The sequence below is a fragment of the Carcharhinus amblyrhynchos genome, chromosome 18 (genome assembly GCF_965287045.1).
Source record: "Carcharhinus amblyrhynchos chromosome 18, sCarAmb.v2.hapA, whole genome shotgun sequence".
In the NCBI taxonomy this organism is placed as follows: Eukaryota; Metazoa; Chordata; class Chondrichthyes; order Carcharhiniformes; family Carcharhinidae; genus Carcharhinus; species Carcharhinus amblyrhynchos.
Genome location: NC_137341.1, coordinates 8746586 through 8890764, shown reverse-complemented (window position 1 = coordinate 8890764; position 144179 = coordinate 8746586). Strand labels below are relative to the sequence as shown.

Genomic DNA, 144179 nt, shown 5'->3' with positions numbered 1-144179 from the left:
GTGCAACAGTAGACAGAAAGGAGAGGTAGTAAAATATTGGTATTGTGACTGGGTTAGTAATCCAGAGAGCCAGGGTTCAAATCCCACCACGACAGACGTTGAAATTTGAATTCAGTAAAAATCTGGAATTAAAAGTCTAATGATGCAACAGGAGGGAAGCTTTTCTTGAGTCAGCTAGTATGCGACTTCAGACTTCTGTATCTTTTTCCTGATAGAAGAAGGTAGAAGAGAGTATTTCAGGGGTGCCTGGGGTCCTTGACTATGCTGGCTGCTTTTCCGAGGCAGCGGGAAGTATAGACAGAGTCAATAGATGGGAAGCTGGTTTGTGTGATGGACAGGGCTTTGTTTATGATCCTTTGCAGTTTCTTGCGGTCTAGAGCAGAGCAGGAGCCATATCAAGCTGTGCTACAGCCAGAAAGAATGCATCCTACGGTGCATCTGTAAACGTTGGTGAGAGTTTAGCTGACGCATCAAATTTCCTTAGCCTCCTGAAGAAGTAGAGGCATTGGTGGGCTTTCTTAACTATAGTGTCAACATGGGGGGACGAGGACAGGTTGGTGATCTGGACACAGAGAAACCTCAAGCTCTTCATCCCCATTGATCTAGACAGGGCATGTCCTCCATTACACTTCCTAAAGTCAATGACTATCTCTTTCATTTCACTGACATTGAGGAAGAGATTATTGTCATCACACCAGTTCATCAAATTCTCTACATCTTTCCTGTACTCCATCAAGTCATTGTTCGAGATCCAACCACTATGGTCGTGTCATCAGCAAATTTGAAAATCGAGTTGGAGGGGAATTTGGCCGCGTAAACACCAGTGTATTAGTATAGTCAGGGGCTGAGGACACAGCCTTGTGGGGCACCGGTGTTGAGGATGACTGTGGAGGAGGTGTTGCATATCCTTACTGATTGCAGATGTGGGTTAGGGAATTCAGGATCCAGTCACAGAGGGAGGAGCCCAGCCCCAGGTCACGGAATTTGGAGATGAGTTTCATGGGAATAATAGTGTTGAAGGCTGAGCTGCAGTCAATAAATAGGAGTCTGACAGAGGTGGCTTTGTTATCTAAGTATTCCAAGGTTGAGTGCAGGGCCAGGAAGATGGCGTCTACTGTGGACCGGTTGCAGTGGTAGGTGAACTGTAGTGGATCCAGGCAATCTGGGAGGCTGGAATTGATTCGTGCCATGACTAGCCTTTCAAAACATTTCATAACGATAGATGTCAGAGCCACTGGCCAATAGTCATTAAGACACACGGCTTGGCTTTTCTTAGATACCAAGATGATGGTCATCTTGAATCAGGTAGGGAGCTTAGATTGTTGTAAACAGTGGTTGAAGATGTCACGAATACCCCTGCCAGCCGATCCACGCGGGATCTGAATGCTCACTGGGGTGCTGCTCTGTGATTGGTCAGTGTGGGAAATGGATCCTGCGCTGTGATTGGTTAGTGTGGGGAATGGATCTTGGACTGTGGTTGGTGTGGGGAATGGATCCTGCACAGTGATTGGTTAGTGTGGGGAATGGATCTTGGACTGTGATTGGTTGGTGTGGGGACTGGATCCTGCACTGTGACTGGTTAGTTTGGGGGGGTGGAGCCTGCGCTGTGATTGGTTAGTGTGGGGTGTGGTTCTTGTGTTGTGAGTGGTTAGTATGGGGAGCGGCTCCTGTGCTGTGATTGGGTAATGTGGTGGGAGGGGGTGAATCCTGGACTGTGATTGGTTAGTGGGGGGGGAAACAGCTGTGGTTGGTGGGTGCCGATTGTTCCCAGAATGCTGTGGGTCCAAGATGGCGGCGCTCAGGCCGGGACCGTTGGGAGGAATCCCGGATCCGGCGGAGAGTGACGGCGAGAAGCGGCGGAGACCGTGCCGGGCCTGTGTGGACTTCAGCAGCTGGATCCGGCAGCAGAGGAAGCAGGAGCTGGCGGCGGTGAGCGGGAGAAATGGGGAGGGAGAAGTGTTGGTAGGAAGACGAGCAGGGGGGATGGGGGGGGGGGGATGATTGGGGGGGGGGGGGATGTGTCATCACATTGTGTCTCCACCGATGCATGTACAGTTTTTCCTACTGCTGACACTGTGCAGTTGTTTACTAGTGCCAATACTGAATTTCATCTAAATATTGTCACACTCAGTCCCTGCAGTTCGGAGCTGTTATTTCTGTCACTAGTCCCTTTGCTGCCCCTCTCTTACCCCTTTCTTGTATCCTCGTATTTCTCCTTCGTTTGCAGTCCCTCCCTAACCAATACCTATTTCTCCTTTATGAATACTCCAGAAGAGTTTCCAACACTTCCCATTGCTCCTGGAGTTTGTTGCTTGCACTGCGCTTTCTGACTGGATTGAACTCGATAGCTGTATATCTCCCCCTGCCCCCTTCGAGTTTAAGGAGTGCAGCTGCCTAGGATATCGCTGGCTTTGTGGTCATAGATGTTTCGGCTATGTTTGTGGGTTGTGCGCCTCTGCAGTTAAAAACTCATGATGTGGAGATGCTGGTATTAGACTGGGGTAAATGCAGTAAGAAGTCTTACAACATCAGTTTAAAGTCCAATAGGTTTATTTGGTAGTCCCCACTCACCTGACAAAGGAGCAGCGCTCCAAAAGCTAGTGGCGTTTACTACCAAATAAACCTGTTGGACTTGAACCTGGTGTTGTGAGACTTCTTACTGTGTTGAAAACCCAGCCAGGGAACAAGGCTTCTCATCTTCCCTCCTGATTCTTTTGCCAGATATCTGCAATATGTGTCCTCTGGTTACTGACCTGCCACCACAGCAGTTTCTCTTTATTTATTCTTAGCAAAACACCTTATGGTTTTGGATACCTCCTACTCAATCTCCCCTTAACCTTCCCTTCTCTAAAGAGGACATGCCCAACATCTGTAATGCCTCCACATATCTGAAGTCCCTGATGCATTTTTAAAGATGTTTGTGACAGTCTTCCTAAAGTGAGATACCTTTCATCATTCAATTTCACTCTCCTGAGATCTTCAATGAATTCATGAACGACATTGATTTGAATTTTAAACAGAACTTAGTGAATAGACCCTAATCCAATGTGTCCCCTTGGAAAAATGCAACTTTGCAACGCCGTACTTGTTTTAAATAAATAGTTCTTGCACAGATGTGGCAAGTTTTTAGAAGTTGAATGTGTCTCAGTGCTTGTGAACTGCTCATGTCTAAATACAAAGTCTTTGCTTCATTCTGTTTAATGCTGTAAGATTTGTAACTTTTTAGATTCGCTATACTTGTTCAACTACAGGGTGTTGCAGAAGATCTGGTTAAAGAGCGTCCTGTCGAATGCCCTTTAGACCGTGAGGAATTGGGAAGAAGCACTTGGTCCTTCCTACATACAATGGCAGCTTATTACCCAGACAAGCCCACCAATAATCAACAGGAGGACATGAAGCAGTTTATTTCTTTGTTTTCCAAGTTCTTTCCTTGTGATGAGTGTGCAGAGGACTTGAGAGAGAGGTCAGTGTGTATTGCTAATTCGTATTTTATTTTGTTAGCTGGTTACTGGGAGAATTCTTTGACTGACTGTTGCAGGGTACTTTCTCTCTGAGCTAACTGGGATTAAAATTGTATCAAAGCTAACTGAACAGCAAAAGTAAATCTCACACTGGAGTTTTAATCCTATAAAAATGAGCACCAAAAAAATAGAAATAACTTGAAACAATCTCTGTTTTCTTAATTCACATTATTCACTTGCCTTTTTTAAGAGTTTTAATTATCTTTCTTTTATTAAGCTGTTCCTCCCTGCCTCTCTCTCCCTCCCTCTCCCTCCCTCTCCTTATCTTTTTGGATAGGTTAAATTGGCTTTTGTTTTTAATTTGGTGGCACAGTGGTTAGCATTGCTGCCTCATAGTGCCAGGGACCTGGATTCGGTTCGTGGCTTGGGTCAATGTCTGTGTGGAGTCTGCATGTTCGCCTTGTATCTGCATGGTTCCCTCCCACAGTCTGAAACATGTGCTGGTTAGGTGCATTGGCCGTGCTAAATTCTCCCTCCGTGTGCCCAAACAGGTGCCAGAGTGTACCGACTAGGGGATTTTCACAGTAACTTCATTGCAGTGTTAATATCAGCCTATTTGTGATACTGCTCAATAAAATTAAACTTACAAACACTCGTGCTGTTCATCTTGGTTTAATCAACTTTGGCGAAACTTGTTTGACCAAAACCTGATCCAGTTTATTTAAAGGAAAAGCAAACATGGACGTGGCTAGCACATTAAGTTTTCCCACTTTAGTTTACCTCTCACTCTGGTTTTCACTCATTCCCTGTCTTCCTGAAGGGCAGCTGGAAAATACCAAGCAGTCATCATTATTTATGGTAAGTAATCAAAAAGGCCATCACAGCTGAGCTCATCCTCCACTTTGCCCAGTTTGAACAGCATATGTTGCTGGATAACAATAAGAAGCAGGTCCTTGGCTGTTTTCCTCTCTTCCTGCAGCAGAAACTGATCAGTAAGTGCTGCAGCAGCCACTGCAGTTTGATACACAACGCCAATTTCAACCCAGAATGTCCCCAGCCTTGTGGTGTGTTCAGACACTACGTCCAATTGTCTACCATAGAACCCCGACAGTTCAGAGGGAGGCCATTTGGCCTTTTGAGTCTGCACCGATCACAATGCCACCCAGGCCGTATATCTGTAATCCCACACGTTTACCCTGCTAATTCCACACACACACACACACACACACACACCCCCCCCCCCCCCCCCCCCCCCCGTCACTAAGGGGCAATTTAGCATGGTGAATCCACCTTACCTGCAGATCTTTGGAGTAAACAGGAGCACCTGGAGGAAACCCATGCAGACATGGGGAGAATGTGCGACTCTGCACAGTAATCCAGGAAAAAGTCTGACAACACCAGGTTTTAGTCCAACCTATTTATTTGATTATATATATTGTGAGTATATTATCAAATAAATAGGTTGGACTAAAACCTGGTGTTGTCAGACTTTTTACTGTGTTTACGCCAGTCCAACGCCGGCATACCCACATCATCAGTAATCCAGGGCCAGAATTTTACCCAAGCCCCTGGCGCGGAGAGGCAGCAGTGCTAACCACTGTGCCACCGTGCCGTTTAATATATGGAATACTCGAAGTGCAACAAGTAAATAAAAAATACTCTCGTTGGAGGATAATGTTCAGCTGGAGGCTGATGTTTAAGACAGGATCTGAGGACGATGGAGTTGTTGGACCATGAGTTCATTCTAACGTAGTTGGATGGATAACAGTTGGCAACTGGAGGCTGTGTCCTGAAACTGAATTTTAGGCCGACCCCCAGGTCAAGCAGGCAGGTCGAGGTCATGAAACAGAGGGCGGAGTGGGATGGACAGCGTGTCGGGTGAGGCTGGCCTCGGGTTGCTGACGTAAAGGATTTAAACAGAGAGAGCAGACTGCGGCCAGACCCTCAGCCGAAGTCCGTAGCCAGATGAATCAGGGATTGATAGAGAGGCTGGCTGCGAGCTCGGTGGCATCAGGGAAGCAATTGCAAGTTGCAACGTGACTGCTTTGTTTTTTATTGTCGACCTGAACACTGATATCCATCTGAAAAGAGGTACTTTGCTATTCTGGCCCTGTCAGCAAATCCTGGAGGTTTGTCCCTTTCCAATGCGGTAATGTTCAAGACGAGACAGATTTTGCACAAGTAAAACGTTTGAGGGAGAACTTCAGTTTGGGATCCTGTCTTGATGCTAATCCTGTGTTGTTTGAATCCACTGTTGTAGATTGAAAACAATGCCTCCAGACACCAGCAACAGGTATAAATTTTCACAGTGGATGTGCCTTCTCCATAACGATGTGAACAGACGTGTGGGGAAACCAGAGTTTGACTGCTCCAAGGTGGATGAACGATGGAGGGATGGATGGAAGGATGGGTCATGTGATTGATTTTTGAACTTTGCGTGTTTTATTCCCACTCAGTCCTATTTGATTAATTTATTTCCTGTCCTTGCCGATGTGCTAATACCAGGTTTTGATGACTGTACGCACTACCTTCATTTTTCTGTGCACATTTCCACATCGTCGCTTCGCAATTGTCAAATTAAAATCAATGCTTTCTCGACGTGCCTCCTCACCTGGGGAAATGGGAGACAGGTAATGGAATCATTTCACTTGAAACAATTGCTGTTGTCTCTTTATCCTTTAGGGGGTGCAGTTGCTTCAGAACGCTGATTTGTTTGTGTGGTGGCTCTTTCACTTCTTCCTGGTTAGGTGTAGCGCCAACAGGTGGGTGAGGCAAAAAAAGAGGATATTTAATTTTAATCCACAAACCAAATTTGCCTTGGAGAAGCAGATGTTTTGCTTCTGCATTTCTCCCCTCAGTTGCAAGAAGTGGAGATTTTTTGCCAGGTGTCAATTCAGACTCTCTCCATTCAGACTCTCTCCATCCAGATTTCAAATATCTCATTCTGTCAAATCGCTAACTATGAGCCACACCGTCGTACGGCGAATCACAATAAACCATCACCAGGCTATGAACTAATAAACTGAGTACAGGGCAATTAGCTTTCAGTATGCCTGTTTAAAAAAAAAATTAATTATTTGTGTAAATGCTGGGGATGTGGTAATTCTGATCTTTGTGCAATGTCATTAGCAAAACTTGGCAAACAAAATAAATTACGCCCACATCTCAACCAGTACAGTATCCAAGGTGGGATGTTCTGTACTTGGTGCTTTAGCACAAGCGCCATCACAACTGTGTTATGTATTTTCAAACCTGGTACTGGACTGACTGGATTAAGCATTGAGGCCAGTGTTGAAATGGCAATAACAAAAGTTGGTCGCAGTGTTGAATATCAGTTTTGTAACGACGTGTGCATGTACACTGCAGTATACAAAATATGTAATTCACTGCTATCTGTCACCCATTGCCCCAACCCTATGTTAATAGTGTAGAAACTGTTAGTGGAAAGGGAAGCTTTACTAAGTAATTATAACACTTGAAGAATCTGTCTAAAATATGCCTCGTGTTGGAACTGCCGAAGGTCCTCAGTCTCGGACAATGCTTCCCGAAGCCTCCAGCTTAATATTTGTACGCAGGCTTTTGGAAGTGGCTGTGAGGCACTGAGATCATTTTAATTTTAAACAAAGGAATTAAGATCTAAAACAAAATTCTGTAAAGATGCAATTGAACTTTTTGCACTAAATTTGTACGAAGTGGAACCTGGCTGCAGAGTATCTGCAAACGTTCTGAGCTTGAATAACTGGGTTGTCAAACATCGTATAAGACTTATTTCCTCAAATGGCCATATTTATATCTGTCTGTCGGCCCTTCAGTGGGCCATACTGTTGTAAAGTCTCGTTTCAGGGAGGAAGTGCAAACTGTTGTCTCCCCACACTAATTGATTCTTATCAGCTAATTATGACCACATGTATGTGGATGCAGAACAGAAATAAGGTTTCAAATTCAATTTTTTAAGTAGTGCAGAGATACGAACACCTTGTTGTAATATTTGAGAACAGAGTTAAGTGTGATATTTTGTGTTTCAACTACTCAACGGATGTTTAAGGTTTGTAATTTTGCTAATTTCTTTGGTTAATATTTTTACTGCGAGCCGTGTTGTGCTAAGCCGAGGAATGTGCAGTGTCCTAATGAATTAGTTCAGTTGCCCTTATTTAAATCTGAAGACTGAGCACCATTCTGAGTCGAGGCATGAAACATACGGTAAAATGTAAACGTGCTGATTGTTAGTACGACGGATTACCGTTCGGTTTGCAGTCTGCCCATTTCTTGCGGACTCACTAATGGTGCAAACAGTCAAACGTACAGCAGGGTTAGCCATTTATGATAGGGCACCATCAGGCCTGAACTGTACCATTTATCACATTGTGTGATTACCATTGGAAATAGTGGCAATGGAAGAATTTGCATATTCAATACAACCATGATTTGATCTGTTGAAGGGACCTTGCAGCATCTGGAAAAATAAATGTGATGTCCCTTCATTTCAAACCAGATGATCAGATTATGGGAGCTTGCCATCTATCAGTGCTCACCAAGATCATGCTATTAAAGTTGGGCGAGATGAACTGCTCTCAAATTCATATTTTTTTAAAGGCTGGACCATCCTCTAAAGGTGTCTCTGGGTTCAGAATGGCTAAATTACTGAAAAGTTTGATAGCCCTGAATCTTTTACTATTGTCACTGTTTTGTACTAACTTCCCGCCACTGCGTTATCCTGGCTTTAACTATGTCATCCACGTAAAAATAAGTTTCATCTTGTATCCCGCGTTGATCAGTAAGGTGTGATTGGAATCTATTGCAAGATTTTTGTTCAGAGAGTATTAAGTGTTTAAGAGGGTAAGGTAAACCATATTGCACTAATTTTGAAGAAGTTAACTCCAAATGTGGAAGTGGCTGCTATGGCAAACAGCATTCTTCTTACACAGGATTGTGTATATTTAAATATACTGTACTATGTGGATATGATGTGACGAGGTTTGAGTTTTTTAAAGGGATCCTTGCCTGTGCACCTTCTAGATGTCATTTTGTAAAAAATAAAGAAATAATCAAGAATAGCACACAATGAACTGGCTGCTGGCTTTAACTCGCATTGCTGCAGGAGCATATTCAATAATGAAGCCGTCAGGTTAGACTCTGTACCCTGTGGTACAAGGGAAACTCCCACTACAATGGCCAGTACGCCGCCAGTTCCTCGTGCTGTTTCAATTCCAAGATCTACCTTAGCAAATGGAAGATTTTTATACTGAATCACAGAGTTTATTTGTTCTACTTACAATCAAGTTAAATGAGACTTTTCTGAGATTTTGAAGGGTAGGGGGTTGTAAATAATTGAAATAATGCTGGGTTTAAATTTTATACACAGGATAATTAACTTTGAATCACTCGGTGGACAGAGACTGTTACCATTTGATTGGACTCTGTTACAATGCCACCTCTCCCCTCTCCCTAATGCAACATCTAGCTGTTGAGATAACCCAACCTCTTGTGCCTCAACACCAGCCACTCACCATCTTCTGTATATTTTCCTGTTTTACCTTCCCAACCCTGTAGCTGTTTTGCCTCTTGCCCCTCTTATGTGACTATATCAGGAAGTATTATTTACCTGTTGGGTACACTGCATTTATTCTAAAGTGTCCTCAAGCTGAAGATCATTTGGAGACTAGTCTTTAATCATCTACCCCACCCCATCATCTTTCTGCATCTCTGTATTATGTTGTGCCAGTAAGAATGGTGAGCATGTGCAGCTTGGTCATGAGTTTGGCTCTCAACTGATATAACAGAAGCCTTTTGCTTTATTTATTCTCATCTTGCACTGTTGGACGAGATGAGCAACAAGTTAACGAGTCTCCCGAGGTGTCTTGCAATCTCTCGGTGAATTTTATGTCACTCAGAGTGAGTCAGCGTTTTTGTTTGCAAATTTTTCTGTCAATCACTTATCACAGTCAGCTGAAGTGTGAGTCTGACCAGATTTGCCTGGTAAAATCATAGAACCCCTACAGTGCAGAAGGAGACCATTCGGCCCTTTGGGCCTGCACCAACAACAATCCCGCCCAGGCCCTATCCCTGTAACCTCACGTATTTACCCTGCTAATTCCCTTGACGCTAAGGAGCAATTTAGCATGGCCAATCCACCTAACACGCACATCTTTGGAGTGTGGGAGGAAACCGGAGCACCCGGAGGAAACCCACGCAGATGCGGAGAACGTGCAAACTCCACACTGTCAGTGACCTGAGGCCGGAATTGAACCCAGGTCCCTGGCACCATCACGCTGCCTACTGCACGGCTGCCTACTGAGTTCACAGAAAAGCATTTATATCCTTAATGAATATGCCTTGGATTGAGACTTCAAGATAGGGCTGGTCCCAGCAAGGCTTCATGAACCATCCCACTAAAACAGTAGTCATTAAACGCAGCATTATAATTCTGCAGCCTTCAAAAAAATGAGGGAAAAACCATACAGTTGTTTCCTTTATTCGGCCAGGGGAAGGGAGATTCCCATCCCTATCACTTTGTTTGTTGAATCTTAGAAGTTGGTAGGCTACCTCAACATTACATTTATTGTATCTTCTTGTTCAAGGGCAGTAATGACCTTGATTTTTGTTTCCTGTTTTCTGAAGATAACAGATGCAGTAACATTGGCAAATTTATCACATCTCACCTCCAAAGATAGTAACAAATTTGATGCAGCTCTTTTCGATGCTGTGATGCCTTGGACAAATCTGGGTGCATTTTCTCATGTTTTCCCCTTGGCACGGCATAACCTCATGGGATAGGACAAATGCGGAAGTCTCCAGTGCACCTGGATCCTCCATACTGAGGACACGCGTCCTTTGTTTGAATAGAGGGAAATACGGTAGGATGAGAGAAGAATTGGCGAATGTGGACTGGGAGAGCGCGTTGGAGGGAGGGTCTGTTAAGGAGCAGTGGAGGATCTTTAAGGAGATCTTTCTTGGTGCTCAACGGAAATTTATTCCGATGGTCAAAAAGGATAGTAAGAGGAGAGGTAATAAGCCGTGGATAACGAAGGAGGTGAAGGAAAGTGGTAAACTAAAAGCGGAGGAATTTAGAGTAGCTAAGAGTAGTGGGCGAGAAGAGGATTGGGAGAGGTTTAAATGTCAACAAAGATTGACAAAGAAGTTGATAAAGGAGGGTAGGAGAAACTATGAAGCTGGGCTAGTGCTTAATATAAAAAAGGATAGCAAGAGTTTTTATAAGTATATAAAAAGGAAGAGGCTGGCTAGGGTGAACGTTGGTCCTTTAGAGGATGAGAAAGGGGACCTAGTGGTAGGGGATGGGGATATGGCTAAGGTATTGAATAACTTTTTTGTTTCTGTCTTCACGGAGGAGGACGTGAATAATTTGCCGGGTGTTAGCGACGGAAAGGTGGTAGGACTGGAGGGTCTTAATGACATTACTGTTACTAGAAAGGCGGTGCTCGACAGACTGGAGGGGCTGATTGTGGACAAGTCCCCAGGACCAGATGGAATGCATCCGAGGGTTCTGAAAGAAATGGCGGAGGTTATAGTGGATGCCTTGGTGGTTATTTTCCAAACGTCGCTGGATTCCGGGGAAGTGCCGGATGATTGGAAAACGGCTAATGTTACGCCGTTGTTTAAGAAGGGTGCCAGGCAAAAGGCGGGGAATTATAGGCCGGTTAGTTTAACATCTGTGGTAGGTAAAATGTTAGAATCTGTCATTAAGGAGGAAATTGCGAGGCATCTTGAAGGGAATTGCTTGATAGAGCAGACGCAGCACGGTTTCATTAAAGGGAAGTCGTGTCTGACAAATTTACTGGAGTTCTATGAGGATGTGTCTAGGGCGGTGGATAGAGGAGAGCCGGTGGATGTGGTCTTTCTAGATTTTCAGAAAGCGTTTGACAAAGTGCCTCACAAGAGGTTATTGCAGAAGGTCGAGGGACATGGAGTTGGGGGTAGGGTGTTAGCGTGGATAAAGGATTGGTTGTCAAATAGGAGGCAGAGAGTGGGGGTCAACGGGTGCTATTCGGATTGGCGGATGGTGACTAGTGGAGTGCCCCAGGGGTCGGTGCTGGGACCTCAGCTTTTTACCATTTGTATAGATGATCTGGAGGAGGGAACCGAGTGTAGAGTGTCAAAATTTGCTGATGACACCAAGATTGGGGAACGGCAAATTGTGCGGAGGGTGTGGAGAGTCTGCAGAAGGATCTAGATAGGCTGGGCGAATGGGCCAGGAAATGGCAAATGGAATTTAATGTTGGCAAGTGTGAGGTGGTCCACTTTGGTAGGAAAAATGGTAGGAAGGACTATTACTTACGAAGCGAAAAACTGCAGCAGGCGACGGTGCAGAGGGACCTCGGGGTCCTTGTGCATGAGTCGCAAAAACCCAGCTTGCAGGTGCAGCAGGTGGTCAGGAAGGCGAATGGGATGCTGGCCTTCATAGCGAAGGGGATTGAATATAACAGTAGGGAGGTCTTGCTGCAGCTGTATAGGGCATTGGTGAGGCCGCAACTGGAGTACTGTGTGCAGTTTTGGGCGCCACACCTGCGCAAAGATATTTTGGCCTTGGAGGGAGTGCAGAGGAGGTTTACTAGGCTGATACCAGAGTTGAGGGGGTTGAGCTATGAGGAGAGGCTGAATAAACTAGGCTTGTACTCGTTAGAGTTTAGAAGAATGAGAGGAGATCTCATTGAGACGTATAAGATGATGAATGGGATGGATAGGATAGAGGTGGAAAGACTCTTCCCGCTCAAAAAAGACAATAGGACTAGGGGGCACAGCCTCAAGATAAAGGGGGGCGGGGGGGGGGGGGGGGGGGTGGCGGTTTAGAACGGAGTTGAGGAGGAACTTCTTCACTCAAAGGGTGGTGAATCTCTGGAATTCTCTGCCCGTTGAAGTGGTGGGGGCTGCCTCGCTAAATATTTTTAAGACGCGGGTTGATGGGTTTTTGATAAGAGAGGGGATTAAGGGTTATGGGGAGAGGGCGGGAAAGTGGAACTGAGCAGCGACAGATCAGCCATGATCTTATTGAATGGCGGGGCAGGCTCGAAGGGCTAGATGGCCTACTCCTGCTCCTATTTCCTATTTATTTCTTATGTTCTTACTGAAGGCCTTTCAATCTTATCCCCCTAATGTATAACAAAGAACAGCCCAGCACGGGAAACAGGCCCTTCGGCCCAACGAGCCCGCGCCGCCGCATCACCCTACACCTATTCTACCCTGCGTGTCTACGAATGGAACCCCTAACTTAGCCAGATTCAGGGGAGAATAGTGTCAATTTGGTAAACCAATCAGCCTAAGAGCACATCTTTGGGGTGTGGGAGGAAACCGGAGCGCCCGGAGGAAACCCAGGCAACCACAGGGAGAATGCGCAAACTCCCACAGACACAGGCCCAAATCCATGTATCTGCACAGCTAGCAGCGCTAGTCACCGAGCTGTCGCGGCGCCCATCTACCGGTCCAGGATCAAGCACACACGCCAACACAAAGTACTAGGCCACTCCCAGAAACCTCCAAGAGCAGCCCACGCAAGACCCACCGTGTGCATGCCCCTCGTCTGACAACGAGGTGGACCTCCACCTGCGGAATAAAAAGACAAAAAACGTTAACTTACAAGTCTGCGTTTCCGGTGTCTCCCGAGGATCTGACCTTATTTAATAGCCCCTACTATAACCCTCCATCCTCGTTTCGCTCATGTGTCTGTCTAATTGAACCTTAAACGAGTCCAACGTTCCCGCCTCCACCACCCTACTCGGTAGCGCGTTCCATACCCCCACGACCCTCTGCGTAAAGAACCTTCCTCTCACATCCAAATTATACCTCTCCCCCCTCACCCTTAGATCATGACCTCTCGTATTTGTACCCGGTCTAGGGAGCAGTCTCTCTCTGTCGAGTCTATCTAATCCCTTCAGTATCTTATATACCTCTATCGTGTCCCCCCTCAATCTCCGTCTTTCCAAGGAGAAAAGTCCCATTTTCTCCAACCTTTCCTCGTAACCCATAAAGGAACATCTTTAATCCATTATTGCAGTTTGTTAACATTTGTCTTTCAATTTTAAAATGATAGATAATGCAAATTAAAATGTGACCTGGAATCATACCTGCTTTTCTGTAAAGCTTTTTAAAAATTCATTCTCGTGATACGTGCATCACCACTCGGAGCAGGTGTAGACAACTTAGCCCCTTGAGCTTGCTCCCCCGTTCAATATGATCCTGGCTGATCTTGGCCTCAACTTCACTTTCCTGCCCATTCCTCATAGCTCTTCAAACCCATTGCTAATTAAACGTTTGTCTATCTACTCAAATTTAGATTTACTCAATGCCCCTGGGGTAGTGAATTCCACAGATTCGCAACTCTTTTGCGAGAAGTAATTTCTCCTTATCTCTGATTTAACTCTGCTATCACTCTGCTCCCCTTGTCCTATCACTGTGATCTCTATTTTGTCTGAAAAAAGGAAACATCCTCTCCACATCTACTCTGTCAATCCCCTTTCGCATTTTATGTACCTCAATTCTATCTCCCCTCATTCTTCTGAACTCAAGAGTATAGGCCTAAACTGCTCAATCTCAAGACAAGCCACTCGTCTCTGGAATTAATCTCGTGAATCTCTTCTGAGCCGCCTCCAATACAACTACATCCCTCCTCAAGGGGGTCAAAACTGTACACGATGCTCCAGGTTAGAAGGCTAACATTTATTGCCTGTTTGCCTGACGAAGGTGGCCGCTTTGAGCGTTTAGAGAATTCCAAGATTTTGACGTGGTAATGTCGAAGTCTGTAAATATATTTATTCATTAATGGCAACGGAATGTTCTGATTGGCATCTCCTTGACTTAAGAGGAAGATGACAGCTCACTTGTCCAGCATTAGTAACTCCTTTCTTGTCGCAGTCTTCATGGTAAAGAGATAATTAAAAAGAAAATCTCCTTTTGTCATGCAGATCGGTTGGAAACTTCTTTTTCCCGTATCTGCAAAGCAGAATACATTCACAAGTGAGAGGATCGGTAATGAAGGTACAAAGGGGAAGCCATGTAGGAAGTTTTATCACAATAAGAAGTCTCACAACACCAGTTTAAAGTCAAGTGAGTGGACGAAGGGGCAGAGCCCCGCAAGCTAGTAGGGTTTACTACCAAATAAACCTGTTGGACTTTAACCTGGTGTTGTGAGACTTCTTACTGTGTTTACCCCAGTCCAACGCTGGCATGATGAGGTTTTATCAAGCAGGCTATTGTTCATTTATGAAGTGTTGCTGATAAAAATTAGTTTTCTACAAAGCAATTTTCATCTCAAGAATGGGTGTACAGGGGCTTTGTAATTCAGTTATTGTAATCGCTTTGTTTCACCCACGCAAATGTTTCCTTAGCAACTGCACCACCACCAGTGAGCACCAACGATTTAAACAATTAATAAGGATCAGGAGCGACAGACGGTGAAGTAATGGTAGAATTTCCTCTTTTAGTTCTACTTTTTGAACAAGTCACAATCGATCCTCTCAATTGCATGTCTATTTTAGACCTTTTTTGTTAGATTTGAAAATGAGCAAAGATATTTCTTATTTATATCCCAGGTTTGTAAAACCCAGCTTAGTTTCATTGTTTACTTGACTCCAGCCATTGAATAAATATCCCATTCAGTAAATTCCTGATGTATGTATCTTGTCTCTTGTTTGAAATGAGTTGCATGCAATTCCAGTTAACCACTACAGGTGAAGCTCCCTCTCTCTCTCTTTCTCCCCCCACCCAATGCTATGAGGCAGCGAGCTCCATGATTTTGACCCAGTGACGATATGAACTTTGATAGCATGTGAATTTATTTCCTTGTTCGTGGTGAGAAAATGTTTGTTTGTTTGTTTATTTATTTATTAGTGTCATAAGTAGGCTTACGTTTAACACTGCAATGGAGTTACTGTGAAAATCCCCAAGTTGCCACACTGTGGTGCCTGTTCAGCTACACCGAGGAAGAATTTAGCACGGCCGATGCACCTAACCAGCGCGTCTTCCGGACTGTGGGACGGAACCAGACCACTGGGAGGAAATCCATGCAGGCGTGGGGAGAACGTGCAGACTCGACAAAGACGGTGATCCAAGCTGGGAATCGAACCCTAGTCCCTGGCGCTGTGAGGCAGCAATGCTAACCACAGTGCCACCATACCAGTAAGTGTTTTGAGTTGTCTTTAAAAGCATCAAGAACCCATTTCCTGCAACACTCTTCACTGTAACAAGATAATTTTAGAAAAACATGTCCTTTTGAGGGGAGAAGAATTTTGCATCAATTGGAAACTTTAACAATTGGAAAACAGAATTTGTTCACTGTGAAAGGATCAGTAACGATGATTTAAATCTTCAAAGGAGAAGGTCACGTTGCAAGTTACATTATCGAGTCCATTGTCGATAGTTCAGTAGATACGGGTTTTCTAAAGATGTTTATAAAATGCCACGTAATAGACTGATTAATGAAAGACGGATTAAAGAAGCAGTGGCAGTGTGGATACAAAAGCGTTGATTGAGTGTGTGATAGTGAGCGGTTACTTATCAGGCTGGAGTGGCTGGTGGTATTTCCCCCTGGGGATAGGTATTAGGGCCATTGCTGTTTTTAATATGTGATTGACCAGGATAGGGGTCATAAATTCAAGGTTTGCAGGTGATGAAGAAAAGAATGGTTTGATAGAGCAGACCCTGCACGGATTTGTTAAGGGGAAGTCGTGTTTGGCGAATTTATTGGATTTCTATGAGGATGTGACTAGTGCGGTAGACAGAGGGGAACCGGTGGATGTGGTGTTTTTAGATTTCCAAAAGGCGTTTGATAAGGTGCCTCATAGAAGGTTGCTACAGAAGGATAGGGTGCACGGAGTTGGGGGTAAGGTGTTAGCGTGGATAGAGGATCGGCTATCTGATAGGAAGCAGAGAGTTGATATCAATTGGTGCTATTCTGATTGGCGGTCGGTGACGAGTGGAGTGCCGCCGGGATCGGTACTGGGGCCTCAGCTATTTACCATTTATGTAGACGATCTGGAGGAAGGGGCTGAGCGTAGGGTGACGAAATTTGCTGATGACACGAAGACGAGTGGAAAAGCAAATTGCGCAGAGGGCGTGGAAAGTCTGCAGAGGGATCTGGATAGGCTGAGCGAGTGGGCGAGGACCTGGCAGATGGAGTATAATGTTAGCAAGTGTGAGATTATCCACTTTGGCAGAAATAATAGTAGGAGGGATTATTATTTAAAAGACGAAAAGCTGCAGCATGCTACGGTGCAGAGGGACCCGGGGGTCCTTGTGCACGAGTCGCAAAAACCCAGTCTGCAGGTGCAGCAGGTGATCAAGAAGGCGAATGGAATGTTGGCCTTTATAGCGAGGGGGATAGAATATAAAAGCAGGGAGGTCTTGCTGCAACTGTACAGGGTACTGGTGAGGCCGCAGCTGGAGTACTGTGTGCAGTTTTGGTCACCGCACTTGCGGAAGGATATATTGGCCTTGGAGGGAGTGCAGAGGAGGGCTCTGCACAGCCTCAAGGTAAGGGGGGGGGGGCAGTTTAGATCAGAGTTGAGGAGGAACTTCTTCACTCAAAGGGTGGTGAATCTCTGGAATTCTCTGCCTGTCGAAGTGGTGGAGGCTGCCTCGCTAAATATGTTTAAGTCACGGGCAGATAGGTTTTTGATAGACAGGGGAATTAAGGGTTATGGGGAGAAAGCAGAAAAGTGGAACTGATCCACTTCAGATCAGCCATGACCTTATTGAATGGCGGGGCAGGCTCGAAGGGCTAGATGGCCTACTCCTGCTCCTATTTCTTATGTTCTTATGTGACGTACGTTTTACAAACAGTGAGGATGCCTGGTGAAGGACATGTGACAGATTAATATTAGGAATAACGAGGTGATGCATTTTTGGAGGAAAAATGAGGAGAGACTAAATAAATAAACAGTGCAGTTTTAAAGAAAGATTGGTAACAGACCTGGGGAATTGCACGCAGTAACCTTCGAAGATGGCAGGACAAAGTGATATGCCTATTTAAAAGCAAAGATTAGGCACAGTTTTATTTTAACAATATTGTAGCGGAACATAGTGCAAAAGCAAGGAGGTTGTATTAAATCTTTCTAAAATACTGATTAGGCCTCAATTCGAGTATCATTTTAAAAAAATGTGAAATGAGAACATTGTTGGCAAGGCCAGCATTTATTGCCCATCCCTAATTGCCCTTGAAAAGGTGGTGATGTGGCTCTAGTCAGACTATATTTTGATTTGATGTATTATTGTCATATGTATTAGTATACATTAAAAATATTGTTTCTTGTGCACTGTATAGGCAGAACATACTATTCATAGAGAAGGAAGCAAGAGAGTGCAGAATGTTGTGTTACAATCGTAGCCATATTTGGAGTATTGTGCACAATTTGGATTCCTGTCTATGGAAGGATGTGCTGACCTGGGAAAGGGCCCAGAGAAGTTTCACAAGGATGATCCAGAAATGCAATGCTTGATGTACGAGAAGCATTTGAGGATTCTGTGTCTGCTCTCGATAAGGTTAGAAGGTTTGGGTGCGGGGGGGGGTGGAGGTGGCATGGGTGCGGGGAGATCTCATTGAAAGGCCTGGATAGAGTGGGCGTGGAGAGCCTCGGATCTGAGGGCACAGCCTCAGAGTGAAGAGGTGACCCTTTTAAAAGTGAAATGAGGAGGAAATTCTTTAGCTCGGGGGCGGTGAATCTGTGCAACTCGTTACCTCAGAAGGCTGTGGAGGCCAGGTCACGGAGTGTATTTAAGACAGAGATAGGTTCTTGATTGGGAAGGAGATCAAGGGTTATGGGGAAAAGGTGGGAGAATGGGTTTGAGAAACTTAAAAGTCGTGATTGAATGATGGAGTAGACTCGATGCGCTGAGTGGTCTAATTCTACTCTGAGGGTCTTAGGATGTGCACTTGGTGTGGTGGAGGTACACTCTGCTATTAGGTAGCAAGTGGGAGGATTTTGATGTGGTGACACTAAAAGAATGGCAATATATTTCCAAGTCTGGAAGGTGTTGCTGGGAGGAGAACTTGACCTGGTAGTGTTCTCCTACCAGTGGAGTTTGCAGATTTAGAAAATGCTGGAAGTCTTGTTGACTCCTCTTTTGAGCATCTTGCATTGTTCCACCCTCCTCACCGCTCATTCAAAACCATCATTCATTACTGCCCTCCCAAGTATGATTAAAAATGTCATCACTGAGGTTTCATCATTATCACTGAGGTCTCTTCACTGCTTTCCTCTCTTAGCCTCTGCACAGAAAGACCTCTAATTCTGCAACTTCCATCTCAACTTATGTCCTCTCTCCTCTGAGTTCAGTCCGATAACCTTTTTGGCCATGTTATGAATGCACGTTCCAGGGCCATCAAGTCCTAGAGTGACACTTGAGCCCAGAGTTTCTGGGCAAGATGTAGAGCTGTCACAAGACCTCCTCACCTAGTCCCCAATAAAACCATTACTTTCTCTCACCTTGGCCATTCTCCAAATTTCTCTCTTTTAACTATAAGAGGCACTTGGAAGGAAATGATGGACAAGGGGAGGTGACGGTCGAGTAGTATTAGACGCTAGACGATTAATCCAGAAACTCAGGTAATGTTCTGGGGATCTGGGTTCAAATCTGGGCAGTGCAGATAATGGAATTTGAATTCAATAAAGAATATCTGGAATTAGGAATCTACTGATGGCCGTGAAACCATTGTCGATTGTTGGAAAAACTCATCTGGTTAACTTACGTCCTTTAGGGAAGGAAATCTGCCTGGTCCGGCCTACGTGTAACTCCAGATCACAGCAATGTGGTTGACTCTCAATTGCCTTCTGGAATGGCCTAGCGAGCCACTTAGTTCAAGGACGACAAGGGATAGGCCATAAATGCTAGCCAGCCAGCAATGCTTGTGTCCCAAAAAAACGGTTTATTCATCCGTCACCTGACCTAGCAGGACTACACAAAGCACTATACAGTTCTGCTCCCACTATTCCAGGATCATTACAGAATGCAAAAATAACATCTTGCTTTCTCTATTGCAAGCTTTAACCCCAATATCTTGTCAGCTTCACCCTCACCTTCAACAACAAGAGCGAGGAACCCGAGACAAAGCTCTCCTAAACAGTGCCAATGCTACTTGGATTGTTGCTGCACTCACATTCCCCTCACTTGGTGCTACTTCTAATTTTTTCCAGGACTTTCCAAGCTCAGCTTTCACAGAAATGTGCAGCGTCCCTGGCTGCCCTCAATCTTCTACATTGCATAGGTCATGTGTTTAAGTGTTTAAGTTCAAATTTTTTTAAGTTTTATTTATTAGTGTCACAAGTTGGCTTACATTAACACTGCAATGAAGTTACTGTGAAAATCCCCCAGTCACCACTCTCCAGCGCCTGTTCAGGTACACTGAGGGAGAAATTAGCATGACGAATGCACCTAACGGCACGTCTTTCAGACTGTGGGAGGAAATACACGCGGACACATGGAGAACATGTTCTCCCCGTGTCTGCTTGGGTTCCCTCTGGGTGCTCCGGTTTTCCCCTGCAGTCCAAAAAACGTGCTGGTTAGGTGCATTGGCCGTGCTAAATTTTCCCTCAATGTACCCGAACAGGTGCTGGAGTGTGGCGACGAGGGGATTTTCACAGTAACTTCATTGCAGTGTTAATGTAAGCCTGCTTGTGACGCTAATAAATAAACTTAAAAAAAAATTTGAACTTAAACGCTCAAACACATGACCTACGCAATGTAGAAGATTGAGGGCAGCCAGGGACGCTGCACATTTCTGTGAAAGCTGAGCTTGGAAAGTCCTGGAAAAAATTAGAAGTAGCACCAAGTGAGGGGAATGTGAGTGCAGCAACAATCCAAGTAGCATTGGCACTGTTTAGGAGAGCTTTGTCTTGGGTTCCTCGCTCTTGTTGTTGAAGGTGAGGGTGGAGCAGACAAGATATTGGGGTTAAAGCTTGCAATAGAGAAAACAAGATGTTATATTTGCATTCTGTAATGATCCTGGAATAGTGGGAGCAGAACTGTATAGTGCTTTGTGTAGTCCTGCTAGGTCAGGACTACAATTAAACTTAAAACATACATTGCGGAAGGAGGCCATTCGGTCCATTGAGTCTGCACTGACTCTCCGGTAGAGCATCTGACCCAGGCCCACCCCCTGCTCCCTCCACGTAACCCTGCACATTTACCCACTAATTTGAATTTTAACAGTTACGTGCAACTAATTGTGTTTTCCAGTAGATACAAAGCACAGTGACTGCCAAAATGACTGGTTGTTTCTATAGCATACGGACACGCATTGTTTAATTATTGCTCTGGAACAAATCTGAACCAAAGCTTATTGTTTGTCTAAATCGAGGTAAGCCCCTTTAATGCACTGAACATATCTGGTTATTAACACCTCATTCATTTCCTAATGTTCAACGTGTTTATAGCCCGAATTGCATCAGCTCCTCTTCCAAAATCCCCTGTTTGCAATCGATCAAATTGCAGTGCATTCAATTTAACCTTACGAAACCCTTTGCCTCAGACGGTTGTGGATTACAATTCAGGGCACGCAAGAAATCTCAGCAGCACGTTACAAATGTTTCCTAAAGAGTGCTGGTGAGTCATGCCAAGGCATTTCTGTCGAGGCCCTGCAGAGGAGATTGATTGTCCTTTATCAGGGATGAGGGACTTCTGTTGTGTAGAAATAACTCGCGATGCTGATACTGCTATTGTAAGACTTGAGAAGGTTAAAGGGAAATTTAATAGAGATGCTCAAAATCATGAGGGATTTTGATAAATAAGGCAAAGCTGTTTCTGTGGATGGGTCCATCAGTATCCAAAGAACATTGTTTTAAATCCATTTAGCTAAAAATACAGGGTGAGGTGAGAAATATTTTCACGTAGCAAATTGCTACGATCTGGCATTCTGAAAGGGCAGTGGAAACGGATTAGCAACCTTGAAAAGGGAATTAGTGTTACAGACAGCGGAGAGATGATAAGACAGTTCTCCTTTTTTCTACCTCTGAACTAACCATAACAGGATGCGTTTTAAACTATACTGTTTTAACTCCTCGAGTGCTGTGCCTCTAAACACAACACGTGTTTTCTTACAGGTTTAAAAATAGAAAATAAATGTTCATTTCTCAACACCTGAATTTAATCGCAACAGCACCCACTGCCCTACGAATACACATATAATCATAGTCATAGAGATTTACGGCAAGGAAACAGACCCTTCAGCCCATCTTGTCCGTGCTGCCTCCTTTTTTTTAAAACCTCTAAGCTAACCCCAGTTGCCCACATTTGGCCCATATCCCTCTATACCCCATCATACCCATGTAACTATCTAAATGCTTTTTAAAAGACAAAATTGTACCCGCCTCTACTACTACCTCTGGCAGCTCGTTGCAGACACTCACCACCCTCTGTGTGAAAAAAATTGCCTCTCTGGACACTTTTGTGTATCTCCCCTCTCATCGTAAACCTACGGCCTCTAATCTTAGACTCCCCTATCTTTGGGAAAAGATACTATCTGGCTGATCTGTGCCCCTCCATTATTTTACAGACCTCCGTAAGATCACTTCGGTTTGCTACATTCCAGGGGAAAAAGACCCAGTCTATCCAGCCTCTTTTTAAAACTCAACCCATCGAGTCCCAGTAGCATCCTAGTAAAGATGCTACTAGGACTTGCACAAGAAGGGATGATTACGAAAGAGGTAGATGCTCTGAGGTTTTTGTTAACAAAGGTGACTGTTGTCTTTGAGAATGGAAGCTGGAAACATTGCAGGCTGATGATTTCCTTCAGATTCTCTGATGAAAATAAATGGATGTTGTAAGTTTCTGGCAATGCATTCATGGCTCACTCCTTGTATTGGTGGGATTCTGCTTTTGTGCCAGTTGAAGATGTGACTGAGCCCCTGTGGCGAGGTTTGCAAATCAGTAGGTAACGAGATAGTCCCACCTCTCTGCGTGCTTAGTGGATTCTAGGTAGGGTTTTTTCTTTGCTGGCAGGATCTTTTCCCCCTGTGGTCTTTTTGTCTCCTAGACTAACTGACAAGCTGGAGCTTCTTTCAAGATGGGTGTTAATAAATTTGTCACCGGCCAGTTTCTGTCAAGTGGCCACAGTATAGGGTTTCATTCATTCGTGGCACATGGGCATTACTGACCGACCAACATTTACTGCCCATCCGAGTTGCCCAAGTGCAGCTGAGAGTCAACCACATTGCTATGGCTCTGGAGTCACGTGTAGGCCAGACAAGGATGGCAGATTTCCTTCCCTAAAGGACATTAGTGAACCAGATGGGTTTTTCTGACAATCGACAATGATTCTTAATTCCAGATTTTTGTATTGAATTCAAATTCCACCATCTGCTGTGGCAGGATTCGAACCCGGGTCCCCAGAACATTAGCTGAGTTTCTGGATTAATAGTCTAGCGATAATATCCACTCGCCCATCACCTCCGCTTTATAGGTGTTCCCATTTTCCGCACTAAAAAGTGCCTGATGACGTTACCATTGACACACAACGGGGTTTGAATCTGGTCCACTTGCATCTTAAGAACATAAGAACATAAGAAATAGGAGCAGGAGTAGGCCATCTGGCCCTTCGAGCCTGCCCCGCCATTCAATAAGATCATGGCTGATCTGTCGTGGCTCAGTTCCACTTTCCCGCCCTCTCCCCATAACCCTTAATCCCCTCTCTTATCAAAAACCCATCAACCCGCTTCTTAAAAATATTTAGCGAGGCAGCCTCCACCACTTCAACGGGCAGAGAATTCCAGAGATTCACCACCCTTTGAGTGAAGAAGTTCCTCCTCAACTCCGTTCTGAACCGCCCCCCCTTTATCTTGAGGCTGTGCCCCCTAGTCCTACTGTCTTTTTTGAGCAGGAAGAGTCTTTCCACCTCTATCCTATCCATCCCATTCATCATCTTATACGTCTCAATGAGATCTCCCCTCATTCTTCTAAACTCTAACGAGTACAAGCCTAGTTTATTCAGCCTCTCCTCATAGCTCAACCCCCTCAACTCCGGTATCAGCCTAGTAAACCTCCTCTGCACTCCCTCCAAGGCCAAAATATCCTTGCGCAGGTGCGGCGCCCAAAACTGCACACAGTACTCCAGCTGCGGCCTCACCAATGCCCTATACAGCTGCAGCAAGACCTCCCTACTTTTATATTCAATCCCCCTCGCTATGAAGGCCAGCATCCCATTCGCCTTCCTGACCACCTGCTGCACCTGCAGGCTGGGTTTTTGCGACTCATGCACAAGGACCCCGAGGTCCCTCTGCACCGTCGCCTGCTGCAGTTTTTCGCCCCGTAAGTAATAGTCCTTCCTACCATTCTTCCTACCAAAGTGGACCACCTCACACTTGCCAACATTAAATTCCATTTGCCATTTCCTGGCCCATTCGCCCAGCCTATCTAGATCCTTCTGCAGACTCTCCACACCCTCCGCACAATTTGCCTTTCCCCCAATCTTGGTGTCATCAGCAAATTTCGACACCCTACACTCGGTTCCCTCCTCCAGATCATCTATATAAATGGTAAATAGCTGAGGCCCCAGCACCGACCCCTGGGGCACCCCACTAGTCACCAACCGCCAATCCGAATAGCACCCGTTGACCCCCACTCTCTGCCTCCTATTTGACAACCAATCCTCTATCCACGCTAACACCCTACCCCCAACTCCATGTCCTCTGACCTTCTGCAGTAACCTCTTGTGAGGTACCTTATCAAACGCCTTCTGAAAATCCAGAAAGACCACATCCACCGGCTCTCCTCTATCCACCGCCCTAGACACATCCTCATAGAACTCCAGTAAATTTGTCAGACACGACTTCCCTTTAATGAAACCGTGTTGCGTCTGCCCTATCAAGCAATTCCCTTCAAGATGCCTCGCAATTTCCTCCTTAATGACGGATTCTAACATTTTACCTACCACAGACGTTAAACTAACCGGCCTGTAATTCCCCGCCTTTTGCCTGGCACCCTTCTTAAACAACGGCGTAACATTAGCCGTTTTCCAATCCTCCGGCACTTCCCCGGAATCCAGCGACGTCTGGAAAATAACCACCAAGGCATCCACTATCACCTCCGCCATTTCTTTCAGAACCCTCGGATGCATTCCATCCGGTCCTGGGGACTTGTCCACAATCAGCCCCTCCAGTCTGTCGCGCACCACCTCTCTAGTAACAGTAATGTCATTAAGACCCTCCAGTCCTACCACCTTTCCATCGCTAACACCCGGCAAATTATTCACGTCCTCCTCCGTGAAGACAGAAACAAAAAAGTTATTCAAGACCTTAGCCATATCCCCATCCCCTACCACTAGGTCCCCTTTCTCATCCGCTAAGGGACCAACGTTCACCCTAGCCAGCCTCTTCCTTTTTATATATTTATAAAAACTCTTGCTATCCTTTTTTATATTAAGCGCTAGCCCAGCTTCATAGCTTCTTCTACCCTCCTTTATCAACTTTTTTGTCAATCTTTGTTGACATTTAAACCTTTCCCAATCCTCTTCTCGCCCACTGCTCTTAGCTACTCTAAATTCCTCCGCTTTTAATTTAACACTTTCCTTCACCTCCTTCGTTATCCACGGCTTATTACCTCTCTTCCTACTGTCCTTTTTAACCATCGGAATAAATTTCTGCTGAGCACCAAGAAAGATCTCCTTAAAGATCCTCCACTGCTCCTCAGCAGACCTACCTTCCAACGCGCTCCCCCAGTCCACATTCGCCAATTCTTCTCTCATCCTACCATACTCCCCTCTATTCAAACAAAGGACACGTGTCCGGGAACCCACTTTCTCCTCCTCCATCTGCAACAGAAACTCCACCATACAATGATCACTCTCTCCAAGAGGATCCTTCACCTCAAGGTCCCTAATTCTACCCGCCTCATTACATAGCACCAGATCCAAGATAGCTCGCTCCCTCGTCGGCTCCAACACACACTGTTCGAGGAAACTATCCCGGCAGCATTCCAAGAACTCCTCCTCGAGCCCACCTCGTCCAACATGGGTCGGCCAATCAATATGCAGATTGAAATCCCCCATAACTACTGCCGTCCCATTCCTGCACGCCGCACTTATTTGCGCGTTGACAGCCCGCCCCACCTCCAGATCATTATTCGGGGGCCTATAGACGACACCCACCAGCGTCTTCCTCCCTTTGCTGTTCCTAATCTCCACCCACAACGATTCCACTTTCTGCTCTTTGGCTCCGATATCATCCCTTGCTACCACCTTGATGCTGTCCTTAATCAGCAGAGCTACGCCACCCCCTCTTTCCTCCTGCCTATCCTTCCTAAACACTTGATAGCCCTGTACATTCATCTCCCAGTCCCTGTCACCTTGCAGCCACGTCTCTGTAATGGCCACCAGATCGTATCCATTTGTGTCGATCTGCGCCACCAGCTCATCCACTTTATTCCGAATGCTTCTTGTGACAGATAAATTAATCTTCACCGTGGAATTTCATTCTGCTGCCACTTTGTGTGGTCATTATCCATCTGTTTCTGTAGGCGTTTAGACAAAAGTAGCTGTTACATTCCACGGAGAGATCTATTGCATTTCGAGTGCCTCCTCACAGAAAAGTTCCAAAAAGTCATTTACGTTTTAATGTCCTGGCCAGACAAACAGGCTACTTTCAGCCTTGCACACTTTCTGTGTATTGGCAGCCAAGGAGGGAGTTGATCCCTGTGATGCCATCTTGTTATAGCACAGACCGGCAGAGGAGCCTCAGACGGTCGACAAAGGGACATTAAAAGATTAAATGAGCGGGCAAAAACTTTGGCAGGTGGAGTACAATGTTGGAAAATCTGAACTTGTTCACGTTGGCAGGAAGAATAGAAAAGATGCATATTATTTCAGTGGAACGAAGTTGTAGAACTGAGCGGTATAGAGGTTTCTGGGTATAATGCTGTATAAATCACAAAATGTTAGCCTAATGAGTGTCGTAGGGAAGTTACTGCAATCCACGAGAGAAGCTTTTCTCAAGCTGTACCCAGCCTTCCTAAGAGCACATCTGGGATGGGATTTTACAGCCTCGCTTGTCCCGAAACCATAAACTCCAGCCCGAGGTCAATGGACATTTCACCCCTCACCCACTCTGATTCCTTGGTGGATGGGGTGGTAAAATTGCAGCCCTGGAGTTCTTTGTATAGGTTTGTTCTTGTTAAGACTCAGGCCAGAGACTCCAAAGTGTTTTATCAAGTTAGCCTAAACCCAAAGTTTTACATTTGATTTTGGCATTGGTGAGCATAAGGTCTTTCACTCCAGGTGTGATTCAAGTGAACCACTAGGGAGCTTTTATCAAACAAGGTTTATTTAAGAGCAGGGTTAAAGTATAACAAAAAGAACTTCTGCCAATTACAAGACTAAAACGTGACGACATAATTCTTAACAGCTAGCTATCTCTGTTGTTGCAGTTTGAGCACTACCCCCATAGATATAATCCTTAGGAATTAATCAGCGTTAAAATAAGGATGTGCACGTGATACGTGATTGTCAGCTTTTTCATACTTCTAGACAGAGATCCCATCAACAGTTTTCAGATATATCCTCAAAACGGCCAAATCCCAGAGAGGTAAACACAGTCTCTGCCAGCTTTCGGTCTCCAGCTTTCATAGAGGGAGAAAAGAAGAGAGATGCTGCTCTTTCCCTCTTGGCTCCCAGGGCTTCCAAAACAGCAACACCTAGATCGTAGAAAGTCCAACTTTAGAGAGAGGGAAAAACACTGCTGTCTCTCAGCTCTAAGCAGCTTCTGAAAATTAAAACTAAAACTGGACTTCTCTGTCCTACGACCCGAATTGTCGATCACCCCCAATCAAGCTCCGCTCTGCAATCCCAGGGGAACACTTAAACAAAAAACACTGCATTAGTTCAGATTAAAACCAACATGACGTCAATTATACTGCTTCAGTAACAGTAAAGGACAGCAGCTGCAGACAACATAGTACCGACAAAATCCCAGGGTCTGCCGGAATATCCGACAGAGAAACATGATTAAAATACATGTCTGAAAGGTATAGAATCATCACTGTCTCCTTCTTTGAAAAAATAATATATTTGCATTAGAAACAGTTCAGAGAATATTCACTCCACTCATTCCTGGGCTAAGGGGCATCTCTTATGAATTATGTTGAGCCTTACCTCAATGGTGTTTAGAGGAACGAGAGGTGTTCTTATTGAAACGTATAAGATGCTTAAAGTGAGAGGGTAAGATCCTGATCGGGTGGCTACCGAGAGAGGGTTTCCTCTTGTGAGGGAGACTGGAACTCGGGGACACAGTTTAAGAATAGAAGGCCTGCCTTTGAAGATGGGGATGAGGAGAGGTTTTTCTTTGAGGATCATTACATCGTGGGATTCTCTTCCCAAGAAAGCAGCGGGGGTCGGGTCGTTGCGTTTATTCAAGTCAGAGTTGGATGGATTGTTGATGGAGAAGGAAGTCAAAGGGAGACGGAAAAGGGGAGTTGAGACCACAATCAGATCACCGTGATTTTATTTAATAGTGGAACATGTTCAAAGAGCCAAATGGCCTACTCTGGCTCCAATGTTCCTACACAAAATATGTAACTGGGATATGAGACTGGCTGATGTGTATATATAAGGGCAGCGTGGTGGCACAGTGGTTAACACTGCTGCTTCACAGCGCAAGGTTCAATTCCAGCCTCCGGTGACTGTGCGGAGTTTGCACATTCTCCCCGTGTCCCTGTGGGTTTCCTCCCACAGTCCAAAAGACATGCTGATTAGCCGTGACAATCGGTCATACTAAATTCTCCCTCGGTGTTCCCGAACAGACGCTGGAGTGTGACGACCAGGGAATTTCCACAGTAAATTCATTGCAGTGTTAATGTAAGTCTACTTGTGACAATAATAAATAAACTTTAAACTGTAAAAAGCCTCGCCGCACCAGGGACTCGGGTTCAATTCCAGCCTTGGGTCACCGTCTGTGTGGCGTTCGCACGTTCTCTTTGTGTCTGTGTGGATTTCCCCTCTCAGTCCAAAGACGTGCGTGTGAATTGGCCATGCTAAATTGCCCCTCGGTGTCAGGGAGACTAGCGAGGGTAAATACATGAGGTTATTGGGATAGGGTCTAGGCGGGATTGTGATTGGTGCATAGTTGATGGGCTGAATGGCCTCCTTTTGCACTGTTGGGAATTCTGTGGTTCTATACTCCTGCCGTTTGAAATTTTATGAAATTCTATCAGTTTCATACTGCCCCATGCTGGCCTGATCGTCAAGTAATCTGTTGAATTTACTGGCCAGTGGATATTTTCTGACTGATATTGTGATGTTACTTCTGTATTTTAAACATGTTCAACCTTGGATGCTTTACAATTAATGGAGGCTCTGCGGAGACACTATAAATATCCCTCGGTGTTTCTGCCAAGGTTACAGTGGGAGACCAGGGATTTCAGGCCAGATTCCTCAGAAGGAGAAGAAAAGTCTAACAAACTGAGAGGGGTTTGGGGAGTGGGGGGGTAGGGGGTGCAGGGGAGGGGTTTGGGGATTGGGGGGGTAGGGGGTGCAGGGGAGGGGAATTTCCCTCCCACCACCCCTCCTGCCCCAGCAGCATATACAGAAGCAAAAAGTTAACTTAGCAGATATAAATCAAAGTACAGATTTTAATTTTCATTGATAACTTCCTAAAATTAATGTCGCAAGAGAGAAATAGCTTTCAGGTCTTCAGGATGTTCCAAAACACTCAACCGGCAATTACAGCAACAATCATTAGAATCCTTACAGTGCAGATGGAGGCCATTCGGCCCATCGAGTCTGCACTGACCATAATCCCACCCAGATCCTATCCCCATAACCTCATGCATTTACCGTGCTAATCCCCTGAATACGAGTGTCAATTTAGCACCGCCAGTCAACCTAACGCGTACAATTTTGGACTGTGGGAGGAAACCGGAGCACCCGGTGGAAACCCACACAGATGCAGGGAGCACGTGTAAAATCCACACGGTCACCCGAGGCCAGAATTGAACCTGGGTCCCTGGTGCTGAAAGGTAGAAGTGCTAACCACTGTGTCACCAGGCCGCCCGTACAATATAGTAACAGCAGTGAGATAACTGACTAGTTGATATACTCTTGATGGTGGCCATGTCTTCAGCTGCCTGGGGCCTAAGCTCTGAAATTTCCTTCTTAAACCTTGTTACTTCACTTTCCTCTTAAGATGCTCCTTGAAACCTCTTTGACCACGCTCGGTTATCTGCTCCACCCAGTCCTTAGACGGCCCAGTGAATATTTATCTTTATTATCATAGGATCGCCAACGTGCAGAAGGAGGCGGTTCAGCCCATCAATTTGGTACCAACTCTCCAACTAAGCATCTTAGCTTGGCCCTATCCCCACAACCCCGTGTATTCACCCCACTTATCCCCCCAACCCACTGGGACACTAGGGGCCAATTTAGCATGGCCAAATCGCCTAACCTGCACATCTTTGGAATGTGGGAGGAAACCGGAGCAACCGGAGGAAACCCACGCAGGCAGATGGAGAACGTGCAACCTCCTCACAGACAGCCGGGAATTGAACCTGGGTCCCTGGTGCTGTGAGGCAGCAGTGCTAGCCACAGTGCCGCCCGTGTGAAATACCTTAGGATGATGTATTGTATAAAAGGCGCGACACAGATACTATTTGCTATTATTGATTGAGGGATAAATGTTTGTCAGGATACTGGTGAAGTGAGATAATTTACATATCCCTGGAAACGTACAACATTATCATCACCAAATACCAATCGCCAGACTCCCTGCGAGGCCTCATAATGGTAATTCGCCTGTGGGAGTTCGCCAGTACCCTGCACGGGTTGAGTCATTCTACGCCGTCCCCCTCCTTTGCAGTCACGTAGAGTGTCAGTTTTAAAAGATGTCGATCCCAACACGCCCTCAGAATCAGTTGGAATGCCAGCCTAGTGTATGCGCTGAGATTGTGGGATGGGACTTGAGCCTCTGATGTACCACCACAGAGCTGGAATCGCTACAGCTGAGTTGGGCATGACTAACTGCAGAGCCTGAAGTTATTTATTACACTTTGACTTTTAGGCACCATGAAGTCTCAGCCCACTGGCTGTGACATGGAGTGAAATGGATGAATCATGTTAATGAACAAATGTGAGGTAATGCATTTTGGAGGGTCTAATACAGATAGGAAATAAACAGTAAATGGCAGAATCCTAAAGAATATTGATAGGCAAAGAGATCTGGGTGTACAGATACAGAGGTCACTGAAAGTGGCAATGCAGGTGGAGAAGGTAGTCAAGAAGGCATACGGCACGCTTGCCTTCATCGGCTGGGGCATTGAGTTTAAAAATTGGCAAGTCATGTTGCAGCTTTATAGAACCTTAGTTAGGCTGCACTTGGAATATCGTGTTCAATTCTGATCACACTACCAGAAGGATGTGGAGGCTTTGGAGAGGGTCCAGAAAAGATTTACCAGGATGTTGCCTGGTACGGAGGGCATTAGCTCGGAGGAGAGGTTGGAGAAAATTTGTTTGTTCTCACCGGAGCAACGGAGGTTGAGGGGAGACCTGATGGACGTCGACAAGATTACGAAGGGCACGGACGGGGTAGATAGAAGCTTTTTCCAAGGGTGGAAGAATCAATTACTAAGGAGCAAAGGTTTAAGGTGTGAGGGGCAAGTTTTAAAAGAGATGCGGGGGGCAGATTTTTTACACGAAGTAGTGGGTGTCTGGAACTCGCTGCCGGGGAAGGTAGTGGAACTGGATACGGTAGTGATTTTTAAGGGGCAAGTTGACAAGTAAACGAATAGGATGGGAATAGAGGGGTACGGACCTCAGAAGGGTAGGGGGTTTTAGTTCAGCCAGACAGTATGGTTGGTGCAGGCTTGGAGGGCCAAAGGGCCTGTTCCTGTGCTGTAATTTTCTTTGTTCTTTGGAGCAATGAAGCAGCAGGCTCTCACTGTCGTACTATGCTGCTTTTGGTGTAAAGACCATTAAGTGCAGCCACCCAGATGCCTGACATCACACAGATAATCACTACCCAAAGCAAACTTCGATTCCAGTCTTGTTATTGGACCGCCATTACAACGAATCATCCTTCCGACAGCGGGATACTCATCTGCACTGTCGGTGGGAGCACTCGTAGTGTTTTCTCTTGATAGCATTGCCAATATACTAGATTGAGAGTGAGTCAGTGTGGCTTTAACAATAAAGGCTTTATCGTCAACAGAATAAATATATGCATGTACAACAAGGTGAGGCCAGACAATGAGTGCGACAGCTGCTCTTCACCCCCGCACCCCAACTGCCGATCCCTCCTCGTCCTGTAGTTCACCGTCCTGATGAGTGGCTTGGATTCATAAGCACATAAGATATAGGAGCAGAACTAGACCCTTCAGCCCTTCAAGTCTGCTCTGCCATTCGATTATGGCTGATATGCCCCTTATCCCCATTTTGCTGCCTTCTCCCCATAACCCTTCAACCCATTACCAATTAAAAATCTGTCTTAACTCCTTAAATTTACTCACTGTCCCAGCATCCACCACACTTTGGGGTAGCGAATCCCACAGATTCACAACCCTTTGGGAGAAGTAGTTTCTCCTCGACCCTGTTTTAAATTTGCTCCCCCTTATCCTTAAGACTATGACCTCTCGTCCTAGAATGTCCCACAAGAGGAAGCACCTGCTCCACATCTACTTTATTCATACTTGTTATCATTTTGCATACTTCAATTTGATCTCCCCTCGTTCTTCTCAAAGTGCTTTGGAAGTGCAGTGACTGCTTTGCAGAAGGAAAGGCGGCAACCAATGAGTGCAGAGAAAGAGGGTTCACGGACAGCAACGTGGCGATGACCAGTGAATCTATTTCTGATGGAGGGATAAGCATTGGCCGGGACACCAGGGATACCTCCTCCTTTCTTCTTCAACATCAAGGGGACGGATGGCTAAGGTCAGAGCAGCTTTCGGAGATTAGGCTGGCGGTAGGTACCGGCTGTCACTATAAACCAGAATGCAATTGTTCGTTCCAAACAAGAGCCGTATTGGACTCAAAGCATTAACTCTGTTTCCTTCCCCAAATGCTGCTGAGTTTGTCCCAGAACTTCCTGTTTTTATTTCAGATCTCCAGTATCTGCAAGATTTTCCTTGTGTTGCTCTGAAATTGCAGGAGGCGAGAAGTGAAGATTTCCTCAAAGAAAAGAACTTGCATTCATATAAATTAATATAATTTCAGTTATCTAGAATATACCAAGGTACTTAACATCATCAAACACAATTCTACATTAATGAATATAAATTTTAAAAGAGTTGACCAAAAACTTAAGTCAAAGATGTTATGTATGTCGGGGCATGCCCCTTAAAGGGAACAGAGCGGGTCAGGTGACCCGGGACTCGAGCCTGGTTGGAGCTTGCCGAGCCAACCTTGTGCTAGAGATTAGACAGGTTAATAAACTGTTCCAGTTAGTTTACTACCACTTACCTCGTAGTTTATTATTAGTCCCAATATCGGAACGCACGTATGACATTGCCGGTTAAGCAATTTTATTCATTCTGTCAGTGGTGACCATGCCTTCAATTACTGAGAGCCAAACTCTGAAATCCCCTCCCTCAAATTCTCCATCTCCATTTCAATTTCCTCTTCTAAGCGGTTCCTTAAAACCGGTCTCTCTTATTATGTTTGAGGTCTGATGTAGAGACTAATAAAAGACCACAAGGTAAGTGAAAGTAAACTAAGTGGAACAATGTATTAATATGTTTATTCTCTAACACAAGACTGGCTAGATGGAGCCTATGGAGCTTGAATCCTGGGTCATCTGACCTGTCCTCTCAAAGGGACATGATAAATAAATTTTAACTTTAGCTTTGTATTGTAATATGTTACACTTGGTTCTCTCAACTATGTCACTGATACTAGATTTCAGTTGGCCGAGGTCTGAATACTGGTCCTTTTGGGATTCCAGTAATTACATGCTGCCATACCAAAAATGACCTATTTATTCCTACTCTCTGTTTTGTGTCTATTAACCAATCCTCTCAACGCTAATATACAAATCCCAATCACACGAGCCCTGATGTTGTGCGATAACCTCAGTAACTACCAACACTGGCAGACGGTATAATTATAGTGCAGCAAGTTTACATAGATACTTCCCGCTATAAATACAGAGATTAACATTTTTATTGCAGTAAGTTAGAAAGTGACAAATTATCACAGAAATTTATTTTACTTGTGTCACAAGTAGGCTTACATTAACACTGCAACGCAGTTATTGTGAAAATTGCCAAGTCGCCACCCTCTGGCGCCTGTTTGGGTACACTGAGGGAGAATTTAGCATGGCCGACGCACCTAACCAGCATGTCTTTTGGAGCTGACGTTTCAATCGCCCTTTGTCAATGCTTTATAGGATTCTGTGATTCTTTCTTAATCCCTGCCAATTACATAATTTGTTTTTACAATTATATGATAGAATTTCTGCACTGCAAAATTTAATGAAAAATTTCAAATCACACTTTGACAAAGGGTCATCCAGACTCGAAACATGAGCTCTTTTCTCTCCTTACAGATGCTGCCAGACCTGCTGAGATTTTGCAGCATCTTCTCTTTTTGTCCTCAGAACATTAGCTGAGTTTCTGGATTAATAGTCTAGCGATAATACCACTAGGCCATCGCCTCACCTCTTGAAATTGTTTTTTTCATACAAGTTAACATAGCTTCGTTGCTCTTGTACTCGACTCCTGCTATTAATCAAGCTGAGGATACTGTATGCTTTATTAATTGCTCCCTCAACCAGTCCTGTCATCTTCAATGACTTATGTACGTAATACACCAAGGTCCCTCAGCTCCTTCAGCTGCTTTAAAATAATACCTGAGGTTTTTAATATATTGTGTAGATGATGCTGTGCTCACAGAGGATTTTGCAATTAGGCAACTTTAGAAAATCTAATTAGAAATTAAAATGCATATTGTAACATCCATAATTAGCTCCCACCTCAGTTTAAGTAGTGAGTCAGATGCCTTATGTAGTGAATAATTAATAAAACCCGGGAGCCTATATATCGCTATCCTGCGACGAACCCATCCCCACCGCCGCCACTCTCGATAAGCTGAAAAACATTCTGAGACTTTCCCTGATTGATGAATAAACACTAGGTGAGGAAAAACAAAATTCTGTTTAATCTTCTCCGATTAATCATCAATCATTTTTAAATAATTTATTCGTGTCATTGTATAATTATTCAAGATTAAATTGTGGAAAGTGTTACTTCATCACATCACAACAGTTCTTGCAATAAACATCAGAGTCCTCTCTCCAGATAAGAGTGGGGAGAAACAGAAACATAGAAATTAGAAGCAGGAGTAAGCCATTCGGCCCTTCCACTCTGCGTTGTTGTTCAATTTGATCGTGGCTGATATTCAAGTTCAATATCCTGATCCCGCTTCTCCCCCTATCCCTTTAGCCTCAAGAGCAACATCTAATTTCTTTGAGAAATCACACATTGATCGCAGAAATGAACTAAAGGCGGCACGGTGGCATAGCGGTTAGCACTGTTGCATTACAGCGTCAAGGACCCAGGTTCAATTCCCGGCTCGGGTGACGATCTGCGTGGAGTTTGCACGTTCTCTGTGCGTCTGTGTGGGTTTCCTCCGGGTGCTCCGGTTTCCTCCGACAGTCCGAAGACGTGAGGGTTAAGTGGATTGGCCACGCTTAAATTGCCCCTTAGTGTCAGGGGGACGAGGTAGTGAGTTCGATGGGGTTTAACGGGATTGAAGGTTATAGATAGGCCTAGTAGGTAGGGATACGATCAGCGCAACTTGGGGGCCGATGGGCCTGTTTGTGTTGTGGTTTTCTATGTTCCACACATTCATCACCCTCTGGGTGAACAAATTTCTCCTCACCTCAGTTCTAAAAGGTTTACCCCTTATTCTCAAACGATAACCCCCTGGTTCTGTGCTCTGTCACCATTGGGAGTATTCTTTCTCAGCCTACCCTCTCTCACGTTTATACCAAAGACTTTAAAATCTGTCTTTGTTCGAGCCAGTGAAATAAATACAGATTGAGCAAACTCAGGGATAGCTGTAGAGCAGAGTGTGATTTGAAATTGTGAAACTTTGCAATGCAGAAATTATATCAAATATAATTATAATATCAAATTGTCCCAGTGGCAAGGGTTAAGACAGAATCCTACAGCGTGGAAGGAGGCCATTCAGCCCATCGAGTTTGCACCCATCAAAATCCCACCCAGTCCCTATCCCCATGCGTTTACCTTAGCTAGTTCCCCCTGACACTAAGGGGCGATTTAAGCACAGCCAATCCATCTAACCCGCACATCTCTGAACTGTAGGAGGAAACTGCAGCACCTGGAGGAAACCCACACAGACACCGGAAGAACATGCAAACTCCACACAGATAGTCACCCAGGCCCGGAATTGAACCCAGGTCCCTGATGCTCTGAGGCAGCAGTGCTTGCCACTGTGGCGCCCTTAATTCATTTCTGTTCTTTAATTTGATGTGTGGATCATTGGCTGGGCCAGCATTTGTTACCCATTCTCAGCGGCCTTCAACTGAATGGTTTACTTTAGCCATTTGAGAGGGCAGTTGTGAGTCAATCACATTGCTATGACTCTGGAGTTACACGTAGGCCAGACCAGGTAACAGACAGCAGATTTCCTTCCCTAAAGGGAACTGGAAGGCATTTTCTGACAATTGGTAAGTTTCCTGGTCACTGAGACTGGTTTTCAATCCCAGATTTTTATGCATTGAATTTAAATTCCAGCAGCTGCTGTGGTGGGTTTTGAACCCATGTCCCCAGAGCTTTCCCGTGGGACTAACCTGTTTGTGACTGAGATAGTTGCTGAGATGGGCTGCTTTTACAATCGATTTATCTAACCTGTACCAGATAAAGCCATGAGGCTCTGAGCCTTGAGTGAGGTCGGAGAATCCCAGCCTTGGGTGAGGTCGGAAAATCCCAGCCGTGGGCAAGGTCAGAGAATCCCATCCTAACTTTCACTTCCTTCTGTTGGTTTGTCTGGCAAAGAGATTACTGCTAGTAATCCCTCACTGAGTGAGGACATGTACCTCCACAGCAATCAAACAGGTATTGAAAAATACTACTTTTTTCATCTGTCTTGCTTTTACTTTTATTCATTCGTGGGACATGGGAGTCACTGGTTGGCCTGCATTTATTGCCCATCCCTAGTTGCCCAAGGGCAGTTGTGAGTCAACCACATTGCTGCGGCTCTGGAGTCACACGTAGGCCAGACCAGGTAGGGACGGCAGATTTCCTTCCCGAAAGGACATTAGTGAACCAGATGGGTTTTTCCGACAATCGACAATGGTTTCGTGGTCAGCAGTTGATCCTTAATTCCAGGTTTTTGCAATACTGACCCAAATTTTCCCACCTCAACCCAAGAAAAGCTTAGCAGTGAGATAATGGGAATTAAACCCTAAGTGACACTTAAATAGTTGTCAGGAGGGAAGTGGTAATAGTTTGCGCAGAGTCCTTCCTGCCTACTCCCAACCCATGATGTTTTTGAGAACTTGGTTTTGATGCTACTTGGAATTGAGTGGTTATTTGAAGCTGTTCAGGGTCACAGATGAAGAATGATTACTCAATAACTGGAAGGCCAGTACCAGGGTGTGGGGGTGTGGGGGGGTGGAGGGACACTGAGCAACATGAGTAACCTTGCTTCCCTTTCTGGGATTTTTGTAAATTGTCAAAATGCTCATTTGAGAGAGCAGGTGCAGACGTGATGGGCCCAATGGCCTCATTTTGTGCCTCCTTTTGGTCGTGGAAGAAGGACGTGGAAGCGATTGAAAGGGTGCAGAGGAGATTTACAAGGATGTTGCCTGGATTGGGTGGCAAGCCTTATGAGGATAGGTTGAGGGAACTCGGTCTTTTCTCCCTGGAGAGAAGGAGGATGAGAGGTGACCTGATAGAGGTTTATAAGATGTTGAAAGGTTATAGATTCTCAGAGGCTATTTCCCAGGGCTGAAATGGTCGCTACGAGAGGACACAGGTTTAAGGTGCTGGGGAGCAGGTACAGAGGAGACGTCAGGAGTAAGGTTTTCACTCAGAGGGTGGCGGGTGAGTGGAATCGGCTGTCGTCGGTGGTGGTGGAGGTGAACTCGTTGGGGTCTTTTAAGAGACTTCTGGATGAGTACACGGGATTTAATGGGACTGAGGGTTATAGATAGGCCTGGTAGGTAGGGATACGATCGGCACAACTTGTGGGCGAAAGGGCCTGTTTGTGCTGTCGTGTTCGATGATACTATTTCCACATACATGTGTTTTAGCCCTGTCTGCACCTGCCACAAACCCAGCCTTGCAACTTCCTGCAGATGAAAAATAATCTTAAGAGGCACGAGGTTTACACAGAGCGGAATCGGAAAATAAGTCCTGGGGGAATTTGAAAGTGAGGCTACAATTAAGGTGCAGGAACAAAGAGGAAGAACCCTGGGGAACTCAACTCAGTCCAAAAGCAAAGTATTGAGGTAGGGATTTAGGATAAATAATGAGAATAATTAAATTGGCTTCTACAAAGTGAGAGCATATCGGTTTTAAATAAAGATTTAAATCCTCAGTCCATGCCAGCATATTGCCTCCAATCCCATGTGCTTTGATTTTGTGATTGAACCTCAGGGGGCATTTTATCCAAAGCTTTCTGAAAATCCAAATATACTATGTTCATCACTGTCCTTTGTCAATTTTTAAAAATAATATCAAAAAACTCCCAAACAAGTAAAAAAAAATTCTCATTTGTAAATGGCATGGCAGCAGTGGTTGGCACTGCTGTCTCTCAGTGCCAGGGACCTGGGTTTGATTCCTGGCATGGGTCACTGTCTGTGTGGAGTTTGAACATTCTCTGCTTGGGTTTCCTCCCACAGTCAAAAATGTGCAGATGCGGTTGATTGGCCATGTGAAATTGCCCCTTAGTGTCAGAGGAACGAGCTAGGGTAAATGTGTTAGGTTATGGGGATAGAGCCTGGGTGGGATTGTGGTCAGTGCAGACTCAATGGGCTGAATGGCCTCCTTCTGCATTGTAGGGATGCAATGACTAGGCTTAGTCAGATGATCATTATTCAAGTGTCCATTTATCATGTGTTTTATAGTATATTCTTGCACTTTCTCTATTACTGGTGTCAGGTTAACAGTTCCCTTTCTCTGTCCCTTCTTAAATGATGATATGAGCAACTTTCAGGAACCATTACCAAATCCACAGAATTCTGGAAGATGATCATCAATGCATCCATTATCTCCATAGCAGCCTCTTTCAACATTGTGGGACCAGTCCCCAGTCCCCAGTCCCCAGTCCCCAGTCCCCAGTCCCCAGTCCCCAGTCCCCAGTCCCCAGTCCCCAGTCCCCAGTCCCCAGTCCCCAGTCCCCAGTCCCCAGTCCCCAGTCCCCAGTCCCCAGTCCCCAGTCCCCAGTCCCCAGTCCCCAGTCCCCAGTCCCCAGTCCCCAGTCCCCAGTCCCCAGTCCCCAGTCCCCAGTCCCCAGTCCCCAGTCCCCAGTCCCCAGTCCCCAGTCCCCAGTCCCCAGTCCCCAGTCCCCAGTCCCCAGTCCCCAGTCCCCAGTCCCCAGTCCCCAGTCCCCAGTCCCCAGTCCCCAGTCCCCAGTCCCCAGTCCCCAGTCCCCAGTCCCCAGTCCCCAGTCCCCAGTCCCCAGTCCCCAGTCCCCAGTCCCCAGTCCCCAGTCCCCAGTCCCCAGTCCCCAGTCCCCAGTCCCCAGTCCCCAGTCCCCAGTCCCCAGTCCCCAGTCCCCAGTCCCCAGTCCCCAGTCCCCAGTCCCCAGTCCCCAGTCCCCAGTCCCCAGTCCCCAGTCCCCAGTCCCCAGTCCCCAGTCCCCAGTCCCCAGTCCCCAGTCCCCAGTCCCCAGTCCCCAGTCCCCAGTCCCCAGTCCCCAGTCCCCAGTCCCCAGTCCCCAGTCCCCAGTCCCCAGTCCCCAGTCCCCAGTCCCCAGTCCCCAGTCCCCAGTCCCCAGTCCATTTGGTAGCACAAGCTTTCAGAAGATTTACCCCTTCATTAGGTGAGCCAGTGGTTCATTGTTGGGCTAGTAATCCAGAGACCCAGGGAACTGTGTTCAATTCGTCAGAGAGTGAAAGTTGAATTGGATAAAAATTTGGAATTAAAAATCGAATGATGACCACGAAACAACTGTCTATTGTCATTAAAAACCTATCTAGTTCACTAATGCCCTTTCAGGAAGGAAAGCTGCCATTTTTACATGGACTTGCCTACATGTGACTCCAGAGTCACAGAATGTGGTTGTCTCTTAAATACCCTCAGGGATAGGGCAACATTTATTGACTAACTCGTGATGCCTTCATCCCCTGAATGATTTCAAAATCCATTCATGGAATGTGCTATCAGGACCTGATGCCTTTGCTTACCTAAGTCATTGGTAGCAGTACAGACTACAACTTCTGGTCAATTCCCCCTGCCCCTCTAAAAAGTGTCATTGCAGCTTCTTGTGCCTTGGATAACCACATGCTCAGAAAGAGTCACTACAGTTCATTTGAGGCTGAGTAAAAGCATCGGTGTTTGCATTTACTGTTGGGAAGGATTTAAATGAACGTGACTAGAATCATAGAACCCTACAGTGCAGAAAGAGGGCCTTCAACCCATTGAGTCTGCACTGAACACAATCCCACCTGGGCCCTATCCCCATATCCCTACATATTTTACCCAGTAATCCTTCTAACCTACACATCTGAGGACACTAAGGGGCAATTTTTTAGTACGGTCAATCCACCTAACCCACACATCTTTAGACGGTGGGAGGAAACCCACAGAGACGCAAGGAGAATGTGCAAACTCCCCACAGACAGCAACCTGAGCCAGGCATTGACCACAGGCCCCTGGAGCTGTGAAGCAACAGCACTAATCACTGTGCCACTGTGCCAATTAGAGAATAGGAACTTAAGCGTAGATTCAAACAGGGGAAAAGCAGAGCTGGGAATGGAAGGCAGGAAACTAGCGAGCAAGTGTGGAGAACAGAGTAAACAAAGTTGTTCTGTTATTTATAGGATTTAATTCAATGCAAGGAGTTTGGCTAATAAGGCTGATGTACTTGTAAAGACTTGCATTCCAACCATTATCTTGCTCTTGTGTCTTTGCCCGTATATACCATGTTTGTGAACCCACCTCTCCACTCACTCACTCGATGAAAGGGCAGCTCTCCAAAAGCTCTTGATTCCTAATAAACCTGTTGGACTTTAAGCTGGTGCTATAGGACTGCTTACTGTGCCCACCCCAATCCAACACTGACATCTCCACATCAAATGACACCTGGGAAGTGAATTTGTACTGGATCGCTCCTTTTTGGCTGGCATGCACCCAGTGGGCCAAATGGTCTCCTCCTGTGTTTCTAAGTAAAAATGGGTAAGAAATCTAGTCATTGACCTGGAGTCTGAAGTTTACCTAGTGCCTTCGCTTTGAGCTGAGGAGATAATTATAACTACATGGATTTGCCCCTTGAGCACACTGACCTCAAAGAGAAGGGCGAGGTTACCGATTCATTTTAACTGTTCTCCAAACATGAGATGTATCACGAGATCTACAATAAATGGAAGCCAACATCCTTCATTCATGTGGACTGACACGTCTTTATTGAGAATTTATTGTACATCGGCACAAGGTTACTGATAATCACAAAAACAGAACATTGTTCTTTCAGAATAAACAAAGATGTAAATACAGTCGATTCACTTTGAACTTGCCATATACCACTCATTTTGTACATAATTTTAACACAGTATAAACACCACTATTACTGTACTATATGACTGAACTTCAATGAAGAAAGCTTGACTATAAAATGCACCATTTTGCTTCATTGGAATCCAACTTTGGGGTTTAAATTGTTTCACGTAATTTTCCACTCATCGGGTGACAATTTGGTTGTGTTCTTTTCAAAAGGAAAAAGATCTGAGTTTAATTTTTTTTTCCCCCCACTATCCAATTCTCAGCAGGAGCATTCTGCAGATTTTCAGTTGGACAGAGGGTGATACTTTGCAAAATTGTAACTTCGATTTAATTGTTTGAAGAGAGAAATCCTTAATTTATTTCAAAAACAACTTTAAAACAACAGATGGCACAATACAAGTTTCAAAAACTGAAGCTACAAAGTTGTTCATGGCAATGTGACCATTTTGTGCATCACTGCTGTCTGAGAATGCAAGGACATTTAAAGTTTGGACTCAGCCATAAGTGGATTCTAATGCAAAATATCAACAAGTGTACAAGTTTGGCAACAACACTTCATAGTGACCTGTGTCAGCTATCTACACAAGAAACATAACAAAAATAGTTCAGAGAATGCTGTACAAAAACACATTGTACCTAAAAAAGCACAACTGTACAAATGAGAGGTCAAGGGAAGCAAAAAACCCTCCTATTGTTACAATTATCCAGTTGGTAGTTCTGGATCCACAGTGACCCTGTCCACAGGATAAGTGTAACACAGCAGAACTTTTACCCACAAGAATTTGTCCACTATAAACACTTTTTTTATGTGGACTTTCAGTCAAAAGGTGCCCCTTGGCGCATGGATTATTTTTGGCACTGCGGTAAACCACTTACACAAAAATCTAATGACAAGCAAAAGAAACTTCAAGTAGCCATCAACAACTTGCACTTATATAGCACTTCCAGTATATGGTCAAAGGCGCTTTGCAGAACAGAAGGCAGAGGGGGAAGGGGAGGGTTTGGGGGGAAGGGGGAATGAAATAAGACATTGGACAACAGTAGAAAAACAAATCAATGGAAGGCATCAGGAAGTTCAATTTTCAGAGTTTTCAGAAAGTGGGAGGAATTAAGGACTTTCAGAATTCCACCATTGATGGTGCAGTACACAGAATGTCAAGAGCGGAAAAGCCAGACTGTAGAGCTGGGGAATCTGTAAACCAGGATAAAGATTTTGAAATTCAATGTACGTAGGACGTGAGGTCAGTGGTGGGAGAGCAGAATTAAATCTTCACAGGGCGTCAATTCAAATGTGACTCACTAGTGTCCAAAGGTGTGCAGGTTTGGTGGATTGGCTATGCTAAATTGCCCCTTAGTACCCAAAGATGTCTAAATTTCATGGATCAGCCATGGTAAATGTGTGGGGTTACTGGGATGGGACAGATGAGAAGGCCTGGGTAAGATACTTAGACTAAGTGAGTCAGTGCAGACTAGATGGGCTGACTGGCCTCTCCTGCATTGTCGGGATTCTACGATGATTCTCCTACGACGAATCTCAAGTCAGGCCGGAATCAAACCCGGGTCCCTGGCGCTATGAGGTGGCAGTGCTAACCATTGTGCCTCTGGACCGCTCTAGGTCACATTGCACCAGGAACGTTATTGACTGACAGAGATATCAGTCTACTACCTCTGCGTATGGTGAAAGAAATAATCTATTGAAAAACCCCACAGTTTACACAAGGAAATAAAATTAAGGCATAAACTCTATGTCACGATAATAACCACTATTCATTTCAAATCACATCGTGATGTTAATCTGCTGCTTTGTTTCAACTAAAACTGTACAAATTGTAACTGGCACCTTCCACCTGCAGTCTATAAATGGTTTTGTATAGAAGCAGGTTTCGATGTCAGCTTCTGAGCAAACTTTCCCCTGACTTCACGCTCGCTGGCATTCTGCTTGACTAATCTTCTCCACTGCTATTTCTGGAGACTGTTTCTCCCCTGGTTTCTGAAAGTACAACTGAAACTACAAAAATGGGATGTAATTACAGGCAAACAGCTCGCTGCACGTCGAACAGAAGCAGTTAGTTTCTGTTCATCGGGACCGCTTCATCTTCCTCAGTTGAGCAGCGTTGAAATGGAAGAATATCAAAGAACAGAAGATTTAATAAATTTGGAAGTGAAAGCGACCAGCGTAAAACGTGGATTATTCACAATTCAATCGTGACATCAAGGCTGAGGAGTCACGGAGATGCACAGAAAAAAGCCCTTTGGGTCCAACTCATCCGTGCCGACCAGGTTTCCTAAACTGATCTAGGCCCATTTTCCTGCATTTGGCCCATTTCTCTCTAAACCTTTCCCAGCCATGTACCTGGCCAAATGTCTTTTAAATCATAGAATTCCTACAGAAAGAGGCCATTTAACCCATCGAGCCTGCGCCAAAAACTATCCCACCCAGGCCCTATCGCCGTAACCTCATGTAATTACCCTGCTAATCCCCCGACACTAAGGATCAATTTATCGTGGCCGTCCACCTATCCCGCATATCTTTGGATTGTGGGAGGAAACCGGGACACCTGGAGGAAACCCATGCAGACACGGGGTGAACGTGCAGTCTTCACGTAGACAGTCACCCAAGGCTGGAATCTAACCCGGGTCCCTGGCGCTGTGAGGCAGCAGTGCTAACCAATGTGCCAAAGTGATGCCCCAAGTTCTAAAAGCTCCCCTCAGAGAAACTCAGCCATTCACACCCCAACACCGCTGCCAGAGAGGACAGAGAATTTGGCGTTCAGCTAAATCTCCTTTTATTGCAGCAGGACCGGAGAATCCTATCGGCACGAACAGCTGGAGAATCCCACCCATCGTCCCACTTAAATATAAATTATTTGTGCAGAAGCGTCTGGAATACCTTATCCAGGGTGAGATTGGAAGCAGAGGGTGGTTATCAATGTTAAGCGAGCGAACAATAAACTTCTGGCACAAATGGCCATGAAGTGTATTCCAGGTGACACAGCAGTAAGATACAAGGATGGAAAAGGGTTTCCAAACTCTTCTACAACCCCTGTTCCAAAACTGCTGCACAGGAAAGGATACGGCTTAAAGAATTTAAGTGTGTTATTTGTCTGTAACCAATGGCTCAAGTTCATTTGAATGCTTGACGAAGTCAAGGGGAGACCTCCTGAGATTTACGCGTTATTTTTTCCTGTATGTTAATTTCCTCTGGGGTTTGGATTACAGGCGTTGGAGACGGTGGCGCGTAGGTTTGTACCTTCTCATAGGAGTGCATTACGGCTAACACGTGCAAACAGCTACTTGTCCTTAATTTTTCCTGAAAAACAATCAAGCTCTATCTTAGAATCCCTACAGTACAGAAAGAGGCCTACTGAGTTTGTACCGACCACAATCCCACATTCCTGTAACCCTACACACTTATCGTGCTACTCCCCCTGACACTAGGGGCAATTTAGCACAGCCAATCCACCTAACCCGCACATCTTTGGACCGTGGGAGGAAACTGGAGCACCTGGAGGAAACCCGCAGGGAGAACGTGCAGACTCCACGTAGACAGTGACCCGAGGTCAGAACTGAACCTGAATCTCTGGCACTGTGAGGCAGCAGTGCCACTGTGCCACCCTCGTCCACCAGTGATATTCTGTCCTTCGTAAAACATTAAAAAAAGTTAAACATTGTTTGACTACGTTAAAGTAAGTAAAAACTATCAACAAATCAAAACCTTTGCGGTATGCCTGAGAATTGGACTTTATGTTTGGGAGACAAGAGCACTTGGAGGTAATGTGTGAGCTGGCTTAAAAGGTTTAAAAGCTGTGTGCATAGTTCAGAGGTGCTAAAGAGCGAGGTGTCACCACAGAAATGGCCAAACTATGCATTGCAAAGTTATTGGTTGGTCGGTTGAAAAGGCACTCTGGAAAGCTACACCATCAGGACTGTTGTAGCTCGAGGGAGAAAGGGTTCACAGAAATGTGCATTGCCGATGATAATCCTACCAGGAAACTTGATGGTGAAATCTGTTATTGGAAAAGGATTCCTGACCTTCCATTGCACGATTAAGGAACAGAGTGTTGTAGAACCGTGTAGCTGCATTGGCACGTCCACCCCGATTCCGGGGGCAGGCGAGGCTCAAGAGAATGGCATTGTCCGTTGGCCTTGGGTGGACGTGCAGGTAAAATTCTGCCCGTACTGTTGCGGGAATTGCGAATGTTACGGGAGATAAGTATCTTTGTTGTATTGACCGCTTAAAGTAAAACGTACCCTTTTGTTTGAAGTATCATTTGCCTGTGAATTCAGGTGCGATTTGCGTCAGCTCTGATTCGTGTTAAAGTAAAAAACTACAAAAACGGAAACCTACTCGATAATTTCTTCATTTTGGTGGGGGGTGGGGGGGGGACGTCATTTGGTGAATTTGGGTATTTAGATTTGGTTTTTCCTCCCCCCAGGGATTGTAACAAGTAACGAATTGCACTTCCTGCTGCCCTGGCATTATTTTGTTAAGCGTATACAAAGGTTTCATGCTGGTGAAAAGGTTAAGGTTCAATTAGTAAGTCTAGACTTACCTGACTGGCAGTAGATACATACATCGCAAACGGATGACTTGTACTTAATTACATTCTGATATTCTTAGCCAGAAGACTTCAAGCAAGACTTTGATGTGTCGGCTCAATGCACAGTTTGGGCTGGAGAGGCTTAAATGACCTCCCTCCTTGTATGCAATGAATTTCCCCCTCTGGTTGTCCATTCTAAATTTGCTAATGTCAAGTTCCATACGATAAGAGTGAGGTTAATATACAAAAGACACACAATAAGCCTTGGGTTATATAGAAGGGGACAGGCAAGCTTTTACTAAGATTACAACCGATACTATTTTGAGCAGTATCCTACTCGTTCATACAATAAAACATCTGCAATCACGTGTATAAAACAGAATTTTAAAATATTTCCACGGTACCCATTCAAAAATTCAGCTGACTTGATTCTACTCACGTTTATATGTTTTGCACCCACGTAATTAAACTGAAGCAGGAATACAGACTAAATTCACATCCCCACTCAGCTCCGAACATTTACAAGTTAAAGCTTTATACGGTTACACACGACTAGAAAACCTGGCACATCTCGTGGAACAGTTCACCATGGGTTCACAGGTACGTCAAATAAATCGAAGAGGGTTCCTAAAAAACACCACATAGTTGCTTTGTTGCTGGAAGAGGTTGCCTTTCCAGCTCACTACATATTAATACAAGAATGACAATACCACTAATATAGTGAGTACACCGCACTAATTTTCTTTTAAATAAAGGGTATCTAATATCAGTCTAGCACATGAAAAGCCTAATGATCTTCGACAGCACTTTATTACTCGCAGCTAACCGACCGGTGAACAATACTGCGTCACAGATAAAATATCTGCATTACAGTATCCCTTTTCCATTGGCCCACATAGGTTTCAGTTTTGAATATCCAATGTGTCTTTACAAGATCCTTCAGCCATCGAGAAGTTTTTACTTAATCTCTGAAAATCACCCGCGAGTGCTGAAAAACGCTTAGTTTTTGTACGCTCACACAATTGATCTGGATGTCGTACCTTTTGACAGCTTCTCCAGTTGGTAGCTTGGGTAAGGTAGAGGGGGCTGGCAGGATATACAGAGGCTAATGGCCTCTGATTCTGGATCAGGTTGGATTAGAAAACTATCTAGGCCAACATAAGGAATACTGTATTTCTCTAAATGTCGAGGGTGAGGCCGGGGGTGAAATCTTTCAGCCTTTAATAGGGGGGCATTTGGTATCCTGTAGGGGCTGTGTCCAGGTTTTCAGCAAACGGTGGGCTCTGGAAGGTTTCTGTGTTCTCAATTCCAGTACTGTACGGAGGATGACCAGTGTCCAAATGATCTTGGGAGAAGAGGGATGAGTCAGCCCCCAAGCAGTACCTCTGCCATGCCTTCAGAGTTAGGCCAGCCTTGAATGAAATTAATTAAAACAAGGACCAAGTTATTTTTGTTAGTGTACGATAACAAGAAATGAACAAGCACGCTACAGCGTACATTAGTTAATTTGAAAGAGATTATCGCATTAGTTAATTTTTGTTGCACGTTGCAGTGCAGCATTATTCCACAGATACTGACTTTGTGGAAATTATAGCGTTCCTTCACGGCGTTTCCATGTTTTAAGTATTCAATTGTGTTTTACATCCACGTGTAATCATTGCTCGTATCAATCTGCAATCACACGCAATGAGGAAGATCTCACATACAATACCAACCCGGTGATCCGCATTAGGTTTGGATAATTTTAGAAATCTTAAAAGCAGAGGTTTGCATTTTATTTTCATCAGCTAGATCCTGACATTTGGTGACTGCCTAAACTCATTCAATGAAAGGTGTTCATTATTGGATACGATATTGATGTTCTGATCGACTTATCGTAGAATCGCTACAGGGCAGGAGGTGGCCATTTGGCCCGTCGAGTGTTCACTGACTCGCCAAGAGAGCATCCTACCCAGGACCTATCTCCATGACACCACATACTTACCCCACATATCCTGGGCCACTAAGGGCCAATTCAGCATGGCCAATCCACCTGACCTTTGGAATGTGGGAGGAAACCGGAGTACCTGGAGGAAACTCAAGCAGACACAGGGAGAACACGCAAACTCTAGACTGGCAGTGATCCAAGCCAGGAATCGAACCCGGATCCCAGGTACACCGAGGCAACAGTGCTAACCACTGTGCTACTCAAATGAATGAATTAATGCAGAGTTTTATTTCCAATCCTGCCGAACAGACTTTCAAATGGCTCTCTGCATTTTTCAGCCCTGGTCCCAGGGCCATTACATTCCACCCTTAATGCTTTTTTGAAAAAAACTCATGGTTATGTTAACGCTCCCCAGATTTGCATTACCCGGGGTTATATTGATATTATGACATAGAACTCAAGGTGTGTTGGATATGTGAGGATCTGTCATTTCTTAACGTATACAACTGAAGGATAGATCATTGCTGCAGTGAACCCACTCCCCCAAAAACAGAACTTTCCCGTCCCGCCTACCACGGGAATCAGAGCGGATGGAACATGTACCGTGCAAAGATCCCTTGACCTCAGGTGGCATTTTCTGGTCTTGAGGGGAACGTGGCCAGAAAATCCCACCCTTGGAAACTCTTGTAAAGTCTTATTAGTGACCGGAAATATTCTACCAAACGTGTTCTATGATCTCACAAACATGGGACCGTTAGAATGATCACAATTTTCAAATCATGTTGGTCCAAAAAATAATACAATTGTTTTCAGAAGTGTTGTTGTAGCAATGAGAATTTAACAACAACTCATTTTTAAACATTTGCTTTTCCTTTTAAACGCTGGAACGAGGGACGTTCGATAAGAAGCAATTCTGTCCTAGCTCGGCAAGGTAGGTCAGGAAATGACATACAGATATCACTAACTTCAAATACGTATTATTGCATGTGCCACGACAAAGGCACACCCTGCCCAGTCATTCCAAGGCCCTCCTCACTAAACTGTGGAAACTTGTGCCAAGATGGGGAGAGAAGTGCCACAGACTGGTGAAACGACAGCCAGACGTAGTCGTACTGGCAAAATTATATCTTTCGGCCAACATCCCAGGCTCCTCCAGGACTATCGTTCGTTACGTCGGGTGAGATTTTCCAACTGCGCTCACTCCAAAACTGGAAAATCCCACCCAAGGTCTTCCATCATCAGGTCAGAAGTAGGGATGTTCACTCATGAGTGTAGTATTCAATGTTACTCGTGACTCCTCGGATATTGAAGTTCCATATGCAGCAAGACCTGGACAATATCCAGGTTCGGGCTTACAAACGGCAAGTAACATTCATGCCGCACAAGTGCCGGGCAACAAACATTTCCAACGAGAGAGGATCTAACCATCTCTCTCGACATCGAATGGCGTCGCCGTCACCAAATCTCCCACTGTCAACATCCTGTTGGTTACCGTTGGCCAAAATCTTCACCGGACTAGCCCCACAAAAACAGTAGCTACAAGAGTAGGTCACAGGCTGCGAATTTTGTGGCAAATAACTCAGCTCCCGACTCCCCAAAGCTTATCAAATCAGGAGAGTGATGGAATACTTCCTACTTGCCCAGATGGGTGCTGCTTCAACAACACTCAAGAAGCTCAACACCGTCCAGGACAAAGCAGCTGCTTGACCGGCACCCCACTTCACCACTTGATGCACGTGCTCCCTTCATATCGATGAACTAAGGCTTCAGTGTTTATCACGGACAAGATACGCTGGAGCCACTTGATAAATCTCTTTGGCGACATCTCCCAAACCCATAACCTCTATTCCCTAAAACAGCAAGGGCAGCAAATGTAGAGGAACGCCACAACCTCCTAGTTCCTATTCAAGATTCGGAATTGGAAATACGTCGATCGTTCGCTGTCACCATGTCAAAATCCTCGAACTCCCTCTCTCCCGCACTGTGGGTGTGCCCAAACAACATAGACTGCAGCAGTTCAAGAAGTCACTACCTTCTGAAATGCAATTAGGGATGGGCATAGGCTTTAGGAGAAGTAGGCCATTTGGCCCTTCAGATCTGCACCGCCATTTGGGACGATACAGTGGTACAGTAGTTAGCACTGCTGCCTCACGAAGGCAGGGACCCGGGTTCGATTCCTGGATTGGGTCACTGTCTGTGTGGAGTCTGCACGTTCTCCCCACGCCTGTGTGGGCTTTCTTCCGGTGCTCCGGTTTCCTCTCACAGTTAGAAAGACGTGCTAATTAGATGCATTCGCCAAGCTAAATTCTCAGTTTTCCCTCAGTGTACCCGGACAGGCGCCGGAGGGTGATCGCTAGGGGATTTTTGCTGTAACTTCATTGCAGTGTCAATGTAAGCCAACTTGTGACACTAATAAATAAACTTCACGATTACGCTTAATCTGATTATGGTCTCGACTCCAATTTCCTGCCTGCCCCCCTGCCCCTCTCACCGTACTCCCTACCTCCCCTGTTAATCAAAAATCTATCTAACCTTAAAGAATTCAATGACCCAGCCTCCACTGCTCACCAGAGAAGAGAATTTCACAAACTAATGACCTTCTGAGTGAGAAAACTTCTCCTCATCCCCTTGTGACAAGACAGGACACCCACATCCTGCGAATGAATGAAAAACTATACTGGACCAAACCTAAACTGAGCTGCTCCAGTTTCAGTCTGAAACTATTTTTGAAAAATGGTGAAAATTAGAGTCCCAACTTCTGTCCTGGCTAGGTGCAAAAATTAGAAAGGAATCTTTTGGAAATTTCACCCAGAATGCTTGTTATATCATCAGAATCTTGATGATGTGCAATTCAGTTACATTCATGAGTTTAAAGTTAGTAACGCTGCAATGAAGTCACTGTGAAAATCCCCTACTCACCACACTGCAGCGCCTGTTCAGGTCCACTGAGTTTCGGGTGCTCCCGCAGTCCGAAAGAAGTGCTGGTTAGGTGCGGTGACTGTGCTAAATTCTCCCTCGGTGTACCCAAACGGTGTACGCGATCAGATCAGCCATAATCTTAAAGTTTATTTATTAGTGTCACAAGTCAGCTTACATTAACACTGCAATGAAATTACTGTGAAAATCCCCTACTCGTCACACTCCAGCGCCTGTTCGGGTACGCCGAAGGAGAATTTAGCACGGCCAATGTACCTAACCGATACGTCTTTCAGACCGTGGGAGGAAACTGGAGCACTGAAGTAAAGCAACGCGGACAATGTGCAGACTCCGCACAGACAGTGACCCAAGCTGGGAATCGAACCCGGGTCCTTGGAGCTGCGAGGCAGCAGTGTTAACCACTGTGCCGCTATATGACCCGTTCCAGTGACGTTCCGGTCACGTTGGACAGTATTTTAATTTTGGGAAGGTCGGTGACGTAGAACTATGACATTTTTAAAGAAATGCATACTTTTTCCCCTGCGTCTCTCACAAGCTAAATTAAGTCCTGAATTCCAAAACATTCAGTGGCAGACCGACGTGGTTAACTTTGTGTCCCTGCTCATAGGAAATTAAGTTGACATTCTGTAAAAAGTGATAAAAAACAGGCTGTCGAGGCAATTAATTTTTTAAGTGTCTGGGTTTGGCATAATCTCAGGCGCTGAGCAACTAATTACCTGGTCTCTTAGAGCACGGAATAAGAAGTTATTAATAATTTAATGATTATTATCTCATGTTAATGACGTTAAAACTGACAGGGTGAAGCGAGTCAGTCACGTTGTTAACTGTCACAAAGACTGCTCTATACTTGTGCAGATACTGAAGGCTGAGGTACAATTCTTTGCTCATCTTCCACAAACCCTATATTTTTAAATTTGCTGAAGGCAAAGAGGGTCAAGTAGCCCTGAAAAAACAAAATAGAGGAGTAGATAACAATTGCAAATAACAGAAATGTGTTTAAAACATACAGATAAGAGTTTGTGTTTCGATCTTTACGTCCCATTCTTCCATTCTCAGAATGGCTGTCCACTGCAACTTGCGTAAGTTAACTCTTCTTCACGTGACTGAGATATGCCATTATTATCAGGTTCAGTTTCACGTGACTCTTTTGATACAATACTGTGACTCTAAGCTGGACCAATTGGTACAGCGTTAAGAATTGGGCAGTGATCAGTCAATACACGCACAGTTTTATTTCTGGAGGATTCAAAGCCCAAAATACATTGCTGCGCATTGTGTGATGTACTCTACGCCACTTACCCGTGTGCACCTTAAAACCGAAACTGGCAACTGCATCAACAACCTTTGCCAAGTTTCTAAAAATAATGGTGACAAGAGCAGGTCAGAGTCTGGGTCACCTCCTGCCTCCTCAAGTCAGCAGGGTGATGGAATACTTTCCACTTGTCAGGATGAGTGCAGCTCAAACAACACTCGAGAGGCTGGATACCATCCAAGACAAAGCAGTCCACTGATTGGCACTCTATCGTTTGCCTTCGACACCCAATCTCTCCGACATCAGTGCACAGTGTGTCCCGTCTACAGGACGCGCTGAAGGAACTTACCGAGGCCCCTTTGACGATACCTTCCAAACCCGAGACTTCGATACTTGGAAAGACCAAGGCGGCAGATGCACGGGCAGTCCAAAGATGTGAGGGTCGGGTCGTGTCGGGGGATGTGGGGTTACGGGAATAGGGCCTGAGTGGGATTGTGATCGGTGCAGACTCGATGGGCTGAATGGCCTCCTTCTGCACGTAAGGATTCTATGATCGAGTTCCTCTCTAAGCCAATCCCAGACTTGGAAATAGATCAGCGTTCCTTCACTGTCGCTGGGTCAAAATCCTGGAAAGCCTTCCCTGACAGCACTGTGGGTGTACCTACACCACGTGGATCGAAGGGGTTCAAAATGGCAGCTTCTCGAGGGAAATTAGTGCAGGGCAATAAATGCTGCCCTGGCCAGCGACACCCACGCTCCGTGAAAGAATAAAAATTAACAATTGTAAAACTTAAAAAGTGACATAAAAACCCAGAATAGCACGTGTTCAATTCGTGGCAGAAAAATGGGATGGAAAATTCCGATACCAAGCTACGTCTGAATACCAGAAACAGGCGGATCGAGCTCCAATTTTAACTCCTGATGCAAGATTACTTGGTGCTGGAAATTGTCAAACTTACCCAGGACAAAATGGAGAAGAAGGAGAAGGCAATGGAAGCTCGGGCAGCGTCAGCACCTTGGTTGAGAGGAAGGTCTTCTGATGAAGTTTTCTGCCACTGATTTACCAAAAAACAGAATCCTACAAACCACAAGAATGTCCATAGTCCTGGAACAGATTTCAAAAGAACATAAGTTAATGAGCAGTTCAGTAATTTAGGAGTTTTGGTGCTGACTTGAATGTGTGTGTGTGTGTGTGTGTGTGTGTGTGTTGGGGGGGTGGGGGAGGGGATGTTGGGTCAGGTTTGTCACATGCAGCCACAGAAATGTCACGCACTAACACGGTGTGGGTATGTTAGTCTCAGGCTAGTCATAGCACTATTACCTCTCAGTCAAGGGATTGCAGCTTCAGGTTCGTCTCCAGGGACCTGAGCACAAAAGCCTAGGCTGCCCCTCCACTGCAACACGGAGGGATTGTTTCAGAACTTTCCCATCCTGCTGCAGTGAACGGAGATTTGGCTGGCTGCCAAATTCTCCCACCTCGCTGCAGCAGGAACAATCGGTAAGATTGCGCCCAATGTCTGCTCTCTGAAAAGGACATTCCCTGTTATTATGCTAAGTGGAGGTGTCTTATCCTAATTAACATACATCCCTCATTTAAAAGAAATAGATTATCTGGTCATTATCAGATAACCATTTGTAGGGAATCACTATGTACAATAGTGGCTGTAAGAAGTCTCACAACACCAGGTTAAAGTCCAACGAGTTTATTTGGCAGCAAAATCCACTAGCTTTTGGGATGCTGCTCCTTTGTGAGTAAGTGGGAGTTCTGTTCACAAATAGGGCATATAATTTATAGTTAGTGGATTTTGCTACCAAATAAACCTGTTGGACTTTAACCTGGTGTCGTGAGACTTCTTACCGCGTTTACCCCAGTCCAACGCCAGCATCTCCACATCATACATACCGGCTGCCGCGTCTCCCATATTTTAGCAGTAACTACACTTCAAAAATATTTCATTAGCTGCAGAGTGCTTTGGCACGTCATGAAAGGTGCTATAAAAATGCAAGTCTTCATTTCACATTTTGAACTTTGGTATAGTCTGAACGTACCTGATTGAAGATAAAATAGATCACTGTTTATCCTTTATTCTCTTCCTCGGAAGAGCTGCAGTTTGCCTTTTTTTGTAGCAGACTTTCTCAGTGAACAATTCACTAACTTGTCCTATTTGCTTATGTTTAGAAAATGCAGTTATTTGTGGCTTTGAAGTGTCGTGTACAAGCACAGTGCTTTCAGTTTTGATTATTCTATTCGCGGATCGTACAATCTCTCCTTAATGAGCGTGCATGTTCCTTTGACATCTCAAACCACACGCCTGCGCTTCCCCTCAACCTCGCTCCCTTTCTGCTCAAATTAACATCAGCTGAAGGCTCTGTGCAGACAATTTCCAAAGTCTCACAAAAGGGCCTTTTGTGACACTGTAATTATTTGGCAAAATGTAGCAAATGTGAGCTTTCCCCCATTAGCCCAGTCCATCGTGCAAACCAGCTTCCCATCCATCGACTCCGTCTACGCTTCCCGCTGCCTCGGAAAAGCAGCCGGCATAATCAAGAACCCCGTACGTCCCAGACGTACTCTCTTAGAATCATAGGATCCCGACAGTGCAAAATGAGGCCATTCGGCCCATTGCATCTACATTGATAACAATCCCACCCAGGCCCTATCCCTGTAATCACACGTACTTGCCCTACTAATCCCCCTGACTAAGGGGCAATTTAGCATGGCCAATCCACCTAACCTGCACATCCTTGGGCTGGGGAGGAAAACTTCCACCTTCTTCCATTGGGGAACAAGATACAAAAGTCTGAGGTCACGTACCAACCAACTCAAGAACAGCGTCTTCCCTGCTGCCGTCAGACTTTTGAACGGACCGACCTCATATTAACTTGATCTTTCCGTACACCCGATCTGTGACTGTAACACTACATTCTGCGCTCTCTCCTTTCCTTTTCCCCTATGTACTCCATGAACAGTATGCTTTATCTATAAAAAGCGCAAGAAATATTTCTCTCTGTATACTAATACGTGTGACAAAAAAAACAAAGCAAATTAACGATTGCCGAGACAGACTTAAAATTCCAAACCACTTGCCAACATCTGTAGTAGCAATACATTCATGAGGTTATTTATTTTGTCAACCTTGACTCACTAAAGACTGCACAATTCTGCTGTCAGAACAAGGATGGCAAATTGCAATTATATGCCCACTCACATATATATGTTTTTGAATAAACAGCGAGTTATTGGAACAACAGCTGTGTTCAAAATAATAACCACAAACACACATGGTAAATTGCAGTATTAGCAAATCTTAACCACTTAGAGTAACAGACTGATTATTGCTGATAGGGCAAGATTTTCACAGATGTAGTGTATACGCGTCAATAAGACCATAAGACGTAGGAGCAGAATTTGGCCACTCGGCCCATCGAATGGGTTAAGGCTCGTGGGGTACGAGGCCAGGTATCTAGATGGGTTGAGAACTGGCTTGGTAAGAGGAGACAGAGAGTAGTAACGGAAGGGTCCTTTTCTAGCTGGAGGTCTGTCACTAGTGGTGTGCCACAGGGCTCAGTACTGGGACCTCTTTTTGTAGTATAAATAAATGACTCGGAAGAGGGAGTAAGCGGCGTGATCAGCAAATTTGCAGATGACACTAAGACGGCTGGATTGGCGGGCAGCGAGGAGCAGTGTCTGGCGATACAACGGGATACAGATAGGTTGGTAGATTGGGCAGATGTATGGCAAATGGAGTTTAATCCTGATAAACGTGAGGTGATGCACTTTGGCTGGAATAATGTAGGGGGGAGTTATATGATAAAGGGTAAACCTATAAAGAGTATAGAAACACAGTGGGACCTGGGGGGTGCAAGTGCACAAGTCTTTGAAGGTGGCAGTACAAGTGGAGAAGGTCGTGAAGAAAGCTTATGGTATGTTAGCCTTTACAGGATGGGGTATAGAGTGTAAGAGCTGGAGTCTAATGTTGCGGGTTGTATAGAACGTTGGTTAGGCCGCATTTGGAGTACCGCGTCCAGTTCTGGTCACCTTACTACCGGAAGGACGTGGAGGCTCTAGAGAGGGTTCAGAGGAGGTTTACCAGGATGTTGCCTGGCATGGAGGGGCTGGGGTACGAGGAAAGGTTGGAGAAACTGGGACTTTTCTCCTTGGAAAGACGGAGGTTGAGGGGGGACATGATAGAGGGATATAAGATACTGAAGGGAATAGATAGAGTCAATAGTGAGAGACTGCTCCCTAGACTGGGAGCAGTCTATACGAGAGGTCACGATTTAAGGGTGGGGGGGGGGGGGGGGAGGTATAATTTGGACGTGAGAGGAAAGTTCTTTACGCAGAGAGTTGTGGGGGTACGGAACGCACTACCGAGGAGGGTGGTGGAGGTGGGAACGTTGGACTCGTTTAAGGTTCAGTTAGACAGACACATGAGCGAAACGAAGATGGAGGGTTATAGTAGGGGCTATTAAATAAGGTCAGAACCTCGGGAGGCACCAGAAATGCAGATTTGTAAATTAACGTTTTTGTCTTTTTATTCCGCAGGTGGAGGTCCACCTCGTTGTCAAACGAGGGGCATGCACACGGTGGGTCGTGCGTGGGCTGCTCTTGGAGGCTCCGGGAGTGGCCTAGTACTTTGTGTTGGCGTGTGTGCTTGATCCTGGACCGGTAGACGGGCGCCGCGACAGCTCGGTGACTAGCACTGCTGGCTGTGCAGACACATGGATTTGGGCCTGTGTCTGTGGGAGTTTGTGCATTCTCCCTGTGGTTGCGTGGGTTTCCTCCGGGCGCTCCGGTTTCCTCCCACACCCCAAAGATGTGCTCTTAGGCTGACTGGTTTACTAAATTGACACTATTCTCCCCTGAATCTGGCTAAGTTAGGGGTTCCATTCGTAGACACGCAGGGTAGAATAGGTGTAGGGTGATGCAGCGGCGCGGGCTCGTTGGGCCGAAGGGCCTGTTTCCCGTGCTGGGTTGTTGTTTGTTCTTTGTTCTCTCCCCGTAACCCTTAATCCCCTCGCTTATCAAAAACCCATCAACCCGCGTCTTAAAAATATTTAGCGAGGCAGCCTCCACCACCTCAACGGGCAGAGAATTCCAGAGATTCACCACCCTTTGAGTGAAGAAGTTCCTTCTCAACTCCGTTCTAAACCGCCCCCGCTTTATCTTGAGGCTGTGCCCCCTAGTCCTACTATCCTTTCTGAGCGGGAAGAATCTTTCCACCTCTATCCTATCCATCCCGTTCATCATCTTATACGTCTCAATGAGATCTCCCCTCATTCTTCTAAACTCTAACGAGTACAAGCCCAGTTTATTCAGGCTCTCCTCATAGCTCAACCCCCTCAACTCCGGCAACAGCCTAGTAAACCTCCTCTGCACTCCCTCCGAGGCCAAAATATCCTCGTGTAAGTGCGGTGACCAAAACTGCACACAGTACTCCAGCTGCGGCCTCACCAATGCCCTATACAGCCGCAGCAAGACCTCCCTACTTTTATATTCAATCCCCCTCGTTATGAAGGCCAGCATCCCACTAGCCTTCCTGACCACCTGCTGCACCTGCAAGCTGGGTTTTTGCGACTCATGCACAAGGACCCCGCGGTCCCTCTGCACCGTCGCCTGCTGCAGTTTTTCGCCACGTAAGAAATAGTCCTTCCTACCATTATTCCTACCAAAGTGGACCACCTCGCACTTGCCAACATTAAATTCCATTTGCCATTTCCTGGCCCATTCGCCCAGCCTATCTAGATCCTTCTGCAGACTCTCCACACCTCCGCGCAATTTGCCGTTCCACCGATCTTGGTGTCGTCAGCAAATTTCGACACCGTACGCTCGGTTCCCTCCTCCAGATCATCTATATAAATGGTAAATAGCTGAGGCCCCAGCACCGACCCTTGAGGCACTCCACTAGTCACCATCCGCCAATCCAAATAGCACCCATTGACCCCCACTCTCTGCCTCCTATTTGACAACCGATCCTCTATCCACGCTAACACCCTACCCCCAACTCCATGCCCCCTTACCTTCTGCAATAACCTCTTGTGAGGTACCTTGTCAAACGCCTTCTGAAAATCAAGAAAGACCACATCCACCGGCTCTCCTCTATCCACCGCCCCAGACGCATCCTCATAGAACTCCAGTAAATTTGTCAGACACGACTTCCCTTTAATGAAACCGTGTTGTGTCTGCTCTATCGAGCAATTCCCCTCAAGATGCCTCGCCATTTCCTCCTTGATGACGGATTCTCACATTTTACCTACAACAGACGTTAAACTAACCGGCCTATAATTCCCTGCCTTTTGCCTGGCACCCTTCTTAAACAACGGCGTAACATCAGCCGCTTTCCGATCTTCCAGCACTTCCCCGGAATCCAGCGACGTCTGGAAAATAACCACCGAGGCATCCACTATCACCTCCGCCATTTCTTTCAGAACCCTCGGATGCATTCCATCCGGTCCTGGGGACTTCTCCACAATCAGCCCCTCCAGTCTGTCGAGCACCACCTCTCTAGTAACGACAATGTCATCGAGACCCTCCATTCCTACCACCTTTCCATCGCTAACACCCGGCAAATTATTCACGTCTTCCTCCGTGAAGACCGAAACAAAAAAGTTATTCAAGACCTCAGCCATTTCTCCATCCCCTACCACTAAGTCCCCCCTCTCATCCTCTATGGGTCCAACGTTCACCCCAGCCAGCCTCTTCCTTTTTATATATTTATAAAAACTATAGCTATCCTTTTTTATATTAAGGGCTAGCCCAGCTTCATAGTTTCTCCTACCCTTCTTTGTCAATCTTTGTTGACGTTTAAACCTCTCCCAATCCTCTTCTCGCCCACTACTCTTAGCTACTCGAAACGCCTCCGCTTTTAATTTAACACTTTCCTTCACCTCCTTCGTTATCCACGGCTTATTACCTCTCCTCCTACGGTCCTTTTTAACCGTCGGAATAAATTTCTGCTGAGCACCGAGAAAGATCTCCTTCAAGATCCTCCACTGCTCCTCAGTAGACCTACCTTCCAACGCGCTCCCCCAGTCAACATTCGCCACTTCTTCTCTCATCCTACCGTACTCCCCTCTGTTCAAACAAAGGACGCGTGTCCGGGAACCCACTTTCTCCTCCTCCATCTGCACCAGAAACTCCACCGTACAATGATCACTCGCCCCAAGAGGATCCTTCACCGCAAGGTCCCTAATTCTACCCGCCTCGTTACATAACACCAGATCCAAGATAGCTCGCTCCCACACACACCGTTCGAGGAAACTGTCCCGGCAGCATTCCAAGAACTCCTCCTCGAGCCCACCGCGTCCAACGTGGGTCGACCAATTGACATGCAGATTGAAATCTCCCATAATTACGGCCGCCCCGTTCCTGCACGCCGCACTTATTTGCGCGTTAACAGCCCGCCCCATCTCCAGATGATTATTCGGGGGCCTATAGACGACACCCACCAGCGTCTTCCTCCCTTTGCTGTTCCTAATCTCCACCCACAACGCTTCCACGTTCTGCTCTTTGGTTCCTAAATCATCCCTTGCTACCACCCTGATGCTATCCTTAATCAGCAGAGCTACGCACCCCCCTTTTTCCTCCCACCTATCCTTCCTAAACACTCGATACCCCTGGACATTCAGCTCCCAGTCCCTGTCACCTTGCAGCCACGTCTCTGTAACGGCCACCAGATCGTATCCATTTGTGCCGATCTGTGCCACCAGCTCATCCACTTTATTCCGAATGCTTCGAGCATTCAGATAAAGCGCCTTCATCCCAGCCTTCACCTGGACCCTATCTGCCAGAACGCCACCAACCATACTCACGCCCCCTACTCCCTTTATTATCGGGACACCCTCGGCCTCCTCCCTTACCTGTACCCTCTCCTTAACTTTAGACCCCGTAATGTCACCTACCCTCGCACCCTCCCCCCCCCACCCCCAATTAGTTTAAAGCCCTGTCTACAGTCCTATTTACACGATTCGCCAGGACTCTGGTCCCAGCACGGTTCAGACCAACCCCATCCCGCCCGAACAGGTCCCATCTACCCCAATACTGATACCAATGCCCCGTAAATTCAAACCCATTCCTCCCACACCAATCCCTGAGCCACCCATTCACTTCCTTAATCTTATCAACCTTACGCCCGTCTGCACACGGTTCAGGCAGTAGCCCAGAGATAACCACCTTGTCGGTTCTACTTTTTAATTCCCTTCCCAGCTTTTCATACTCCCTCCCCAGATCCTCAGTTTGCATTTTGCCTACGTCGTCGGCACCCACATGTACCGCAACGACCGGATTCTCACCCTCCCGCTTCAGGTTCCTCTGCAGCCCAGATGCGACATCCCGGACCCGAGCACCAGGCAGACGACACACCCTTCTGTGCACTTTGTCATTGTGACAAAGGACAGTGTCAATACCCTTCGCCCCACTATCCCCAATTACTACTACGTTCCTTTTCACCTTCTCTTTGCCTATGTCCTGCTGCATCACTGTACCGTGTGCAATTTGCTCACCGACCTCACCTCCCTCGTTCTCGTCCAGACTGGAAGCAAGAACCTCAAACCTGTTATGCAGATTGAGGGGCTGAGGCATCCACTCCCCACCCCCCTTCCTCCGCTCTCCACCCCCCTTCCTCCTCTCCCCACCCTCCTTCCTCCTCTCAGCAGCCCCCTCTTGTTCCTGACCCTTAGAGTTAGCCAGTCTGGGGGCGGGGTGGATGTCACTTGCACCCCATTGACAATGGCACCCTCTCTCCCCGTGATGAGCCTCAGTGTCCGTAGCTCAGAGGCCAGCTCATCTGCCTTGAGCTGGAGCTCCTCCAGCAACCTGCACTTACTGCAGACGTGGTCACTGGGAAGGACCCTGGGGTCCACCAGCTCCCACATCATACAGAAACAACACATCATACAGAAACAACACATCACACAGAAACAACACATCACATGCCCCTCCATTATTCACTGTAGTAGTATTGAAAATTTCCACACGAACTTACCTCGCTCTTTTTCTCTCAAGCCCTTTTCTCTCAAGCCCTTTTGATCGTAAGCCCTAATATCTCACTCTGCTTCCCACTCACTCCGCTGCCCGCTGTCTACACCAGGCCTCCTTTTAAACCTGGCGCTGTTTTAAAGCCTGCTCCCCCACAACTCCCTGCTATCCAGAATTCTTCAAGCGGTAAATACAAAAAGCCCTAGGACTGGGTTATGAGGAAAGATTGAGCAAATTGGGGCTGTTTTCCCTTGAAAGACGGCGACTGAGGGGGGATCTAATACAGGTATATAAGATTATGAAGGGTATAGATACAGTAAACAGTGGTAAGCTATTTCCTATGTTAGAAACGCACAGTACGAGGGGCCACGGGCTTAGGGTGAGGGGGGAGAGGTATAACACGGATGTTAGAGGGAGGTTTTTCACACAGAGGGTAGCGGGGGTATGGAATGCTCTGCCAAGCAAGGTGGTGGAAGCAGGCACGCTGGAGTTGTTTAAGAGTTACTTAGACAGGCACGTGAGTGGGTTGGAGATGGGAGGATATAGGACATTGTTTTAAACAAGGTTCATTAGCATTGGGACGTTCCTGGTAATGGATAAGGATGTGGAATGATACTAAATGTTTTTCCTCTTTTAATTCACAGGTTTTAAGTCGGTCCACCTTGTTGTCCAACGAGGGGCCGTACACGCGATGGGTCGTACTAGGGCTGCTCTCGGATGTTCGAGAATAGCCTAGTACTTGAATGCCGTTAGTGTACGTTTAAACTGGACCAGATGCTGGGCAACACGACAGCTCAGTGACTGTCACTGTTTGCTGTGCAGACACGTGGATTTGGGCCAGTGTCTGTGGGAGTTTGCTCATACTCCCCGCGCTTGCGTGGGTTTTCTCCGGGTGTTCCGGTTTCCTCCCACACCCCAAAGATGTGCTGTTAGGCTGACTGGAGGTAATAAATTGTCCCTAAATTAGGATTCCCGCAATGTGGAATGCCATAAGCATAGATAACGGTCATGGGTGGAAGGGGGACTGGTAATGTTAAAATGGCGGCGCGGGCTCGTTGGGCCGAAGGGCCCGTTTCCCAGGCTGTTTTTGTTCTTTGTACAGGACAATCTGTTTATTTAGCTTTGAGAGCTCTCGTTTCTCATCACTTATCCATGGCCCTGGCACAGTGCGGATTTGTGAGCAGCCAGGAAGACAAAACTTGGCTGAAGACAAGTATCTTGGGAGAAAAAGTTCCTCTCTATTCTGTTTGCAGCAATGCTGCAACTGTGTTTAGAAAGAATGTGCTCAGGAATATGCAATACGGTGGATCAAACTGCTGCTGTTAACTCACTAAAAGATAATAATAAAAATAACAATGATCATTAAACTATCACGATAGCACATAGCACTGCTGCCTCACAGTGCCGGGGACCCGAGTTCGATTCCTGGCTTCGGCCACCGACTGTGTGGAGTTTGCACGTTCTCCACGTGTCAGCACGGGTTTCCTCCGGGTGCTCCAGTTTCCTCCCACAGTCCTAAAGATGAGCTGGTTAGGTGCATTGGTCATGCTAAATTCTCCCTCAGAGTACCCAAACAGGCGCCAGGGTGTGGTGACCAGGGATTTTCACAGTATCTTCATTGCAGTGTAAATGTAAGCCTCCTTGTGACTAATAAATAAATAAACTTAAACAGCTTGCCATCAAAACCCATCTGGTTCACTCATGTCCTTCAGGGAAGGAAATTTGCTGTCCTCACTGAATCTGGTCTACGTGTCATTCCAGACCTACAGCAAGGCAATTGATAATTAACTGCCCTCTGAAATGGCCGAGCAAACTGTTCAGTGCAATCCAATACGAGAAGTCAGTACAACTCAGTACTCGACTAGACAAATCAAATAACAGATGTACACCAGACCAAGTCCACACCGCAAAGTCCTCCTCACTGGGGGCTTGTGCCAAAATTGGGAGAACTGTCCCACAGATCAGTTCAATCTGACCGAACTATACTAACCAAATCGTACCGTACAATGTCCCGGACACCGTCATAATCATCCCCGGATACGTCCTTGTCCCAATGGCAAGACAGACCCATCAGAGATGTCAGCTTATACCCAGCCAGGAGAGAACGGCCCTGTGAGTCCTCAATATCGAGTCCAGACCCGGTGAAGTGTTATGGCATCAGGTGACAATAATAAATCAAATCAAAACTCCGAAGGCGGTCAAGAGTGTGGAATTGGAGCCAGATATATTTCAGTTCAAGTATAATGGCAGGTTTCCTCCCCTTAAGGATAATATTGGACCAGTTGGGTTTTGACAACAATCTAATTGTTTCATGATCAGTTTGCTGATCTGAGCTTTTCTGGTTCACATTAAAAAATAAAACCAATTTTAATTCTCAAAGTTCAGTGGTAGGATTTGAACCCACGTTTGATTGAATTGTTATTAGTGAGAAGCCATTATATTTCTGTATTTCATCAGATGTGGTGGTTTTTACTGAAATAACAGGTCTTGTTCAGAACAAACGAGGGAACACTTCTTTGCTCGTCGACTGAACTCTATTGAAAACACAGATCCAGTTTCTCGGTGTAAACTACGACAGTAACTCATTCGCTTCTTTCTTCACGCGTTCATGAAACGTGAACGCCATTGAAAAGGACGGCATAGAATAGAATCGAACAGAAACCGTACAGTGCAGAAAGAGGCCATTTGGCCCATTGAGTCTGCACCAACCACAATCCCACCCATTCCCTACCCCTTTATCCCTACACATTTACCTGCTAATCCCTCTAACCTACACATCTCAGAACACTGAGGGGCAATTTTAGCACGGCCAATCAACCTAACCTGCGTATCTTTGGACCGAGGGGGGAAACCGGAGCACCCGGAGGAAACCACAGACCCTGTGCAGACCAGTCGGCGGAGGTATTCACAGACATCTTTAACCTCTCTTTACAACAATCCGAGGTCCCTATCTGCTTCAAGAAGACGACCATCATCCCAGTACCTCAGGTTGATCGGGTTGTTAAGAGGGCGTACGGTGTGTTAGCTTCTATTGGTAGAGGGATCGAGTTTCGGAGCCACGAGGTCACGTTGCAGTCGTACAAAACTCTGGTGCGGCCGCACTTAGAGTATTGCGTACAGTTCTGGTCGCCGTATTATAGGAAAGATGTGGAAGCATTGGAAAGGGTGCAGAGGAGATTGACTGGTATGTTGCCTGGTACGGTGGGAAGGTCTTATGAGGAAAAGCTGAGGGACCTGAGGCTGTTTTCGTTAGAAAGAAGAATGTTAAGAGGTGACTTAATAGAGGCGTACAAGAAGATCAGAGGATGAGATAGGGTGGACAGTGAAAGCTTTTTCCTCGGATGTTGATATCTAGCATGAGGGGACATAGCTTTAAATTGAGGGGTGATGGATATAGGACAGATGTCAGAGGTAGGTTCTTTACTCAGAGTGTACTAAGGGCGTGGAATGCCCTGCCTGCAACAGCAGTGGACTTGCCAACATGAAGGGCATTTAAATGGTCATTGGATAAACATATGGACGATATCGGAATAGTGTTGGTTAGATGGGCTTTAGATTGGTTTCACAGGTCGGCGCAACATTGAGGGCCGAAGGGCTTGTACTGCGCCGTAATGTTCTGTGTTCTGTGAAAAGCCAGACAGTGTGCCTGAATGACTGTTTTGAAAGGCTAGTCGTGGCACGAATCAATTCCAGCCTCCCAGATTGCCTGGATCCACTACATTTCACCTATCACTGCAGTAGGTCCACAGCAGACATCTCCCTGACCCTACACCCAACCCTGAAACACCTAGATAACAAAGACACCCATGTCAGACTCTTATTTATTGACTACAGCTCAGCCCTCAGTCCCATTATTCCCACGAAACTCATCTCCAAAATCTGTGGCCTGGACCTCAGCTCCTCCCTCTGTGACTGGATCCTAGACTACCTAAACCAATTTGGCAATCAATAAGGATAGGCGACAACACCTCCTCCGAGATCATCCTCAACACCACAAGGCTGTGTCTTCAGCCCCTCACTATTCTCCTTAGACATCTATGACGTGTGGCCAAATTCCCTTCTCACTTGACTTTCAAGTTTGCTGATGACATCATTGCAGATCTCAAACAATGATGTGACGGAGTACAGGAAAGAGAGATAGACTCTGATGAACTGGCGCGGCGACAATAATCTCTCCCTCAATGTCAGCAAAATGAAGGAGAGAGATAGTTATCGACTTCAGAGAGCGTACTGGAGGTCATGTCCCTGTCTACATCAATGAGGACAAAGTGCTCTTGGGCAAGAGCTTTAAGTTTTTAGGTGTCCAGATCACCAATAACCTGTCCTGGTCCCCCCATGCCAACATTATAGTTAAGAAGACCCACCAATGCCTCCATTTTCTCAGAAAATTAAAGAAATTTGGCACGTCAGCTACAACTCTCACCAACTTTTACAGATGCATCATCGAAAACTTCTTTCTGGTTGTATCGCAGCTTGATATGGCTCCTGCTCTGCCCAAGACCGCGAGAAACTAAAAAGGGTCGTAAATCAAGCCCAGTCCATCACGCAAACTAGCCTCCCATCCACTAACGCTGACTACGCTTCCTGCTGCCTCGGAAAAGCAGCCAGCATAATCAAGGACCCCACGTACCCCAGGCATACCTTCTTCCACTTTCTTCCGTTGGGAAAAATATACAAAAGCTCGAGGTCACGTACCAGCCGAATCAAGAATAGTTTCTGGACCTGCCTCACACCAAGTTCATCATTCTCTACACCCTAGCTATGACTGTAACACCACACTCTGCATGCTCTGCTTTGCTTCTCCATGAATGGTATGCTTTGCCTGTATAATGCACAAGAAACAATTCCTTTGACTGAATACTAATACATGTGACAATAATAAATCAAATCATAAGAACATAAGAAATAGGAGCAGGAGTAGGCCATCTAGCCCTTCGACCCTGCCCCGCCATTCAATAAGATCATGGCTGATCTGAAGTGCGTCAGTTCCACTTTCCTGCTTTCTCCCCATAACCCTTAATTCCTTTGTCTATCAGAAACCTATCTAACCGTGACTTAAATATATTCAGCGAGGTAGCCTCCACCGCTTCAACGGGCAGAGAATTCCAGAGATTCACCACCCTTTGAGTGAAGAAGTTCCTCCTCAACTCCGATCTAAACTGCAACCCCACCCCCGCCTCCTTATCTTGAGGCTGTGCCCTCTAGTCCTGCTATCCTTTCTAAGCGGGAAGAATCTCTCTACCTCTACCCTATCCATCCCCTTTGTCCTCTTATATGCCCCTTATGTTATATGTCTCTTACGTTATCTTATAATCAATGACAGCCATGTCACTCACACCGACACCCTGAGACTGAATACGTAAAAGAAAAGCTGTCACAAAAGATTGGAAGCAAGATTTTGTTTGACACTGTATTTCCCTCCACGTCTCACAAATGTTGTAAATTCCTGCACTGTTAACTCAAAGGCAGCAAATACTGCAAATAGATGCAGCAATCCCCAGCAAGCTTAACAACAATATTTACATCATATAGTATGCAAGGAGTACAGCTCTACGTGTTACTGGGATAACAGACACCTCACCGTGGAGATTATGAGGAAACATTTTCATGATGTAATCCTCTATCCCAAGTACTCTTATGGTCTGCTACCTGTGAGGAGATATTGTTATCTCATTTGTTATTCAGCCCTGCGGAAGCCCACTGTTTAAAGCTCCCCTTGCTGCGGAGCACTTTGCTGACGACCTTTGTCACAGGCGTGCCTGGGAGCAGATCCGTCGGATTCCCCGGCAGCTGGTCCAAGCCGACGTGTTGAACGGAAGGCTTATCGCAGTCAGGAAATATCAGTGGCAGCTGGGCACCCGGCACCGACTAACTCTGCTGACTTTAGTCTGGCTCAGACACCTTCAGATAACCATCTGGCCTCAATGCAAGTGGATGAGATTCCCTGAGGTCTCACGTGGTGAGACTCCCACAGCTCAAGCAGCTCCCTGGAAAAGGGAGGAAGCTCAATGGCAGGCTTCAATCACATGGCAAACACACTTTGGCTTCTGTGTGTTTACCATGGGTGGTAGGCACACAGCGCTCACTCACACAACCTCCAAAATCTAAATTCAATTGGAGCCACGATTAGCACCAACCATCCCCGCACTCCATCCACACGGCTCCCATTCCCCTCGCTCCCCGCCCCCCACCCACGTATCCCCATTCTCCCTGTGCACCCTGCCACTCCCCATGTGCCCCCCTCACTCCCTGTGCACCAGCTCACTCTTCCCGCATGACCACCCCCTCCCCTCTCTCTCTCCTACACCCCCCCCTTTTGCCCCCATTCTTCCTACATGCCCCCCTTTCCCTCATTCTCTCTCCGCATGTCTCCCACTCCTCCCCCATTCCACCCATGCTGCCCCATTTCCCCCCACGCACCCCCCACACACCAGCACTCCTCCGTGCATCCCCCACCCCACATTCGCCCTGCACAACCCCCAGTCTCCCACGCACACACCACCACCCTCCTCCCCCCCCACCCCCCCACACAAAGGGTCAAGGGAATGTGGAATGTGCCTATCTGTCCACTTGATGAAGAGGCAATACTAGAGAGAAAATGAACCTTTGACCCAGCCTGGACCTCAAGCAGGTCCTATTTGTGTAGTTGGGGAAATCAGCATGGCCACGCCAACCTGACACACCTGTCTCGGAGTCTCCCGCTTGTCAGGGATTTAAAAACGACAGGGGTCTGGGAGGGGAGAGCAGGGCGAGGGAAGCATGCAGGGCGCCGGGGGAGGGGGAGGGTGAATATCATGGGATGTGGGTGGGGGAAGTCAGCACTGGGCACAGGGTGGATACCACTTCCCCAGCCACCCCGTGACATTTCACAGGGGAATAAAAAAACATCATTTCGCACTGAGCCACATAAAGAGATGAGGTCAGATGACTAAAGATTTGCTCAAAGAGGTAGATTTTTAAGGGGTGTTTTCAAAAGGAGGAGAGTGAGAGGGAGAGATACAGGGAGAGTATTCTAGAGTTTGGGATCCAGGCAAATGACCACCCAGAGTGGAAAAGTAACACCAGGGATGCTCAAGAGGTCAAAATTAAAGAAGTGCTGATGTCCCTGAGAGGTTGGAAGAGATTCCAGAGATAGGGAGGAGGCATGGCCACGGATGGATTTGAAAATAAGAATGAAAACTTAAGAACATAAGAACATAATGCTCGACTTGGAGCCAATGTAGGTCAGTGAGCACAGGGGCTGATAGGGGAACAGTACTTGGTGCAAGTTAAGACACTGGCAGCAGAGATTTGAGTGGCCTCGAGTGTTTAGATGGTAGAATGTGGGACAGCAGCCAGCAGTGATTTGATTTGATTTATTGTCTCATGTATTAGTGTACAGTGTGCTACACAGACAAAGCATACCATTCATAGAGAAGGAAAGGAGAGAGTGCAAAATGTAGTGTTACAGTCATAGCTCGGGTGCAGAGAAAGATCAACTTAGTGCAAGGTAAGTCCATTCAAAAGTCTGATGGCAGCAGGGAAGAAATCGTTCTTGAGTCAGTTGGTACGTGATCTTAGACTTTTGTATCTTTCTCCCGACAGAAGAAGGCGGAAAAGGAAATATCGGGGCGCAGGGATCCTCGATTATGCTGGCTGCTTTGCCGAGACAGCAGGAAGTGTGGGCAGAGTCAATGAATGGGAGGCTGGTTTGAGTGATGGACTGGGCTATGTTCACAGCCTTTTGTAGTTTCTTGCACTCTTAGCGGAGCAAGAGATATACCAAGCTGTGATACATCCGGAAAGTTTGCTTTCTGTGGTGCATCTGTAAAAGTTGACGAGAGTCGCAGCTGACATGCAAATTTCCTCAGGTTTCTGAGAAAGTAGAGGCATAGAGTGCGCTGCATAGTGAAGCCTAGAGGTAACAAAGGCACGAATGAGGGTTTTCGGATATAAGTTGAGATTGCGGTGAAGTCGGGTGATGGTATCGAGGTGAAAATAAGAGGTCTTAGCGATGCCACGAATAGGAGATCAAAAACTCACCTTGGAAGTCAACTGTGACACCAAGCTGACAAAGAGACTGACTTAATCAAGAACTGGTACCAAAGAGAGGGACAAAGTGAGTAGTTAGGGAACAGGGTTTGAAGCGGGGAGCAAAAACCACGCCTTCGGAGTTCCCAGTATTTAATTGGAGGAAATTGCTGGTACAAATATGGCAGAGAGTGGAAATCTAAAATAAAAATAGAAAACATGGCAAATACTCAGCAGGTCAGGCAGAAACTGAGAGAGAAACAGAGTTAACGGTGGAATTTTCTGACTACCTGCCACAGGGACCATCCAGCTCCGCTGAAAGGTAATGAATGTTTGGCCGGGCTGCTGAATCTCCCGCAGTGTCCCGTCCTGACGGGGCTGGAAAATCCAGGCCGATATTTCAGGTTGATGACCTCTCGTGAACGGCTCATTTAGTTGATAAACACATATAATGGCTGAATCTTTCTCCGTGCAAAAAAAAGTGGGCGTTCCTGGTGAGATGCTGCAATTTTTAACCCCTCCATTTAAAGATGCATCTTTACGTTCGTAGAATCACGACAGGGCAGAAGGAGGCCATTCGGCCTACTGGGTCTACACCGACTGCAATCCCACCCAAGCCCTGTCCCCATAATCCCACACATATACCACGCTAGACCCCCTGACACTAAGGGGCAATTTACTGTGGCCAATCAGCTTAACCCACACACGTTTGGAGTGCGGGAGGGTGGGAGGAAATTGCAGCACCCGGAGGAAACCCACGCAGACGCGGGGAGAATGTGCAAACTCCACACAGACAGTGACCCGAGGCCAGGAATTGAACCCTGGCGCTGTGAGGCAGTAGCGCTAACCACTGTGCCACTCGTGAGGTTACCATTGTTCTTCTGTTCAGGAAACCAATAAAACATCTACTATGGGCGGAATTCTCCAGCCTCCCAGCCGCACGTTTCCTGCTGCCAGGAGGTCACGCAGTGAATGCTGGCAGGATTCTCCGGCCCCAACGCTGGCAACGGGAACTCCCATTGATGTCACCCCACATTGATGGGAAACCTACGGGTGGGGGGAGGTGGTGTGTGCTGCCGGCGGGACTGGAGAATCCCGCCGACGTGAACAGCCGGAGAATTCCAGCCCGTGACTTTTGGTTCACCTCAAACCACAGATTCTGTCCACTTTGCTGACACGTCTTGCTTTTGCTCCGCCCTCTGCAGTTTTTCTTTGACTTACGAGTTATTCTAATGTGGCCAGGATTCCCCCAGCTCCTTAACTGTCATAGAATAGATTAAAAGCTAGAGGGTGATCGGTGGCTGATTCACATGGGAACTAATATCACGGGTGAAGGGATCGATGAGCCCGGTTAGTGGGTGTGGAGATCGCAATGTGTGATGACCCCACACTCACTCCCGTTGAAGCATCGACAAGTTGGCAGTGTGACGGGCTACAGGCTGGGCAGGGGGCGGGGTAGGTGCATACATGGTTGGCACAACGTGCAGCCAGACTTCTTTGGGTGGCATGGTGGCAGAGTGGTTAGCGCTGCTGTCTCACTGTGTCAGAGACCCAGCTTCGATTTCCAGCTCGGGTCACCGCAGTCTGCACGTTAAAGAACAACACGGCACAGGAAGCAGGCCCTTCGGCCCTACGAGCCCACGCCGCCTATTTTAACACTCAGTGAGTGCTTCATTCCAATCCTCCTTCTACCTACGACTTTTGTCTACTCCTCTCCGCGTCTGCGTGGGTTTCCTCCGGGTGCTCCGGTTTAATCAAACACATTCCAAAGATGTGCAGGTTAGGTAGATTGCCCGTGTTAAATTGCCCCTTAGTGTCAAGGGGATTAGCAGGGTAAACGTGTGGGGTTACGGGGATAGGGTGGGATTGTTGTTGGTGCAAACTTGATGGGCTGAATGGCTTCCTGCTGCTCTATAGGATTCTGTGATTCTTAAAGATTGTCTCCTTCTTTGAAAGGGTGGTTACAGCAGATGCTGGAACAGTCTGAAAGGAAGAACGATGCATTAGGACCCAGAGAGAGGGTCCCTAGGTCCCCCACTGATGCAGCGGAGGCCTTACGCCGGAAGGTGACAAGGAGAGAACGTGGGCTTGATTTTTAAGTCCCACTGGGGCTGGGATTAGCCGGCTGGTGATAAAAATAGCATTGCCGAAAAGTGTGCAGGATTAAATAGTGAGCTCCGGAGGCAGGAAGACCAATAGGAGGGCTCCAGCACTGAAAATACCACCAGCCCCGAAGTTCCAAATGTTGGAGCTGCTGAAGGAGGCTGGAGAGACAGGCTGTGTCTCAAGATATTGGATGTACCTTCTGAGTACTTAATGAGGGACCTTAAAACAGAAAGTGGCAGGATTGCCATTGCTGAGGGCTGCCTGTGGTTACTTCTGTGACAATCGCAACCTGTCGACTCTGGGAGGATTAAATTCAGTGATGAAGCGATGCCCTTTAATGGATTCAATATACTACCTGTTAACTTGCGGTCTTTACCCTGCCTCTCCCCACATCACTGGGAATATGCCAACAAACCTGCCTGCCACTGTCCAAAGTTTCCAGACCGCCCCACTCAGTCCCGCCTCCAATGTGATTCAATCTCTGGAGTAGGGTGGCAAACTTCTGACAGCTTACAACCCATTCTTCATTCTGTTTACTCTGATGTCTATGACAGATCTCTCAGTGCTCTCCACCCTCCCTCCAGAATCTCCTTGCTTCCTCCTGATTTCCATTCTGAAGGTATGCAGTCTTTCCCTTCCACCAACAACCTGTCCTGGTCTTCCATGCCAACGCTATAGTAAAGAAAGACCACCAATGCCTCTACTTTCTCAGGAGACCAAGGAAATTTGGCATGTCAGCTAGGACTCTCACCAACTTTCACAAATGCACCATCAGAAGTATTCTTTCTGGTTGTATCACAGCTCGGTACGGTTCCTGCTCTGACCAAGACCGCAAGAAACTTCAAAGGGTTGTGAACGAAGCCCAATCCATCAGGCAAACCAGCCTCCCGTCCATTGACTGTACACTTCCCGCTGCCTCGGAAAAGCAGCCAGCATAATCAAATGCTCCACGTACCCTGGACGCTCTCTCTTCCGCATTATCCCATACGGAAAAAGATACAAAAGTCTGAGGTCACGTACCTACCGACTCGAGAACAGCTTCTTCCCTGCTGCCATTAGACTTTTGAATGGACCTATCTCACAATAAGTTGATCTTTCTCTGCACCCTAGTTATGACTAACACTACATTCTGCACCCTCTCCTTTCCTGCTCTATGAACGCATACTTTATTTGTATAGTGCGCAAGAAACAACACGTTTCACAGTATACTAACACCTGACAATAATAAACCAAATCAAAGTCTTCCTTTTCCTAGCCTCATTTTACAGGAGTTCCACTCTTTCTATTTTGTGTTGGCAGACTGTGGTGTTACTTAAACCAGGAGGCAATGATTTTTGCATTTGTGCAGTAACAGGCTACACAGTACGGGGAAGAGATTCCCTCTTTATTGTATTACGCAGCCTAGCTCTGCAGGCTACTCCGAACGGGGTGACACAGCGGTTAGCACTGCACGACATTATTGTCTTATACTTCCATGAAGAAGTCCAGATTTCTCTCTCAGTGCACGTCAGCACTCTTGTTCCACTGAGCCACGTCTCAAAGTTACTTCCTTCCTCATGATCAAATCCAATAGTTTGTATAATCTATTTTAATCTAATACAGAGCTTGTGACAATGGTGTCTAGAGCAAGCTCCCTCTCTCTACCAGTTTTTAATTATTTTTGAATAAAAAGAATAATTAAGTTCAGGTTTTTTTAAGGAAAAGGTCTAAAAACAGCAGAGGCTATTTTTGCTATTAAATAACAAGAATTTCTTTGGTGAGATCCTGACAGACTCAAACTTGCTGCTAGGTAAATTTATTTATTAGTCACAAGCAGGCTTACATTAACACTGCAATGAAGTTACTGTGAAAATTCCCTAGCTGCTACACCCCGGTGCCTGTTCGGGTCCACTGAGGGAGAATTTAGCACGGCCGATTCACCTGACCAGCCTGTCTTTCAGACTGTGGAGGAAACCAGAGTACCCAGAGGAAACCCACACAGACATGGGGAGAACATGCATACTCCATGCAGACAGTGACCCGAGCTGGGAACCGAACCTGGGCCCCTGGAGCTGTGAAGCAGCAGTGCTAACCACTGTGCCACCCTCTGTGCCACTTGTTAGGAGTTGCCTGCAGAGCTAGGCTGTGTGATACAATAGGGAGGGAATCTCTTCCTCACCCTGGGTAACCTGTTATTCCACAATTTGATTCCTCAGAGTCAGCACAAAAGATGAACCTGCTCCCGGTGGAAGTGATATCATGAATCTGTATGGTGAAATGGGGAGACGCAGTGAGAAGTTTCACAACTGACTGTGTTTACCCCAGTCCAATGTCGGCATCTCCACATCACGAAAGAGGGAGAAACAGAGAGACTAATGCAATTCTGTAAAAGAGTCTGCACATTTTAGTGAAAGGTTATTTTTTTCAGTAGCTTTATTGATACCCTATTTAACCTCATTTGCTATCCGGGTCCTTTAGTGGCACTGCAGGCATCAGCACAGCCCCAGTGCCAATGGGCTGGCCTCACCCCCCTGCCTGATCATTGACTCTCCCCTGCCAGGTAAGTGAGCCCAGCATCAGAGCAGACATGAGCTTATTGATGGATGCAGTGGGCCCCCGAGGGGCAAAATGGCTCACTCCTGATCTTACATTCTCCCCCAGAGCCACGGGTTCTCTTCCCGAGTCCTCTCACTCCACTCCCCTTCACCTTTACATCTCAGAGAAGAATCATGTTCATTGCACTGGTCTTTTTAGATTTCTAGTTAAAGCAAAATCATTAGGCACAATGACCTGATCAGGGACTTTCAATCATACTGTGTCTGATTCTAAATTAAGGAAGTGCATAAAAGTAGTTCACTTCTGAGGAAGTGTGAATTGATAAGAGCGTGGGATATAAACTGAGCAGTCCGAGCCCAATCTCTGTAGGCACTGCTCCCACAATGAGGTCCATTTCAAAGTAAAAGTTCTTTCAGGAGGAGTAGCAGTGTCTCTCTCCAGCTCCTACAGAGCTCCTGCCAGCCATGTTTGGGCCCTCCCTCCCCTGCCATTCTCATCCCTCCCACCAGGCTGACTAACTCCCCAGGGGAATGAAATAAGGGCCACTTTGGCAGGGATGGTACAATTGCTGGTAAATCTGTAAAAGCGGGGCAGGTGCAGAAAGTGTGTGTGTGGGGAGATGGGGGGTTGGCGAACCTGTGTGAGTGATGAATAGGGCAGGATGGGGTTGGGGGGGAGCCTGTAGGAGGAAAGGGGGTGGTGGTTGACCCTATGGTGGTACAGAGTGAGGAGGGAGGTCCTCATAACAGGCAACCCACGCCGATCGCTGATACCTGCACCACCCCCCCCCAATCCCGGCTTGGTGAAGAACTACCGCTCCTATCAGTGTCCACGATACTATTACACCAGGAAAATAATTCAGTTCCTATTAGTTATCAAACATAAATTATAGAAATTCCCTGTCATTAGCTCTAAATTATGTCTACATGATGATGCAGTAATTATAACATATCGCCATTAACTTGTTTCAAGGTCGATAGACACATTTTTACATTAAAATCTCAAGTGCAGTTAGATACAAATGTGGAATATCAACATCAGGGGGTTACCACTGATCAGAAACTGACTTGGACTCATCATATAGATACTGTGGCTACAGGAGCAGGTCAGAGGTCAGTAATCCTTAGGGATCTCTAACTCCCCAAAGCCTGTCCACCATCTACATGGCACAGTAAACAGTGTAATGGAAAACTCTCCACTTGCCTGGATGGGTGCAGCTCCAACAACACTCAGGGAGCTCGACACCATCAGGACAAAGCAGCCCGTTTGATTGGTACCACGTTCGTTCCCTTCGTCACAACTATGTGTACTAAGGATGTAAGCATCATCTATAAAGACACTCTGGGAGATTCTTTCCTGTCTCTGTATCTGCCTTTCTCCTTTAAGACACTTCTTAAAATCCTGTTTTAACCATTCTTTTGATCATTTGACTCACGTACTTGCCGTACTTTGTTTTATAATAGTCCCGTGAAGCACCTTGCGAAATATCATTCTGTCAAACGTGCTACATAAATGTAAATTGTTGACATTGTTAGCTTCTCAGCCAGAGGTCAGAATCTCAGGGCACTGCAGCAATTCACCTTCCTTTGGCAGCACCTTCCAAGCTCTACCATCTAGGACATGGTACCACCATGCCAATGTCACACCCTACCACAAGAGAGCAGACACACGGGAACACCACCACCTGGAAGTTCCCTCCACGTCACTCACCGTCCCGACTCGGAAATATACCATCGTTCCTTCGCTGTCAGTGAATCGACATCCTGGAACTTGCTCCCTAACAGCACTGTGGGTGTACCTACACCATACAGACTCCGACATTTCAAGAAGGCAGCTCACCACCACCTTCTCGAGGGCAATTAGGGATGGGCAATAAATTCTTGCCTAACCAGCACCTCCCACGTGTCATGAATGAATAAAAAAATGCTTTGAACAAGTAACGATGTGAATTAAATATTAAAATAACGCAGAGAGTATTTTTACAATTTTTTTTGCAACAAACAAGTCCACAGGTCTACGTTGGTACGTATGTTCCACATGAGTCTCTTCTTACCTTAGCTTTTCAATTAACTCCAGTAATTTATCCATATTCTCTCCTTTAGAACAGAATAAGGATAATGGGGCGGCACGGTGGCGCAGTGGTTAGCACTGCTGCCTCAATGTCAGGGACCCAGGTTCAAATCTGGCCTCAGATCACTGTTTGTCTGCAGTTTGCACCTTCTCCCTGTATCTGTGTGGGTTCTCTCCCACAGCCCAAAGATGTGCGGGTTAGGCTGATGGGTCAATTTAGCATGGCCTTAGTGTCAGGAGGATCGTTAGGGTAAATATGTGGGGTTATGGTGATCGGACGTGGATGGGATTGTGGTTGGTGCAAACTTGATGGACCAAATGGCCTCCTTCTGCACTATAGGGATTCTATGGTTTAGCTGGCACCTATTTCACACTGTGCCAATGTCACACCCTAGCAAATGCGATGGCTGAAATGTGGTTCGTGTTAATATTCCACAGGTGACTTCAGTTCTGGGAAGATTAAATAAGGTAAAGGTCAGGTTATTAAAATGCTAGGCTTCAGCGTTTGCCAGGATTTCTCAATTTCTTAAAAATAGAATAGAAGAGATCGATCTTTGAAACAACAGGTGGAGACCTGATAGCTGTCAAACTTGCAACGTGGGCATTCCAGAGAAAAGTGTTTTTGTTCAGGGAGTTAGAGCTAAATTAATTGAAAAGCATGAAACAAACTCTGAAAGGCTGTAAAACCCATTAGTTCATCAGGTCAAAGAAGAAATCATGAATGAGAGATAATTAAGTTACAGGGCAGTTTGAGGATGTGCCAGAGCAGGCTATGTCATCATGGAGATGGGTGGAGTTCAGGGAGGTTCTCTGGTTTCAAATTAAGTGTGCTTTTTTCTGGGAGAGTTAGTTGCAGTTTGGACCTCTTGTGGTTTACAGCTCACTAAGAGATAGTCAAAGTAAATGATAGTTAGCTAGGCCTGTGTTGTAAGCAGAGTAAAAAAAATTAAATTCCATCAATTACCATGTGGCGGGCAGATGAGGCTCAATCTCTGTTTGAATTTTGTGACGGAGCCTAATTTGAAACGAGTGGCAGAACCTACAGTGGTCCTCGACGGAGTCTCGCGCCAAAGAAAGCAGCGTGCAGTTTAGTTTGGAAGTATTTAAAAGTAACTAAAGTAAAGGAATAAGGTATTCACAGTCAAGAGAGGGTAAATAGATGAGAAGATCTGGAGCTGAGAATAATTCTCCAGAGGATGGCAACATATCTTTGGGTGGTCTTCCACAGATATGAATAACTTCACGATTGATGTGTCTAACAAGAGAATTCTTGGGGGAAGGAAGAAGTCAACTGAACGTATAACATACATAGACGTAAACCATATCGTTATGTTAGTGCTCGGTCTGATTAACTCTCTTGTTTTTTGACCAAAGAAAACCCCCAAATCTTGTGGAATATTCTATTGGCTAAAATAAAGCGGGGGGAGTTTTCCTGTTCTGCTCACCACAGGAATCATCGTGGGAGGAAGGCGGAACATACAAAGGTCCGTTGACCTCAGAAGGTGGGAGGGGGGGAATTTTCAGTTTGAGGCGAGCGCAGCTGGAAAATCCCGCCCAAAGTGTTCAGATTTCTCTTCAAATGTGAATGGTCCCTAACTGGATCATAACGGGGACAACAAACAAGAAGAGTGGAACAGTTGCCCTGAGTCAAATTTCTCTCTCCCTGGTGCAAGTGCGTGGTATGTCTAACCCAAGAGCACATCGATCTGGAATGTGACAAGTCCCAGACTATTCAACCTCACAGCTGTATTTTTAGAATGTTACATTGTCGGTTGCGTGGGTCCCGTACCGATAAAAGATTAATCATTTTCCAAGCTTAATTAGATTCAATAGCCATAGGGTTAGAGTGAATGTCAGAAAGCAATCTGATGTCAATTTACTTCTCAAATCCAAAAAGATTAAAATAAAACTTTCATTAAAATATTATCCAAGGTGAATTATGTTCAAATAATATGTACTTTGCATTTTAATAAATCATATTTGATTTCAAAACTATGCTATAATCTTAATCAAATTATAGTCATAAATGGCTTCCAATTTATTTTTTCTGTTGTCGATAAATGGAACCTTACAAATAACTTACACCTTTGTCATTCGTTCTTATTTATTTGTCTATATCCCTCTGTAGACTCTATATCATCCTCATCATTGGTTTCCTAGCTATTTTTGTGTCATCTGCAGACCTAGCAAACAGTACATTCACTTCCTTTGTCCAAGTCGTTAATATATATCGTGAATAAGTGTGGCCCCGTCGGTGACAGGTTGCCGTGCTGAAAAGACCCCTCTTATCCCAACTCTCTGCTTTCTTTAGTTGGCCGATCCTCTATCCATGTTAACGTACTACCCCCGACACCGTGGCTGTTATCTTATTCAGTAGTCTTTTGTGTGGTACCGTAATCAAATACTTTTTGGAAAGCATGTTCTTTACGTAACTCATATTAAATGCTAATTTTCTGTATTGACACGAATTTGTTAATACTAATGCCATTTACAGCTGTGTGTAAAATAAGACTTTGACATTTTCCTTCAAAAGTTGCGCATGACCAACCCGGAAGGCAATGATACAATTCAAGAGAGTGGGGATGCTTTCTCCGTGAACGGGTGGTGCTAGTGAGTGGTAAAAGACAAAGCTTCGCGCACCAAAATTACTGTTTTAAGAATTGGATTTGGGCAGCAGTGGAATACATGGAGCAGCACACCCATTACAACATGGCCCTGCTAGTAACTGTCTGACAGCGAGGCTTTTCAGAATCTCTCCACTTTGGTGTGTGTTGGCCTTACTGAGATACAGCTCCACATGTTCTGATCACCCCTAAACTTGTTCAAGTGGCCACTCTTCAGGCATAATCTTAATATTCAAAGGATAGTCTTCCTGCAGAGTCAGCATGCTTTCAAGAAGGGGAAATCAAGCCTGACCAATTTATTAGAACTCTTTGAGGGGGTAATGAGCAGGATAGATAAAGGGGAACCAGTAGATATATGTGGATTTCCAAAAAGCATTTGATTATGGGACTGTACAAAAGGCTGCTTAGTAAGAGCCCATGGTGTTGGGGTGGTATATTAGCGTGGACGGAGAGTTGGCTAACTAATAGAAGATAGGGAGTTGGGATATGAGGGGCATTTTCAGCATGGCAACCTGTAACAAGCAGAGTGCCACAGGGACCAGTGATGAGGCCACAATTATTTGCAATATATCAAAGAATCACAGAATTATTACAGTGCAGAAGGAGATCGTTTGGCTCATCGAGTCTGCACTGACCAAAATGCCACCCAGGCCCTATCCCCATAATCCCATGCATTTAGCCTACTAGTCTCCCTGCCACTAAGGGGTAATTTAGCACGTCCAATCCACCTAACCTGAACATCTTTGGACAAAGGATGTGAATATACCATTGCCACGTTTGCAACAGACACAAGAATAGCTGGCAAACTGAGTAGTGAGGATGACATGATTGGTCTACAGAGGGATATAGACAGATTATACGAGTGGGCAAAAACCTGGTAGATGGAATATTATGTCGGAAAAAGTGAAGTTGTGCACTTTGGAAGGGTGGGAAAAATAAGGAAGCTTCATATTTTACAAATGGAGAAAGACTGCAGAACATTACAGCAGTGAGGGATTTGGGATTGATTGAACGTAAATCACAAAAATAATACATGAACTATCACTTAACTATGATAGCATTGCCTAGCCTGGAATGAAACTTGGCTCCTTCTGATCTGTATAGCTCAGACAGTGGACCCAATTTTACCATTTTGATTCTAAGTGCTGAATCTGGGCACGATTCAGATGCACCTTGGAAACCCTGCTTTCAGATGCCTCCATGCGCACTTAGCCTGAAAAAAAAAGTTGAGAGTCTGAATCGTGCTGTGGGTGGGGTTTATCATACCCAAAACGCTACAGCTCCGATTGGAGCCTTCAACTGCGCACGTACAGTGAGAAACAAATTTGAAAAACACTCCCCCGGCACATCACTCCCGGGAGCAATGGTCCCCTCCAGATATCGCCCCACTGCCCCCGTCCCCCCCCCCACCCCCCCACAACATAACTGTCCCCCACTCCCCGCTACCCAGACCAATCACAACCCCTTGCCCCATTTGCCCCCCCATCGATTGCCTGCAGAGTGACGGCAGACCACCCCCCCAAACACCAAGCACCAGAGATCCATCTGGCCCTCCTCCTCCCCCCACCCCCTACCAGACAATGATCTGGCTCTCCCCCCTTCTCCCCCCGACCAGAGATTCATCTGGCCTCCTGCCTCCCTCCCCCCCATCGCCAGAGAACGATCTGGCCCGCCTCTCTCCCTCCGTTCCCACCACTGATCCGAGTCAGAGAGCCGCGGGAAACTCTGAACTTACCCCCTTCGGAAGCTGGAGCGCCCGAAACAGACTTTTGCCGAGCACGTCTGTTTTGCGCCAAATCTGGATGGACAAACGCGACGGTCGAGGGGGAAACGCAGGTAAGTTTGGGTATCAAGCCCATTAAGTCAAGTTAAATGCACTTTACCGAGTTTTCGTGCCCGAAAACGGGTGCAACACAATGGTAAAATCAGGCCCGTGTTATCCTAAAGTATAGCTCTAATTTGTCCACTTGAGAATTAGGGTGCCTCCAGGTATCTCCCCCTAGACAACAGAAATACCATCAGTATTTCCAAATTTCCATGGGAAGAGAGGGATATTAGAATTTCACTGCAAATGTAACATTACACTGCTGATTTATCATTACTACCAGGTGGAAAATTAAAATATTACTGCTGGGAGCATCGATCCCAGGAATAACAATCTACAGAAATACAGCAATTGGTCCTGAAATCCGATAGTCTCTGCTGTAACTCTGATAGAACCTCTTGGGAAACTGAAGGCAGTGCAAAAAAGCAGAAATGATCACACCAAATGCAAGATGCCAGAACCAACATGAGTGGACAGCAAAAACAGAAAATGCAGGAAAATCTCAGCAGGTCTGACAGCATCTGTGGAGAGAGAATAGATAAGAAGTCTCACAGCACCAGGTTAGAGTCCAACCTGGTCCTGGTGTTGTGAGATTTCTTACTGTGTTCACCCCAGTCCAACGCCGGCATCTCTACATCGAGAGAGAACAGAGCTAACGTTTCCAGTCTGGATGACCCTCAGATTAGAATTTACCCGTCCTGCCTGCCATGGGAATCGTAGAGGGCAGGATGGGCACGGATCACGCAACGGTCGGTCGACCTCGGGCGGGATTTTCCAGCTTTGGGGCGAGCACGGTCGGTAAATCCCGCTCGAGGGGTCATCCAGCCTCGAAACGTTGGCTCTATTCCCTCCCCACAAATGCTGTCAGACCTGCTCAGATTTTCCAGCGTTTTGTTTCAGATTCCAGCATCCACGGTATTTCGCTCTTATATAAAAAGGAAGGACAACAGTTTGCGGAGGAGCCCAGCAAAACAGCAGCTTGAAATTAATACGTCTGAGACTTGAATCTTCATCTGTGCGAGTTTGAATTCGGTGTGTGTGGGAGTGAGTCTGTGCGCCTAATTTATGTAAGTAGCTAGCTCTCCAATAAACACTAAAAATATCTTTTTATAGCTCACATCTTGTATTCTGAATTGGAGACTGTGAACATGTCTAATAACATTTCTCCAGTAAATACGGATATGTGTTATTGGAAAAATGAACTGTGTAGGATTTGATATTTAATCATGATTCTTGCTTGACGTCAAAGTATTTGATTCCTATTCGACCCATTGACTCGCTGTGGCATAAAGCCAGAATACGATCATAAACTGTGAGGTTGTTCGAACTCGCCGAGACCTACAGCAGAATTTCTGTTGACGCAATTAAGGAGCACAATTTCATTACTCTATAGCTTAATTGAAGTACGACTTATTACTTTCCTTGTTGCGCTGTCATAGCAAAAGTCAGAGAAACCTATACTTTGAAAACTGCAAAGTAATATTCTTCTTAGAAGTCTATTTTTAAAAAGGAAGGGTAGGATGATGAGTCAGTTGACTTTAAGAAAGTACTGCGTGGTTCTGTCCCTGGCATCCTTCCAGTCCCTTAGTTACCATGAAAGTATTCTTTGCTTTTGAAATGTGTAGTAATATACAAAGTATTCTCAACACTCTGCGAAAATCTCCCCCTATCACCATCCTTTCTGTCCAAAGCTCTTACAACAGAAGAAGATTCCATTCATATCACACCGCCTGCATCTTATGTAACCAGATCCGAGCAATAAGACACAGTGACAACAAATTCAAGATACTGATGATCTACAGCACGTGCACTGAGTGGTAAAAGTGACTCAAAGGCATTGACTGAAGATACAGGAGCACTAACAGGTTAAAATGAAACCCAGGTGGCCAAAGCTGATGTCAGAATGAAAAGAGGAACAAGTTATTCAACTGAAATTCAAAAACAAATGTCTCATGCTTTATGCTCTTGGCTACGGGTAAAGGCCAAATCATATGTTTCTCATCATCACATTAGCTTTTTTACGATATGTTCCCCTATTTCCACCCCCACCCGTGCCTCCTCCCACCCAACACACCTCCATCCAAATGGGTTTTTTTCAGCCTTGGACGGAATTCTACCCAAAGATTTCAAAGCATTGTCCCCAAGGGGAAAATCACCCTCTGGGTGGTTTGGAGTGATTCAGTTCACAATTCAACCACACCGAGAAATTCTTTTGGAGCCTGGGGAAATTCTCATTGAAATCCCCCACAATTTTTGGCAATGGGGACTTCAGGATGCTGGGAAGGCTGGCCCCCTCAGACACGGGAGCTCCTACAAACGTCCCGCATCCCACTCGCAGGCTAAGCTTCCCCCCCGCACCTCGCTGGCATCAGTCGCCTCCCTCCCCCCGCTCGCTGGTACCAGCACCCTACATTCCCCAATGAGCAACAACCTGCAATGTGGTCATTAAAGGCCGCACCTGACCCTGCATATTTAAATGATTATTTAAATATACTAATCTGGTATACAGGAAGTGGACCAGAATACGTCGGGCCGCGGGGATTGGGATAATCCCAGAAAGGGTTCTCATTGGCGCTAACCGTGCCATGGCCCTCTCCTGCAATTCACTGGCCTGAGCGCTATTCGCCAAATTTTCTGGGCTCAGATGAAGGATCTTTTAATCTCACTCCACCCAATAAAATGGCTTAAAAGGTACAGTCGACGGGTAGCCCCCGAAACAAGGGAGGAAGTGGAGTTCTCTCCAGAATCATCGGAAAGCTGCCTCAGGTAAAGTAGGCCAAATGTAAAAATATTTTCAAAAGCAGATCGCTTCTGGGATCCAGGCCGTAATCCCAGTCTGGACGATTGCCCAACTTTCAACATTTAGTGACCTAATCTCGCGAGGTATACTGATCAGAAATCCTCTCAGTGCTAGGTGTGAGCTGGGAAATATAGGAATTTTGGGTCAGATATGTCCCTGGCCTTATGAGTTGAGGCACTGTCCTGGCACGGCAAGCCAGGAATTCCCATGGAAGACTGGAGCTCGGAGCATCCAAACCTGAACGTCAGCCCTTCGATGTCTGCAGATACTTGAGGCCACTGATCAAATGGCATTTCTGATATTAAAAACAATTGCGCTTCTAAATGCATCTAGCAATCATGAAGATTATATGAGTAGTCGGCTTGAAAGATTTGGGCAGATTAAAAGTGCTAATTAGCAAGCAGCTAACAGCGGTCGAGGAACTAATCCCAACGAGGAAGCTGTGAGATTTACTGAGATTCACTTCTGTTTGTCATTGTGCGTTTTATAACTCCCCTGGCTAGATCATGAAGCAGAAATGAATGTTCTTCACCTTTTGGGAGGAAGAGAATGACAGTCCGACGTGCCCCACTCAATCAGGACATTGCTCCCGTGGGACACCAAACAGATGGCAATTAAAACACCCAGTCTGGGTGTCTATTTAGGAAGATGACAAGCAAACCAATTTCTTTTTTATTATTAAACATTCGACGCTAACGGTGTTCAATGGATCACCGGAAAGGTTTTAAAATTCTTCACCTGACTGACCGTTTTCCAAACTTCATTACTGAATAATCGTGAACTAAGAGAATCGTGAACAAAGAGATCCAGGGATACAGGTTCATAGCTCCTTGAAAGTGGAGTCACAGGTGGACAGAGCGCTGAAGACATTCGGCATGCTTGGTTTCATCGGTCGGAGCACTGAACACAGGAGTTGGGACATTTTGTTGAAGTCGTACGAGACATTGGTAAGGCCGCACTTGGAATACTGCGTATAGTTCTGGTCACCTCCTTACAGAAAGGATATTATTAAACTAGAAAGAGCGCAGAAAAGAGTTACCAAGATGCTACTGGGACTTGATGGATTGATTTATAAGGAGAGGCTGAATAGACTGGGACTTCTTCCTCTGGAGTGTAAGAGGCTGAGGGATGACCTTATAGACCTCTATAAAATAATGAGGGGCACAGATCAGCTAGATAGACAGTATCTCTTCTCAAAGGTAGGGAAGTCTAAAATGAGATGGCACAGATTTAAGGTGAGAGGGGGGAGATACAAAAGTGTCCAGACGGGCAATTTTTTCACACAGAGTGTGGAGAGTGTCTGGAACAAGCTTTAGACAGTTACGTGGATAAGATGGGTGTAGAGGGATATGGGCCAAATGCGGGCAATTGGGACTAGCTTTGGGGTTATGGCATGGACAAGTTGGGCTGAAGGGCCTGTTTCCATGCTGTAAACCTCTATGACTCTGACTCTGGATGGAGCACGCTCGATCGAGTGGCTGAATGTGACCGACGTTGGTACCTATCCTTCTGGCTGCCAAGACAGCTTAGGTGCTGGGCCCATTTGAGTGAGTGTGCAACAGCAGAGTGGGTTACTGAGCACGGCACAGTGCTACAGTGGTTAGCACTGCTACCTCACAGTGCCAAGGACCCAGATACAATTTCAACCTTGGGTCACTATGCGTTTGTAGTTTACACATTCTCCCCGTGTCTTTGTGTGGGTTAGGTTGATTGGCTATATTAAATTCCCCCTTAGTGTGCCAAGATGTGTAGGTTAGGGGGGAATAGCAGGGTGATGTGGGTTTATGGGGATAGGTTGAAGACTTGGGCAGAGAAATTTCCTTTGTTCTTGGGAAGGGCCCGGATAAAGATGCTCTGCTGGAGAGTTGGTGCAGACTTGATGGGCCAAATGGTCTCCTGTGCTGTAGGGATTGTACGATCGGTGTAGGCTTGGAGTTCACAGCAGTTCAGACCAGGAAGGGGTGCTAGATTTCCTTTGCTGAAGGACGTTTGTGAACAATTTGGACTTTCATGACAATCTGGCACTTTCCCACTTCCCGCCACCCTCCCCGCCGCTTAAATACACAAAAAAAACCTGTCTTATTAAATTCAGTTTCACAACTTGGCACGGTGAGATTTGAACTCATAACCTCAAAATTCTGAGTCTGGTGCTCTTTTTCCCACGCAGGATTTTTTTATAATGCCTTTGTAAACAAGTCCAATATTCTTAACTGTTTGACTGCCCGTCATAAACATTCAAAATTTAGACCATTTTGGGGGACGATTTCTCTTGTCCCCTTGTCTACAAGAGATGTATAATGATTGAGTGTATAAGGAATGTAATTGGATCTCAAAGAAACTGTTTCTGGTTTCATTAAAAATACATTTTTCTGAAGCAGGTCTACCTGAAAATCCCAGATCTCCGAGTACAACATGCTTCCGGTCCTTTACGCTGCTGATCTGTGGGAAGTAGACGTCCAGGGTGAGGAAGAGGATGCATCCAAAAAACGCCAAGATGCCAATGGTAATACCATAGTTGCAGGCACTGCTGTTCTTGTTGAAAACACAGTAGAGATGGTCGCTGCTTTTGTTGACATAGCCTTCGTTCACTATCGAAGCAAACACAACGATAGAGAACACCTGTGGAGGAAGGAATGGAAATGTGTGAACGGAAAGAATTATAGCTTTATGGGACCAACATCAGTAACGATAAAAGTGGTTATCGTTTCTAGTCCAAAAAAAAGTGACTGTAACAGAAACTCAGACAAGTAGGTCTTCCGCTGTAACAGAACCCAATACGCCATAGAAATAAAGATCGATAAACAATGCTGGCAGCATGTAATCTCTGACTTTAAAAAGGAAGCTGCCAGCTAGTTGTCTCCTTCACACAAACAGACTTTACCGTCGAATCCCTACTGTGCAGAAGGAGCTCATTCAGCCCGTCAAGTCTGCACTGACTCTCCAACAGAGCTCCCCGCCCAGGTCTTACCCCAGACACCCACGTATTTAACCTACTAATCCTTCTAACTTACACATTGCTGGCCACGAAGGGGGCAATTTAGCATGGCCAATCCGCTTAACCTGCGCATCTTTGGAGTGTGGGAGGAAACCGGAGCACCCGGAGGAAACTCACGCAGACGTGGGGAGAACGTGCAAACTCCACACGGTCACCCGAAGCCGGAATTGAACCCGGGTCCCTGGAGCCGTGAGGCAGCGATGCTAACCACTGTGCCACCCTGCAATCCATTTGAACAACAGGTTAAAAGCAAATTACAGCAGATGCTGGAATCCGAAACCAAAAGAGAAGATGCTGGAAAATCTCAGCAGGTCTGGCAGCATCTGTAAGGAGAGAAAAGAGCTGATGTTTCAAGTCCAGACGACCCTCTATCAATTACCATACCACAGATGATGCTCCGCCAATGTCTAACAGGGTCACAAGTGCCCTTCCTTTCCATTCCATGGGATCTATCCAGTCAGACACAGGTCACAACAGTAATAAAGGCCAATCAGACACACACTGATAGCCCAACAATGCTTTGTTAAAATTCATTTATGGGAACGTGAGCATCGTTGAGAAGTCTTGTATTTATTTCCCATCCTGAACTGTCTTTAGCGTGAGCTACCTTAAACCGTCGTCGAGCACGCAGTGTAGGTACACCCACGGTCCTGTTAGGACTAGGATTTTGACCCAGTGACAGTGAAGGAACAACAATATAGGATGGTGAGTGGGGCGGCACAGTGGTCAGCACTGCTGCCTCACAGCACCAAGGACCCGGTTCGATTCCTGGCTTGGGTGACCGTCCTTGTGGAGTTTGCATGTTCTCTCCATGTCTGCGTGGGTTTCCTCCGGGTGTTCCACTTTCCTCCCAAAGATGTGTGGGTTAGGTGTATTGGCCATGCTAAATTGACCCTGAGTCTTAGGGGAACTAGCTAGGGTAACTAGCTAAATTGCCCCTTAGTGTCAAGGGGACTAGCTAGGGTGATGGGTTAAGGCCTGGGTGGGATTGTGGTCAGTATTGACTTATTGAGCCAAATGGTGTCCTTCTGCACTATATGATTCTATTAGGGGCTTGTGCGGAAACCTGCAGGTGGTGGTGTTCCCGTGCATCTTCTACCCTTATCCTTCTAGGTCAGTGCTTCCCAAACTGTGGGTCATGGGTGTCTTGGAGCATACACTGATTTCCAGACCAGGCTCTATTGGTGAGCACGGTCTAACAAATAGATCTGTGAGGCCTGATAACTGCTGAAACAAAAAGGTAAGAGGTTGGAATTCATTTTTAAAAGCTCTGCAACTAAATCATTGCTACTACCCTGAACCTCTCCCTCTCCCCACCCACTCAGGAAGCTACCCACTCCGTCCCACCACCCCCACTCACCCACCCCACTTCCCCCACCCCAGGTCACACCGTCTGAAGCTTTAAAATGGGGTCACACTGAGAAGAATTTGGAAAGCACTATTCTAGGTGGCAGAGATCGTGGATTTGGAAGGTTGAAGGAGGTATGGTAAGTCTATCTTGTAGGCAATACACACTGCTGTCCCTTTGATTGGATTTATTATTGTCACATGTATTGGAATACAGTAAAATGTATTGTTTCCTGGGCACTATACAGACAAGGCATATTGTTCAGAGTACATAGAGGAAAAGGAAAGGTTAGGGTGCAGAATATAGTGTTGGAATTACAGATAGGGTGAAGAGAAAGATCAGCTTAATATATGATAGGTCCATTCAAAAGTTTGATGACAGCAGGGAAGATGTTTTTGAGTCGGTCGGTCTGCGTTCTCAGACTTTTGTATCTTTTTCCCGATGGAAGAAGGTGGAAGAGTACGTCCGGCGCGTGAGAGGTTCTTGATTGTGCCGGCTGCTTTTTCGAGGCAGTGGGAATTGTAGATGGAGTAAATGGACGGGAGGCTGGTTTGAGTGATGGTCTGAGATTCATTCAGGACCCATTGTCGTTTCTTGTGGTCTTGGGCAGAGGAGGAGCCACATCAAGCTGTGATACAACCAGAAAGGATGCATTCTATGGTGCGTCTGCAAAAATTGGTGAGAGTTGTCGTGGACATGTTGAATTTCCTTAGCCTCCTGAGAAAGTAGAGGCATCAGTGGGTGTTCTTAACTAACGCTTTGGCATGGAGTGACCAGGATGGATTGTTGATTTTCTGAAAACCTAGAAACTTGAAGCTCTCAACCACTTCTACTTCATCACCATTGATGTAGACAGGAGCAAGTCCTCCACTACACTTCCTGAAGTTGCTGACTACCTCCTTCGTTTCACTGACAAAGAGGGACAGATTACTGTTGTCACACCAGTTTGCCAGATTCTCTGTCTCTTTCCTGTACTCTGTCTCGTCACTGTTTGAGAGCTTAGCCACTACAATGGTGTCATCAGCAAAAAAGGAGTTGGAGAGGAATTTGGCCACGCAGTCAGAAGTGTATGAAGAGTATAGTAAGATGCTGAGGACACAGCCTTGCATGGCTGACGGAAGTGTGGGCACCTATCAGGTGGTTTGGGAAATCTAAGATCCATTCACAGAGGGAGGAACAGAGCCCCGTGGAGTTTGGAGATGCGGTCTGTTGGGATAATGGTGTTGAAGATCGTAGTCAATAAATAGGAATAAGACGCAAGTGTCCTTGCTGTCGTTTGCGTCAAAGATGGAGGAAGTGAACGTTAAAGGTGTCGGATGGGGCGCAGATCAAAACATTGTGGGTGTCCCAGCACCACGTGGACTGCAGCAGTTCAATAAGACTGTTTCACCTTCTCAAGGGAAATTAGGGATAGGCAATAAATACTGCCCTCTCCAAGCCTGCCAGCAGTGCTCATAACCCATGAAACAATACATTTAAAAATAAGCTCCCTATAAAGGCATATTCTCATTTGCTTGTAACCCATTTCATGAGCTGCCCACAAGAAAACGGCAGACGTCTTTGTTCACCGTTTATCACGTCAAGCGATCTGCAGGATGTCTGATCTAATCGATAGTGAACAGAGATGTCTGGCTGAGGTCCTGTTAGATTAAAACTACCAGAACAACAACTCAAAATAAATAAATCACTGAAATAAATACAGTCTAAAACGCAAAGCAACCTCTCTTGATGCAATGAGTTTTATGGCGGGGGAGGGCGGGGGGTATTTGTGATGCTGATTTCTGTCCTGATGATTTATTATCCAAGAACACCTTTTTTTGATCCAGTTAATTTTAGTCCAGACCCAATTCCCAGGCAGCAATACAATGACAAGTGTCATAAACCAACATATAATTCTGTACTCCAGCTGATTCAGGGACAAGATGGAGAAACGTACGGCCAACTATATTAGGGGCTTGCTTCCAAACTCGGTGTTTTTTAAAAAATTTATGAGTGTATTAAAAAGTATTTATTAGTTTATTAGGGATTTTCCTAATGACTTTATTGCAGTGTTAATGTGAAAAGTAGGCTCACAATAACACTGCAATGAAGTTACTGTGAAAATCCCCTGGTCACCACACTCCGGTGCCTACACAAAGGGAGAATTTAGCATGGCCAATACCAGTCTTTTGGAGTGTGGCAGGAAACTGGAGCAAACCCACGCAGGCATGGGGAGAATGTGCAGACTCCACACAGTCAGGACCCAAGCCCGGAATCAAACCCGGGTCCCTGGCACTGTGAGGCAGCAGTGCTAACCACTGTGCCACCATATGGAGTATACAGTGAAAAATATCATTTCTTGCAATGCTATATGGACAAAACATACTGTACATAGTGAAAGAAAGGAGAGAGTGCAGAACGTAGTATTATAGTCACAGCTGGGGTGTAGAAAAAGATCAACTTAATGAAGGTAGGTCCATTCAAAGTCTGACGGCAGCAGGGAAAAGGCTGTTCTCGAGTCAGCTGGTACTGACTCAAGTTGCTTGACGTACCTGCTTGCTCATTCTGAAGAAATACATCAACGGCTGCATTATTCCCCCCCCACATAATGCTAAAAGGACCGCTCACATCAGTGGGGTAATGATTATGCATGTGTGACTGGCAGTTGCCTGTCAAAAGGTTGTGTTAAAATTCCCCAGTTGTAGACGCCAGTATGACTCACATGCAGATTAAAAAGGAGAAATTATGGTTCCAGATACAGTAAGCCATGTGACCCTCTAAACTCGAGAGGACTCAACAAAGAAACAAACAGGAATTAAACAATTAAGCAAATTTCCCAGAAAATAGTGCTACTCTGAAACTGCAATCCTCCCAACATTAATTGCCATCTGCAGCTTTCAAAATACAGTTAACTTTCTGTGAGTTACTGTTCCTTAGCTTGTAATTATAAATCACTCCCGTGTATCACTTGCGTCCAGTCTAATTAGCACTGAACGAACCAAGATTTCTGCAAAACCTATAATCACATTCACGATTGCAGAGTCATCTGATAACAGGGTGACCGTGCTTTGTGACCTGGCTTGATGTGTTAAACATGGAGGGTAAGAAGATCCTTTTCCACCATATTTCAAACAAATAATATTTGATCGCTGACCCTCAATGGGCTGAATATCGCCTGTGCAGAGTTGCGGGGGGTGGGGGGGGCAGCGGGAGGATGTTTTGCATCTAGATGTGAATAAGATGGAGATCAGTGTGTCATGAAAACTCGTTGGGGATCTCATTGGGGTGGGGGGCAGAAGTCAGCAAACTCAACTCTCAATGGATCTCGGAACTTTTTACGCATGTGTAGCCCACTCGTGCAGAGCTGTGTAATTTTTACATGCAGTGTGGCCAGCACCCCTGTGCAGGAAGAAGAATGGCTTGAAAAGCCAGCTGAGATAACCGGGGATCATTGAGAAGATGTGATCCAGGCAGGGAACAGTGGAGAGGGGGCAGGCTGAGATCCCAAAAGGTGAGAGGGAGCAGGGAGAGATCCCAAAGGGAGAGGGAGGAGGGAGAGGTCCCCCAGGCTAAGTCCCAGGCAGAGGACAGGGAGAAGTCCCAGAGGGAAGTCCCAGACAAAGGACAGGAATAGTAAGAGGTCCCAGTTAAGATAAAGAGGGAGAGGAGCGGAGGAAAAATAGATTCCTTATAAGGGTAGCAGGCTTTGAGAGGACCCAAGGAAAACCATGGTAATCAAAGAGAGCTCAGAAAAAGCCCCGAAGAATTAGAAAGCAGCTGATGTTTGGTGATTCTGTTATGTGGGCCACTGGGGTGAAGGTACTCCTTTTTAGCAAGTGTACTTCAGCATTGGTGCTTGACTACCTACTTCAAAATCCAGAGGAACAGAATCTCGGGAGTGGAGATTTACAAGCCCGCAAAGTGGGCTGTCGTTTTTGCTGTCTGTGTTGGAGTGACATTTGGAAACAATTCCAAGGGTGAGATCTTTGAAGTTGAAGGTGGGAATCCCTCGTGAGGGAGGGATCTGGGTGGATTGTTGAGACATCTATGGAATCTGCCTCGGTCGCATCTACATTTATTGTGCAACGTGATGCATTGGACCACAGTGGGCATGATTTTTCACATATACCTTATAATTACTCTGAATGTCAGAGCATAAGACAGGTATTGTAAATTGTTTCAGCTTTCTGACCTTCTGTATTAAAACTTTTCTTCGTTAAAAACATGTAGAATCTTGTGGCTTTATTTCACAGAGCAAGTATTTTAATTTGTCTACTGTAAATAACGGCCGTGATTCTCCTGAATTTGGACAACATACTCATGCCAACCTGGAGGGTTTCCTGGCGATCTAAATAGATACTAATTTATTCATAGCAGACAAACGATCAGCCAGCCCCGCTATTCCAAACACGGCAACCTGATCTCCATGCTCGGAGGCAGCACCCCACCCAACACAAATATAAATGATGGCCACCACGGTGACCAGGGGAGTTCCATCAACCCATCACCAAAGAGGGATATCCTTCTGCGCAGCCCCCCCCACCTGCACCCCTGGCAACAATACCATGCAGGCAAGAGGGTGACCCAACTAGACTTGACCCCTCTCCAACTTAGCCCCCCCCCTTCCTCCTCAGGCCCCCATCAAGGCCTCCTTTCCCCTTTAGATTTCCCCTCCCCAGGTTATCTGGCAGGATTTTGAATCACTGCAGCACTCCATTTGCAGGAGAGATTTTCCTTTCTCCTTGTCAGAAGCTACAGGTGAGAGCAGACCTCTTTGAAGTCCTCTGACAGACTGAGGGGTCAATTTCACTAGGGGAGGGGGAGTTATTCTAGTCATAGAGTCATAGAGGTTGACAGCATGGAAACAGACTCTTTGGCCCAACTTGTCCATGCCGCCCTTTTTTTTTTTAAATCCCTAAGGCGATCCCAATTGCCCACATTTGGCCCATATCCCTCTCCGCCCATTTTATCCATGTAACTATCTAAATGCTTTCTAAAAGACAAAATTGTACCCGCCTCTACTACCACCTCTGGCAGCTTGTTCCAGACACTCACTACCCTCTGTGTCAAAGAAGTGCCCCTCTGGACACTTTTGTATCTCTCCCCTCTCACCTTAAACTTATGCCCTCTAGTTTTAGACTCCCCGAGCTTTGGGAAAACATATTGACTATCTAGCTGATCTGTGCCCCTCATTACTTTGTAGATCTGTATAAGATCATTCCTCAGCCTCCTACACTCCAGAGAAAAAAAGTCCCAGTCTATCCAGCCTCTCCTTATAACTCAAACCATCAAGTCCCGGTAGCATCCTAGTAAATCTTTTCTGCACTTTTTTTAGTTTAATAATATCCTTTCTGTAATAGGGTGACCAGAACTGTGCACAGTATTCCAAGTGTGGCCTTACCAATGTCTTGTACAACTTCAACAAGACGTGCCAAGTCTGCTCAGCTGTGCACAAAGCTTTGATTTGAAGTTGCTGAGGCTTCCCAGAAAGCAGAAATGGTTGAAACCCTCTCCGTTGCACTTGAAGCCTTTGACTCGTAACAAGTTCAATATCTCATTCCGCTGTCAGATCAACGGATTTCTATTATCTTCCTGCCACCTGTGTTTATTTTAATTTCCCTTCACGCTTGACTGCACCTCAAGTACCCCTTTGATCCTGACAACAATGTAGATAGAGTCTAATCCTGATGGGCAGTCTGTGGTTTCGCTCCCTCTTCAGGGAGTCTTTTAAGAGTTAATTGTTGCAATTTAATTGTATTATTCTCTCTTGCTGCGTATTCTCTTTTAAGCCAATTAATTGATTACAACAAGACTTACTGTTTCTCAATGGTTTGCACACTTTTCCTCATATTATGCTAAATTGAAAATATATACCACTAAAAACCAGTGTTTCAAGCTACCCTTCTGGGTTTTGGGATACCCTCACATTTAACATCAGTGGGTTAATACAACGAAGAAAGCGTTCCCTCTAATCAATATTATGTGCATTGATGCTGGAAATACCAAAAATCAGTTAATTCTTTCTACACTACAATCCTACAAAATGATTATAATTTCCTTGGTTCTTTCCAATGATATAAAATTTATTGCTACCTCTTATTTTTTTGTAACAAAAATTATCCAAGGTCTTTCTTCTTAGGTTAAATGAGCAGCACGGTGGGACAGTGGTTAGCACGGCAGTTTCACAGTGCCACAGACCCCAGGTTCAATTCCCAGCTTGGGTCACTGTCTGTGCGGAGTCTGCACGGGTTTCCTCCGGAGGCTCTGGTTTCACAGACTCATGCAATCCCTGCAGTGCAGAAAGAAGCCACTCAGCCCATCAAGACTGCACTGACAACAAACCTACCCAGGCCATATCCCTGTAACCCCACATGTTTATCCCTCTAACCTACTCATTCCAGGACACTGAGGAGCAATTTAGCATGGCCAGTGCACCTAACCCACAATCCAAAAGGCATGTTGGTTAGGTGCATTGGTGATGCTAAATTCTCCCTCAGTGTACCCAAACAGACACCAGAGTGTGGCGACTCGGGGATTTTCACAGTAACTTCATTGCAGTGTTAACGTAAGCACACTTGTGACACTAATAAATAAATACAATGGGTGCAATGTGAAATCAAAAGAAAATTAAAGTCAACAGTGGAAAGCTGAATGGGCAAACTGTCCATTTTAATTGTAGTTAAGTGGCCGCAGCCTACAAAGTTTCTAGAAATTTTATCAGATATTTCTGCATCCTTTGCCAGTTTATTGTAAAAATAAAACATTTATAGAACAATAATGTTCCACAGAGTTATAAATCATCAGATGAACCACAAGTTAATTAGAAAGTAAAAGTTCCAAAATAGGTTCCGTTCATATTCCTGACTCTTCAATGACTCAATGTTACAAGGAAGACAATAAAATCTGGTGGCTCTCTCCTGGAAGATGGAACTGAGTGACGTGGATCCAGATGGGGGATGGGGTGGTGGTGGTGGTGGGATCATAGCATCCCGACAGTACAGAAGGAAGCCATTTGACCCCTCGAACGTGCATCAACAACAATCCCACCCAGCCCCTATCCCTGTAATCCCACATATTTACGCTGCTAATCCCCCTGGCACGAAGGGACAATTTAGCGTGGCCAATCCATCTAACCTGGACACTGGGAGAACGTGCAAACTCTGCACACACAGTGACCCATGGCCGGAATTGAACCTGGGTCTCTGGCGCTGTGAGGCAGCAGTGCTAACTACTGTGCCACCGTGCCTGGACGTCTCAACTCTACTAATCGGTGATTTAAATTGCCCATGGCATCCACGTGGTGTGGGGGTGGTGGGCACACATATAGCACAGTAGTAAAATCTTGGGTTTTCTCTTTGATTCCACCTTCTCGACAGCTTCTCCCCACCCCAAACTCATCGTCCACTTCAAACAGTTCAATTTCCAAATCAACTCGAATAACCCATTTGTGTCAGATTGTCAATTTATTGCTCATTTATAATCAATGCTGGTTGTACGACACTTGGCCAATTCACGCAAGTGGGGTTTTTACAGACAACAGAAACTTTCAGTGCCCGAGAAGAACTTGAATTTCTTTCATGCCTTCCACGAGCTGAAGAAGTCACAAAGCTATCGTCCCGCTGAAGGTCGTGGCCCGCTCCCAACAGCTGCAGGAGCAATTGGAGGGCTGGGAGCTCGACAGCGCCTCTTTTAGTGGCGGTCACTGCTGGGACAGCATCTGCAGGATGAGATCACATAGACAGATACGTGCCTTCAAAGTAACTGGAATCGGGGGCTATTGGAGCCAGTCAGGTGGGCCCCGGTAAAGGCGGTCGCTGAGGGCAAGTGGCACTATTGCCACAGGTGCTGCTATTGGCACTGTGAGGCCCTTCATGGACTAAAGGGTTCCCAAAATGCCACCTCCCACCTGGAGCTTGCATGGAGACCGCTACTCTTTCTCAGGCAGTCTCCCCATGCGACAGACTGCCACCTGCCGCTGGTAAAGTACCAACACAGGTAGGAAAAGGCCCTCAGTTGGTCACTTAGGTGGTTCAACTGGAGTTTGGACAGGAGGACCCTCCCATGCCACTCTGCCACCTGACAGCCCATCCCAAAATGGCCCCTTAAAATTCTGGGCCTGGTCACTGTTGTAATGTAATGAGAAGCCAGTCTGCACCCAGCAAAGTCCCACCAACAGCACTGAGATAATGACCATTGAAGTAACGATAATGTGGTTTAACTGACGCTCACTGGAGTCTTTTGGAAAGGAAACGTTGTTATTGGTGTAATGAACCGAGAGCGCAGTGCAGCGAGTTCTTCTAAACATATTGTAAATCATTAGAGACTCGAAGTGCAGGATGTAAATGACTCACGGAGATAAGTAAGTAAATAAAACAAGTGGCATTTGAAACCGTCGCTTCCGTGAGGCATAATGTTAGTGGTGCTGAAAGGTTTGGGGCTTGCCAAACGCACAGGATTGACAACTCTCCTGTGTGTTAAAGGGCACTTTGACTGATCAATCACCTCTGCTATCAAATTGTATTTGTCGCAAGAGGCTAGCTGTTTCTTAGTGTAGTTGAAGAAAGAAACCCAAAACAATCTGCTTACAATAAATATGTCAACTGCACAAATGACATGCCTTCGCTGAACATTTTGGACAGCTTTTTATGGACCCTACTTCAGATCAGTGTTCAGGCAAACTACAAAAGGAGTGCCAACCAGAGTTGCGCCTCCTCAGCGTGGAGTATTCACAGCGTATGTTTATACACCATGTTTGTGAAAAATCTTATCTCAACTCCCTCAAGGCTCAAGTCCATGACCGCAACCCTTCAGCAGTGGTTAAGTTCACTTACTTCAGCAGCACGTTCTCTCGGGCTCTCCCTCTCAGATTTGTTTTTTCTGGTGGTGTGATTGCTGGCTTCTGCTATGCAAGCCCTACTTTAAAGAGAAGTCTTACTCTGCTTTATAACTGGTTTATTAACACTGTTGATGAGATAGGCTGTAGAGTAGGTACATCTTTCTGACTGACTGTCCCTGCTGGAGGCAGCACGGAATGAGTAGGAATTGGGTAGAATCTGTAGCTGCAAAAAGGGAGTTACAGAAATACAATGCAAGCAGGTTAGAGTGGAGTACTGACTGTCCCTTCCTTCCTCACAAGAGTGCACTACACTGACTGTTGATATCACCAAGACGTCAAGGTCTACTTCACTCATTATTATAGCTATTTGATTATATTGTTACATAATACCTCCCTCCTGCAGTATCCCCCGCCAAACTTCTTAATGATATTAAACTAAAGCCGAGACTTCCACTGCAGCAGAAGCAGCTTAGCTTGCCATTGGCTGCCAGTGGGATCTTCCAGTGCTGCTGTAGTCTGCGGTAGGTTTACACGGTTCACCGGCCATGCCACGGGGGAACCTGTCGCTACGGGATGGGGGTGGGGTTTGGGGGTGTTCGCCTTCATGGGGAGCGGATCCTGTCACTGTGAAGGGCCAGAAAATCCCACTATAACCTGCTTGCATTGTATTTCTCTAAGTCCCTTTCGCAGCTACAGATTCTACCCAATTCCTACTCATTCTCCGCTGCCTCTGGCAACTCATGGTTATGAAGGATTCAGTCTGCCACAGTGTTGTCAACTCCTTGGGAAGACACCTCGGAGACGTGTAGGTATTTTTCTTTTCCTGAGAAGACATCACCAGCTACAAAACTTGGACAGCAGCTTTGCAGGATTACTGGTCATTAGAGTGTAGGCTTCAGAGCTGATGAACTGTAAGGACTGTAGAAAATCTGATCCAAAAAAAATCACGGGGCCCGAGTCTCCTAAAAAAAATTCGAAGTGCTGAATTGGCTGGAAAAATGGTGTAATTCGCAATTGTTTTCTCAGTGAGCGTTCAGACTCAGATCTCCTGCACTCTGTGCAATGCAAAGGTCACAATCGTGAATATTATTTAAAGCCTGGGGGCGGGGGGATAGGAACAGAATTAGGCCATTCAGCCCATCAAGTCTGCTCTGCCACTCATTCGTGGCTGATAATTTTCTCACCCACATTCTCCTGCCTTTTCTCCATAACCCCTGGTCCCCTTATTAATCAACAACCTATCTGTCTCTGTCTTAAAGACTCTCGATGACCTGGCCTCCACAGCCTTCTATGCAAAAAGTTCCACAGATTCACCACTCTCTGGCTGAAGAAATTCCTCCTCATCTCTGTTTTAAAGGATCATCCCTTTAGCCTGAGTTTGTGTCCTCTGGTTCTAGTTTTTCCTACTAGTGAAAACATCCTCGGCACATCCACTCTATCCAGGCCTCTCAGCATCCTGTAAGTTTCGATAAGATCCCCCCCTCATCTTTCTAAACTCCGACGAGTACAGACCTAGAGTCCTCAACTGTTCCAGTCCTCTACCTATTCGCGCCGGAGTCTGCCAGTGCAGGAACTCTGCACGTGCGCAGTGGCCCTGAGCTGTCAGACTGCAGTTTGCCGGCCAGCCCGGGAACTCCGCACCGAGCTGGGCTGGTCACGTGCTCAGGACACCTGATACTCGCTTGCCAAAGCGAATCTTCTATGGGAATCTAGTGTCTGGGTGGTCACGGTGGTCAAAGTAAGCTACGTAAATGCCCCGATGGCTTCACTTAGGAGTCTTGACATTGACTTTGAATCTTGGGAGAAGCTGGGTGAAGACTGCTGCACTCGGTGTGACAAAATTAAAAATCGGTGCAGCCTCCTTCAAACGCAAAAGCCTATCGGAGCTGGAGAGAAACTGCAAGGAGAGTGAATCTCAAGCTAGCAGCTTGACTTAAGCTCAGACGTCTGCGGTACCCTGTCCTATTTGTGGCAGAACCTTCCGGATACAGATTGGCCTGAACAGTCATCTGTGTACCCAGTGGAAACTGAGCAAATGCCCCAGTGCCGGAAATGCTCATCTTCACCTCAAAGGACAATCAAAACAGATGCAAAGAACCAGCAGGAAATCTCAAAATATATCAGACCACTGTCGTGGGTGGCACAGTGGTTAGCGTTGCTGCTTTACAGCGCCAGGGACCCAGATTCGATTCCTAGCTTGGGTCACAGTGTGTGCAGACTTTGCACGTTCTCCCCATGTCTGTGTGGGTTTTCTCCGGGTGCTCTGGTTTCATCCCACAGTCCAAAGATGTGTGGGTTAGGTGGATTGGCCATGCTGAATTGTCCCTGAGTAGCAGGGGGATTAGCAGCGTAAGTATGTGGGATTGCAGGGATAGGGCCTGGCTGAGATTGTTGTCGGTGGGCCGAATGGCCTCCTTCTGCACTATAGGGATTTCATGGATCTATTCTATGAACTAATTTCAGTGTGGCCATAGATATTATTTAGGCAAATGTGGAAGCCAATGCACACAATATGGTCCCACAAATAGCAATCTGATTGATTACCAATTATTAAATTTTGGTAGAATTGGTTAAGTGATAAATGTTGGCAAGGAGATTGGGAGACACCCCCCTCCCCCGAGCACCTCTAGTGATTTTACCACTATCCCCCACTTATGTGCACTATTCTTGCAATGGGACTTAAACACAGCATAGTAAAAAATCAGGATCAACTTTGTCTTTGGGGCATTGAGTACAAGAGTAAAGCAGTCATATTAAACTTGGATAAGACACCCCTTGGGCTTCATATGGAGGACTGTGTCCAGTTCTGGGAGCCACGTTTGAGGAAGGATATGAAGCCATTGGAAAGTGTACAGAGGAGATTCACAAGAGCAATTCCAGGGACAAAAGGACTGAAGCTGTAAGGATTGATTGGAGAGGCCGAGACTCCTTTTTTTGGAGAGAAGACGTCCGGGAGGAGATTTGATGGAGGTATTCAAGATTCCAGGGAAAATGGGCAGGATAATAGTGAGAAACTGATCCCACTCAAGACAAGAATGAGAACTAGAGGGCACAGATTCAAAATAATTAGTAAAAGGAGTAAAAGTGAGGTGATTTTTCACCCAGGAGGTGATTGGAGTCTATAACTAACATCCTGAAAGAGTGACGGAAACAGATTCAGAGGTATTCAAAAGAGAATTGGGTTCCAATCTGAAAAGAAAGCATATGTAAGGTTATGGGGATAAGGCAGGGGAGTGGCACTGGATAGAATGTTCTTTCAGAGAGCCAGTGCAGACTAGATGGGCTGAATGGCCTCCTTCTACACTGGAAAGGTCCTGTGATCTCTAGAAGTGTAGTTGAGTTGTTTATAAATCGGCCATTCACAATTTCATCATTGTTTGGGTGATTATTTTGGTGATAAGTAATTCCTGCACAGTGAATCCAGTACCTTAAAGATTTTGAGAAAAGTAGATTGTCTTTAATGTCAATATTTAATCTAATGTATGGCACCCACTGTGTGTAAGAGCACAATAATAAGCTATTTGTTGCTATTTGAAAGCATTGAATCATCTTTACTGGCACCAACTTGAGGCACAGAATTTGGCAGCAGTTTCTTTGAACAATATCAGCTTTAGAGATGCCAGTCTACAAGATACAAATCGTATGAAAGATGGCAACTCGAAACCTAATGACCAACTCCGAGTGAAAAAGAGGCATTTCGCTAGAGCAAGCGGGCGGGTGAGGGGTCAGTCACGACGAAACCTTCAGAGATGTGGGTCAGGGAGGGTGGGGGGACAGACAGCCACATGACCCACTGCAATTCTGATGCTGGCAGCTTGGACGCCGTCACTCAGGTCAGCCTTGAGCAGACACCGTCCACCTTACCGTGCGCAATGAAACAGGTTACGCAGAAAGGATGGCAGGGTGACACAGCGGTTAGCACTGCTGCCTCACAGCGCCAGGAACCCGGGTTCAATTCCAGCCTTGGGTGACTGATTTTGATTCGATTTGATTTATTATTGTCGCACGCATCAACATAAAGTGAAAAGTCTTGTTTCTTGCGTGCTATACAGACAAAACGTACCGTTCGTAGAGAAGGAAACGAGAGAGTGCACAAATGTAGTATTACGGTCGTAGCTAGGGCATAGAAAAAGATCAGCTTAATGCAAGGTAAATCCATTCAAAAGTCTGATAGCAGCAGGGAAGAAGCTGTTCTTGAGTCGGTTAGTACGCGACCCCAGACTTTTTTATCTTTTTCCTGAAAGAAGAAAGTGGAAGAGAGAATGTCTGGGGTGCGTGGGGTCCTTAATTATGTGGCTGCTTTGCCAAGGCAGCAGTAAATGTAGACAGAGTCAACGGATGGGAGGGTGGTTTGTGTGATGGATTGGGCTACATTCACGACCTTTTGTAGTTACTTGTGGTCTTCGGCAGAGCAGGAGCCATACCAAGCTGTGATACAACCAGAAAGAATGCTTTCTACGGTGCATCTGTAAAAGTTGGTGAGGGTCGTAGCTATGTGAAATTTCCTTCGTCTCTGAGAAAGTAGCGGCATTTGGTGGGCTTTCTTAACTATAGTGTTGGCGTGGGGGCACCAGGACAGGTTGTTGGTGATCTGGATACCTAAACACTTGATACTGTCGACCCTTTCTACTTAGTCTCCATTTATGTAGACAGGGGCACGTTCTCCTTTATGTTTCCTTATTCTTTATGCTGAAGTCGATGACAATCTCTTTCGATTTGTTGATATTAAGGGAGAGATTATTGTCGTTGCACCAGTTCACCAAACTCTCTATCTCATTCCCGTACTCGTCGTCGTTTAAGATCCGACCCACCGCGGCGGTGTCGTCAGCAAACTTGAAAATCGAATCGGAGGGGAATTTGGCTGCACAGTCCTCATCCCTGGAATCATTCTTGTAAACCTCATCTGCACTCACGCCAATGTGTTCACATCCTTCTTATAATGTGGCACTCTGAATTGTACGCAACACTCCAGCTGAGATCTACCTAGTGCCTAATACAAATTCAGCATTACCTCCATGCTCTTGTACTCCACATCCCTATTAAAACAACCCAGGATACTACATGCTTTATTAATTGCTCTCCACTTGTCCTGTCACCTTCAATGACTTATGCACACATACTACCAGGTCCCTCTGCTCCCTTTAAGAATTTTGCTCCTTATTTTGTATTGTCTGTCCGTGTTCTTTCTACCAAAATCCATCACCTCATTGAACTTCATCTGCCACGTATCTACTTCGTCCCCCAACTTGTCTATGTGCTTTTGAAGTTCTACACTGTCCTCACAATTTACAATGTTTCCAAGTTTTACATCATCCGCACACTTTGAAAATGTTCTCTGTATGTCAAGTTCTCGATAATTATTATGTAATCAGGAGAAGCAAGGATCCAAGTAGTGACCCCAGGGGAACTCCACTACAAACCTTCCTCCAGCCCGAAAAATGTTCATTGACCATTACTCTCTGCTTCCCATTAGTAGCCAATTTTGTACCCCTTTTGCTCCTGTCCCTCTATCCCTATACCATAAGGAGTATAGTAGGGGGCTGAGAACACAGCCTTGTGGGAACAGCAACATTGAGGATGATCATGGAGGATGTGTTGTTGCCTGTCCTTACTGACTGTGGTCAGACCGACTGTGCCGAGTCTGCATGTTCTCCCTGTCTCTGCGTGGGTTTCCTTTCGGTGCTCCAGTTTCCTTCTACAGTCCAAAAGACGTGCTGTTAGGTGCATTGGCCGTGCTAAAGTGTTCCTAGATGTATTTGAACACTGAGTGCACACAGGCGCCAGAGTGTGGTGACTGGGGGATTTTCACAGAAACGTCATTGCAGTGTTAATGTAAGCCTACTTATGACACTAATAAATAAACTTAAACTTAAATCTAGAAGGAAACAAGCTTTCCTGAGGAGCCATATCATAGAAAAGTCCCAGAAAATCTGTGTTAGTCACCCTGAATTAAAGATCTATGCACAAATATGCATCAACCCTCAACAAAGGCTTAAGGCTAAGGTCAATGATTTGAACACGACAGGCCAAATGGCAGTTTCCACTTGGGGCCTAACCAGTGATTGCTAAAAGTTGAGCGCATGGCGCTGCTGATAAAACCAAGTATCATGTTTACTTTCGCAGTTTTCTCAATTTCTCCTCCTGCCTTCAAAGGTTTGTGTTTGAACACTCCTGAGACTTGTTCCTCCTTTAGAATGCTGTCACAGAGTCATTGAATTGTTCCAGTGCAGAACGAGGCCATTTGGCCCATTGCTACCTGCACTCCCAATGAGCATTTCGCCTAGTGCCATTCTCCTGCCTTCTCCCATGGGAGTGCAGATAGCAATGGGCCAAATGGCCGCATAAGAGTGTAGGTTCAATCGAGGTATTCAAGAGGGGAAATCAGATGATTATTTGAAAAGAAGCAATCATCTGATTTCCCCTCTTGAATACCTCGATTGAACCTACACTCTTATGCGGTGCATTCCAAACCCTAACCACTTGCTCCATGAAAAGAGTTTTTTCTCACACTACTTTTGCTTCTTTTATCTTTTGCCTTAAATCCGTGCACTCTGGCTTGCCATCCTTCTGCCAACAGCAAACGTTTCCCTCTTTCTACCCTCTCCAAGCCCAATGATTTTTAATACTTCTATCAAATCTCCTCTCAGTCTTCTTTCCTCCAGGGGAAAGGATCGAAATTTCCCCAATCTATCTTCATTACTGAAGGTTCTCATTCCTGAAAAACAAACTTCTTCGTCAATGCCTTCACGTCCTTCCTAAAACACGGTGCCCAGAACTGTACGCAGCACTCCAGCTGAAGTCTTACTAGTCTCTTAGCTCAACATAACATCCTTACTCTTGTACCCGATGCCACCGTGAAAATAAAGCCCTGGGTACTGTATGCTTTTTAACCATAATCTCAACCTGTCCTGCCACTAATGACTAAGCCAGATATACACCAAGGTCCTTCTGCTCCTGCATCTCATTTAAAATCATACCGTGCAGAAGTGGCCCTTCGGCCCATCCAGTCTGCACTGACACATTTTGAGGCCTCGTCGTACTGCCTCTGGTATTCACTCACCATGCATGAAGTCCAAAAGGCAAACTACTTTTTGTCAGGGCTGTTTTGGACCTCCTGGGGGCAGGGGAGGCTGGTGGGGAGGTGTCCTTCGCCGTCAGAGACCTGGTGGTGGTGGGGGGGCAGGGTGGGGCGATGTTTCACTGAGAGCCGCCCTGCTGATGTTGCTGCTGATCTCCCTTCACGTGACAGCCTCTCGTACCTGTGGCCGGGGTCCCTGCGCTGCTCTCGTGACACAACCGAGCAACGTATAGCTGTTGCTCAGCTAGCTGGCAGCTCCCCGGAGGGGTGGAGGGGGTAGGTTTCCATCCCCATGTCCTTGTGTCCCAGGAAAGGTCCTCCACTGTCCAGTGTAATTCAGTGGAACATCCAGAAAATAAACAACATGGGACTCTCATCAGCTCTCCAACCGGCAGGCCAGACCCCCTTATCCTATGTTAAATACTGCACTCGTTGATCAGTCAGAGGTAAGAAAACTGTTTCAGGAACCGTAACAGACTTGTATAAACAGGTAGTGTAACAGCTGTTCAGTAGGCAGATGTGGATTATTCGATCCCAAGATATTTACAGATGAGGCATGCTATATTTATTGGCTCATCTCAACACATCCAGCCAAAATCTGCAAACTGTTGCCCCCGATTGGCTGTTGAGGAATTCCCAAATTTAAATCTCCACTTCATCTACTCATCGTTCTCTCTATGAAGAAGAAAAAAATCTGATACCAATCCTACATTTGACTTTGAGTAGCTTAAAATCTGTCCCATTCTCAGTTCAGGTTATCAGAAACAACATTTCGTCCACCACCTATTAGTGATACCTCTACACCGCTCTTAATAACTCTTTACAAGGAAAATCCAAGTCTTCCGTACAGCTTGGGGATTGGCCGTGTGATTATACTGGCACGGCGACGCAGTGGTTAGCACTGCTGCTTCACAGCACCAGGGACCTGGGTTCGATTCCTGGCTTGAGTCACTGTCTGTGTGGAGTTTGCACGTTCTCCCCGTGTCTGCGTGGGTTTCCTCCGGGTTCTCCAGTTTCCTCCCACGTCCAAAAGACGTGCTGATGAGGTGCATCGGCCACGCTAAATTCTCCCTCGGTGTACCCAAACAGGTGCCAGAGTGTGACAACTCAGGGATTTTCACTAACTTCATTGCAGTGTTAATGCAAGCCTACTCGTGACACTAATAAATAAATAAATAATAAAGTAAGCAAGCAAATTTGCCCGGCAGAAGCATCAATTGGCCTTGGGTGCTGTTCTCTGTATATAACAGTCCCACAATGATGCAGTTAGCACTTGAAAAAGTCCCATTATGTCCATAAATCAATCCTCAGCATGCTTGCAGTAGCACGGAAAGATTCACAGACGGGCCAGGGTTTTACAACCTCGCCACGATCTCTCTCCCCAGTGGATTTGGGCCTTTTTATTCACCATTTATTTCAGCAGGTCATGATATCCTCCTGGGCGGAAAGGGCCATTAAATCCTGGCCTTGGGGAATCAGAGTCGGGGGTACCCCTGGTGAAGTAAAGGGAGCAAAGTGGTGGCAGCAGAAGGGCGGCAAAATGTGGACAGGTCTATTCACACAATCTGCCCATCTGTCAATTGTTCTGACATTCTGTCTTCTAGTTATGAAATTTTCCAGTTAGAACATGCCAATCAATTCAACTGTCCAGGAAGCACAGTAACATTCGGTGGTAAATTCAGCACTGAAACCTCAAAAAGGAATGCTCAAGCCAAGAGTGATTTTACAAAATGAAGCAACTTTCTCAGAAACATCAGCTTGAGACTTGAAATGAGAACCTGTGGATGCAAATGTTTGGTTCTTGTCAGTAATGAAGTGCGTATGTGAACTTGGAGCACTGGGAAAGATAATCAACAGCTTTGAAATGTGCTGCTCTAGATAAGCCGGGTGGAGGGAAGAATTAATGAAGCAATACCGACTGAGGCTGGAAGAACAAGACGACTCTTAACTAACATCAAAAGAAGACAAATGAAAGTTCTTTGCAGTGCATACGGAAGGGTTGGAGTGTCTAATCACCAGCTGGAAAGGATTAACAGAAGAATAACAGTCCAACAGTGAAGAGGAGGGCAATGGCCTACTGATATTGTCAATAGACTATTAATCCAGAAACTCAGCTAATGTTCTGGGGACCCACGTTCGAATCCCACCACAGCAGATGGTGGAATTTGAATTCAAAGAAAATATCTGGAATTACGAATCTATTGATGACCGTGAAACCATTGTCAATTGTTAGAAAAACCTACCCTGGTGGAAAAATACCTGTTAGACCAGGTGTTGTGAAACTTCTTACTGTGCTTATCCCCATGACGGGCTTCAGGAAGGTTCAATGAAACGTTTGTACTGATCGATTTGGGTGCAGCTGCAGTTGGCAGCTAAAGGCAACAACAGCACTGTGGCTGCAGGTCTGTGCAAAGGGGGCTTCCTGTGGAAAACCAACAGAGTGTACAGGCAATGATGCAGAAATAGCAAGTCAGGAAAATCCTAGTCAGACCTAGCATCAAGAAGGAACATTCTTTAACGAAAAGCAGCAAAACAGCCAACTGTCCATTTTAGATGGCGGGAAAACCTAGAGAGACGTCATGGACCAAATTTAAATAACTTTGCATTAATTTTGGGTATATTGCAAATCTTGTGACCAAAAAAACCCTTAAATTTCTATTTAATTGAATTAATAACAAGATGCTGCAAATGTTGGAGACTTCCTGAATGAATGATTGTGTGTAACACATGCGGTATTGGCAGGCAGTCACTTCACAAATACAATATGTTAAACCCAGATATATTATTATTCATTATTTAGTGTGATTTTATTTGTTGAACAGTGCATTTTATCTTGTATGTCACATTAAAATTCATGTGAAGATCTTATCAAATGGATATTAAGAACAGTGGAAAGACATCAAAGTAATGTTTGTACTTCAAGGTAAAAAGTACGTGTCATCATATATTGAATTAGAGTCCTAGGATAGCGTTTAATTCAATACTGTGATTGCATTTAACAATTGAAAAAATATTACTGAACAAGGTTCAGTCGAAGTTCCTGGATTATCTTCAGAAGCACAATATTGGACCTTTGTTTCCATAGTAACCGTGAGAAAGATAGGGATGCCATATCAATTGTGAGGGAAAAACACAATCTAAACCCCTAATAAATGTACAGCAATGGAACTCTTTAGCTTGAAAATTGTCATTAAGTCTAACTAAGCACTTTCTCGAATGTAAACTAATCAAAACAGCATCTTTTCCATCTTGGAAAGGAAGCCACCAGCTCATATCAGTGGCATGCAGAGTGGGATGAAGCATAATGGTAATGACAAAGGTGAAACCATTGCAGAATCTTAAACAAAGGGCAACAGAATTTTATTAGGCTAGATTTCAACTAGCAAAAGGCTTGCGCAGCCTTTCCCACAGGCAGTCTGTGTGATTGCAAATTTTCTTGTCAGCTCAAGATATGTGAAAGATTCCTAGTTCCCTGGGACTTTTTTCCTCGAAGCTGAGTGGGCAGTGTGAAAGTACAGCGTTGCAGTGTGAAAACGCACAGCAATCAGGATGAGCTTCTAACCTTAAAGTACGTCAGCTTTAGAATACGTTGAAACAAAAGTTCAATAGAACATTTCTTCCAATAATGGTGCAGATGTCTGCCCGTTTTGTTCCACAGGAGACAGCCAAGCACGCAGTGGAACAATTATCAGTTTCAGTGTTAGTCTCAACGACAATAGCAGCCACAGAGTGGAGGTGCAGCAGTACCCGATTTAAGAACGGTACGTGGGTCTGTACATATTCAAACCGGTGGTCAGTGACATTGTCCCACCTCTTTTCTGGTATTGCACTCAAGACTATCGCAGCTGGGAATAACAGGGCAAAGATATTTTCACACCATTACCCCATGTTTCATCAAAGGAGAATTACTTTAACCACACCAAGGCTGTCTTGTGACAGAATGTTTGCAAAAGATTTACAAACTACAATTGTTTTGACACACGTTCATGTGAGAATGCCCCGAGGTTGCATCACGACTGCAGTCCAATCTATGACTAATCTCTAACACTTGTTGCTCAATGCCTCAAAATAAACTAAACTTTAGTAATTTTTTAGAACAGAATGCACATGATGGGAGGATGTTATTCTGCAACCTTAAATAGCATTTCAGTGTTGATCTAGAATCATAAAATCTCTACGGTGCAAAAGGAAACCATTCGGCCCATTTAATCTGCACTGACTGTAAGCCCTATCCCCCTAACCCTATTGTATTTACTCGAGCTAACCCCCCTGACAGTAAGGGCAATTTAGCATGGCCTGCACATCTTTGGACTGTGGGAGGAAACCCACACAGACACAGGGAGAACGTGCAAACTCCACACAGACAGTGACCCTCGCCGGGAATCGAACCCAGGACCTGGCACTGTGAGGCTGCAGTGCTAACTACTGTGCCGCCTACCCAATGTATTTCTTTACAATTGGAATACCGAAATGTAAATGTTAGAGATGGATTCTGCCAGTCAACTTAATTTATACTTGTTTTGGAAAGCAACATTACAGCTCAGTTCCTATCATCCGACTCAGTCACAAGGAAAATAACGAGCGCTAAATTTACACCTCGGTGTCAATTGTTCATCATCAGTTCTGTTTTTTTTTCCTCATTTAATTTGCCCTGGTGTTTCTTCACAAGTGCTGAATTAATTCTCCTCCCTCTTTGGAATTGTGATTGAATCTGCAGCATAAGCCCCTGTGCCCTCAACAAATTAGTGTCAACATTCTCCGCAGAAACACAAGCGTCACTGAGAATTTTCCCAAATCTTTGCCAATTCTAGTTACTTAGATTTGGTTGCTGAGCAAACTTTGCAGTTTTAATCCTTTCAGTTTGGTCATCGACTGGGCCTGAAGTTACACAAATCGCACTATTCTTTAATCAATGTTCAACATTCATAGAACATAGAAAAACTACAGCACAAACAGGCCCTTCGGCCCACAAGTTGCACCGATGATATCCATACCTATTGGCTTCCCTTTTTGTTTCTCAAATCAATTCCCCCCTCCTGTCTTTTTATCTATTTTTTTAAAAAAAAATATAGTTTTGCTTTACACAACATACTTTTACCTGATGGATTTGTGGCCATAAATTGTAGTAAGATAAAAATAGAAATCAGGATAAATATGTGGGCGAACAAGGATAGGTGGGATTGTCGTCAGTGCAGATCCAATGGGCCGAATGGCCTCCTTCTGCACTGTAGGAATCTATAATTTACCTTTCAAGGAAGAAACTATTAGCTTTGGACTGGGCAAAACGACTGCTGGGGAGGCGGGGGACAGAGATAAACAAAATGTTAGTTGAAGCAAGAGGTTACTTAGGGGCTGAACTGTGGAAATGAGTGGATGGGTTAATATTTGATGTTTTGCTTAGCCGTTTTCAGAGACCAAGCTGATAGATAAATTTTTTTTCCCCTCAGGATTAGAATCCATGACAGTTGACTGGACAGGGTTTCTTGTGGCTGGCCCTGGTCATATTGGATTGGCTGGGCACTGGTGTGGAGGAGTTCAGGCCCATTGGAAACCATGGCTGGTTTTCCCATTATTTAAATAGTTTTAAGTTTATTTATTATTGTCACACGTAGGCTTACATGAACACTGCATTGAAGTTCCTGTGAAAAATCCCCTCGTCGCCACACTCTGGCGCCTGTTCGGGTACACTGAGGGAGAATTTAGCACGGCCAATGCACCTAACTAGCACGTCTTTTGAACTGCGGAAGAAAACTGGAGCATCTGGAGGAAACCCACGCAGACGTGGGGAGAACATGCAGACTCCACACAGACAGTGACCCCAAGCCGGGAATCGAACCCAAGTCCCTGGTGCTGAGAGGCAGCAGTGCTAACCGCTACGCTATCATGGACATAAAAGTGGGCGTACTTCCTCCTCTCTATAGCAGTTTTGCTCTATTAGGTACGCCAAAGTGATCCAACAATGCCTAGCTTCAGGACCTGGAAAATCCATTTCTAATGTTGTCGGTTTCTCTGTCATTGTTTTAAGTCATTGTTGGCCTATTTCTGATCCAAAGATATGACCTGATTGCCACACTGCAACAATACAGTGACAAATTGCAAACAGTTCTTGAAATAAAACATTAAATGACAGTATAAAGCACGTTTATCCCACAACCCTTGTATGTTTATTGCCGACCGTCAGTATGCCGGCAGTACAGATTGTGTCACCTTCGACTAACTTTCCAAACTTGTTTTTCACCATTCACAAACATATGTACGAGGATAGAGAAAGAAATATGGAAAAATAAAATCACCGCACTCACCTTACCTACACACATAACCACTAATCTCCAGCAGAAGGGAATTTTTTGAAAAACTTGCGACCCAACTTTGGAAAATTTCTTTACAACCCCAGGACCATCAAGTAGTTATCCAGGAGGCAGCTCCTTAGTCACTACTTCCCCTCTATAACTGGAACTGTCAAATTCCCCATGAAGAGTCTGTAGTGAATTAATAACTTAGAGGGCTTTCTGTGAATATCTAACTTAACTCCTTGGCTATGCATTTGATACACAAACCCTCTAGCCTTAATATCTCACCTAACCTAACCTAACGTGAATGTGTTCAATTCTTTCATCACCTTGAGAACCTATGTAATAGCCTCTCTAAGGCCTGGGTATATAGCCCCAAAATTAACCTACGAACTCCCATCTCAAATCTGACAGAAATTTGCTACTAATGCCATAAACACCACTTCCCAACCTTAAATGCGAGTTTCCATTCCAACCTGTGTCAATGGATCCTGAATCCTAGAGGTTTAGGCCTGAAAACTGGGGGAATACATATTTTACATTTGAAACGAATCCCCAGCAACGTACGGATCATAATCTCATGAATCTTCTTGCCGAGAGCCCAAACTCTTGGAGCCCATCTTCACAACTAAGAGTCCACAGGCTCTAATCCACCTCTGCTTCACCCTTTCCAGAACTTTTGATGAATGCAGGCCTCAAAACTGGAAATATAATACTCCAACCATCTAATTGATAGTATTAAAATAACAAAAGTAGTGCATTCTTGTGCAATATTTTAAGTGCAAATGATTGCAAACAGTTTTAAAAGGTGCAACTGACTCAAGAACGGCTTCTTCCCTGCTGCCATCAGACTTTTGAATGGACCTACCTTGCTTTAAGTTGATCTTTCTCTACATGCTAAACTGACTGTAACACAACACACTGCACCTTTTCCTTTCCTTCTCTATGAACGGTATACTTTGTCTGTATATTGTGCAAGAAACAACGCTTTTACTATATCCCAATACATGTGACATTGTAAATCGAATCAAATCAAATTTTGATCCCGTCAGCTTTGACAAGAATGCAGTAATTATGTCTTGCGGGTATCTGTTTCTTCAAGTCAAACCGAATACATGCATATTTTACAAAGGCCTCATACTATGTCACTGCGTACATTATAAAGTTTGCTGTTACTGAATCGCTGATAACAGGCTTGATGAAAGTCAAACATGGGTTCAAGTACAAGCAGGCTTCATGGTTCGTTCAGTCACAAATGCGACACCTTGCTATTTTTTGAACAAGGCTCTTAGCTACGAATTTCTAAGAAACACCCTGTCAATGAGGTCAAAAGAGGATGAATTACCCACTGCGCAGATTTGATTTGAAAAAATTGAATTTCTGCAAACTTCTTCAGCTAATAAATTAGTTACAAGGAGGGGAATTGCGCTCATTAATGTTGCTGATACCGGAATGGTTAAGAACACACCCTTTTGCAGTTTTCCTTTTTGAGAAGATACACAATATATAATTTAACGTTACACTTAAGAACATAAGAACATAAGAACATAAGAAATAGGAGCAGGAGTAGGCCATCCAGCCCTTCGAGCCTGCCCCGCCATTCAATAAGATCATGGCTGATCTGTCGCTGCTCAGTTCCACTTTCCCGCCCTCTCCCCATAACCTTTAATCCCCTCTCCTATCAAAAACCCATCAACCCGCGTCTTAAAAATATTTAGCGAGGCAGCCTCCACCACTTCAACAGGCAGAGAATTCCAGAGATTCACCACCCTTTGAGTGAAGAAGTTCCTCCTCAACTCCGTTCTAAACCGCCCCCCTTTTATCTTGAGGCTGTGCCCCCTAGTCCTATTGTCTTTTTTGAGCGGGAAGAGTCTTTCCACCTCTATCCTATCCATCCCATTCATCATCTTATACGTCTCAATGAGATCTCCTCTCATTCTTCTAAACTCTAACGAGTACAAGCCCAGTTTATTCAGCCTCTCCTCATAGCTCAACCCCCTCAACTCCGGCATCAGCCTAGTAAACCTCCTCTGCACTCCCTCCAAGGCCAAAATATCTTTGCGCAGGTGCAGCGCCCAAAAATGCACACAGTACTCCAGTTGCGGCCTCACCAATGCCCTATACAGCTGCAGCAAGACTTCCCTACTTTTATATTCAATCCCCTTCGCTATGAAGGCCAGCATCCCATTCGCCTTCCTGACCACCTGCTGCACCTGCAAGCTGGGTTTTTGCGACTCATGCACAAGGACCCCGAGGTCCCTCTGCACCGTCGCCTGCTGCAGTTTTTCGCCTCGTAAGTAATAGTCCTTCCTACCATTTTTCCTACCAAAGTGGACCACCTCACACTTGCCAACATTAAATTCCATTTGCCATTTCCTGGCCCGTTCGCCCAGCCTATCTAGATCCTTCTGCAGACTCTCCACGCCCTCCGCACAATTTACCGTTCCACCAATCTTGGTGTCATCAGCAAATTTCGACACTCTACACTCGGTTCCCTCCTCCAGATCATCTATATAAATGGTAAAAAGCTGAGGCCCCAGCACCGACCCCTGGGGCACTCCACTAGTCACCATCCGCCAATCCGAATAGCACCCTTTGACCCCCACTCTCTGCCTCCTATTTGACAACCAATCTTCTATCCATGCTAACACCCTACCCCCAACTCCATGTCCCTCGACCTTCTGCAATAACCTTGTGAGGCACTTTGTCAAACGCTTTCTGAAAATCTAGAAAGATCACATCCACCGGCTCTCCTCTATCCACCGCCCTAGACACATCCTCATAGAACTCCAGTAAATTTGTCAGACACGACTTCCCTTTAATGAAACCGTGCTGCGTCTGCTCTATCAAGCAATTCCCTTCAAGATGCCTCGCAATTTCCTCCTTAATGACAGATTCTAACATTTTACCTACCACAGATGTTAAACTAACCGGCCTATAATTCCCCGCCTTTTGCCTGGCACCCTTCTTAAACAACGGCGTAACATTAGCCGTTTTCCAATCATCCGGCACTTCCCCGGAATCCAGCGACGTTTGGAAAATAACCACCAAGGCATCCACTATCACCTCCGCCATTTCTTTCAGAACCCTCGGATGCATTCCATCCGGTCCTGGGGACTTGTCCACAATCAGCCCCTCCAGTCTGTCGAGCACCGCCTTTCTAGTAACAGTAATGTCATTAAGACCCTCCAGTCCTACCACCTTTCTATCGCTAACACCCGGCAAATTATTCACGTCCTCCTCCGTGAAGACAGAAACAAAAAAGTTATTCAATACCTTAGCCATATCCCCATCCCCTACCACTAGGTCCCCTTTCTCATCCTCTAAAGGACCAACATTCACCCTAGCCAGCCTCTTCCTTTTTATATATTTATAAAAACTCTTGCTATCCTTTTTTATATTAAGCGCTAGCCCAGCTTCATAGTTTCTCCTACCCTTCCTTATCAACTTCTTTGTCAATCTTTGTTGACATTTAAACCTTTCCCAATCCTCTTCTCGCCCACTACTCTTAGCTACTCTAAATTCCTCCGCTTTTAGTTTAACACTTTCCTTCACCTCCTTTGTTATCCACGGCTTATTACCTCTCCTCCTCCGATCCTTTTTGACCATCGGAATAAATTTCCGTTGAGCACCAAGAAAGATCTCCTTAAAGATCCTCCATTGCTCCTTAACAGACCCTCCCTCCAACGCGCTCTCCCAGTCCACATTCGCCAATTCTTCTCTCATCCTACCGTATTTCCCTCTATTCAAACAAAGGACGCGTGTCCGGGAACCCACTTTCTCCTCCTCCATCTGCACCAGAAACTCCACCATACAATGATCACTCTCCCCAAGAGGATCCTTCACCGCAAGGTCCCTAATTCTACCCGCCTCATTACATAGCACCAGATCCAAGTTAGCTCGCTCCCTCGTCGGTTCCAACACACACTGTTCGAGGAAACTATCCCGGCAGCATTCCAAGAACTCTTCCTCGAGCCCCCCACGTCCAACATGGGTCGACCAATCAATATGCAGATTGAAATCCCCCATAACTACGGCCGTCCCATTCTTGCACGCCGCACTTATTTGCGCATTAACAGCCCGCCCCATCTCCAGATCATTATTCGGGGGCCTATAGACGACACCCACCAGCGTCTTCCTCCCTTTGCTGTTCCTAATCTCCACCCACAACGATTCCACCCTCTGCTCCTTGGCTCCAATATCATCCCTTGCTACCACCGTGATGCTATCCTTAATCAGCAGAGCTACGCCCCCCCCTTTTCCCTCCTGCCTATCCTTCCTAAACACTTGATAGCCCTGTACATTCAGCTCCCAGTCCCTGTCACCCTGCAGCCACGTCTCTGTAATGGCCACCAGATCGTATCCATTTGTGTCGATCTGCGCCATCAGCTCATCCACTTTATTCCGAATGCTTTGTGCATTCAGATAAAGTGCTTTCATCCCAGCCTTCACCTGGACCCTATTTGCCGCAACGCCACCAACTATACTCACGCCCCCTACTCCCTCTATTATTGGGACATCCTCGGCCTCTTCCCTTACATGTACACTCTCCTTAACTTTAGACCTCATAAGGTCACCTACCCTCGCACCCTCCCCCCCCCCTAATTAGTTTAAAGCCCTGTCTACAGTCCTCTTTACTCGATTCGCCAGCACTCTGGTCCCAGCACGGTTCAGACCTACCCCATCCCTCCCGAACAGGTCCCACCTACCCCAATACTGGTGCTAATGCCCCATAAATTCAAACCCATTCCTCCCACACCAATCCCTGAGCCACCCATTCACTTCCTTAATCCTGTCAACCCTACGCCCATCTGCACACGGTTCAGGCAGTAGCCCAGAGATAACCACCTTGTCGGTTCTACTTTTTAATTCCATTCCAAGCTTTTCATACTCCCTCCCCAGATCCTCAGTCTGCATTTTGCTTACGTCGCCGGCACCCACATGTACCACAACGACCGAATTCTCACCCTCCCACTCCAGGTTCCTCTGCAGCCCAGCTGCGACATCCCGTACCCGAGCACCAGGCAGACAACACACCCTTCTGTGCACTTTGTCATTGTGACAAAGGACAGTGTCAATACCCTTCACCCCACTATCCCCAATAACTACTACGTTCCTTTTCCTTTTCTCTTTGCCTATGTCCTGCTGCAGCACTGTACCGTGTGCAGCTTGCTCACCAACCTCACCTGCCTCGTTCTCGTCCAACTTGGAAGCAAGAACCTCAAACCTGTTATGCAGATTAAGAGGCTGAGGCCTCCGCTCCTCACCCCCCTTCCTCTTCCCAGTAGTCCCCTCTTGTCCCTGACCCTTAGAGTTAGCCAGTCTAGGGGGGGTGGATGTCACTTGCACCCCATTGATAATGGCACCCTCTCTCCCCCTGATGAGCCTCAGTGTCTGTAGCTCAGAGGCCAGCTCATTTACCCTGAGCTGGAGCTCCTCCAGCAACCTGCACTTACTGCAGACATGGTCACTGGGATGAATCCTAGGGTCCACCAGTTCCCACATCATACAGAAACCACACATCACATGCCCCTCCATTATTTACTGTAGTAGTTTTGAAAAAATTTTTTTTTTTTGTTTTTCAAACAAACTCACCTGGCCTTTTTACTTTCCAGCCCTTTTTGATATTAAGCCCTAGTAGCTCACTCTGCTTCCCTCTCACTCCGCTGCCCGCTCAGACGCTGCCCGCTGCCTACACCAGGCCTCCTTTTAAACCTGGCGCTGATTTAAATCTGATGAACCACAACTGCCTGTTAACCACTCCCTCAGAATTCTTAAAGCAGTAAATACAATAAATAAATGCTTTAAACAGTTCTACAAAGAACAAAGTGCTTTAAACTTATTTTAAACTGGTTTTTAACAAGTAAAATCTTAGCTGTCTCTCTGCTCCTTCACTCGTCTGCTCCAGCAAACAATGGAAGGCTTCACCTTGTGGTCAGTTGATATTTAAATCTGATGAACCACAACTGCCTGCTAACCACTCCCTCAGAATTCTTAAAGCAGTAAATACAATAAATAAATGCTTTAAACAGTTCTACAAAGAACAAAGTGCTTTAAACTTATTTTAAACTGGTTTTTAACAGGTAAAATCTTAGCTTATGTTAAAATATGTTAGGCTGTTACATTTTCATTCGTTCATAGTTTCGAATTTTAAAAGTACGCTTGACAATTTTATACCAGAACAAGGTATTACACTGGTCTAAGAGCCATTGAGTGTTCGTGACAGATCTGTGGATTAAATAGAATTTCATGTCCTCAGGATGTTCCAAAACACTTAACTGGTAATTACTCATGGCCACAATCAAAGAATCATAAAATCCCTACAGAGCAGAAGGAGGCCATTTGGCCCATCAAGTCCGCATTGATAACAATCCCACCCAGGCCCTCTTTCTTTAACCCGACATATTTACCCTGCTACGACACAACACGAATGGCCATGCTAAATTGACCTATCAACCTAATCTGCACATCTTTGGACTGTGGGAGGAAACTGGAGTACCAAGAGGAAGCCCACACAGACACAGAATGTGCAAACTCCACACAGTGACCTGAGGCTGGAATTGAAGCTGGGTCTCTGACACTGTGAGGCAGAAGTGCTAACCACTGTGCCACCATGCCACCCTACAAAATTGTATGCTCCAGTCTGCCATTACTGTCAGTGGACAGGTAATCATCAGTTAGGATTTTGTAGGTGTGTCCACAATGGCACAGCAAGATTTTTTTGTTCCAACACTTGAGCCGAAAAATTTTGTTGGCCCCAAGAATAGTCATACATAGTTATTTTGCTAGTTTAATGCATTGGTTACTTTGTTTCTAGCAGGTAGAAAAATGCTTCCAATAAAATATCGGGTAAAGTAACTTATGAAGCATTTATGTACTAAACTTACATGATACAATTTTTAACCATAGAAGCATAGAATCTCTACAGTGTGGAAAGATGCCATTCGGTTCACTGAGTCTGCACCGATTCTCAAAGAACATTCCATCCCTCTGCCCTATCCCCGTAACCCCGCGCATCCATCTAACCTATACATCTTTGGTCACCAAGGGGCAGTTTCGCTTGGCCAATGCACCTAACCTGCACATCTTTGGATTGTGGGAGGAAACCAAAGCACCTGGGGGAAACCCACACAGACACGGGGAGAATGTCTGTATGGAGTCTGCACAGTGACCTGAGGCCAAAATTGGTCTCTGGTGCTGTGATTCAGCAGTGCCAACCACTGTGCCACCCATATAATATTTTAGACTAATATTTTTCTGAAAACATTGTGTTCTCCCTTGATCATTACAAGTGCGTCCACCAGCAATGCGAGCTAACAGAATTATTACCTTAGAAACTAGGTAACATGAGCAAATTAGTACAAAATACGTTATTGCTTGGGTGATTATAGGGTTTAACAGAACCCATAGCACATTGGTTCTGCTATTCCCATTTACTCCTCCTCTAAATCCCTTGGCCAATTACCATCTCCTTTTGATTTGCACCATAATCTGTCATTTAATCTCTCATGCCTTCCACCCTATCAGAGGCCTTCCCTTTTATTCTTTCCTCCCTTCCCTGTCTCTACACTTTTTAAAAACCTGTTTTTTTTTGAAAAGCCCTGAAACGTTAACTTTGTTTCTGTCTCCGCAGACCTGCCAGGTTTTTCCAGCATTTTCTCTTTTTATTTCAGATGACCAGCAGTGTTCATCTAATCAATAGCTCTGCTCTCAGTAGTATGTACAAATCAAAATGGTTAGGGACACACTTGGCTATCTGCTAGCTTCCCTGGGACTTTGGCTGCACTGGTAAGCAGGAGTGCAGTAAGAAGTCTCACAGCACCGGGTTTAAGTCCAACCAGTTTATTTGATAGTAATCCCACAAGCAGGAATATACCACATTTTCAGTGTACATTTTTCACCTCTGATAAGAATGACAGTGAAACAAAGCAGGAACTTTACTGTAGAATGCTACTGTTGGAAATACTAATATCTACACAGTGTATTGGCAGCACTTAAAGAGAGGCCTAATTGGCAAAACATCAAATCATTCTCTCTTTTATGTTTTCAATTGGCAAACGTGACACCTCCAAGCTAGCACATGATCAGGACCACGGGTGATTGTGAAGCAAAATAGATATTTCTGGAGAACACTTAAAAATTCACCACAGTTATGTGGAATGAGAGGGATGTTCTCAAATAAACTGTAATTTTACTCACGATACATATTTCCAAATACTGTTGACGTGAAACAAAGGGTCTTGGTCGAATATCTGCAGCAGTTGAGTGAGTATGTGATATGATTATCAGTCATTTACCTCACAGTGTAAGACTCTGGAGGCTTATTTTAAAAATGAGCAAGGCCAGGGGAAAAAAAAACACATCCCAAAAGTACACATGGAAGCATAACACCTTTACTGTAACATAAGCTCTCTCCACAGGCAGCACACGGATAATTCAGAGCTGACACCTGCTGCAGCTGAGCTTACTAGAGAATTCCCTGAGCAGGTAACTGAATCACCAACCACATGGGAACGATCCCCAGTCAATTTCCGGTACTGACAGTTTTTAGTGCACACTGTAAATCTGACGGAAACCAATTTACAGCAATATGCCCTGAATTTTCACTTCTGGAACAGGGGAGCAGAGTTGGGACAATATTTTGTTTCATTCGTTCGTGGGAGATGGGCGTCGCTGGCTCAGCCAGCATTTATTGGCCATCTTTCGTCGTCCTTGAGAAGGCGGTGGTGAGCCGCCTTCTTGAATGGCTGCAGTCCACGTGCCAAAAGACAAAATGCTGGAAAATCTTAGCAGGTCTGGCAGGAGAGAAAAGAGCTGATGTTTTGAGTTCGGGATGGCAGTCCAAGTGCCATGGGTTGGCCCACAATCCCATTAGGGAGCAAATTCCAGCACTTTTACTTTGCTACGGAGAAGGAACGGCAATATATTTCCAAGTCAGGACGGTGAGTGATTTGGAGGGGAGCTTGCAGGTGATGGTGTTCCCCTGTATCTGCTACCACTGTTCTTCTGGATGGAAGTTGTTGCGGGTTTGGAAGGTGCCGTCTAAGGATCTTTGGTGAATTGCTGCAGTGCGTCTTGTAGATAGTACACACTGCTGCTACTGAGCCTCGGCACCCTGGAGGGAGTGGATGTTATGCAAACCCAACCTGGGGAAAATAGCCCGGGAAGCTCAGATTTCTCGTCTGGGTGGGATGGCCGAGGTGAAGGGTGAAATCGGGAGTTACGGCACGCAATCCCGGAAGAAGAACGGAAGCTGCCAGTTGCGGACTGGCAGGACACCCTTTGTGCTTTGGGACTGCACTGAAATTTTAAAATATATATATCATAAGTTGCATTCTCAACCCCTCACTCTCCCACACACACCCCCCATGCCTTACCCATACTAACTTGTGCCTCCCACATCCCCCATGGCCTCTCATGCCATATATGCCAACACATGGCCCTCATTGCTCTTTATACCTTCCATACCAACCCCTGCCTCCTATCCCCATCCCATGGCCTTTCAGTCCCTTTGGCAACTAAGTGCCACCCCATGCCAACTCACCCAGTGTCCACCATGGGCAGACTTCAGATCCCATGCTGAGATGAGATGAGAACTCTTAAGTGTACATTGCAGGTTTCTTTTAAAAAGTAACTCATTCAGAAAAATCTATCAACGGCATTTACATTCCTTCAACTACATAATCCCCTGTAAAAACAACCATTAATTCAAGTGTTTAATCAGTTATAAAAATAAACATTGGAACTCGTAGTCCTACTTCAAAATCTATAACCACTTGTAACTGTCAATCAAGCTATAAAATGGCTGGCACATTCCCTGTGATAACGAAAGATTGTGAAATCAGTCATGCAGAACTAATCCAGTCAAGATGGTCCTCAACCTTATGTCAACAGACAGAGAGAAGTAGTGAGCGATGGCTTTTTTTAAAACACTCCACGGTTAAAGGGCAGGGTTTTAAATGCCTTGACAGTTGCTCTTGACAGTTCTAATAAATTATTGCATTTTTATGTACATTCATGTCCGTTTATAACAATCCCAAAGGGCACTTCACCTCTCCCAAAGGTGTCCTGGGACCATATCCAAAGGGATACATTACCTCTCCAAAAGTGTATCCTAACTCTCCAAAGGATTCCACTAAGTTTAGACCTGCTCATACCAGGTCTAATCTGCACATGGCAGGCTGCAGTTTTGCAGAGTCAGGAAGACAATGTAAATCTTTAAAAATAACAACTAGTCTAGGACACAATTCTGGGATTCCTGACCATTCCCAGGTTTATGATGTTCAGAAGTGCCTTTAAAGGGTGTGGTTTCATTCAGGTCAAAAGCTTGCAACTTGCACTCCTGACTTAGCCTGCTCCATTGCAGGAACAGATATTCCCCAGTTGTCTTTTTTCCCTAGAGTCAGGCCAGCTTTTCAAAGAGTCATGGTTCATAGAATCTCACAGGTGCTGTGAACTATATTTTGGATCAGGGAGCCTTTTCAAAGGTAAGATACAACCCACCCACCTCTCATGCCATCCACACCACATTACACCTCCCCTTTGGACACTCATGCCAAAGTATTCCCTCATAATAATCCCCATGACCCTACATGTCCTCGTGCAAAATTATGGCACTTTCATGCCCATTCACCCACTATCAACTGTACAGAGTCAATTCACCTCACAATGACAATTGGATGCGTTACAAAAAAGCTTTAAAAAGTTAATTCTTGAACTTTCTTTTATAAAGACATCCTTTTTACGATAAGCCAATAGAAGTATCAATTATCTACATTCTTTAAAGTAACAATAACTGAAACTGCAAGACATTGAAACCTCCATACTGTGCAAAGAAACATTGTGCAATTGACAGTTTAGATCAGAGAACCGGACCTGTCAGTTGAGCAATAATTTTCCTATTGCTCAGGTGTTTTAGCATTCACAATCTGCCTCTACTCTTCATCTACCCATAATTGCATAGCTGAGATTAAGACAGGCGCATCTGCCACAAAATACGACAAATAACATATAATGTTGCAATTCCCTGCCATTATTCTATTCCCATTAAGTGGAAATATTAGTAGATTTCATTAAAAATAATCAGAATATTTCAATGTCGATTGAACTATTGTGTTTTACACCTTCACCCAAAGAGTTGTGAGAATGCGGAACTCACTACCAACTACCAGAAGGAGTGGTCGGTGCAAAGAGCATAGATGCTTTTAAGGCAAAGCTCGATGAGAATGTGAGGAGAGGCGGCTCAAGTGAAATTAGCTGTAACTATGAATGTGAAATAAGAAGAATTTCAGTAATAAGTTACTGCAAAATAATCTGATGGCTCTCAATGAACAAAATAGATGAGAGTTCTCGAAATAGATGAAATGTCACTGCTTCGAGCCTCCCAGCTAAAAGCTGTACGTTTTATCATTGAGTATATTGTATTATTATGAATTTCCAGTTGCTAAGCAACAGCTTAGCTTTGAATACCCTGTGTTTGCTTTAACAGTCGTAAAGCCACGTTACAACGCAGGCAAGTTTGAAGCAAAACTAAAACTGAACCAAGATGAAGTTAACTCTTTCTTAGCACACAAATACAGAACACAAATTAAGATTAAACTCAAAAATATATCTTATTTATAATACCCACAAAACAAATATAAATTACTTAAACTATCTCCATTTCTTATGAATAGAATAGAGCAGATCGCAGCTCCACTCAGACTTTACCCTGTCTCAATGCTGCCCCGTATTTCCAGTCACATATTCTGAGCCCAGCTTCTCCAGAAAGACAGAATGTCACGTTCATCGGAGAGCTCCATCGTAGTGCACTGGAGCCGGAGGGAAAACACAACACACGCTTGCTACCGTATGTTAAATTCAGAAGTCTAGTACGAATGTTGATTAATGAGTGGGGCAGGCGGCAGGGTGGGTAGGTGGGTGAGGTAAGTTGATAGGGTGGCAGGTGGGTCAGGGGACCGGTAAGTGAGGCTGCGGGTAGGTGAGGGGGCTCAGTCAGGACAGGTAGTCAGGTGGGGCCGATGTTCAGGTTTTGTCCAGTGTAATTGGGAATTAGTTGGATCAGGGAGTAGGCAGTGAAGTCAGAGGTAATCGTAGGAGGTCAAGGTGGGGGAGGGTAATTGCACCAAGTCAAGTTGGAGTCATTGGAAGTGGTGAGAGGGATCAATTCTGTAGTTAGCCAATAGTTAGACTGTGTTTTAGTCTGTCTAACATTTCCTGGAGAACTATCCAAGTCAGTCCTACAAACTGTCCACAGTCTCCAACCCGACCTCAGAGTCAAAGACACTTGCAACAGGTCCTGGGGAGAAGGGGAATTGTCCAATAATCTGGAGACTGAAAGATCCAATCTGTTGTTTCCCCATTTCCATTATGCCCCATTGAGTAAACTGTGTGACTATTTGCACTGACTACACCTCATTTTGTGTTGCCTGACTGTGAAATAAAACATCATCAAGAATGAATGTCTAGGATTATCTTTCTCTGTACAGGAAGTGGTGAATTGTGAACCTCACAGAAACTGGTGGTGGGCTGGGAACTAACATATTCACAAATATCAGCCTGAAGGCCTGAAAATTCAGAGCCTAAAGTGCATGAGTTTACTGCACAATTTACTCTCTAATTCTTTCATGGGATGTGGACCCCACTAACAAGGTCAGCATTTGTCAGCCATTGCCTTTGAACTGTGCACTCATCTCAACTTATCGATGTAGTTAAGAGTCAACCACATGGTCATGAGTCATACGTAGGTCAAACTAGGTAAGGATGCATATTTCCCTAAAGGGCATTCGTGAGCTAGATGAGCTCTTAAAGCAATTGTTGTCACGGTCACCGTGACTCAGACTAGCTTTATATTTTAGATTAATTAATTGAACTTAAAATTCCACCAGCTGCCAAACTGGGATTTGAACTCACGTTCTCAGGGAATTAATCTGGATCACTGTCACTTGCCACCACAATACCAGCATGCCACAGTCAGTGTCCTGGTCCCTCCACACTAACACTATAGTTAAGAAAGCCCACCAATGCCTCTACTTTCCCAGGAGGCTAAGGAAATTTGGTATGACTGCTACGATTCTTACCAACTTTTATAGATGCACTATAGAAAGCATTCTTTCTGGATGTATCACAGCTTGGTATAGCTCCTGCTCTGTCCAAAACCACAAGAAACTACAAAGGGTGAACTTTGTTGTGAACGAAGCCCAGTCCATCGCGCAAACCAGCCTCCCATCCATTGACCCTGTCGACACTTCCCACTGCCTCAGAAAAGCAGCCAGCATAATCAAGGACCCCACGCACCCTGGACATTCTCTCTTCCACCTTCTTCCGTTGGGGAAAGAGATACAAAAGTCTGAGGATACGTATCAACCAACTCAAGAAGAGCATCTTCCCTGCTGCCATCAGACTTTTGAACGGATCTATGTTATATTAAACTGATCTTTCTCTTCACCCTAGCTATGGCTGTAAGACTACATTCTGCACCCTCTCCTTTTCTTTTCTATGAAAGGTATACTTTGTCTGCATACCGCACAAGGAACAATACTTTTCACAGTATCCCAACACATGTGACAGTAACAAATCAAAATCAAAAATCAAGCATATGCGATCCAAGGTAAAAGAAAAATACTGTAGATGCTGGAAATCGAAAATAAAAAACAGAAAATGCTGGAAAGGCTCCGAAGAAGTCGTACGGACTCGAAATGTTAACTCACTTTCTCTTTCTACAGATGCTGCCAGACTTGCTGACAGTTTTCAGCATTTTCTGGATCCTCATTATTATTATACTTGATCCAAACATTAGCTTTCTGAAGCACCATTCCCATTGAACATTGATCAGGATAGTTCATCAGTTTTTTAACGCATGTAATGCAATGAATCGATAAACACCTCAATGCATACTGTTCCCTACTTCACATAAAGATGAATCAATAAATTCAAAGTGGAACAGCCAAAAAAAGAATTCCTCACTACTAAAATCTAATTTTAGTTTATTAGTAAATACCGTATCGTTCACTTTTACAAACCAAATTTGTATATTCTTAATTCCAGATGTCCAGAGTGGCATGGTAGCACAGTGGCTAGCACTGCCGCTTCACAGCTCCAGGGACCTGGGTTCAATTCCCGACTCGGGTCACTGTGTGGAGTTTGCACATTCTCCTCGTTTCTGCGTGGGTTTCCTCCCATAGTCCAAAGATGTGTGGGTTAGGTTGATTGGTCATGCTAAAGTGACCTGAGATGCATATGTTAGAGGGATTAGTGGGTAAAATATGTAGGGATATGGGGGTAGGGTCTGGGTGGGATTGTGTTTGATGTGGACCCGATGGGCCGAATGACCTCTTTCTTCACTGTAGGAATCTATGATATTTCTTTTATTGAATTCATAATCCACCACCTGCCATGGCGAGATTCAAATCCGGGTCCCCAGAACATTAGCTGAGTTTCTGGACTAGTAGTCTAGTGATAATACCACTAGGGCATCGCTTCCTCTTACACAGAAAGAAAAGACTATCATTGGTATAATGTCTTTCATAATCTCAGAATGTGACCAAACACTTCACAGCCAAGGAGATATTTTTACATCGCTGGCAACGTAAGTTAGCAGAGTGGCCAATTTGAACACTGTGAGGTGCTTTAAACAGCACTGATGCATATGGCCAATTTGTCCATTTTAGAAATGTTTGGTTGAGGCATAAATGTTAGACTAAAGGAGAATTCTTCCTCTAATAATGCCACAGGGTTTTCTTTTACATACAGCTGAGGGGACAGATGGGATCTTTCTTTAACATCTCATCAAAAAGAAGCCACCTCTGACGGTGATATGTTCCCTCGATTATAACACTCAAACGTCAGAATCGATTCGATGCCAAGGTTTCTGCAGTACAGCTTGAAATCACGACGTATCACTTCTAAAAAAAATTAACCACCCCGTGGGATGGCACAGTAGCACAGTGGTTAGCACTGCTGCTTCACAGCTCCAGGGACCTGGGTGCGATTCCCAGCTCGGGTCACTGTCTGTGTGGAGTGTGCGCATTCTCCTCGTGTCTGCCTGGGGTTCATCCGAGGGCTCTGGTTTCCTCCCACGTTCCAAAGATGTGTGGGTTAGGTTGATGAGAACATAAGAAATAGGAGCAGGAGTGGGCCATCTAGCCCTTCGAGCCTGCCCCGCCATTCAATAGGATCATGGCTGATCTGGTGGATCAGTTCCACTTTTCCGCTCTCTCCCCATAACCCTTAATTCCCTTATCTATCAAAAACCTATCAACCCGTGACTTAAATATATTTAGCGAGGTAGCCTCCACCACTTCAACGGGCAGAGAATTCCAGAGATTCACCATCCTTTGAGTGAAGAAGTTCCTCCTCAACTCCGATCTAGACTGCCCCCTCCCTCTTATCTTGAGGCTGTGCCCTCTAGTTCTGCTATCCTTTCTAAGCGGAAAGAATCTCTCTACCTCTACCCTATCTATCCCCTTCATTATCTTCTAAGTCTCTATAAGATCCCCCCTCATCCTTCTAAACTCCAACGAGTACAGATCCAGTCTATTTAGTCTCTCTTCATAGTCCAACCCCCTCATCTCCGGTATCAGCCTACTGAACCTCCTCTGCACTCCCTCCAAGGCCAATATGTCCTTCCTCAAGTGCGGCGACCAAAACTGCACACAGTACTCCAGCTGCGGCCTCACCAGTACCCTGTACAGTTGCAGCAAGACCTCCCTACTTTTATATTCTATCCCCGTTGCTATAAAGACCAGGTTGATTAGCCATGGTAAAAATTGCCCCTTTGTGTCCTGAGATGGTTAGAGGGATTAGTGGTTAAATATGGAGGGATATGGAGGTAAGAACTGGGTGGGATTGTGGTCGGTGCAGACTCGACGGGACAAATGGCCTCTTTCTGTTTCTATGAATATTGTGATGACCGTGTCAGCCCTGTGAAGCTAATTGGGTTGTGAACATTGTACTTTTAAATAGAAAATGCTGGAATTTAAATAAGACAAAAGTTTTTTATTTTTTTAAACGGACACAAAGATGGACGAGAAAGTACAATCAGCCACTGACAGGAATGGTGCAGTACCATTCTCCAGTGGCAATTCCCCTTCCTGCTTCCAGACAAGGTACTTGTAAAAGCATTCAGTGGCTGATTATCATCTCTGGAAGAAGTCTCACAACACCAGGTTAAAGTCCAACCAGTTTATTTGACAGTAAACCCACAAGATTACTATCAAATAAACTGGTTGGACTTTTAACCTGGTGTTGTGAGACTTCTTCTAACGAGTACAAGCCTAGTTTATTCAGCCTCTCCTCATAGCTCAATCCCCTCAACTCCGGTATCAGCCTAGTAAACCTCCTCTGCACTCCCTCCAAGGCCAAAATATCCTTGCGCAGGTGCGGCGCCCAAAACTGCACACAGTACTCCAGCTGCGGCCTCACCAATGCCCTATACAGCTGCAGCAAGACCTCCCTACTTTTATATTCAATCCCCCTCGCTATGAAGGCCAGCATCCCATTCGCCTTCCTGACCACCTGCTGCACCTGCAAGCTGGGTTTTTGCGACTCATGCACAAGGACCCCGAGGTCCCTCTGCACTGTCGCCTGCTGCAGTTTTTCGCCACGTAAGTAATAGTCCTTCCTACCATTCTTCCTACCAAAGTGGACCACCTCACACTTGCCAACATTAAATTCCATTTGTCATTTCCTGGCCCATTCGCCCAGCCTATCTAGATCCTTCTGCAGACTCTCCACACCCTCCGCACAATTTGCCTTTCCCCCAATCTTGGTGTCATCAGCAAATTTCGACACCCTGCACTCGGTTCCCTCCTCCAGATCATCTATATAAATGGTAAATAGCTGAGGCCCCAGCACTGACCCCTGGGGCACCCCACTAGTCACTAACCGCCAATCCGAATAGCAACCATTGACCCCCACTCTCTGCCTCCTATTTGACAACCAATCCTCTATCCACGCTAACACCCTACCCCCAACTCCATGTCCGCTGACCTTCTGCAATAACCTCTTGTGAGGTACCTTGTCAAACGCCTTCTGAAAATCCAGAAAGACCACATCCACCGGCTCTCCTCTATCCACCGCCCTAGACACATCCTCATAGAACTCCAGTAAATTTGTCAGACACGACTTCCCTTTAATGAAACCGTGTTGCGTCCGCCCTATCAAGCAATTCCCTTCAAGATGCCTCGCAATTTCCTCCTTAATGACGGATTCTAACATTTTACCTACCACAGACGTTAAACTAACCGGCCTATAATTCCCCGCCTTTTGCCTGGCACCCTTCTTAAACAACGGCTTAACATTAGCCGTTTTCCAATCTTCCGGCACTTCCCCGGAATCCAGCGACGTCTGGAAAATAACCACCAAGGCATCCACTATAACCTCCGCCATTTCTTTCAGAACCCTCGGATGCATTCCATCCGGTCCTGGGGACTTGTCCACAATAAGCCCCTCCAGTCTGTCGAGCACCACCTCTCTAGTAACAGTAATGTCATTAAGACCCTCCATTCCTACCACCTTTCCATCGCTAACACCCGGCTAATTATTCACGTCCTCCTCCGTGAAGACCGAAACAAAAAAGTTATTCAAGACCTTAGCCATATCCCCATCCCCTACCACTAGCTCCCCTTTCTCATCCTCTAAAGGACCAACGTTCACCCTAGCCAGCCTCTTCCTTTTTATATATTTATAAAAACTCTTGCTATCCTTTTTTATATTAAGTGCTAGCCCAGCCTCATAGCTTCTCCTACCCTCCTTTATCAACTTCTTTGTCAATCTTTGTTGACATTTAAACCTTTCCCAATCCTCTTCTCGCCCACTGCTCTTAGCTACTCTAAATTCCTCCGCTTTTAATTTAACACTTTCCTTCACCTCCTTCGTTATCCACGGCTTATTACCTCTCTTCCTACTGTCCTTTTTAACCATCGGAATAAATTTCTGCTGAGCACCAAGAAAGATCTCCTTAAAGATCCTCCACTGCTCCTCAGCAGACCTACCTTCCAACGCACTCCCCCAGTCCACATTCGCCAATTCTTCTCTCATCCTACCATACTCCCCTCTATTCAAACAAAGGACGCGTGTCCGGGAACCCACTTTCTCCTCCTCCATCTGCACCAGAAACTCCACCATACAATGATCACTCTCTCCAAGAGGATCCTTCACCGCAAGGTCCCTAATTCTACCCGCCTCATTACATAGCACGAGGGGAGATCTCATTGAGACGTATAAGATGATGAATGGGATGGATAGGATAGAGGTGGAGAGACTCTTCCCGCTCAAAAAAGACAGTAGGACTAGAGGGCACAGCCTCAAGATAAAGGGGAGGCGGTTTAGAACGGAGTTGAGGAGGAACTTCTTCACTCAAAGGGTGGTGAATCTCTGGAATTCTCTGCCCGTTGAAGTGGTGGAGGCTGCCTCGCTAAATATTTTTAAGAAGCGGGTTGATGGGTTTTTGATAAGTGAGGGGATTAAGGGTTATGGGGAGAGGGCGGGAAAGTGGAACTGAGCAGCGACAGATCAGCCATGATCTTATTGAATGGCGGGGCAGGCTCGAAGGGCTAGATGGCCTACTCCTGCTCCTATTTCTTATGTTCTTATGTTCTTACTGTGTTTACCCAGTCCAACACCGGCATCTCTATATCATCTCTGGGACAGACAAAGAGACATAATGGTCATCACAGCTCAAGAGATCTTGTGAATAATGCCTAGATGGAATTGTGGATTCACCATCTATTTGGAATATACAAAGAAAGGGTTTAAAGTCAGCAAAGAAAGCTGCTTCAGTGTCTGTCTGTCTGTCTGTGTGTGGTCTGTGAGAATAAGCAGCTGAAGGTTTTACACACTAAAGGTGTGTGACACAGTGACAGGTACAGCCAGTAGTGCCTCTGCAAAATAGCCAAAATAGCATGTACATTTCAAATCTCTGCCTACGGAAGTCAGCCCATGATGTGGAGATGCAGGCGTTGAACTGGGGTAAACGCAGTAAGAAGTCTCACAACACCAGGTTAAAGTCCAACAGGTTTAACCTGGTGTTGGGAGACCTCTTACTGTGAAGTCAGCCCAGCCAGAAAAAGGCTCATGACCAGAAAAGAGAACTGGAGTGTTTCTCTGCCAAAGCACAGAACACTGGAATTAAAGAACCAACCGTTTGTCATAGAGTCAAATCTACTGCAACCAAATGGTAACAGTTACACGTTTCATCAGTGAGTCACCAGTGCCCTTTTATTTTCACTGATTTACTACTGGACTCAATTCTCACTTCTAATCTGTTTGAATGTGTTATATCATTTTCCTCCTCAAAATCTAGTTTTAATTAACTCGAGCGATAGTTAATAAACTCGCTCTATCTTTAACTCAGGAATGCCTGGTTAATTTGCCTCCTTCTTAAACATATCTACTGGGTCTGGAAAGTTCCCCACAGAAAAGGGATTCTTTTTAGATTGAATGTTATTTTTAACCAGCAGAAGGGGTTGGGAGTGGAATAACGACTTGGAGCCAGTCATTCCTCCTTACCTGAGTTTGTAACAACTGGGGAGCATCCCAGCAGTAGGTGATGAATTGAGGGGTTTTGTCCAGATCAAGGAAATTGGGGAACCTCACCTGGGGGGTAGTTATAATATCAGGTGTGTAAACTCTGTGAACAAGTAGTGCAAAGTTGATTGGATATCAATCATCTCCACCATCCCCATCTCCGTCCTATCATCCCCAAACCCCTGACTGTCCCCACCCTCAATGTGCATCATTCACATCAGCTCCAACCCATTGTGTGCATCAATACTGCCATCACATGACTGAAATCTGCTGGAAAGAGTGTCAATACCTTACTCACAAAAGGAAATTGTCCCTTAGTGACAGGGGATTAGCAGGGTAAATAACTGGGGTTATGGGGGATAGGGCCTGGGTGGGATTGTGATCAGTGTGGACTCGATGGGCCCACTGGCCTCTATAGGGATTCTACGAACTAGCAAGACTGCCTAGGACCAGCAGCACAGAGAGACCATGCTCAACAGAGAAGAACAAACACGGCCCTATAAAGACACTAATCACAAGCAACTAAAAAAGGTACTAATTTGTTTTACCTGCAATATTATTTCTTCACAACAAAAACTCGGCCACAATTTCACCTGGAAAAACCAGAAACGTCCAACCTCCAACCCGTCTTCAAAGAACCAGGGATGGATCCTATCGATTATTTTCACCCTCCATCTTAAAGACTGGTTAAACAAGTGACTTTTTTCTAGTGCTCTGTAGTAATCAAACTGCATGTAGCATCTCCAGAAACCATCTTCCCTTGTGTGTCTGCATGTTTCTAAGAAGTGAATGTTTATTTTGTTTATATTCCGAATGTCATGAAAATAAATGTTTCTTTTGATTTAAACTCACAAGAAAGCCTGTTAGTGTCTATTCTTTTAAGTCAACAAACTCAAAAGGGTTAAAACACTCCTTCTCAAAAAATACATCTTTTTACAGTCAACTGAGAGGTGAGAAAAGTTGGCGGGGGGGGGATATTATCCTATCAGCTCTCCTATTAATAACAATATGTAAGTCCACTGAGAACTTTTAGGACTTAACCCAAGGATAGCACTTTATAGTATGGTCACCATTATTTTCATTATTTCAAATATGAACAGCTAATGTAAAAATGAATTCACTGAAACCAATATTTTTACTTATTGAATAGAAACACAATTTTTAAAGCTGGTTTACATAGTATTAGCAAAATTATAAAAAATGGTAGAAATAAGACTCACAGATACTAGAGGGTCTACCCAGAAGGAAAGACTGAACTTTTTGGGGCTCTTCTCTCCAGAGAAATGAAGGTTGAGGGGGTAACCTGATAGGAGTATTAAAAATTAAGGAAGGACTGATGCTGTGAATGTTCAGATATTTTCACTTGTGCAGCAGGGATCATGAATGTAAAATAGTCACCAATAAATCTCACAGCGAATTCAGGTGAAACATATTTACAGAGAATGCGGAATTTGCTACCACAAGGTTGAAGTGAATTTTATTCATTAAAGGGAAGCTAGATAAACACATTTAGAAAAAAAGTAGTTCGAAGAATAAAGCAAGGCTAGGTGAAATAAAGTGGCAGAATGTTCATATAATAGGCTTATTGGAACGAATGGTCTGTGTCATTGCTGTACATAATCCAATGTACTGGTACACTTTCACAGCACTCCATTTTATTAATTAATCTATCATATTATGAACTAATTTTATTTGGTTCTCAATGAGAATGCCAAAAATTGTTATTTAATGTCACTGCATTTATGTGTGTGAATTCTCATTCCTGAAACATAATGGCCAGGATTCTTCCAAAAAAGATCTAAGTCCACAGTGCACAGAAAAATGGAAGTAAATCCCCCCTGGGTTTTTTTTTTAAGCATGATTTCCAGAACAAATCTCCAACGCATTGTGTATCACAGAGTGCCCTCGCGTGATTCACTCTGGAAATTAGGGGGCAGGGTTATTCCCACCGGAGAGGCTGGCAGCACAGCACTGAGTGCGCCACTACGCATGCGCCGAACTGTCAGTGAACTGGCCCCGCATTGCCAGCCTCCCGGTCATTGGCCAGTTCGACTGCTGGCCTACCGACCGCTCCCCGCAAGCCCCGATCGCTGACCTTCTGGGCCTCCCTGGGCCAACACTTATGTCCCCCGACCTCGGCCAGCTCCGATCTTCCCAACCCCACCACTCACCCAAAGTTCTGATCTCCCGATTTCACCCAGACAGACTGACCCCTGCAACAGCCCTGACCCCCCCACCCCTTCGGCAGCCCACCAGCACGGCCAGCCCCAATCATCTACTCCCTCTCCTTGCCATCTCAAGTGGAGAGTGGCAGCAGTCCCCATCCCCTCAACAGGCCCCTCCAATAGGCCCCGTGCTTGGCACTGCCTGATGCCCACTGGGAAGTGTCAAGGTGTCCCTTGGGATTGGCAGTTTGCCCCTTGGGCAGTGCCAGGTTGGCACTGCCCAAGTGGCACCACCCATCTTACCCCCCAACCTCCTGGGGCGGTCTCAATGGCCTCTCTTCCCTCAGCGGGGTCAAGTCACCTGTTCCCCGTTTGTGGAAAGCAGGAGTAAATCACACTGGAGGGAACCACTCCTGACAGGGAGGGGGTGGAGATGCTAGTGGGCCCAGAAATCTCAGTCCTGGACCTGCTAATGAAATGCAAATGGAGATTTCCGTACTGTTTTCAGCTGGTCTTAGTTGCGGAGACTAACAGACAAAGAACAAAGAACAATATAGCACAGGAACAGGCCCTTCGGCCCTCCAAACCTGCACCGGTCATGTGTTCCTAACTAGACCATCCGTTTGTATCCCTCTATTCCCAGTCTGTTCATGTGGTTATCTAAATAAGTCTTAAATGATCCTCGTGTGTCTGCCTCAACCACCTTGCTTGGCAGTGCATTCCAGGCCCTCACCACCCTCTGTGTAATATACGTCCCCTGCATATCTGTATTGAACCTCACCCCCTTACCTTGAACTTGTGACCCCTTGTGTTTGTCATTTCCGACCTGGGAAAAAGCTTCCAATTGTTTACCCTATCTCTGCCCTTCATAATGTTATAAACTTCTATTAGGTTGTCCCTCAACCTCTGTCTTTCCAGGGAGAACAACTCTAGTTTACTCAATCTCTCCTCATAGCTAATATCCTCCATAGCAGGCAACATCCTGGTAAGCCTTTTCTGCACTCTCTCCAAAGCCTCCACGTCCTTCTGGTAGTACGGTGACCAGAACTGGACGCAGTATTCCAAATGTGGCCTAACCAATGTTCTATATAACTGCATCATCATATGCCAACTTTTATACTCGATGCCAATAAAGGCAAGCATGCCATATGCCTTCTTCACCGTCTTTTCTACCTGTGTTGCCACCTTTAAGGATCTGTGGACTTGCACACCCTGATCCCTCTGTGTCTCTTTACTCCTGATGGTTATGCTATTTATTGTATAGCTCCCCCGCCGCAGCCCCCCCACCTCCGCTTTAGATCTAACAAAATGCATCATTTCGTATTTATCTGGAGGGACGTCACGCCATGGTGCCCAGCAGGACGTCAGCGAAATGGGCTCTGTTGATGTCTCCTGGTCAGCGCAGCGAGCTGGGAGAATCGCCTTCAAAATCTTTCCAATGTGGACGAAGCATCGCTAACTCGATTATGCACACAATAAAGCAGGATTCAAATTGCAAAGAGTTCCGATTTCAAAAATTTGATTTCAAATTTCTAAAGTGCATTTTTTAAATTCACAAATATATTTTCTATTAGCAGGTCCTTAATTAGCAACAAAAGTACCATTCAGGGACCGGGAACAGAGAAGGATGCAATGACTCGTCTTTTTGGATGGCAGTGGTGGTGGGTTTGGAAGGTGAGTGCATCCTGTTGGTGGTACACACGGCTGCAACTGTGTGGAGGGATTGAATGTTTATGGAAGGGGGTACCAATCAAGCAGCTGCTTTCTCCTGGATGGTGTTGAGCTTCTTGAGTGTTGTTGGAGCTGCACCCATCCAGGCAACTGGGGAGTATTCCACCACACACCTGACTTGGGCCTTGTGGGTAGGCTTTTGGTGTGGGAGGGAAAGGAAGTGAGTAACTCACTGCAGGATTTGATGGTCATGGGGACCTAACACCTATGTTTGCAGGTTCAGCTCATTATAATGGCATTGACATGTCCCTAAACAAGAAGAGGCTATCATCAAAGTGGAAGGAACTTGTAGGAAGCCTGGCAGGCATGAAGGCTGGATCTATAGAATCTCTGCGGTGCAGAAGAGACCATTCGGCCCATCAGATCTGCACTACACTCTGACAGAGAATCTTATCCAGGCCCTCTCCCCCACTCTATCCCTGTAACCCCGTGTATTTATCATTGCTAATCGATCTAACCTACACATCTTGGGACAATAAAGGACAATTTGGCATGGCCAGTCCGCCTAACCTTCACATCTTTGGGCTGTAGGAAGAAATTGGAGCACCTGGAGGAACGTGAGGAGAACGTGCAAACTCAACACAGTCACCCAAGGCCGGATTCGAATCCGGGACCCTGGAGCCGTGAGGCAGCATTGCTAACCACTGTGCCAAAGTGCCACCCGTAATTTGCCACAATAGTTGAGCCTCCAGTAAGTGAAAAAAAAGGTGAGAGCTCTGGTAATATCAATCACACCTCATTATTTTGTTAATGCCTATCCCAGAACACTTCAACACAACAGTGAAACCCACAGAAATGCATTGCGCAAAGAGGGAAAATTTCTGGCATCACCTTTCCCTCTGTTTTGTGATCAGAAAGAAAGCATCTTTAAGAAAAACAAAGCAAAGAAAAATTGTCCATTTTATCCCTCAAGTCCTGACTGTTGTGATTTCTTTAGCTATTTATTTCTTGAGTGGTGTTCCAAATTGTTCTCCAGGCTTGCAATGGGCCATGAACCTCACAGCCCTTTCAAATCCAGAAGTACTATTACTGTGTCAAGGGTGACACAATGCTGCGTAATGGTTCTTCGTACGGGGAAGACAGACATAGCAGTCATGTCACTGTACTCACCGATATCCAGAAACCTAGGCTCATGACTCCGGGGACATGGGACAATGCCACAATGGCACAGTGGCTCGCACTGCTGCTCAAGGCACCAGGGACCCGAGTTCAATTCCTGCCTTGTCTGTGTGGAGTTGGCACATTCTCCCATGTCTGTGTGGATTTCATCTGGGTGCTCCGATTTCCTCCCACAATCCAAAGATGTGTAGCTTAGGTGGATTACCAAGGTGGATTGCCAAGCTGAATTGCCCCTTAGTGTCCAAAGATGTGTAGGTTGGATGGATTGGTCATGCTAAATTATCCCTTAATGTCTAACGATGTGTAGGTTAGGTGGATTGAACACAAGAACATAAGAATTCGGTGCAGGAGTAGGAATCTGGCCCATCGAGCCTCCTTCTACCAATAAGTTCCTTGTCCAAAGATGTGGCGGTTAAGTGGCTCAGCGATGGTAAATACACAGGATTAAGAGGATAGGACAGGGGTAAGATGTTCTTTCAGAGAGTTGGTGCAGATACAATAGGCCGAACGGCCTCCTTCTGCACTGCAGTGAGCCTATGATTCTACTAAGCCTGAGACTAGGGAGCTTTACTTGACTTCAGCTGGAGAATGCTACATGGCTCCAGGCCAAATAGCGAAAGAGCAGGAATAAAATAAACAGGAATGATGATATAAACTATTAATTATTGCTTGCTCAAGGTATTAACAACATTAAATAAAGCAATTAAATAAAGTTTAAGCTGTTACGGGAATCAAAATTATACCATACCAAGCATTTAACTAATAATGTAACATAGCTAGATTATAAAACATTCAAAGAATGTTTATCATTGAAAAAACATTTTTTCTAATTGCTGGAAAAAATACAGTGAAAGAGAGAGAGTAGGAAAGGATGGAATGGAACTAAAGGAGACATATCAAGCACAAGATATTGTACCATCAGGAAGAATCAATAACCTTACTGTAAAGGAGTTTCCAGGCAATAGCAATCATAACACAACAGAATTTCATGTTTAGTTTGAACGTGACAAGTGCAGGTCTAAGACCAGTGTTTTAATCTTATATTAAGGTAATTATATGGATGTGAAGGCAAGGATGGCTAAAATCAACTGGGAAATGAGATTAAAGGGTAAAACAGTAGAAATGCAGTGGCAGAATTGTAAGGAGATATTTAACAACTCTGAGCAAAGGTTTACTGTAGGGAGAAAGGAAGTATCTTGAGAAGCATGCATCATCCATGGCTAAATAGGGAAGTTAAGGATCGTATCAAATTGAAAGGAACGCTGCAATTCTACAAAGATTAGTGAAAGGTCAGAACATTGGCCATGTTTTGAGGTCAAGTGAAGAAAGACTAAAAACATTAAGAGGAAAAAATTAGAGAGATGGTGCGAGATATAAAAACAGATAGTCAGAGTTTCTATAAGTAACTAAAGTGAGTGTTGGTCCTCTGGATAGAATCTGGGGAATTAATAATAGAAAACAAGAAAATGATGGAAACATTGAACTGGTGTTTAGCGTCTGTAGAAGGCTTATAAAGCTTTCCAAACATACTTGAAAATTAAGAGGTGAAGGGAAGCAGGAACTTAAAACAATTATCATCACCAGAACTAAAGGCTGACACGTAGCCAGGACAAGATGGCCTGAATCCTAGGGTCTTAAAAGATGTGGCTGCATTTATTATAATCTTCCAAAAGTTCTTAGATTCTGGAAGCGTCCCAATGAAAATACCTTTATTCGAGAAAGAAAGGAAACAGAAAGAAGGAAACTATAGCTCAGTTGGTCTAACATCTGTCGGATAGATATTTCTGGAATCCAAACTTTAGGAGGTCGTAGAGGATAATTAGAAAATCATCCTGGGATCAGGCAGAACGAACACGGTTTTCTGGAAGGGAAATTGTGTTTAACTAATGTATTCGAGTTCTTTCAGGAAGAAACAAGCAAGGTGGTTAAAAGGGAACCTGTAGGTATGGTGTACTTGGATTTCTGAAAGACATTTGATAAGGTGCCACATCAAAGGTTATTACACAAGAGTTCATTGTGTAGGGGGTAACATATTAACATGGATTAAGGATTGATTATCTAACAGGAAGCAGATTGTATGGATAAATGGGTTTCTTACAAGTTGGCAAGCTGTTACTGGTGGAGTGCCATAGTCGCTGGGACATCAACTATTTACAATCTATATCAATGACTTGGATGAAAGGATTGAATTTATAGTCACTGAATTTGCTGATGATACCAAGATAGGTAGGAAAGTAACTTGTCAAGAAGTAGTGAAAAAGTCTGCAAAGGGATAGATAGGTTAAGTGAGTGGACAAGAATTTGGCAGATCAAATATAATGTGGGAAATGTGTTCCATTCTTCCTGCTAAAGTGGACATCAGTCTACGATTTAAAAGGAGAGAGATTAAACTCAGTGATTCAGAGGGATCTAGGTATCTTGGTACATGATTCGCAAAAAGCAGCAAGTAAATAGGAAGGCAATTGAAACATTGACATTTATTACTGGGGGAATGGACTATGAAAGTTCCGATGGAAGTTTTACTGCAGCTGTACAGAGCCTTGGTAAGACCACATTTGGAGTAACGTGTACAGTTTTGGTCTCCTTATCGAAGAAAGGATATCACTGCATTAGAAGCAGGTCAGAGAAGATTTACTTGACTCATTCTTAGACTGAGGATTTATTTCATGAAGACTGAACCTTTACAAATTGGAGTTTTGGTGATCTTTCAAGAACTTGAGAGGTCTTGACAGGTTGGATACTAGGAGGATATTTCCACTTGTGGGGGAATCTACAATGCGAGGAAAGTTTAAAATTAAGGCGGAGATGGGGAGATATTTTTTCTCTGAGGGTTGTTAATCTGTGGAATTCTCTTCCCCAGAAACAGTGGAGATTGGATCATTGAATGTATTCACAACAGAGTTATACTGATAGACAAGGGGGGTGTTGAAGGTTATGGGAAAAGACAAAAAAGTGGAGTTGAGATTTTATCGAATGGTGGAGCAGCCTCAAAGAGCCGAATGGCCTATTCCCGCTCATAAATCCTATGTTCCTATGCTCTAACAGACTAACAGTGATATTCTGTTGGGATTCTTTCAGGTCATGTTTTGAAACTATAAATAATTCCCCAAGTGAATTCCCCAGCATTTGTGCTAGTGAGTTTTGACAAAATAAAAGCTTTGCCCAATAAATGTTCCCGTTGCTTTGTGCATAACAGAAGTCAGCAATTAGCATTTGGATTCACATTTAATCGGGTTTTATTTTACCAATGTGTAATTAACACATGACGATTCCTTACAAACTGCAACATTGCTTTAATCTGTACCCGGGATGTATTTGATTTCGGGACCTGGGTATGAACATTATAGCGAGGATCCAAGTTAGCTCACTCAGCTGACATCACCCTACAAATCTTGGCAGCAAAATATGCTCAGAGCAGAGTACCTCCTACTCCTGGATGCTATTCAAAAACAAAGATCGCTATTCTATTAAAAAAAGATCCGAGTCCAAATGGAATCCCAGATTGAGAGAACACTGATCTCTTCCTCCAAAACACGGTTTGTAAGATGGGATTTTATCAACGATGTCAGTAAGTCTGTCGGTTGTTGCAAAATTGTACCTCTCCATGGGGGGGCTGTATTGTTCAACAAAATTAATCCTTAAGTGTAGAATTGAATTAGTGCACAGAAGCTGTGAGTAATAATTCTGAGTAATTCTCCCTTACATGTTGTTTTTGCCTATTGTTGTGGATGTAGTGCAGAGAATGTGACCAACAGTGTGACATCTTGTGCTAGGTGTTCTCCCTGAAACAGGAATAATCCATGACTAATCGCAACAGGTACAAGAACAAAACCTCAATCAGTCCAATCTGCTGTTTACTCTGTTGGATATAATTAATCGATTAGGGTGTTGGATCCAGAAACAGTATCCTGAATAGAATTAATTTTCGTGTTTAATCCACACCTCGCAGTCTATTCACCTCACTTATTAAATACCCATTACTGCTGGTTAGATCAAGTACAACTTCATGCTTAGCTTCAAACAATAAACGAAAATTAAGATTTACTTTCGGCTTTTAAATCACAATAACAAAGTGATTTCAACACAAGGGAAAGGGGATCAAACAGAGCAGGTACAGCAGGCCGTAAAGAAGGGAAATGGTATGTTGGTCTTCATAGCGAGAGGATTTGAGTATCGGGATAGGGATGTTTTACTGCAATTGTACAGGGTGTTGGTAAGACCACACCTCGAATATTGTGTGCAGTTTTGGTGTCCTTACTTGTCATTATCTGAGGAAGAATGTCCTTGCTACAGACAGAGTACAGCAAAGGTTTACCAGGCTGATTCCTGCGATGGCAGGTCTGTCGTAGGAGGAGAGACTAAGTTGGTTAGGATTATATTCAGTGGAGTTTGGGAGAGTGAGAGGGGATCTTATAGAAACTTATAAAATTCTAACAGGGTTAGAAAGGATAGATTCAGAAAGAATGTTCCCAATGGTTTGGGGGGAGGGGCGGCAGAGCTAGGGGGGGGTCATAGTTTGAGGATAAGGGATAAACCTTTTAGAACGGAGGTGAGGAGAAATTTCTTCACCCAGAGGATGGTGAATGTATGGAATTCACTACCAAAGAATGTAGTTGAGGCCAAAATGTTGTTTGATTTCAAAAATAAATTAGATATAGCCCCTCGAGCAAAAGGGATCAAGGGATATGGGGGAATCAGAATATTGAATTCGAAGATCAGCCACGATCAAAATGAATGGCGGAGCAGGCTCAAAGAGCCGAATGGCCTACTCCTGCTTCTAGTTTCTATGTTTCAATTTCTGTGCTGAATGCAAGCTGAGTGATTGTGTGAGCAGGTGAGACACGGTGTAAATGCACCACAGTCTGGATAACAAACAATCTGTTCAGGATACAGACACACACTAGCTTGAGCGAACTGGCATCCAATTAATATTTTACAGTCAGCAATTATAACTTTGTGTCATTCAATAAGAACATACTCAGTAAATGATGCATGAAATCCTATTCAAGAACGTACTGGGCAATATATGCACCCACTCTTGAACAACTGAAACAATATCAGAATCTGTAACAAATAAAATATCACAAGTATTTGTGCCTCTCTCTTTCTAGAAACAGGGTCCATATATTTTTTAAACAGCTACTGGGCACAGAGAAAAATAGAACACATTGGACGCAATTAAAATATTTATAGTATTGCAAGACATTGAGAATGAACCTGTGGCAAAACACACCATCAATGTCAAACCCTGGTACCCTTCAATCAATCTCAATAATAGCCTTTTTTGTTGACATCATTGGGGCTGGAAACGTCATGAAATGTCAGATAGATAGCTCAAAAGTTCCCCTGGATAAATACAATCTGTGCAAGCAGCCAAACGATATATTGTGAGAGCACAAGCATTAGGAGGGGAAATGAAGACTGCTACTTAATTTCTGATCAGTCATATGCTGCGGTCTGAACTGTGAGAAAGCAACCCTGTAACTAATTTCCTGGAAGGCCATCTGTTTGAATCTGTAACTTTCTGAATGAAAAATGAGGACTTTCCCATCATATTTCCCTAGGACTGCAGAGGTTATAGTTCGCAATGTGTGCAAATGTGGGGAATACCAAAAGGGCTGAGGAAACGCAACACACACATTGCTACAAAAGGACCACGGAATGGCAACAATATGCAGTTCTGAATTCAGCCAACAATTGAGTTGTGACAGATATTTGTCGAAACGCAAAGCACAGTGCCCCAACGCAACTGGCGTTTTTTTTTAAAAACCCTGTTCGTGTCTTAAAAAATAAAAAAAAAGTCGCCACCCACAGAAATATACGGAAGTGAAACTGAATTTTCCGGAGAGGTGATAAAAGAATATATCTGCACAATCTAACAAAAATATTGATTTAAAACAAAAAAAAAGCAACTGGCAAACGCGGTGCTTTTTATGTCTGGGAGACTGAGATGTTCTGAATCTCAAACAATTATAAACTGATATCTCGCTATTTATATTTGGACAACGAAACAGAACATGAACATTGTCACAGGCAAATGGAAATTGCAAAAGAAACCGACATTGTGTCTCCCTCCACATCGAACAATGACTGGATATTACAGCAATACCTGGCTTTTCTTCTGACCCTGCATGTTTTAATAATAATTAGATCACCTCGACATTTCACACGTCCCCTGAAGAACGGTACAGATGCACAGAATAGGAGGGGAAATGAATGTTAGTGGTGAATGGATATCACGTACAAATACCTGGCTTCTCATCTCCACCAGGTAACTGCTGCTTCCAATTTCCCATCCCACAATTTGATACAGAAAAATCACACCTACAATTGCATTTTCCTTCACCCCCCCACTGTTGAATAAATAAATAACACAGTTTGCCTTACCCAGCTGAGGATCCGGAGAATGGTCTGGGGTTGTCTCAGGAAAGAGATGGGATCGACAGCAGATCCAGCCTTGCCAGCTCCGTACGCACCTCCTTCCATCTTGAGCCTCTCTCCTCTGTCTGTCCGTCTGTCTGTCTCTCAGCCTCCGGCTCGCCACCAAGTCTCGGGGGCGCGCACCGCCCCGCCACCGCGTTCCCGACGCCCGTGCACACCGCCCCAGCGCGCCACCGAGCGGTGCGCCCCAGCAAGCGAAAGGCTTTGGGGACAAGCACAGCGCCCAGCAATGATGCTACTGGAGGGGAAAAGTCAGGGGCAGCAAGAATGTTTCTGTTTTTTAACTTGTTGAAAAACACAACTAAGATTAATGAAAATTAGAGACAGTGGCAAATAGAGGGAAAAAAATCATTTAAAGGACATGTAATACATAAAGGTGAAAATTGCTTTATCTATACTATTTTTTAATCACTCTCAGGATGTAGATGCTGACAAGGCTGGCTGGCATTTATTACTCATCCTCAGTTGTCCTGAGAAGGCCCTTTAGCCCACAGGTTTTTATTCCATCCGAAATGTGGGCGACACAGTGGTTGGCACTGCTGCCTCACAGCATCAGGGACACAGGTTCAATTCCACGCTTGGGTCACTGTCTTTGCAGAATCTGCACATTCTCCCCGTGTCTGTGTGGGTTTCCTCCAGGTGCTCTGGTTTATTCCCACAGTCCAATAGATGTGCTGTTTAGGTGCACTGGCCATGCTAAATTCTCCCGCAGTGTACCCAAACAAATGCCTGAGTGTGGCGACTAGGGGATTTTCATAGTAACTTAATTGCAGTGTTAATGTAATCCTACTTGTGACAGTAGTAAATGAACTTAACTTAAACCTAATTCCAATTCCAGAGGTGGAATGAGAGTGATAGCCCTTGACATCAAGGCCACATTCAACTGAGCGTGGCATCAAGGAGGCCTAGCAAAACTGGAATCTATGGGTATCAGGGGGCAAATACTCCGCTGGTACGTAAGAAGATGGTTGTGGTTGAGCAGTCTCAAGTCATCTCAGCTCCAGGACAGCATTACAGGAGTCCGTCAGGGTGGTGTCCTAGGCCAAACAATCTTCAGCTGCTTCATCAATGATCTTCCCTCCGTCATACGGTCAGAAGTGGGGATTGTTCATCGATGGTTGCACAATGCTCAGCACCATTCACTACTCCTCAAATACTGAAGCAGTCCACGTTCAAATGCAACAATATCGGGATAATACCCAGCTTTGGACTGACAAGTGTGGCAAGTAACATTCGTGTCACACAAATGCCAGGCAATGATCATCACCAGTAACAGACACTCGAACCACCGCCCCTTAATATTCGACAGTGTAACCCCACAGTCAACATCCTCAGCTTACCATTGACCAGAAACTCAACTGGACTCGCCACATAAGCACAGCAGCTACAAGAGCAGGTCAGAGACGAGGAATACTGCGGTGAGTAACTCACCTCCTGACTCCCCAGAGCCTATCCACCATCCACCACAAGGTACAAGTCAGGAATGTGATGGAATACTTGCTTGGATGGGTGCAGCTCCAACAACACTCAAAAAGCTTGACACCATCCAGGACAAAGCTTGATTGGCACTACGTCCATTCTTTCCACCACCAACTCAGTAGCAGCAGTGTCGACAAGATGCACTGCAGCAATTCACCAAAGATCCCGAGACAGCATCTTCCAAATCCATGACCACTTCCATCTAGAAGGACAAGGGCAGCAGACACATGTGAAAACCACCACCTGCAAGTTCTCCTCCAAACCACTCAAGGGGCAAGGTCAGGGGGCCTTAGTAAATCTCAGTCCGGGTGGTAGTTAATCTGCCACAGCCTCCCAGCCTTGATCTGAGCTTCAACTTAGCCAAAAGGCCCAGATGGCTTTAAAAACATTGCTTCAAAAGAGAAGCTTCAATGTAACCTCATTGGTCAAGACCAGATGCAGGATCAAAAGTTATCCAAAGTCCAAAGATGTGCAGGTTGGCAGGGTAAATATGTGGAGTTATGGGAATAAGGTTTGGATGGGATTGTGGTCGGTGCAGACTCAATGGGTCAAATGGCCTCCTTCTGCACTGTAGGAATTCAATGAAAAACTACACTTGAATTTGTTGTTGGCCTCAATCATACCGATTTATTGCCAACTAGGTGGCTAACTTCAGGGGGCAGTTAACAGCCAACCACATTAACGTGGGACTGGTGTCACATATAGACCAGGTGAGGATTGTGGGTTTCCTTCCCTCAGGGATATTATTGAACCAGTCAGGAATTTACAACAATCTTTGTGGTCACTTATGCTGACAACAGCTTTTAATTCAGATTTGTTTTAAACTGTATTCCCGTTCTCAAATTGTCAGGGTGGGATTCAAAATACTTGGAAAACTAAAAGAAAAATTCACAGAGAATAGCTGGAGAGAAGGATTACTTTCCATGCATCCATATCTTTTGAAATGATTTCAGCGACTTGACTAAGTAGAAACTTGTGTTATTGAATTGTTTGGTGAGGCTTTTCCGATATCAGTTTTTTAAATTGGTACAACACCAATAATGCATTATAGAATTGTACAGGACAAAAAGAGCCATTCAGCCATCATGCCTGTGCCAGTTGTTTGGATGTGCTGACCAATAATCCCCACTCTCCCTGCTCTTCCCCTGTTTTGTTTAGTGAATTATATCTGACACATATCAGTTTAATAATCGGTGACACAGTGATTAGCACTGATACCTCACAGTGCCAGGGACCAGGGTTCGATTCCGATCTCGGGTCACTGTTTGTGTGGAGTTTGCAAGTTCTTCCCATGTCTGTATGGGTTTCCTCTGGGTGCTCTTGTTTCTCCCCACACTCCAAAAATGTGTGGGTTAGGTTGATGGGTCATGCTAAATTGCCCGTTAATGTCAGGGGGTAAATACATGGGATTACGGGGATAGGGTCTGGATGGGATTGTTGTCAGTGCAGACTTGATGGGCTGAATGGCCTCCTTCTGCACAGTAGGGATCTATGAATAATCTAGGCCATCGATTTATACAAATGGGGTAAATCACGGGGGGGGGGGGGGAGGGGGGGGGTGATTTTCCTCTCTTCCTCCTTAGCTGGAGTTTGATAGGTGCAGTATACTCACACAGCATTGTCCTGGCCTCAGTATAGTTGAATTTAGTGGGTCTGAGCTAGAGGAAGAGCCCAGTTGAATTTCTAGCACAGTCCCTATTCCTGGCAACGTATGGTGGCTGGAAATGGAGAGAAAAACACACAATCAACTGCAAGGACCGACTGCCAGTATCAAAATCTTGCCGTGGATAATTGTTCAAAGGTAGTTGACGAGGCCGTAAGTTAAGATAAGCCAACCACGCCTTGCTTTGCCATGCTTTGAGATCTCCCGATCATCAAGTCCCAGATGCAAAATGTAACGAATGCTGCTTGATGTGCTCCTCCTTGTAAATGGCTGCCATTCCTGCTGATTGCCAGGGATGTCCCCTCATCTCACTGTGCTTACAAGCCTGTTCCTATTCGCACCTGTTGTAGTCATAGGCACAGGCCCACGACAATAGGAAAGCCCCGAAGTCACAGGGCAATGCAAAAGAGATGGAAACCTGCTGCAACAGGTCACCAGTCCAACACGCAAACCAGCCTCCCATCCATTGACTCTGTCTATACTTCCCTCTGCTTTGACAAAGCAGCCAGCATAATCAGGAACCCCGTGCACCACGGACATACCCTCTTCCACCTTCTTCTGTTGCGAAAAAGGTACTAAAAAAGGTCTGAGATCACATACCAACCGACTCAAGAACAGCTTCTTCCCTGTTGCTATCAGACTTTTGAATGGACCCATCTTCTTTAAGTTGATCTTTCTCTATACCTAGCTATTCTGCACCCTCTCCTTGCCTTCTCTATGAACAGTGTGCTTTGTATAGCCCACAATAAACAATACTTTTCACTGTATCCAAATACAGGTGACAATAATAAATCAAACCTAATCTAATCAAATCACCACCCTTTATTCCAAAGGTTTGTGCTTTGGGAATAAACACCCACC

At 45.3% G+C, this 144179-nt stretch overlaps 2 protein-coding genes across 3 annotated transcripts; one reads left to right on the top strand and one right to left on the bottom strand.

The window, feature by feature from the left end:
- The first annotated feature begins 1773 nt into the window (after positions 1 to 1773).
- Positions 1774 to 8539, top strand: gfer (growth factor, augmenter of liver regeneration (ERV1 homolog, S. cerevisiae)). 2 transcript variants are annotated; one of them, XM_080206325.1, is made up of 3 exons: positions 1774 to 1929; positions 3252 to 3463; positions 5722 to 8539. In XM_080206325.1, the coding sequence occupies exons 1-3, from the start codon at positions 1789 to 1791 to the stop codon at positions 5882 to 5884; spliced, it is 516 nt and encodes a 171-aa protein (XP_080062451.1). In that variant the 5' UTR covers positions 1774 to 1788; the 3' UTR covers positions 5885 to 8539. The 2 variants fall into 2 exon arrangements, with proteins under 2 accessions (XP_080062451.1, XP_080062449.1); XM_080206323.1 differs by having other exon boundaries at positions 1774 to 1962.
- A 32415-nt stretch (positions 8540 to 40954) lies between these two features.
- Positions 40955 to 140293, bottom strand: syngr3a (synaptogyrin 3a). Its single transcript, XM_080206322.1, has 4 exons — positions 140123 to 140293; positions 85052 to 85286; positions 52680 to 52825; positions 40955 to 47016 (listed from the first exon to the last, which is right to left on the bottom strand). Exons 1-4 carry the CDS (start codon positions 140219 to 140221, stop codon positions 46825 to 46827), a joined length of 672 nt encoding a protein of 223 aa, XP_080062448.1. The 5' UTR covers positions 140222 to 140293; the 3' UTR covers positions 40955 to 46824.
- Between the last annotated feature and the right edge of the window lie 3886 nt (positions 140294 to 144179).

What these genes read in the sequence shown, in the direction of transcription:
- syngr3a (XM_080206322.1), bottom strand. Translation starts at nt 140,221, where the DNA reads ATGGAAGGAGGTGCGTACGGAGCTGGCAAGGCTGGATCTGCTGTCGAT. An exon ending in TTCTCCGGATCCTCAGCTGG is followed by an intron (nt 85,287 to 140,122) that starts GTAAGGCAAACT and finishes CTTCCTCCACAG; the next exon opens with GTGTTCTCTATCGTTGTGTT. An exon ending in TCTTCTCCATTTTGTCCTGG is followed by an intron (nt 47,017 to 52,679) that starts GTAAGTTTGACA and finishes ATTTCATTCAAG; the next exon opens with GCTGGCCTAACTCTGAAGGC.
- gfer (XM_080206323.1), top strand. Translation starts at nt 1,789, where the DNA reads ATGGCGGCGCTCAGGCCGGGACCGTTGGGAGGAATCCCGGATCCGGCG. An exon ending in ATGGGGAGGGAGAAGTGTTG is followed by an intron (nt 1,963 to 3,251) that starts GTAGGAAGACGA and finishes GTTCAACTACAG; the next exon opens with GGTGTTGCAGAAGATCTGGT. An exon ending in GCAGAGGACTTGAGAGAGAG is followed by an intron (nt 3,464 to 5,721) that starts GTCAGTGTGTAT and finishes CCACTGTTGTAG; the next exon opens with ATTGAAAACAATGCCTCCAG.